This window comes from Anastrepha obliqua, chromosome 5, assembly GCF_027943255.1.
Source record: "Anastrepha obliqua isolate idAnaObli1 chromosome 5, idAnaObli1_1.0, whole genome shotgun sequence".
NCBI lineage: Eukaryota > Metazoa > Arthropoda > Insecta > Diptera > Tephritidae > Anastrepha > Anastrepha obliqua.
In genome coordinates, this window is record NC_072896.1 from 14073629 (window position 1) to 14217807 (window position 144179).

General features: G+C 36.2%; 5 protein-coding genes and 1 pseudogene across 8 annotated transcripts; 2 read left to right on the top strand and 4 right to left on the bottom strand.

The window, feature by feature from the left end:
* Positions 1-2178: 2178 nt before the first annotated feature.
* LOC129247853 (uncharacterized) lies at positions 2179-7024 on the bottom strand. 3 transcript variants are annotated; one of them, XM_054887207.1, is made up of 4 exons: positions 6823-7024; positions 6210-6739; positions 5439-6136; positions 2179-2405 (listed from the first exon to the last, which is right to left on the bottom strand). In XM_054887207.1, the coding sequence occupies exons 2-4, from the start codon at positions 6715-6717 to the stop codon at positions 2331-2333; spliced, it is 1281 nt and encodes a 426-aa protein (XP_054743182.1). In that variant the 5' UTR covers positions 6718-6739; positions 6823-7024; the 3' UTR covers positions 2179-2330. The 3 variants fall into 3 exon arrangements, with proteins under 3 accessions (XP_054743182.1, XP_054743181.1, XP_054743180.1); XM_054887206.1 differs by having other exon boundaries at positions 6819-7024; XM_054887205.1 differs by having other exon boundaries at positions 6815-7024.
* A 1135-nt stretch (positions 7025-8159) lies between these two features.
* Positions 8160-8343, bottom strand: LOC129249538 (U2 spliceosomal RNA; annotated as a pseudogene).
* Positions 8344-16190: 7847 nt separating this feature from the next.
* On the top strand, positions 16191-18231 carry LOC129247457 (acetyl-CoA acetyltransferase, mitochondrial). Its single transcript, XM_054886589.1, has 3 exons — positions 16191-16217; positions 16281-17431; positions 17912-18231. Exons 1-3 carry the CDS (start codon positions 16191-16193, stop codon positions 18201-18203), a joined length of 1470 nt encoding a protein of 489 aa, XP_054742564.1. The 3' UTR covers positions 18204-18231.
* A 187-nt stretch (positions 18232-18418) lies between these two features.
* On the top strand, positions 18419-19386 carry LOC129247991 (prefoldin subunit 1). Its single transcript, XM_054887382.1, has 3 exons — positions 18419-18595; positions 18698-18840; positions 19045-19386. Exons 1-3 carry the CDS (start codon positions 18566-18568, stop codon positions 19250-19252), a joined length of 381 nt encoding a protein of 126 aa, XP_054743357.1. The 5' UTR covers positions 18419-18565; the 3' UTR covers positions 19253-19386.
* Positions 19387-19406: 20 nt separating this feature from the next.
* On the bottom strand, positions 19407-20275 carry LOC129247992 (protein-lysine N-methyltransferase CG9154). Its single transcript, XM_054887383.1, has 3 exons — positions 20062-20275; positions 19838-20003; positions 19407-19774 (listed from the first exon to the last, which is right to left on the bottom strand). The coding sequence occupies exons 1-3, from the start codon at positions 20203-20205 to the stop codon at positions 19416-19418; spliced, it is 669 nt and encodes a 222-aa protein (XP_054743358.1). The 5' UTR covers positions 20206-20275; the 3' UTR covers positions 19407-19415.
* An 8113-nt stretch (positions 20276-28388) lies between these two features.
* LOC129246825 (stathmin) lies at positions 28389-93233 on the bottom strand. 2 transcript variants are annotated; one of them, XM_054885468.1, is made up of 6 exons: positions 93138-93233; positions 37868-38037; positions 37611-37796; positions 37369-37515; positions 36487-36630; positions 28389-28996 (listed from the first exon to the last, which is right to left on the bottom strand). In XM_054885468.1, the coding sequence occupies exons 1-6, from the start codon at positions 93157-93159 to the stop codon at positions 28907-28909; spliced, it is 759 nt and encodes a 252-aa protein (XP_054741443.1). In that variant the 5' UTR covers positions 93160-93233; the 3' UTR covers positions 28389-28906. The 2 variants fall into 2 exon arrangements, with proteins under 2 accessions (XP_054741443.1, XP_054741444.1); XM_054885469.1 differs by lacking the exon at positions 36487-36630 and having other exon boundaries at positions 93138-93232.
* Between the last annotated feature and the right edge of the window lie 50946 nt (positions 93234-144179).

Sequence of the window (144179 nt, forward strand, 5' to 3'; positions counted from 1 at the left end):
TTCCTGTTGCAAGTTCATAGCATTATTTTGGCAATCTTGTGTGAGTTCTAGACTTCCCATAAATACTATTCTTCCAGAGTTAGTTCCTAGTCTATTTCCGGCTTCAAAACTGAGAGTGCGAGATATACTACTGTGGGCAAAAAGTAAGGTGAATTTGGTTGTAAAATGAAAAATCTTTATTTATTCTTGTAAATCAATTTCACCCCCTTCAAAATAATCCCCTCTCGATGAAATACACTTATGCCAATGATTTTTCCAATCCCCAAAACATGCCAAATAGTCCATTTCCGGTATAGCCATCAGCACCTTTTTCGATTCAGCTTTTATCTCCTCAATCGACTCGAAACGCGTTCCCCGGAGTGGTCTCTTGAGTTTTGGGAATAGCCAGAAGTCACGCGGAGCCAAATCAGGCGAATACGGTGGTTGCGGAACGATATGAGTGGAATTTTTGGCGAAATGGTCACGAAGAACGAGTGCAGTGTGAGACGGTGCGTTATTGTGTTGCAAAAACCAAGAGTTGTTGGCCCATAATTCTGGTCTTTTTAGACGAATTGCTTCACATAAAAGACGCATAACGCTCAAATAATATTCCCTATTAACAGTTTGGCCAGGTGGAAGGAATTCATAGTGCACCACACCACGAAAATCGAAAAAAACTGTCATCATGACCTTTATTTTTGAATGACTTTGACGTGCTCTTTTCGGTCTGGCCTCGCCTTTAGCACGATATTCGCTTGATTGGTCGGTTGTTTCAGGGTCGTAAGCATAAATCCAAGTCTCATCTCTCACAATGATGCATTTCAGCTTGTCCTGATAGTCTGAAAGCATTGTTTCACACACATCAACGCGACGACTTTTTTCCAAGAAATTGAGAGTTTTCGGTACCAAACGAGATTTGACTTTTCGTAGGCGCAAATGGTCTTTCAAAATGGTTTTCACAGATCCTTCTGATATTCCGATCATATCAGTAAGGTCTTTAACAGTCAACCGACGATTTTTGAGCACTAACTCCTTCACTTTATTGACGTGTTGGTCATCTGTTGACGTCGATGGTCGTCCGGAGCGCTCCAAGTCATCAACACGTTCTCGACCCTCTTTGAAGTCTTTGTACCACTTATAAACATTTTTCTGCGACATGGTCGAATCACCAAATGTCTTCTGCAACATGCTAAACGTTTCCGCAGCCGAAATTTCATTCCGCAAACAAAATTTGATGGCACTTCTCTGTTCAATCAAATCAGACATTGTAAAAATCGAAAAATGCACTCTTGGTCGTTTGGTAAACACAAGCCTAAATATATTACTGATAATGACATTCACATGAAAGTTGGCGCAGATGTTATTAACAGTGCTGCCAACTCATGAAAAAAATAACTAGAGCGAAATTTTAATCCCGCGAAGTTTGACAAATAAATTCCCCTTACTTTTTGCCCACAGTAGTATGTTCGACGTACTCATCCAAGGCAAACGCGTGCCTGCCTTAATAAGCTCGTCAACTCCCTCACTTCCTCCTACTCCCTCGTGATCTGGTGCCCAGTAAATTGTCACCGGCCTATTCTCACACAGCTCGTCCATTTTGGTTCTACAGTGTTGCACGCATTCCGAGCTAGTCATTATATCCATTATTGCTTTAATAGTGGCTTAACTATCGATGAAGATATTTGTTCGAGTGTCAAGGGGGGTAAATTCCAATACTAATTCAGTTGCTTTGGTTACTGCATAGAGTTCAGCTTGAAATATGCTACAGTGATTAGGAAGCCTGAAATACTTTTGGAGATCAAACTGCGGGCAAAAGACTATCGCTTCTACTCCTTTCGTCATCTGGATCCACCTGTAAACAAATTATATGCGTGGTAATCGGTTTCTCAACCCTTCTGCCAGCCATTCTGCTCTATTACAAAACCAGGCCTCTTGCCAAAGTTTACTTGTGGAATAACGGCTAAGTGCAATAGCTGGTTTATTGCACTCAGAGACTCCAGTCCAGTTTATCACATACCTCTCTACATTACTGCTATGAGTCTGCTTGTTCTTGTTGTCGTTGTTGTATTTTTAAACATTACGTGAGTGGTGAAACTGCTAAGTAGAGCCCAGACAATTTAATGATTAGACCAATCATTGATCTCAACTTACGATATTCAAATATTTTGTTGCCATTTTTTTATAAAAGATAATGAGTCAATTTATTTTACACAAGTGGTTACGCTTAAAACAACTATTACAGTTGGGCAAAATAAATAGTTAAATAATATTTAAAATGTAAGACCAAACTAAAGGAAACATTTGAAAATATATAAACAGAGTTATTAAATTTTACCATCGAACCAAGAAACCTATCTATCCCACTCAACCCATTGGCCATTAAATACAATATTCAATGTATCCTTTGCAGCAAGGTACCGTGGATCCTGAAAAAATATTGTAGTAAAATGGAGTACATTTTCTTTACATTCTTATATAATTTGTGTGTCTGTTTGCGATTTTCGGTTTAGTGAAATATTGAATATTGAGTTTTTCTATGCCTTCGAGCACAGTACAGCTTTTGAGGATATATGACAAAGTCATTCAAGCTATCGAAATTGATTTATGCCTTTACGTGGTTTTGAAATGATATTTGGCACCATGGCTACGTAATCCTAATCTGACTGATTTGATATCTAAAACTATGATCGCCATGGCAGATTGTGATTTTGAGTGGCATATCTACTACTAAACTGTGAAATCGAGTCCTACTTTAGATGTAAATCGTCATACTTCATATCATAAAATAACGAAAAAGAAAGCGCAAAATAACGTCAGAACAAGAATGATAACTTTCCCCGACAGTCGGTTGTACACCATCGCAACGACTTGTATTTATATCCTCATAATTACTGTCACTTCAAGAATGGTGGAGAGAATTCAGAAGGTGTGGCTAACATCAGACCGCTAAATGGCTGTTCTAAGAAAACCTAAACGCAGCCATTGCTCTTATTAGTTCGTTGTCGTGGGAAATGAACGAGCACAATTCCGCTGGCAAAGCCTGGATGGTCAAATCTTTCAATCTGCCATCTTTATCGTAAACAAACCGCCGTCGCATGCCAAGTGATGCCAGCAAGTCTGTCAATTGTTTCATGTTCGCTGAGAGCCGCGTAACGGACTGATGTTGGCCCAAACTTCTGAATTCTTTTCACCATAGTTGTTGTTATTGTTGTTATAGCAGTTCATTAAGACCTTCCAGTGCGGTGTAGTCACCAATAGTCATCGTCTAACTCTTCTGTTTTAATGAGTTAGGCTCCGAGGGAGATGGGTGTTAGATGAAAGAGTTTAATAAGACATGTGAATAGATGGTTAGTATCGTGCGGGCTACCTTCAAATGCCAGATATACCACGTACCTATACCATGTATTGAGTACGTCAGTGTCGATTCTGGATAAGTAGGACGTAATTTAGTCAAAATTACGCGGGTCTCAAGTAGGCAGCTGAAGCTTTTTATTCTGAATGGGTGGTGGTTGGACTCCGGTGACTACATTCGAGATTTGGGAGGGCTTAGGTAGGTGGTAAGATAGATATATATATATATATATATTTGGAGCGTACATTTTTTTTGGGTGTTTGGCCGAGCTCCTCCTCCTATTTGTGGTGTGCGTCTTGATGTTGTTCCACAAATGGAGGGACCTACAGTTTGAAACCGACTCCGAACGGCAGATATTTTTATGAGGAGCTTTTTCATGACAGAAATACACTCGGAGGTTTGCCATTGCCTGCCGAGGGGCGGCCGCTATTAGAAAAATGTTTTTCTTAATTTTGGTGTTTCACCGAGATTTGAACCTACATTCTCTCTGTGAATTCCGAATGGTAGTCACGCACCAACCCATTCGGCTACGGCGGCCGGTGGTAAGATACTCCCAATAAATATCGTTTAATATCTGTTTATATATTTTCCAATTCAGTAGTTGTAGTCGTATCTGGTCCTGAAGTTCGTCATTATAGTCGAAGAGATGTCTTCTGCTCGCCTGGGTGATGGCTCAGCCTCTAGCAGGTGCTTGCAGGGGTGATTATTGCAATAGCACCCCAGCATGAATTGCTTGCTGAACAACTTTCTCTGCTCGTTAATCGGGAGCTTGGAGGCCTTATTGTGAAGGTGTTGCAGGGCAGACATCAGGAGGCACTCCATGGCTGTGCTGATAGCAGTATTCTGACAGATTTTCACCAAACTGTTCAAAGTATTTTCACCCTTGACAATTTTGACGCGGCTCCTATTCAGCGGGCTTCGAACAAGGGATCAACCGAATGGTATTCACGCGCAAACCTGGTCGAATTCTTTAATTATTTTTGCACTAAGATCTAATTTTTATAAAAAGTTGAGAGCTCCGATTTCCAATTAAAAATAAAAAATATATACACTTTTCCCGAACCGAAGATGGACACATTGCTCTTACTGTGAAACAAAAAATCTACCGATATCTTCTTTTTCTTGGGAGCTTGGAGGCCTTATTGTGAAGGTGTTGCAGGGCAGACATCAGGAGGCACTCCATGGCTGTGCTGATAGCAGTATTCTGACAGATTTTCACCAAACTGTTCAAAGTATTTTCACCCTTGACAATTTTGACGCGGCTCCTATTCAGCGGGCTTCGAACAAGGGATCAACCGAATGGTATTCACGCGCAAACCTGGTCGAATTCTTTAATTATTTTTGCACTAAGATCTAATTTTTATAAAAAGTTGAGAGCTCCGATTTCCAATTAAAAATAAAAAATATATACACTTTTCCCGAACCGAAGATGGACACATTGCTCTTACTGTGAAACAAAAAATCTACCGATATCTTCTTTTTCTTGATGGGTGCAATAACCGCTTAAGCGATTGTGGCTGAGTTAAACAAAATGTTATATCTTGTGCTAACTGGCTCCACTTGGGGACGCCAAGTGAAGTCAAGTCCTTCTTCACCTGATCTATCTAACGCAGAGGAGAACTTCATCTTCCCCGGCTACCACCAGCTGGTACCTCATCGAATGCTTTCAGAGTCGGAGCGTTTGTATCCATTCGGACGAGATGACTCAGTGAGCGAAGTCGCTGGTTCTTTATTCGCTGCGCTATGTCTATGTCGCCGTAAAGCTCATACAGCTCACTGCTCCATCGCCTACAATACTCGTTGTCGTCAACGTGCAAAGGTCCAAAAATCTTTCGTAGAATCTTCACCGATATTAACAGTGTCAATTTGCAGGAACAACAGCGCTGGGTCGAATAAAATTTGACGCTGGAATGGGTACACTTAACTATTTTTTACCGATACCACGTTCTCAGTCGTTCCAACGTCAGTCCGGTCTACTTTAACGAAACGACCCGGTTTTATATACGGACCAAGGTTTTCCCTCCCCCAAATGTTTAATTCTGTGGTGTTTGCTTTTGTTGCTGTAGGTACAGCAATAAAAACGTCTCTTTCACTTGTTTCAACTGACCTTTGTGATACCACGACGAATATTCGTCTTTTGCAAATTCAATACAAAATTCACTTTCACCGCTCGTTTTTCCAACACCCCAATCAACTCGAATATAAATGCCTCAGTGATGTAGGCCTTGAAGAATAATTGCACAAACTGTAGCTTCGGACATTTCTTCAATAGCGTCAGCACATCCTTTGGCGTCAAGGCATCTGGTTTGTAGAGATTAAGGCACGTAAGTTTGCGTAGATTCTCAAAGCCATCAATGCAGCCAGGTGTGAACTCGAAGTCACCATCACAAGCCAATTTTTTCAACTCACGAAATTGCGTAAGCATAAATGTCCCATCTACTGCCACCTGCTGCTGGGTATTCAAGAAAATCACTTGCATATGATGCGCTCGATGGTTACGCAAATCGACGAGAAATCGGCGTACACAGCCGTATGCGAAAATCTTCGTCAATTTGGGCAAACGTGCGAGCGACTCATAGCGTCGATGTTCCGGCAAGGTCACACGCAATTTATCCAAATTGAGGCAATAGCGGCCGAGTTCGGGGAAAATCGGCACAAGATTAGTATTCGAGTAGGGCTGGTAAATGTCGAGTATGCAAAGGGATTTAGCACGTTTGAAGACATGCACCAAGTTAATCGGGTCCAAATTTTTACATTCGGACAAATAGAGAGCGCGTAAATTCGTCAGATTGTGAAGACCATTGCCTTAAATGAAAAGTTTTATTAATAATTTTAGATGCGCAGTTAAAAATAAAAAATAAAAATTAACAATTCATACCACTGATTTCATTATTCTTGGATAAATCGAGTATGATCAAATTCGAAAGCATCGAGATCATCTCCACATCCTTGTCGGATAGTTTACAGTTTTGTAAATATAACTCTACTAGATATTTCGCACTTGCAAACAACTGAAACAGTTGAAATGTCACACGAACCCCTTGGAAGACAACGCGACGCAAGAGTTCACAATTTCTAGTTATGCCCATGAGAAACTTCTTTGCTCGCAAATTATTCACGCACGGCGTGTTGGCGCGCAACTCATGTATTAAGGGACCCACAAGTTTTGCAAAGCTTTCAATATCTTTAACCGACATTGGCCAAAGGTTCTCCATTCTGTATGATGTATAACGTGGCGCATCACGCACCTCGAATATCTTGCGGAAGCGTTTGCAGGTAAAAGCCAATTGCACCCGATCGATTGGCTCCAATTTTCCCCAAATCCCCATTATGGCATTGTCATCCAGTCGAAGTAAATTCCTACGCTTCACCGTAATATGTGGCATGTCTTCAATGCCTTCAAGGGGGCTGCATATACCCACATACGCATATGGAGAAAGGATTAGAGAGAATGGAAACAATTTTCAAAATAGCCATATATACATACTTACATGTGCAGTTTGGTGAAAACTGCGTTGCCGAAATTTGAAATCAAAGTGGAGCGCGAATACGTCTCAATATTCGACCGACGTTGAATTGGATAAGCCAAACAGATATGTAATTGTACATCAAAACACAGGAAATAAAAATTTTTCAAAATATTTTTTGTATTGTTTTCACATAGAATTTACGAGTTCACTGGATATTTCAATAGAAAATGTCTAGAAAATGTAAATATCTGCATATGTAAGTATGTATGTATTCCCAAGTAGCTGTGTATGTGAGGAAAAAAAGTTACTTAAGTAACAATAGGTTTGTTCATTTAAAAACTCTACAGTAAATTGCAATAAACTCAATCTCCGAGAATTCGCTCACAAAGAGAAAAATGGTAAAAAAAGTACAAAAACGCCAAACCAGTAACAATTTGCAAATTTTACGAACAGCTGCTTAGCCCTTTCGCTACATCTTTTTATTGCGCCATCCAAAAAATCCAAATTTTTGTCTGAGTATTTATTTTAGGACCAATAACAATACAAATAAATTCTTTTTTTTATTTTAAGTGCTTTTTTTTAATGTTGCCATATGGCAACAAATGTTTTGTATTGGTTTCAATTGCAAATAAACTTCTTCTGCAATCTAATGCAAGTTAACACCTTACGACAAATTTGTTGCCATATGGCAACAAGCTTAGTTTTAAAAATTAGCACAGCTTTTAAAGCAGCGAGCGAAAAAATATTTATATGCCAAATGACAGATTGAACATTTTTCTATAAACTTTATTCAAAAATTGTTGAAAACATTTGCCCAAAATGCCTCAAAAATCTAAAAATGCAAAATACAAATTTCAGAGTGAAGTGATATATGCCAGAAGGCTTTATTTAAAAATGTTGTATTACCCATATATAATGAGCGGTTATTATTTATTTTATTTCTGTTTAACCATTTAACTTCAATTTTTGAAAATATGTATAATAACAAAAAAAAAATACCAGTCTAACGGTTAGACTTGATAGAAGTGAAACCTTCCGTAAAACAAACTGAGAGAGAATAAGACGAAAGCAGCATTAGGAGCGGGATAATTATAGGTTCATTATAATATTGCTATAAAGTTCATATTTTATTTTCTTCATTTTATCATTATTCATCCTCAATGTTTTCAATTTCAACAAATGCTACGAGTGGCTTATGATAGATAAAATATGATACAAATGCTTTGGTTTCGATGTTGTCAAAAAAAATACCCAAACGGACCGAAGAAACAGACTTACAAATTTCTTCCATTTTCGTCTACTTGTATTCATATAAAAATTTATGTCTCTTCCCACCAAAGCTAAATGTATTAGTATATTTCTTCTAGGCTGAAATCCCGGCGGTACTGCAATACCGGGTCAACCCGTGGCAGAGGCGGAGCAAGCCCCTAAAACACTCCGCGCATTTCCAAAAATTAATTTAACATTTGTTGTCCTCCGATGGAGGATATATCAGATGTTAAGCTGATAACCACACTACCTAGTCAATACATTTTAAATAATAAACCTAATAAACCTTTTGAGAATTACACGCTCACAAAAATTATTTATATCAACATATAATGTAACGCTTCGTAACTAAATAACTTTTAGGCCAGCGACGACAGCATGGCGCGGTAGCCGAGTGACTAGCAGTGTGAGCTTCCGATCCAAAATCCTTGGTTCGAATCACAAGAAAAAATAAAAGTTATTTTTATTTAGTTCGTCGCTACTTTTATATCAACATATAATATAACGCTTCGTAGCCAAGTTGGTCGCTTTTTTCGTTTCACTTTTCCTCAAATTACTCCCAACGATTCTAAAGAAGTTTTCACTTCAAAAGTTGATATTTTTTACAAGAGAGTGTTGACGACCTTTTAAAGTTTACTGTTGCCATATGGCAACAATATCGCGAAAGGGTTAAGGGGTTATATGCAGTGAGAAGGCCGAAAAGAAGCGTATTTCCCAGAATTTTTTCTGAGAAAACTTTTAAATTTATTGATCTAAAAATTTATACACAAATTTAATATATTATATCTGTTAACTGTATTTTAAGATTTAGTATTAGTAAAAATATTTATTTGGAAACGAGCTACAGCTGATCTCCGGAAGCTCCTCTCAAAAAAGACCACTGCGGTGACCACTATATCTCTGAACTGAATCGTCTGAAATTAAAAAACCAAATAGATTTCGTTAAAGTCATGTTAAATCTAGTAATTAATGGAAGGAATAGGCAAAATAAATTTTTTTGACAAAATGGCGGTTTTTGAGAAAAATCGATTTTTGAACAAAATTTCTGCCTTAAATTGTTTATAAAAAAAGTATTTATCGGTGTAAAATAATCTTCTATTAATTACTAAAAAATATTTAAGAAGCTCGTGTTAAAATTTGAGACTGATCGGTCGAGCAATGTTGGTCACCGACTTTGAAAACACCATTTTGAGAAAAACGAATTTAAAGTTTGAAAAGCACTCTGAAACGCCTTTTCAAATTTGGGTGTAACTTCGAAAATGTTCTCCGGAACCATGATTCAATAATAAAAGGTTTGCTCAGTAAGCAGCTTTCTCATTTCCTCTTGACAAATCGGCTCCCTTAGCAAGACAATGGGTTGCTAACTTTAGAAATTTTTATCAAAAGTGGAAGAAAAATAAAATTTGTAGTAAAAAAATTTTGCTTTGAAAAGGGTTTTTAAGCACAAGAACTTGCTCGGTATTTCCATAACTAAAACGATATGGAAAACATCCTGACATACAGCTGAAATCAGGATATGATAGCGCATATTTTTGGGGCAATGAACGTGAAAGATGGACGTTTTGACAATTGAAGCCTGATGCCCTTCAAATATAGGTTGGGAAAGTACTTACTAGGTTACTTTAAAAATACATGAGTTACCAACAAGAGCTCATTTAGCAATATAAATTTAATCACAGATTCCGGATGGCAGAATGATTTTTATGAGGAGCTTTTTTATGGTGGAAATTCACTCGGAGGTTTGCCATTGCCCGCCGAAGAGCGACCGGTATTACAAACAACATTTCCTATCGTTTGGTGTTTCATGCCCGGGGCTTTGAATCCTTGCACTTCCAAATGGTAGTGACGCAGCAAGCTATTCGACTACGGCAGCTGCCGTCGATATAATAATAATTAGTTTAAATAGGTGCAGGTAGTTTGTTAAGTATTTATGAATGTAAGAATATTCTTGACTGGGAGGTCAAAACTCCAAACTTACGTGGGCAAGGCTTGGTAAAGTAAAGCGCCGTGAGTATGTTCAGAGTTTGTTTTTAGTCAACCAAATTCATGCTGAATTCGCTTCTTCTATAAGAGAATTCAAGGTCATACTTAGGTAACATAATAGTTCGATATTTCGTGATCAGTTTTGAATTTAAAAATTAATTCACAACAATTTTTTTAATATCATACTTAGCAATTTCCGTTTATACTATATATTTTTTTATAATTTAACTAAAAAAGGACTATTTTGCTACCATTTTAAGCAAAAAGTTATTAATATTTCCATTTTCTTCATCCTTTTTAAATGCGACCTTTTGTAAGGGAGTGTCAGAATTCTAATGTCATAAGTGAGCAAACCTTTAATAATTGAATCATGTCCGGAACGATATTAAATTTTCTGTGTGTATTCTTAGAAAAATAAAAAAATAAAAAAAAATCAATTGACAATTTTAACTGTTTATACAGGGTGGGCCATATAGCGTTTGCTTTTTGAACCACCTATTTTTTGAGAATGGTAACACAAATGGCATGTCAAACAATCGAAAATGTGCTTAAAAATTAGGTTGATCGAATGGCCTACTGTAAAGCCAGTCGTGGCACTCATTTGAACGATATTATTTTTCATTCATAAATGACAATGTTCAATCTTCAAAAAAAAAAAAAAAGTTTGAAAAAATATTGATTAGTTTTTTTTATAGCCGATTCAAAAATCAAATTTTACAAGGCCCACCCTATAAATTAAATTATTGGCGGGAAATATCACAAAAAGTCAACATTTCTTCAATTCAGCTACCTCGTACTCAAATAAAAAAAGCAAATATCATGCAAAACAACGAGCTTTTTTTTATTTTTATTTTTTTTGGCGGTGAGGTTGGGTTAAAAATGCCTTCGCACCATATAGTAACCGTCGCTACTACGTGTGTGGTGATTCCACTAAAAATATCCCTCCTCTTCTCTTGGACAACGAGCTTAGTGATTGCGATTTGGTCATTGCTTCCGGGTGTATGTTATTGAAAGCACCCTCGATCTCCAGAAAGACAGCAAGAGTGTATTCCTTATAGTGAAATGAGTTCTCAATCGTGTCGACTAGCGAGTGGAGCGCTGCCTCTACTGATTTGCCTTTGCTGTATGCATGTTGAGAAGGTGATAGCTTGTGGCTAATCTTTCCTTTGATGTGCCCATCTAGCAATCGCTCTAATGTTTTTAACAGGAAGGATGATAGGCTAATCGGCCTGTAGTCCTTCGTTTTCGTATGTGTGGTTTTTCCTGCTTTGGGAATGAAGACCACTTTTATTTCAGCCCATTTCTTGGGGATATACAGTGGCTCACAGCTTATTTCGTGTGCCCGTTTATCAAAATAAAAAAGTTTAATATTTTTGCATAAACTTTATTTAGAAAAAAACTTAAACGTACATTCAAAGATAAATTATTTCTTGTTACAAACATACATAAATAAACTTAAATTATTTCTTCTTAAGTAATATATTTACAGCAAAATCAAAATTATAAGTAAATCCACGTCACACCTTATTTCGTGTGCTTAACCAAACTAGAAAAAACATGATTTTTTTTTTTTAATTTATTAAGTTTTTACTAATCTAATATTTTGTAGAGTAGCCTTTTTGTTTTTATACAGCTTTTAACCGGGATTGCATGGAGCTAACAAGTTTTCCAGTGTATTCAGGAGATATTTTCTCCCACTCCACTTGCAATGCTGTTTTTAGATCTTGTTTGTTGCTTATGTTATGTTTTCTAATTTTTTGATCCAGAATATTCCATAAATTCTCAATTACATTGAGATCAGGTGATTGTGCTGGCGTTTTTACCACATGAGGGCAATTCCATATAAGCCACCGTTGCACTAATTCCGACTTATGCTTCGGATCATTGTCCTGATAGAACCTGAACCTGTCCCGAATGCCTAATTTTTCAGCACTTTGTAGTAAATTATTTTTTAATAAATTCAAATAAACTGTTTTATCCATAATTTCGTCGATAAAAACCAAGTTTCCGACACCAGCTGTTGACATGTAGCCCCAAGCCATTACATGGCCCCCACCGTGTTTTACTGTACCACGCAGATTCTTCGGGTCCAGCTCCGCGTTGGGCTTACGCCAAACGAAAGACTTTCCATCGGAACCAAAGAGGTTGAATTTGCTTTCGTCGGCGAACTCGGCAAACTCCACCCTTAATCTTCTGTTACGCTCATTAACAAACGGTTTTTTTCGAGCTGTACGACCATGGAAATCAACTTTGCGCAGAATTCTTCTTATTGTTTCAGGATTACATGCTTACCAAGTACTTTTTCAACCCTTTTTGTCAAAGCTGGCGCACTAATTCGTGGGTCTTTTTTAATTTTTCTTAATATCCACCTTTCATCAGCTTCTGTAAAAATTTTGTTTGGAGCTTGGCGGGCTTTGTCAACCACTCTTTCTTCACGAGAAAAGCGTTGAATAATGTACTGTACTGTGGAAGTACTTAAATTTACAATTTCAGCAATTTTTTTCTGCGACTTTCCTTTTTTGTAATGCGTAATCTTTAATAGGCGCTTTTCAATCGACGTACGACGACCCATCACGGTATTTTTACTTTCAATGTGTAAACTAAATAAGGATATAATCTAATATACTATGCAAAACAAATTTCCGATAACGGTAAAAGTGAACACACGAAATAAGCTGTGACGTCAATTTACCTAGTATTCTGTTTTTGTTGTAAATATTCTACTAAAGCAGAAAAAATTTGAATGCATTTATACATGTTTGTAATTAGAAATAATTTATCTTTGATTGTGCATTTAAATTTGTTTTAAAGTAAATCAAATAAAAATAATTTTACAATTCTTTAGTTTAACATACAGCCACACGAAATAAGCTGTGAGCCACTGTACATAATTAAGTCGTATTGCTGCCTCAAAAGTTGAGGCGAGTCTAGGTGCAATCATACCTATTGTGTGTTGCAGGTCACCGGGGATAATTCCATCTAGTCCCGGTGATTTATAAGGTTTGAAACTGCCGATGGCAAATTTTATATTATCCTCCGTTATAAAATCTATTTGGGGACCTTCATTGTAAACTATAGCATGAGTTCTACCGTCTTTATTGCATAGACAACGTGGAAAGTGTGTCTGCATTAATAATTCTAGTGTTTCTTCACTATTAGTTGTCCAATTGCCGTCCTCTTTCATAAGGTAACTACTTTCCTGAGTTTGCTGGTCTCAGAAGTGCTTTCTATCTTTTGACATAAATTTCTCCAAGACGCCGTTTTTACTGCCCTAATGGCATACTTAAATCTGCGTTGACAGTCTTTATAGAGTTGGTTTTCCTCGCTTCATTATACTTAGGTTTGCTATATCAGTGAACCAACACGGAGGTTTCGATTTTCCTCTTGAACAACGAGCTTAACATCACATGATTTTATTTTGCCCACAATAATTTGTCCCATTTCATCATCATAAAAATTAAACAATAAAAACTTGCAATTCCCCCTCAAAATGGAATGTGATTTTGCTCTCTCGCTTTCCCCTACTTTGCAAGTTTTTTGGATATATGAACACCAAAACTTTATAATTTGTAACAATTGTTACAACAAAAAAATTTTACAACAACAAATTGTTACAATTGTTACAAATTATTTGCTTCATGAACAGACCTTTTGTAGGTAAAATGTATGTATGCATGTACATACATACACATGTACCAAAATATGTGTGAATGTGCACACTTACTGTCATCAACCATGAACCGTTTAAACAGTTAATTAGTAATGGGTTCACGGTCATTAACACCTAGAATTAGTGAGTTAATCCAACATTGCCGCATATCTGGTCAGCATTTTATGCTTTATTATATATATATATATATATATATATATATATATATATAATTGGCGCGTACACCCTTGTTTGGGTGTTTGGCCGAGCTCCTCCTCCTATTTATGCTTTATTGCAACTTCTAATATTTACTGTTGTTGTTGTAGTAACCTGTCTATATACATACATGGATGCCTCACTAAATATTGTCATTTATGATTTTAGTATTGGTCGCTGTTGTTGCAGTGAACTTGGTCAAACTGTCGAGTTTTATCAGCGAGGTAATCTAACGGTAAGTCCAGGAAACAGGTTGAAAGAGAAGAGTGTTAGGTTAAGAGTTAATTCAAAAGAGCAGCACCAAAAGAGGAGGAGCATTTATGAACCGTCTGTTTGGCGAATTTTACCTGTGGACGAGCTCATGGTGGATATTTAAATGATGCCATTTTTCACATATAATTGTTAAAAGCCGTATTTTGATTAAAAATTGTGAAATCTGAAAAAATCTAAATTTGTACATGTTTAATTTTGAAAACAACAACTAGACACGTCTTTCGAAAGACCCTGTACATACATATGTACGTAACGAATTGTGATAGCTGTATACAGTGGCGACAACAATAATAGCAGTGCGACATATTTCCAAGTTTGGGCTATTTATTAATATTTTATACAAAATAGAGATCACACTATTTCGAGCTTTGGATAAAATTAAAAAAAAAAAAAAAATACAACATATATAGGTATTTCATCATAATTTGAAGTTGTTTAAAATACTTCTGGGTATAGAGTTTTATAGCCCATTAAATTTTGGTATATAAATCGCTTCTATTTTTGAATGCACTCGGCTACGGCAGGTGCCAAGTTATTGTAAGTATTTTTAGCCCTCGTTAGTTACTTGCATTTTAATATGCTGTATTTCTGATGTCGTATTCCAGAAGATTTCTCATGGGTAATTTCTCTTCGAAAATCTCCTGGATTACCTGGTATTGATATAAACGAGTCATAATTTAAGTGATATTTGGGCGATACGAGAAACTTCATCCACTTGTTGGAAAAAGCTATGCCTCTTTAAACTTGACGACTGACTTTGGTATAGGAGTTATTGCCGGTTCCTAAGTACTGTATTTTTATTTGTTGAAGTGATCAAATGTCTGCTCGAGAAGGAAAATATTTTCAGCTGCTCCTTGTTGGAAGTATTTTTTGCAATTAAAGTTCAAGTAAACTAAATATATGTATTTGGTATTGAACGAGCTGGAGAGAAAATCAATTAAGGCTACCATTGGATCGATGTCTTCTTCGGCTGTCAAGAGTTATTAAATCTGTCGGCTAGCAGTTTTCGCTGCTACTTCTTAAGGGGGAAGTCTACTGTGACAAGGGAAAAAACAAGCTTATTTTCCGGATTTTATTTCTAACAAAATATTGCTCGTACATAAAATCTATTTAAACTCTTATCTTTATTATATATTTAAGTTTTTGAAAAAAAAAATTTAAGTCAAAATATTCAAAATGGCCGCTGTGGCACTTCTGAAAGCGCATGTCCGCTTTTCTTAGGTGCCTAAACGGTGTATATGAAATCTTACGTTTCGGTGATCTAAAACAGAAAAACAAAATATTGTTATCATATACATAGTATTGACTCTCGTCTGACGTAGGATTATGTCGATAAAAAATTTTGGCGTTGAAAAAAAATTCTTGAAATTTTTTTCTTTTTTTTTGCCTAAAATTGATGTTACTATTGTTTATAACAATTTAACAAATAACGATATCAAAAAAATCCTATGTCAGACGAGAGACACTATTACAGAGAATATATAATTAAATTTTTAAGCTGATTCATTTATTAGAACTCGAGATATCGTGTACACCGTATACAAAAACTTAGTTTCGAGAAAAATGCGTTTAAAGTTTCATGTGCCGCAGGTACGCGCTTTGGAGCGCTTCGGGAAAAGGTCGAAATTTCAACGAAGAAAAATTTAGCCAGCTGTAACACATATTGTACCTTATTTAAGAGGGTTCAAAGTATTTTTTAAGCTAATAAAAAAAAAAATCGATTTTTTGAAAAATTCACAGTAGACTTCCCCCTTAAGCACTGACTGAATGAGCACACATTTAATTTTGTGTAAGTGTATGATCCAATAATTGAATCATGATGTAAATGCAGATAGGAAATATTTTAACAGAACTTTTAAAAATTCAAAATTAACATCCAGGACATGAAAATTTCATAGACTTCCGGAAATGCAATCTTTTACAAATCAACACCGCTGATTGAGAAATCACAACGTGAATTAAGCTGCTGTGAAGAAGAAGAACCGAGTAAACAACAAGAATGCACAGATTTCGTCGAAAATTGGTGGTAACTGGGAAAATTACTTTACGAACTTGTGTATTTCAAACTGAATTGTGATGACATTTCTAGAAAAAATTACATTCCATTGTGACACGGTGCCTCACCGATATCCGTCGCAATGATCCCAACGCTGTGATGATTGCGTCGGCAGTACGTACTCCTATTACCGGCTTCACTGGACAACATCTGCCATTCCCTGCAACTCAATTGGGCGCTGTGGCTATTGATGCTGCACTCAAACAATCCGCCGTACCTCCTAATGCCGTGCAACAAGTATACTTTGGTAATGTCTTAACGGCCGGCACTGGTCAAGCGCCAGCGCGTCAAGCCACACTTTTAGCCGGTTTGTCAAAGCATGTCTGCTGCACAACGGTGAGTGCGTCCAGTGTAACGGGAATGAAATCAATTATGTTTGCCTCTCAGGCAGTCAAATTAGGACTGGCAGATGCGGCAATAGCTGGTGGCATGGAATGCTTGTCAAATGTACCCTATTATATGCCACGCACTTGCCTGCACTCGGGAGATGTGATTATGCAAGATGGGTTGGTTGCAGATGGTATGATACAAAATCCAGACAAAAGTCAAAATATGGCCTTAGACATTACCAAAGACGAATGCATAAAGTATATAAAGGAATCATATGGGCGTATGCGCAGAGCTTATAGCGTTGGTTTGTTCGATTCAGAACTAGTGCCATTACGGGCAATGCAAGCATCACGATTGCCAATTATTGTGACCGAAGATGATTTGCGCCCATTGCCTGATACATTGGCGGAGCAAGAGAACAACTACGGTTCCATTTGCGGTGATGGTGCAGCTGCTTTAGTGCTAACTACAAACGAAATGGCGAGGCGGTGGAATTTGAAACCCTTAGCCAGGATAATAGGGTACAATGAATCAAAAACAAATGAAATTTTAATGGCACCTGCTTTGGCCATCAAACGACTACTAGAACAAGTTAGCTGTACAAAAGATGATATTTCGCTATGGGAAATTGATGACTGTGTTTCTGCGGTGACTTTGGCTGCAATGAAAGAGTTGGAATTGAATCCGGAAAAAGTGAATGCACATGGTGGTGCTATGTGCATGGGTAATCCGATAGCAATGTCAGGCGCGCGTTTAGTAACACACTTATCACATGCTCTACAACCCGGTCAAATAGGCTGTGCGGCAATAACGGATGGAAACGGAAGTGCAGCAGCACTTTTACTACAGAAAATGTAGGTTTAAAACGATTCAATTATTATATAATTGATAGAATAATAATTCATGATTCTATAATTAATAGAGGGGCCGCCGTAGACGAATGGGTTGGTGCGTTATTACCATTCGGAATTCACAGAGAGAACGTTGGTTCGAATCTCGGTGAAAGCAAAATTAATAAAAACATTTCTCTAATAGCGGTCGCCCCTCGGCAGGCAATGGCAAACCTCCGAGTGTATTTCTGCCATGAAAAAGCTCCTCATAAAAATATCTGCCATTCGGAGTCGGCTTGAAACTGTAGGTGCCTCCATTTGTGGAACAACATCAAAACGCACACCACAAATAGGAGGAGGAGTTCGGCCAAACACCCAAAAAGGGTGTACGCGCCAATTATATATATACATATATAATTAATAGAATAATATTTCTATACAATAATTTAATCATAAGTTTAAAAATATAATTTTTCATTTTTTTTCATTCAATTTAAATTTCAGCTCATACAATACGGAGCACGCCAACAACAAGTTACCTGTACTGACCTTATATACCAAGGATGACTGCACACTGTGTGACGAACTGGTTACAGAGCTGGAAATGCATTTCGATGGACAATATGAGCTAGAAAAGGTTAATATTACGCAAAAGGATAATCTCCGTTTTCTAAGATTGTACCGTCACGATATACCAGTGCTCTTCCTAAACGGGCAATTTCTGTGTATGCATAAGCTAAATGTAAAATTGCTAGGACGTAAAATGGAAAAGTTGGGGATGAAGAGTAAATTCTAGAAATATATGCAACAAATCATTTACTTAACATTGGCTTTGCGTTTAAAAAATAATAAAATAATTACACTCCACCAGTAACTGAAAATGTTAAATAAAACTTCATCAAATATTTGCATCATCTGCACTTACAAGTGCGGAAAAAACAGGTCACCCCTTACAATATGACATCTCTTACTCTATATATAGAGCCATTCACAGTGCGTCTATCGCGAATGTTGACAGCAGAAAGGGGAAATGTCATTGTGCTTTTTTAGTGTATGAAAGGAATAAAATTTGCAGGTGGAGCAATTTATACTAAAATAGCACAATTTAATAAATAAAACTCTGTACAGACAAAGCTTAACATAAACAACGAATTAAAAATGGCTCAGATGGATATGGAATTAAAGAAGGTATGCATTTATTAGCTCAATTGTTAAGCAATCTAACATTCAAGGAGCGGTGCTTGCCGCTGCTGCTAACTGTGATTCACTAAATAATTGCTTCCATTCCAGGCATTTACCGAAATGCAAATTAACAAAATCGAGACTACCAAAAAAATGAACATGATCGATATGAAATGCAGTATGGTGAAAAATGGGAAACAAAAATATGAACTAACCGAAAAGGGCACGAGCGATCTGAATGATGACACAAGGTTTGGCAAAGTCATAATGTAGAATGTCATTAAATGCATTAATGTAATCATGCTGCATAAGTGATGCACAGTCTCAAACTTTGTTTGGCTTCTTGCATCAGAGAAGCTCTAATAAAAGCGCATCCGATTCACATGAATGCCTTCAGCCTGTCAGCCTTATTGTTTGTTACAGACTAACTTGTTTTTTTTTTTTTTTAATTCCAGAGTCTACCTTTCCGTGGGACGCATGTTTGTCCTAACCGATGTAGATCATATGCGTACTGATCTCAAGAGTAAGCAGGAAAAGTGTGATAAGGCCATTGAGCTGCTCAACAAAAAGAAGGAATTCTTAGTGAAGTCATTGAAAGATCAAGAGGATGGCTTGCGCGAATTGGTGCAGCAACGCAAGGAAGCTGATGCAGCGTCAAAGTGAATAAATGTTTAAATTAAGATCGCCTAGTTTATCTGTAAATTTTTGCAAGCACTTTTTCCCCCGATAATATTTCTCACCGATTGAAAAATTTCAATCAGTGTATAAATAAATTAAATTTATTTTTATTAAACTTATTTTATACTACAATACCTTTAATTCTAAATTATGTATGCACGTAATTGTCAAGTTCGAAATTCGCATACGAAACAAACTCGTTGCCCAAGTTACGTTCATGCGCTGGCTCGAAGCAACACTTTTTCAGCTGTAAACTTTGTGTGAGCCATGGCTCTACAATGGCGCCGGAGCAAAATATTATTTTTGTACTCGATTTCTGCAATTTTTTTATGATTTTAGAGATTTTCATAATACATTCTTCAGATAGAAATGGTGGGTCGGCCACAATAATATCGAATGTGTCTTTATATTCTTCCAAGTAGCCACTTTCGTCTGCGCTGTTAAAATCATAGAACACAAAATCGTCACCATAGACTGAGAAGCGCTTATCGAACTCGAAGATTTTCACTAAACGAATGAAAAGAGTGGTAAATTTTAACAAACTACAATAATTTGCTGGTCTACAATTACCATTTCCGTGCACTTGCTTCACTGTGTCGTATAGTGATGGGCAGGAAAGTAGTGCTATGCGGTAACTCAGCTTGTCTGCCTTACTTTCTTGTTCCGCCAGCAGTTTTCTTATTACATTTCCAAGCGCTTGTTTGGTTGATTCGCTGTACCAAAACTGACTCAATTGCTGAAAATATTGAAATATAAGTCGTGAATCCTACTAGGTATTAATCCCAGCAGCATACCCAATCTTCCTCGAACATTGCTTCTGTGCCGGCTTGGTTTTCTATACGATCTAACTCTTCGCGTTCGCGTTGTGCCTTCTCTTGCAGAAAATCATTGAGTATTTGCAATGTATCCGCAGGTAACGTTAATTCCTCCTCGTCCATTGTCTATTTCAATTATTTAAACGATAAGCACTAAAGGTTTCTATTTGCGAAAACAGCGCGTGTTTTAACCTAAAAAAGTTGGTTTTGTTTTGATTACAAATCGCAATACATTTCATTGTGAATGAACAGTGTTGCTGTAAAGGGCAGTTACCCACCAATGCAAATTTAAAGAATCTGCCAACTTTTTCGGTTTATTTACATTAAAACCTTCCGGATGTTATTTAAACTGATTTTCCAAGCGTATTCTTCCTGTGATTTGGATTTAATAGAACCTTTTGATCAGCTGTGTTTAATGGAACTTAATTGTAATCAAATAATACGTTTTCTTCCTTTAACATCTATTTTTTCACTATTTTCCCAACAAAGCGCAATTTATCCTCTTTATTCTATTCTGAAGCCGGAATAAATAAATAAATGCAGCCAAAGTTTCATATAAATGGAAATTCATTAGCCTTAACCCTTAACTGGTCCGGCGTCGTCTGAGAGACTACGTCATATAAGCAAATCCTGTTTATTTGCTACTGGAACCACCTACATACGGGTCGCTCCGCCTATTCCTTCCCCTATTGGTCATTAAAAAATAGTCACATTTCTGTCGATTTTGTTCAGTTATACTCTAAGTTAGGAACGATTATACAGGGTGGCTGATGAAAGCCGCTACCAAAAAAAAATTGAATGACTTTTTTTCTTTTTAAGTTATCTGTTCCATTTTTGTTTTAATTTGCAGATTGATCTTTAAAATTTATTAAAATGGATAACTGGGACACGCAAACAAGAATTTGGATAGTCCGCCGCTATCACGCACTGGAGTCCGTAGTTTTGGTACAGAGAGAGTACAGGCGGATGTTTGGCGGCGATCCCCCGAGCAGATGGACCATAATGAGACTGGTGAATAATTTTGCTGAGCAAGGAACAGTCGCAAGAAGGCCTTATCATCGAAACCCACCAGTTCGGACGGAGGAAACGATCGCTGCTGTAGCTGCAGCTACACAAAGCAATCCAAGGGTTTCAACAAGAAGCTTATCTGCGCAACTTGGTGTCAGCCGACAGTCTTTGCAAACAATAATGCACAAAGATTTAGACTTATTTCCCTACAAAATTCAAATGGTTAACAAACTGAATGCAGCAGACTTGCCGATTCGCTTGGAATTTTGCCAGAAGATCCTGCAAATGGTGGAAGAAGACCAAAACATGTTAAACTGCCTTTTCATGTCTGATGAGGCCCATTTCGATTTAAATGGCAATGTGAACAAACAAAATTGTCGAATATGGAGTACTTCTAACCCACAGATACTCCACGAGACGGAATTGCATCCTCTTCGCGTGGCAGTGTGGTGTGCGGTTTCTTCACGCTGTATTGTCGGGCCTTATTTTTTTGAAGAAAATGGTCACACCGTTACGGTTACTGGAGACCGTTATTTGAAAATGCTGAAAGAATTTTTCTATCCAGAACTACGCCGAAAGAGAATTCCTTTCAACTCTGTGTGGTTTCAACAAGATGGGGCAACGTCTCACATAGCCCAGACTGTTATGACAGAGTTGCGACGAAAATTTCCCAATAAACTGATTTCAAGAAACTCCGAATTTCGTTGCCCCCCCCGGTCGCCTGACCTTACTGCACCTGCCTTTTTCTTGTGGGGTTTATGTAAACAAGAAGTTTATAAAACAAAGCCAACAAATTTGGATGAACTAAAACAATCCATTCGGGCAACAATTGCGGCTATTCCTGTCGCAACTCTCAAAGCAGCAATGAACAACTTTTTACTAAGATGCCGCACTTGTGTCAACGAGCATGGGGGGCATTTAAATTCTATTATTTTTAAAACTAGTTAAGCTACATTTAATAAAATTTAATGAACAACTTGAAAAAAAAATAAATGAATTCCATACACTAAAAAAAAAGTTATTTGAGTTTCTTAATGTAGCAAAATTCATCAGCCACCCTGTATTTGCGCGGTAGTCTGTCAGACTACGCCGGACCCTTTACGTTACTTTAGTGCGTGTTTCAAATATAGTGAGTTATGGCTGGGCCTGAAGAAACTCTCTCTAAGTGGAATAACTAAGACACTGATAGTGGTAGTGATATAGACGATGTGTCGGACGACTATAATATTGAGTCAGAGCATGACACTAACTCGGAATTATCTGAATGTGAGGAGGACAATGACAGTGATGAAGTGGACTCAACGGAAAGTGAAAAGAAATATATATATGGCAAAAATCGGTATAGGTGGTGTACTTCAGAAGTTCATCCATCATCTAAAGTCCGGAAACATAACATTGTGATGAAAGTTCCCATACTGAAATCAAAGGCAAGGATGCTTGGTGAGTCTGCAGATCCGCTAGCTATTTGGGGCTTACTTTTAAGTGACAATATATTTGAACATATTATGCAGTGCACTAACAAAAAGCTAAATTCGATGAGTGAAAAATATTCTGCTGTTTCAAAACACCACCTATTTGCAACAGATGGAACTGGAAGGGACATATTCAGAGCAGTTCGCAGTAAGAAAAAATTTGCTGTCCTTCTGGCTGCGATAAGATTTGATAATCGAGAAGATAGAGAAGAACGCAAAAAGGATGACCCTGCTGCAGCTATATCCTTCGTGTTTAACAGTTTTATAGAGAATTGCCAAAGTTTATATGGATTAGGGCAATCTGCTACTGTAGACGAAATGCTGGTAAGTTTCCGTGGGAGATGCCGCTTTAAGATGTAGATGCCAAACAAGCCAGCAAAATATGGCCTTAAAATTCAGTGCTTAACAGACGCGAGAAACAGCTATCTTTATAATGCTTATATCTATTGCGGAAAGGACTCGGATGGTTTTGGTCTCAGTGACGAAGATAAGAAACTTTTAAAACCTACGCAAGCAATATTACGCCTAGCAACGCCGCTCTTCAACAGTAATCGCAACATAACAGCTGATAACTGGTATTCTTCAATACAGTTAGTGGACGTCCTTCTAAAGAAAAATTTAACGTATGTAGGCACCCTAAAAAAAATAAACCCGAAATACCACAGACCTTCCTACCCAATCGCAAAAGAGCTGCTGGATCAACATTCTATGGATTTAGGGAGGAATGCACAATAATTTCCCACGTTGGAAAAGTTGGAAAAGCCACAATTCTGATATCTTCCATGCACGACAGAGAATACACTGACCAAGTAGCTAATAAACCAGAAATAATCACCTTTTATAACGAAAATAAAGGAAGAGTTGATTCCATTGGCGAAAAGTGTTCAAAAAGTACATCCAGTCGTCGTAGTCGAAGGTGGCCATTGACAATCTTTTTCCGTGTCTTGGATATTTCTGCGGTAAATTCTGATATTCTTCATCAGTGTTACAAAAACAATCCAATAATAAAAGAAAAAAATGTTTTTGGAAAACAGCTAGCTATGCAATTGGTGGAAGATCATATGAAACGGCGCATAACAATGATGAATATACCACGTGAAATACGAACCATGATTAGAAGGATACTTAGAGTTCCAGAAGAACAACCAAGTAATGATGAAACAAATCTTATTCTCCAAAAACGTAAGATTTGCCATATATGTCCTAGCAACAAACGCAGGATGACCAAATACCTATGCGTTTATTGCAAGAATCCAGTCCGCTTAGGGTGCACAGATCCAATCTGCAAAAACTGTATCTCAAACTTGTGAACTTTGGGCCTTACTGGATACAAAACCACCTTCAACTTTCCATATCTTTATGAGTTTTATGGTTATATAATGATTTACAAATCAATTCTTAAAAAAAAATAGTTAACTAGCTTGTTCTCACTTTTTTATGATTTTCGGAAAGAATAAGCATTTTTTTTTGTAGATGTGTGGTACATTATTTCTTCTTGTGTTTATAATTTGTTAGACTTTGCCCCAATTGCATGTATTTTTACTAAATATAGTTCATTTGTGTTCATAATATCGATGTTTTTAAAAAATAATAATAACTTTATGTTGTGTTTTATTATTGAGCTTCAAAACGTACTCGTCTCACAGACTACGCCGGACCAGTTATGTTACTCATGGAGTACCGGACCAGTTAATGGTTAACATAGAAATTTGCAACAAGGTGATTTTTCGTAAACCGCGTCAGCTGATAGCTTTGTTTTAGACAAGGTGGCTTACGTGGTATGCTCTGACTGAAAATGAATGAAGTAAATATAAATTTTCCTTATTATAAATGGTTTTCCAATACCAGGTGTTATTTTGAATAGCGCGCTATTTCGGTAGATGTCACTTTTGAAGCTGTCATTTTTTGATATTTGACAAATAGAAACTACGCCATTAATAAAAATGGAACGATACACGCTTAAATAACGCATTTAAATGTTTAAAATTTACTATAAAAATGGTGAAAATTTGGCAGAGACGGTTCGTAAAACTCGAACATTTTTGGGCCATCGTGAAGCACCTTGTCGGACCGCAATACAGAAATTGGTGGAAACATTCGAGCCCTCGGGACAAGTTAGTGATGTGAAGAATAAAACCCGTGCACGTCGCTCGAGAAGAGCCGAAAATATTGCTGTTGGAGCCGAAAGTGGCCGAAGAAACCCCAGGTTTGTCCATTCCTCGTCGTTCTTCGGAATTAGGCATTCCACAAACGTCATTACACCGTATTTGGCATAAAAGTTGGGGTCTTAAGGCTTATAAAGTCCAGTCAACACAAGCACACTCAAGCCGGTCGATCATCAACAACGTCGTGTCTTTGCCGATTGGGTCGTTGAAATGCATGAAAAAGATCCGGAATTCCATCGAAAAATCATCTTGAGTGATGAGGCCCATTTCCACCTCGGTGGCTTCGTCAACAAGCAAATTTGTCGAATCTGGGGCTCAGAAAATCCAAGAGTTATTTTTGAAAAGCCTATCCATCCTCAACATGTGACTGTTTGATGCGGTTTATGATTCAGCGGAGTCATTGGACCTTACTTTTTTGAAAATGAAGCTGAAGCAACAGTTACGGAGAATGGATTGCGCTATCGAGAGATGATTAACGATTCTTTATGGCGGGAATTGGATGGTATTGATCTGGACAACGTTTATTTTCAACAAGACGGCGCTACGTGTCACGCAAGGAACGAAACCATTGATCTTTTACGGGAATAACACCTCTTATTGAAAAACGCTTTAGAATAGAAACTTATTATTTGTAGCCCTCCGTTGGACACCTTTTTTAAAATCTTCGGTTGGGTAGCCGGGTCTGACATTTTTCTGTTTTTCTGTTCGAGGATCATTTAGGAAGCTACCTGGAAGCTCAAGTTGTTAGGTTAGGTTAGGCTGACCTGGTTGGCTGAAAACCAGCACCTAGACCTATTAGTTCTTAGTGCTATCAGATAGAGCTTGACCCTTACGTTTCCTTATAAAGGGTGTTTTTTTAGAGGTTAGGTTTTCAAGATGAAATAAAACATATATAATTTAATGTTATGGCCAAGAATTTAGCTTTATTATAAAGGTAAGGGTTTGCCATTATGTTTTAAAAATGATTTCGGGCAAGTGGCCGCCGCGGTTGGCTCGAATAAATTCCAGCCGAGAGGCCCTATTTTCGACCACTTTTTGCAGCAATTGGGGCCGTATGTCAGCAATAACGCGCCGAATATTCTCTTCCAATACGTCAATCGTCTCGGGCTTATCTGCGTAGACAAGCGACTTCACATAGCCCCACAAGAAATAGTCCAGCGGTGTTATATCGCACGATCTTGGAGGCCACGCCACAGGTCCACGGCGCGAGATAATGCGCTCACCAAAAGTTTCCTTCAATAAATCGATTGTTGCGTTGGCTGTATGGCATGTAGCGCCGTCTTGTTGGAACCAAAGGTCGTCCACATCAACATCGTCCAATTCATGCACGAAAAAGTCATTAATCATGGCTCTATAGCGCTCTCCATTGACTGTAACATTATGGCCGGCTTCATTTTTAAAGAAATATGGACCAATGATTCCCTCTGCCCATAGAGCACACCAAACAGTGACTTTTTGAGGATGTAACGGCGTCTCAGCAATGGCTTGTGGATTATGTTCACCCCAAATGCGACAATTTTGCTTATTGACATACCCATTCAACCAAAAGTGAGCTTCATCGCTGAACAAAATTTTCTTCGATGCGTCGCGCGAACCGAACCATTATTTTCGTAATAAATTTGCACGATTTGCAAACGTTGTTCAGGTGTAAGTCTATTCATTATGAAATGGCAAACCAAACTGAGCATAAATCAAGTGACAGCTGTCAAAAAGACCATCTACGAAAAAAGTAGTGCCAACTTGAAAACCTAACCTCTAAAAAAAACACCCTTTATGAATTTTTAAGTTCATAAGAAATCTTTCTAGTGCATTTTCGTTATTATGAAAAATACAGACGTTGACCACATTACCCGAATAGCCCACAATACCCGATCTTGCTCTACGATTTGTAAACGTTGTTGAGGTGTAAGTCTTTCCATGATAAAATGTCAAAGAATACTGAAAAAATTATGTACCTCCAACTTGATCACTCTTAATTATGGGCGAAAATGCCTATGCTTTTAAATGAAACAAATTAATTTTATAATTTTTATAATTTTATTAATTTTTTTTTCGCTTTTCACAATGTTTAATGTTTTTTTAATACAAGCAGGTTATATTGGTTTGGGGTTTTAAATGTTAATTTATTATTTACTTTCATTTTTCTTTCTTTGTTTTTTTTTATTTGCTTAAAAAAGAACACATACAAAAAGTATTTTGTGTTTTACTTGCAAGTTTGAAATAAAAAAATTTTGACAACTTAAAGTAATACATCATATAATTAATAAATTAATAATTAAAGTGATACGAAAATGCGAATGTTGCAAAGTGATGGTAACGAAGCGATGAGCTTTTACTTTTTTCTAAGCATTATCGCTCCCTCAAAAAATTTATTCATTAATCGACAAGTACACAACAAACCATTTCCAAAGAGCGATACAAAAGGGCAATAGCTTAAATTTAATGGAAATACTAAATTTTAATATATTTTTATGCGAATACAACAAATAGCCCATTTTTTAAATGTTTACAATTTTTTATTACATTTTCGTTTTAAGTGAATCTGAATACCGGTGAATGGATAGTTTTAGGTGTTTAACGTTTTTTTTTAGGTTGATTTTCTTAAAGCGTGAATTGGTGAAGCACAAACGCAAATGAGGTTATGAAAAAGCCTTCAATATTAAATTATTCAAAAGTTCAGAAAACAATTTTTCTTCCCACACGCGTCTCCTCTCTTCATCCACCATACAATGATTTTCTTCATAAACATGTTGAGAATTTACGATTTTTTGTTTTACAAAGATTATATGCGTTGTTAGGTTTTCCTTGCAAAATTACAAATACAATACATGGCGTTACATAGACAAATATGCCGAAGAGTTTTGCAGCAAACCCATATTCATTATGCAAGTCGTTAGAAAAACATTCAAACCCCAAGTACATTTATTTATTTCCTTCTACTTCTCCTTCGATCTCTATTTAGTTACAAAAAAATCCCTTAATTTCGCCGACATCGATTGGCTTCACACCGTTTCACACGTTTCCTTCAAGAAATGTCAAATTTTGTAGCTGTTTGTTTGTTATTTTTGTTTCCTTTTTTTAGCTGTTGTTGCTTTTATTGCGATTATATTTAATTAAGTAGAGAGAGTATTGTTGAATATCTGAAAAAGAGCGCTTGCGCCACTTGTGTGTGTGTGTGTGGTGTATGTGTTCGTGTTTGCTTACAAATCATTCTATAATTTTTTTTTTGTTTTTTCTCTTTATTTTTTAATACGAAATATACTTATAAAATGTGAATCAATTAAAATCCATGAATCAGTAAAATAAATCAGTTAATTAATAATAATAATAGTAAAAATATAAATATGAATGTAATTTTAATTTATAATCGATAGTAATAATGAGAATAATAATGAGAATATATATTTTAATGCGTTTAATGCTTATGCTTTCGCTTCATTTTTCATTTTTCTTCGAATAGTTGTGTTTTTGTGTATGCTTTGCTGCAGATCATTCATTTTTTATATTATTCATAAATTTATAATTATTAAGTGTTGCTATTATTGGTTTTCTGCGGAGTTTGCATTTTTCGAGTGTTGAGTTACAGATCTTTGCAGTTGTTGTTGTTGTTTCGGTATCGTTTTTAATTATTACATATTTTTGTTTTTGTTTTATTTTTATGTTTTATTTTTTTCTATATGCAAGAGTGATGTGAAAACGCTTCTTTAAATAATTTGTATGGCTCTTTAATTTTTATTACTTCATTTTGTAGTTATCCTCGTTTCTTTTATATATTTTAAATATCATTTACGTAAGTTGTGCAACGTCTGGCTTCGTTTCGACCTTTTTGTCGCGTCTCCTATGCTTTAGTTGTTTTTGAAATACATATTACATAAGTAAGTGTTGTTGTTTTGAAGCTACCAAAAGTTGTTTAATGCTCATATGCTCGATTGCACTTCTAGCGCTGTTCCCAAGGCGGGCCCTTCCTATCTCTCTCGCACATACCCTTTTCTTTTTCTTTAGCAAAGCTCCTCTCAACCATTTTGTTTTTACGTTTCTAAATTCAGTGTTGTTGTTGCTGCTATTTTATTTTGCTCTTAATCTGGTTGTATTTGTTTGTTGTTTTCTATGTAGTATGTATGTGTGCTGGTTTTTGTTTTTATAAATATTATTGTTGCTATAGTTGTTCATGTTGTCGCTCTAACCAGATGAGGCAATAGCTGTGTTGGTATCATCACAAATCGTCTGCTGTGCCGCCTTGTTTTGGCGCACCAATTCAGCGCGACGTTCCTGAAGAGAGAGAGCAGTAAACGAGAGAAGCAAATTTTAGAGGAATTAATATGAGTTAAATATAATAAAATACTTAAAAATAGTTGTACACGTAAAGACAGTGCTTGTTTTACATGTATGTATGTATGCACATACATATGTATTAGGTGAACAAACTTATTCTCCAACAACAAAAACGTAAAGTGAGAGAAATTAATGTAAAGTCAAGTATAAAATACAATAAAAAAAATTCCAAAGGCATAAAATAAATTCGATTAAATTAAATAAAAAATTGGACAAAATAAAATAAAATAAATTAAAATTGAAATAAAACAAAATAAAATTAAATAAGATAAATTAAATAAAAAGTTAATTAAATTATAATATTCAAAAAATTAGACAAACTAGCTTAAAATCAAAATATAATAAAGTAAAACCAAAATAAAATTAAGTACAACAATAAAATTAAAAAAATATAATAAATTAAAATCAAATAAAACGAAATACAAAAAAAAAAAAATAATAAAAAATAAAATACATTAAATAAGAAAAACTAAATTATAATTATTATTAAAAATTAATTAAATTAAACAAAATATAACAAAATAAATTAAAATTAAAATGAAGTATAATAAAATAAAATTTAGTAAAATAAATTGAAATAAAATAAATCAAATTAATTTAAATAAAAAAATTAGAGCAAAATAAAATAAAATACATTAAAAAACTAAAATAGACTAAATTAAAATAAATAAAATAAAATAAAGTAAAATAAAATAAAATAAATAAAATCAAATAAAAATAAAATAAAATCAAATAAAATAAAATAAAAATGAATTAAAATAAAATAAAATAAAATAAAATAAAATAAAATAAAATAAAATGAAATTAAAATAAAATAAAATAAAATAAAATAAAATAAAATAAAATAGAGCCTCCTGCGCTGCTCAGGTTTGCTAAAACCGTTCACATCCTAGGTGATGTCTACTTTAAATCTAAATAAAGGTCAGCCTCCATCTGGTATCGCTAGGGACCAAAAGGTCTACGCGTGGCTTAATGCTAGCCGGGCTAACCTAACCTAACCTATAGGCCGTAATAACTCATTTAACAACTATTGGAGATTAAAACTGACGAACTTCAGCACCTCAGTGGAGGACAATTAATAATTTAAAAGTTTTAAATGGTCTTAAATCGGTTGAAATTAATTTGTTTTCAAAATTATGGATTTTTTTAGTAGAAAAGTTTTTCGGCAATTTGAGATCAAACCCAAAATTATCCAACCTTAAAAAAAATTTGATTAGTATTTCAAATTCGTCTATTTAATTGTCTGCAATTTGTTGATATTACAAAAAATACATGTGACCCATTTTTGTTGCATGTTTTTTTTCCTTATTCACTCCTCTCGGGAGCGCAGGGCCTCCACAAGACTTAGTATTGCGTTGGCTTCGTTGATATCTATTTTGCTTTGTGGCGGGGTAGGTGATTAGCCTGCCGCTACCCATGTACGAGTATGCGTGTAAAACAGAAAATTTTTTAATTCTTGAGTGCAATTAGAGCTAATTTAGGCCATCCTTTCATCGAAATTATTAGGTAATGTTAAATCTTGTAATTCAGTTCTTTTAAATTCAGCCTTCTGTTCACAGAATGTTTTTCTGCTGCCTGATGCCCAGACTTGTATTTTCTGTTTCCTGCTTTCACCAGTTTCCCTACAGGTGCAGACACGAAAGTTTTTGAATTAGATTTACTGATATCTTTTCAAAATCTACACAAGTGAGAATTTACGGGCTCTTTTACGCAAAACAGGAGCAACTGTCATGAGAACTTAAAAATAGTACGTTAACACAGAGCAAAAGTTTGTTCAACTTAAATTTTGTGTTTACACTTAATATTATATATGCATGTTTGTATGAATGTATTGTATGTGTCTTAATTAAATTGCTAATATCTAATATAGTAATTTCTCAGCTAAAGTTGTAACTAGAAACACAGTTGAAAACAAAATCTCTAATATGTTAAAGAGGTATTCACGAAATTAATCAGTTGCTTATTTGATTTACAAACTCATATGGAAAAATCAGGCTTCAGATAGGAGTAACGGTAAGAACATGCATATTTCCAACTGATTCTGAAATTTTCGTGGTTAGATTTTTTTAGATTTGTGGGAGGTTGGACAAGTCCACAGCACTCAGTCAGGAGACCATTGTACAATATCATACTATATTTTTTCGTATTCACTTTATTACGCATTTTACGCGTAAAAAACAATTTACGTATTTTCTATAATTTTCTTCAAATCAACTCTGGAATTAATATTTGTACTCTTCAATGGTGAAATTTCGATTATTATGTGGTGTTTAGTTATATTCATCATTTAAACCCAAATTCATATTAAAATAAATTTTACCAAATTGAAAAAAAAAAAATCTTTTAAATTTCTGAAGTTTTTATATTAAAAAATTTTGTGTAGAAAGTCGCTTTTTTTCTTTTTCTTTAACTCAGTTCTAAAAAAATTGCCCACCAATAAATTATGACCTGTCAATAAAGCGAGTTCAATGCCTAGTATTCGTTCATAAGGTGATATTGCAGCTTAATCCCAAATGATAAAATTCATTTATTTGCCTTCATTTTAATTAATAATTAAGAATAACATTTTCTAAGACGCCAATGGGCATAGAGGGATAAATACACCTGTGCAACAGCTAAGTTACTATGGCCGCAAATAATAAGAAAAAGACTGCTTAGCCTTTCAAGAGAGGATATCGCGAAGATCGTGGTTTGTATAACCCGTCATTGGCTATTTGGCAGGTATTCCTTGAGACTAAGAAGTTTCTCCCAAGAATATTGGTAGAAATTGTAGAGATGAGGTAGAAATTATTATTATTATATAATGGCTATTTGCGACTTAAAAATATATGTATACTGTGCAGCCATTCAGCCTACTCAAAAAGTTTTGGGCTATTAATAAATCCTTAAATTGCTGCAGGCTTAATTTCTACTAGGATGTTTGGATAAGCCCGCTTCTCAGGTAATTTAGTCTGCTGGGCAGTCGATTAGAACGTGTTCTGTTGTTTCTTGTGCCTCTTTGCAGGGTCTACAAGAATCATTTCCTGTCACACCAATTTTTTTTCATGTGCTCATTAAGTTTACAATGTCCTGTTAGCAGTTCAGTGTAGAGTTTTATGTCTTTTCTGCTGAGGTTAAGGACTGCCTCCACCCATATACGTTCTGGATCAATGAGTCTTTTCGTCTACCGCATGCCCGTTTGGGCTCTCCAGTACTCGATTGGGTCTCATTGTTCCCGTTCACGTAAAAAGGCACTTTTGAAGCTGTTGTTTACCCCGCAGAAAGGTTCAGGACCAATGAAGGGAGTGTTTGCACCCTTTTTTCGCTCATGTCCCGGAACCCACATCAGAGTAACAAAGATTTTCGAGAATTTTAAAACATTCCAAAACCAACCTTGATTGGAATGAGAAGCTAGCTAGTGATTTTAGCGCTGCTTGACTGTCAGAGAGAATGTTGTTATTGACACCACGCGTGCCTCTACGAAGACATTCCCTGGCACATAGCTCTAAGACGTGAACCTCCGCCTGAAAAATGGAAGTCGTTTCTCGTATTGCAATTGCCTTCTTGAAGTGTGGTCCGCCAACTACAGCACCGGCACTGCCGTTTTCCATTTTGGCCTTCATTGATGACCACCTTGAAATTTATGGGGAATTCTAGTTTTCTTTCCATCTTGTCACAGATCGTTAGGCACGGAGAGTTCAGGATTGAATCCAGAATTCTTACATGCCTTGTAAGATAGCCTTTCTTAAGATGAAATAGATTAGAAAGTCTTAAGACTGCACTAACTGCCGACCGTTTGCCTACAAGATGAAGTGGAATTAGTCCAGTGACCATTCCTAAACTCGTTGTGGGGCAAGTTCACATTGGTCCCGTTACGCTCAGACGGGTTATTCTGTATACCTTGTTAAGTGTGATCTGAGACTTAATTTGGTCTACTTTTGGCCACCATACCAAAGAGGCGTAGGTGATCATTGGCACTATTATTGTCTTATATGACCATGCCATCATCTTTGGCCGCAGACCCCATGTTTTACCGTAAAGCCTTTGGCACGTGTGTATTGCTCTCAAAGCTATATTTGTGATGTACGATAAATAAAGAGGAAGAAACAGTTGAGCACTTCCTTTGCAATTGTCCAGCTTAAGCTAAAATAAGAGCAGGTTTTCTAGCTAAATATGTTTTCAATTATCTTTCGGAACTGCCTGGCGTGAGGATCAATGAGGACCAATCCTGCGCTTCATAAGAGTCACAAAATGGTTCCACGAATAAAAATAAATGAGGTTCCCGTGTCGTAAAGTGGTATCACAACGGAGCTGTAAGGTCTAAGTGTGTTGGGCGTACAGACGGACTACTGCCATAACTAGCCTACGTAGCCTACTCTGTAATGCATCAAACCCTAAAAAAGTGTTCATCTATTGGGTTGGGGAATAAGTTCATAGTGTTTTTATATTTTCTTTTATTTTACAACGGTTTGTTTGCTGTTTGGCAAAGGTAAGCACTCATTCGATAGAACTCTTTTTGCTCTACAAAACTATGTTAATTGTATTTTTGAGTTATTTAATTTTTTTTTTGAGGCTTAGAAATGGAATACCCAGCCAAACCAGGCGTGAATTGGCGGAAAAAATGAACTGCGATCATAAAACGAATCTCAATCATTTTCATTCAATGGGATTTACCGAAAAATTGGGAGTCTAGGCGCCTCACGAGCTCAACAAAGTAAGTCGCCTTCAAATTGCTTCTCAGCATCTCGCCCGCCATCGAGCAACTCGCGGTCATGAACAGCGCGTTTTGTACCGAATCGTCACGGGAGATGAGAAATGGTGCCTATACATCAATATGGAGATTATGGAGATACGCCAAAGCCGAGAGTCAAGCCGGATCTTCATCAAAGAAGGTCATGGACTGGGAGGGTATAGTGCACTGGGAAATGCTCGAAAAGAACGCCACGGTCACCAAGAAGCTTTACATTGCCCAGCTACATCGCATGAGTGAGGATATTGGGCTGAAAAGATCTGATCGACATGGTCAAACTATACTCTTTGACGATAACGCCAGGCTCCATGTTGCACAAGCTTTCAAAGCCGTATTCTAAGTACCCGAATGGCAGGTCCCTCAACATCTGCCGTATTCTCTGGACCTTGCACCGACCGATTACCATCTTCTCCGCTCCCTGTCAAACCGTATGAAGGGCGTTACCTTCGATAACAAAGCCCTGGCCCTTAAAAACTGGCTCAACAACTTCTTTGAAACCACCACACCAGGCGATTTTCGATAGAGCGGCATAAAAAAACGGCGAATATAAAGGGTGGTTAAATTTCAAGGGCCGATGTAGAATGTGCACCACACCTAAACGCCAAGTTTTTTTCTGCATTTCATTTGACATATTTTAAATTTCAGACTAACTCAATTTGAACAATGGAAAGATACACAATCGAGCAACACGTTAAAGTTATTCAGGCGTATTATGAAAACGGGCGTTCAAATCAAAATGCATATCGCGCACTTCGTGAAGAAAATCATCTTCAGTGATGAGGCACATTTTCACTTGACTTGGATTCGTCAATAAGCAGAATTGCCGCATTTGGGCGAATGATAATCCAAGACTGATTGCCGAAAAACCAATGCTGGGTGCAAAGAGTGACTGTTTGGTGCGGTTTATGGGCCGGCGGCATCATTGGGCCGTATTTTTTCCAAAATGAGGCCGGTCAGGCAGTTACTGTGAATAGTGTTCGCTATCGTGAGATGATAACGAACTTTTTATGGCCCGAATTGGAAGATATGGATGTGGACGATATGTGGTTTCAACAGGACGGTGCCACTTGTCACACAGCTAACGAAACAATGGCTCTTTTGCGCGAAAAATTTGATGGCCGAATAATCTCACGTAGCAGCGATGTCAATTGGCCGCCAAGATCAAGTGATTTGACACCGTTGGACTTCTTTTTTTGGGGTTATTTGAAAGAAAAGGTAATTCGGCACATTAACGGCATAGAACCTAAATTATGCCTCAGCGTCATCGAAAATTTGGACCATCGGATGGAGGTGTGCCGCCGAGGCCGCGACAGCCATTTGGCCGATATTTTGTTCCATACGTAATTGAGCCATACCAATATTATCATAATAGAGAGAAATGACAATAATTTCCTAAAAAAAATTGTATTTTATTCAAAATCAACACCGGCCCTTGAAACTTAACCACCCTTTATAATTTATAAACTTAACTTATTGATATAATTATTGTTTTTTGTTTAAATAAAAGTCTTCGTTAAAAACGTCACGAACTTATTCCACAACCTAGTATCGCAGCGAGTATCGCAGGCGATGGAACGATGAGCTGTATGAGCTTAACGACGGCATAGACATAGCGCAGCGAATAAAAAACCAGCGGCTACGTTTGCTGGGTCATGTCGTCCGAATGGATACAAACGCTCCGGTTCTGAAAGTATTCGATGCGGTACCAGCTGGTGGTAGTAAAGGAAGAGGAAGGCCTCCTCTGCGTTGGAAAGATTAGGTGGAGAAGGACTTGGCTTCAATTGGTGTGTCCAACTTGCGCTTTGTTAAACTCGGCCAAAATCGCGTAAGCGGTTATCGCGCCAGTTAAGAAGAAGAAGAATATAATCTTCATAAAAACTGCCTCACGCGAAGCCTTGTATGCTCGCCATTTAAAATTTGTTCTTTTTCATAAAATATGTGGAGTTCATACATTTATTAAGCGTAAACAAATGTAAACAACTTCTTCAACGTCTGAAATTCTTTTAAAAAAAATTAATTTCTAGTTTTAATGCGGAGGGGGCATATTACTTTTTAAGTAATACAAAGTTTTCCTATTCACAAAATATGCCATTTTCTTCTGAATTAAAATATGAACTTATTCATTAATGTTTATGTATGTTTTTCAAATTCTTTACAATGATATTTCCATATGATTTTTTTGTTAATTTAAAAATTTTTTTTTTAATTTTTTTTTTTTTAATTTTTTTAAATTTATTTTAAATTTTTTTTTATTTAATGTTTTTTTTTTTAATTTTGTTTTTTTAATTTTGTTTTTTTAATTTTTTTTATTTAATTTTTTTTTTTTTAATTTGTTTCCTTATTATAATTTGGTTTCAGTACAATCATAAAATTATGCTGTAAAAAACATTACTAAATAAAACAATCAACCGAGTTCGTGAATACCCCTAATAAGTTACTTAGTTTAAAACTAAAACATTACAGCTTATAAAACTGCCGCTAAAAACATCAAACAAGCCACACATAAACAGCAAATTAAGAGAATAAAAAATTTCTAATGTTAAATAAAAAAGTTAGAAAGCTATGAAACCATTAAGCAAATATCCAAATCCAAATTTAAACTAAGCCTCGGGAATAAGAAACAAAATTTGTTTTAATGCACAAACAGTGTTGATGAGTTACGAGTAATTACAAAATGAGAGACAGTGGTGACACCTACAAGTTTTTGAACTTTATCAATTTTCTTTTGTATCTCCTTTTCGCGATTTTGCTCGGCAGTGTACAATTTATTTTCAATAATGCGGGTCTTCTCCTCGAGTTTTTGTGTTTCCAATTCGTCGATTTGATTTTTTTTGTTTGTGTTCTACAATGAATACATACAAATGCAGTCAGTCAGTAATTAAGAAATGCATGAGCACAAGTTATTTTTTTTTTTTTTTTTTTTTTTCAATTTAACATAAACAAATTGGTTAGTATTGCAAAGCAAAACATAAAGGCAGAGAAGTGGTTGCAAGTAAGAATCATTTTAAATGGATTGCATGGATGTTAGTAGCAGACGAGAAAGTTGCTGGACAATTTTTATTTTTTTATTTTTTTGTTTTTGTGTATGTTTGTAGTTGGCAGAAAATGTATTAGTTAATTTTAATTTAATAGGCAGAGATTTTAATTCAAATGCAGGATTTCTCAAAACGGATTATTTTTATTGTATTTAGAGTCATCCAAGCTCTGGGCAACATGCCAGTGCAGTGTGTTTGAATGTGCAATTCAAGTTATTTATGGGTTTCTTCTCATACAAAATAAGTTCAACTAATGGCATACAAAATAAAAAAAATAAAAAACTGAAACTACTAAACTTACATAGTTCTTTACAAATTTTAAAAATTCAAACAACTCTGTACATTACTTCTATTGAATGGTAAAAAAGGTGTAACTTTTTGAATGATCAAATTTTTTGAATCAAGTTTGAATGCGATTATGGCATGTGGATGGTAGTGGTTGTGGTGGTGGTGAGAGAGAGTGAATGTTAGTACGAAAATGAGTTGTGAGTTGGAAATCTTTCGAAACATAGTTAGAGTAAAAGAAAAAAGTCGCATTTGCTTACATGTTCCTTAAGACGTTCGAGCATCTTTTTGATGTTCTCATCTCGCAAAGTCTGAGCTGTCTTCAATTTCTCTTCAATGGCCTCTTTCTCAATGGATTTCTGCTGTTCCAATTGTTCGCGTGTCTTCTCAATTTCCTGTGAGTGAATCTGCACGGCCAATAAAAAGAACAACAATAGCAGAAATAGCAAATAGCATAAAAAACAAAAACAAAAAAATGTTATAATAATTTCATGCTGCTCACCTTCAATTTCTCTTTCATGTCGCTAATAATGGCTTCACGCTTCTCAACATGTTGCTCAATTTTGGTCTCCAACTTTTCCTTGGTCTGATTGATGAACTCATTGGTGATTTCATCCTTTTTGCGTGTGGCTTCTTCGATTTTCGATAGTTTGTAGGATAAATCAGCCATTTTCTTTTGCTCCAAAGACTGCAGCAAATAAAGAAATAAAAATTATAGTTTTTTTATAATTAATTTTTAAAACATGAAAGTGAACTTACAACACGTCGCTCTTCGGCAGCTTTCAGCTTTTGCTCGATTTCCTCGGCTGACACATTTTTGCCTGGTGTCACTGGACGCTTGGGCACCACCACATTGGGTGCTGGCTCGGCTAGGATTACTTCATAGCTGAGACCGCCACGCGATTTCTCCTGGCAGCGAATTTCAGTGGCTGTAAAGTACAAAGAGAAAACGATGAATATAAAATTTAATATTTTTAATTAATTTTTTAGTTTAATTTAATTTTTAATTTTAACATAAGATGTGGTAAAATAATTCACAATTGATTGAGTTGCTTTTACTTCTCGTGCATGGAGTCTCTCACATGCAGGCTCAATGAGAGAGAGAAGGGCAAAAATTGTAATTTGCGATTCTATATCAAGTATTTTCGACATCTCGTACATTTTTCTGAAAATTGGTTACTTGTAGGCTTGAGTATAATAGGAAGTGAAATTAAAAAATTTATAATTAAATTTATTCCATGTTGAATACTTTCAATACATTTTAACGTAAAGGAATTAGAATTTTTTAGGTTAAAATATACTTAAAAAAAAGAGGTTGTCTGTAAAGTCGGTTTACTGACGATAGTTTAACGTGATAACGTCATAAGAAAATACTGATTGAATGGTTGCATTTTTCAAAAGAAAATTTTAATTTTATTTGTTTGATAGCTATTTTGTATGGATATAGAGAATGAGGTAACATTAACATAACATAATATACTTTAACATAACATAACATAACATAACATAACATAACATAACATAACATAACATAACATAACATAACATAACATAACATAACATTACATTACATAACATAACATAATATAGAATTATAAGACGTTATCATGTCAAAAAATAATAATAACATTAAAACAACAGGTATTATTAACAAACTTGGCTTTATTTTAAATTCTTCAAGTAAATCAAATTAATAATAATCAATAAGAAGGCATATGCAAATACAAATACGTGAATTTATATATGTACATATGCGCATATACATACATATATACGCTCACGTAAGTAGGAGAGAGCAAGATGTCGAACGTTGCCGTTCGTTTGCTTTGTTCGTTCCGCGCTTTCGCTTGCAGTTCATTCAAGGTAACGGCAATGAGCAAGGTAACGACAAATGAGCAAGGTAACGGCAATGAGCAAGGTAACACTAATGAGCAAGGTAACCACACATTTTTTCGTGCGTGCAGCCTGTTAAATGGAATTATAAGACGTTATCACGTCAAAAAATTGTTTTGGAAAATTTGTTATGTTTTTGAGAAAATTTTTTAAGGAACATTCTTTTTTGTCATTTTGGTAAAACTCCAAATAACTAATTTTAGTTTATTAAAAAAATCTAGTCCATTTTAATTCCACTTAGTTCATATGCTTGAAATGGAACTTGAGAAATTGGAATTCTAATGTTAAAGCATTCCATTATACGAATATGCGATGATGATGAACTCCACTGCGCTTTGGATGTTGGCTACCGAAAAATATTTATACTTAAGGGTGCCGTAGCTTCAAGGCTTACTTAGATCCGCAAAGGACGTAAAGGTCAAGCTCCAGCTGGTACCACTAAGGACCCATTGGTCTGTGTGATCGCTTTCAGTCAGCCAGGGTAACACAACTCAACCAAGGGTACCATATAAAAAACTCGATGTCACTCTCCAGGTGGCGCGTAATTTTTTCAGAATAAAAAGTAGTATGGGTGATCAATCATGAGGTGCTTTTTTCAATAGTTAAAAAAAACAAAAATGTAAATTATGTTCAAAACCTTTATTTATCATTTGAAAGGACATTCTTTGACATTTACTTTTTGAATATGACTTCATTCAAATGTAGGCCGCAACTACGCTTAAGGTGGTCCATTCTGAAGATCCAATTTTCAATCACTCGTTCGAGCATTTCGACTGGTATGTCGTGAATAACACGCGTAATGTTGGCTTCCAGAGCTTCAATCGTAGCTGGTTTATCAGCATAGACCTTGGACTTCACGAATCCCCAAAGAAAAAAGTCCAAAGGTGTGATATCACAAGATCTTGGTGGCCAACTCACAGGTCCTAAACGTGAAATCAGCTGCTCTCCGAAATGACTTCTCAATAAAGTCATTGTTTCACGAGCTGTATGGCACAGAACGCTGATTTTCATAATACAGTTGAACAATTTGTAGACGTTGTTGCGGTGTGAGTCTTTCCATGATGAAATGCCAAACGCTGTTCAACAAATCCACGATGACAGTTTGCCACAACTCGCGCGCGATCTGTAAAAAAACGCAAATGAAAAAAACTCCTCTTAATTGATCACCTTATATAATCGGTGTAGAGAATTTTGTTGCAATAGGCGCTTACACTCTTTTGGGTATTTTACCGAGCTCCTCCTTCTAGTTGAGGCGTGATGGAGGGAACTACAGTTTTAAGCCGACTCTGAAGGCAGATATTTTTGTATGAGGTGCTTTTTCATGACAGAAATACACTCGGAGGTTTGCCATTGCTGCCGAGGGGCGACCACTATTAAAAAAAAATTTTTCTTCACTTTGGTGTTTCACGGGGATTCGAACCTAGGTCTTCCGGTCTAGAACTTTGCAGAACTGCAACGTTTTTTGTGTCAAGCCCGAACAGAAAACTGTGAACTTTTTTCTAAAACTTGAAAGAAAAAACGTTCGGCTAAAGGCCGGTATTTTACACAACACAATTGATGGAGTCAGTATGTGACCACCGTTGAAATCATTGAGCACCCGATTTGCCTATCTTGCTTAGAGGAGCCGGATAGCTCTGAGAATTTCCTCTGTATCTGTGAGTGTCCTGGCTTCGCTAGAGGAAGGCTACCAACTTTGAGTTACGATGTCATGAGAAAGAGTAAAATTCGTTCTCTCAAACTGGAGGATATTTTCAGATTTGCCAAAGAATCTGGAAAATTCTCTCTCTCGTAGGGAGCTCTATAAGGTAAATTCGGGGGTTGTTGGATGTTATTCGTTTCGTTCTTGGTCAAAAATTCACAGATAATTTCTCTATTTCTCTCGACCTCTGCCCCTGTCTCTATTCTAAACTATTTCTTTCTTTCTGTTACTTCTCTCGTTTCCTCCTTGACTATCCACCCTTCAATTTTCTAGTGCTTTAATGGGCTTTTTAGCCTGAGTGTTTTAGGAGTTACCAAATTTTTCGGTTATTCTAGGCCCGACTTCTTCAAATTTCAATGTGTTTTTAGACCAATCGCCAAAATAGCCTTCACCGAAAAAAAGCTGTGCAGCCGACATTTCTTTTATACTATTTAAAAAAAATTATGAATTATACAGTTTATGACATGTAAAACCAACTATTATAGAATTGTGATTTATTTAATTGTCGTGCTGAAAAAACCTTCCAAAATATGTTTATTTTTTCCGGCGTTACAGTGGCCCAACACTTCAATGCATTTTTGTATGCTTCCCACTTTTGTATTTTATTATTATTTTATTTCAATGCCTTCAGAGTAATTATGGAAATAAATGTATTGGAAAAAGTGTTCTTGCTATGCCACAAATTATTATATACGTATGCACATATATAAATTGTTTTTATTGTTTTTCATTTTAGTTGCTTTAGCTGGTTTTTATGACATTCCTTTTCATGGGGAAATATATTTTGCTAAGTTTATTTTAGTGATGAGGCTCTATGAAAAGTTTGTGGCTAAAAAGCGCACGTTTTTTAGTGAGGGCGTAGGTGCATTTCTCTTCCATGAGCATACACCTGTACATGTATATATGTGTGTGTGTGTAATGGATTGCAACACTTAAAATGTATGCAATATTAAAATGGCACAGCAGGTGTGAAAACATTCTTACTTTAAAAGTTTTTGTGTGCACTTTTGCTTGCTGCACATGCTTTTAGTTGATATTCATAGAAAATAGCTATGTAGTAGATATGTTTATACGCACAGCAGAATATGATTTACAACGCGATTATTGCGGAATTTTTTTAAGGTTCCACGCGCTTTATGAAATGGTAAATTACTTCCTAAAATTCCAGCTGTGTTTTTTGTTTTTCAACTTACTTTTTTCAAATGCGTTGAGTTAGAAAAAAATTAAGCTATAAAGAGAAACAGATGCTACAGTGTTTTTCATTTAACATAACACAACCGGAACCCACAAAATGACTAATGGTGCTCACACTCACCAACGTAAACGTACGCCCGTATCGGCTGACACGATGAAACTAAAGAGAGCCACATGTAAATGAATTCTCACCACCGTTCCGTTCCGTAGTATAGTCGATTTTATCGTAAGATTTTGGATTTAAATTTTTTTTTTTTTGAAATTTGAACAGGTCGAGCCAGTGAGCACCAAGAAGTTTGGTGGCTCCTAAAACACTCAGGCTGAAAAAGCTAATTGTATTAGAGCTCTTGAAAAAGGGTAGATAGTCAAGGAGGGAAGGAGAAAAGTATCAGAGAAAGAGATAGGAAAGAATATATACAGAGATAAAGGTAGTTAGTCCTATAAGAATTTTCCAGATTCTTTGGCAAATCTTAAATATCCGCGAGTTGTAGAGAACGAATATTACTCATGCTCACGACATCGAAACTCAAAGTTGGTAGCCTTGCTCTAGCGAAGCCAGGACACTCACAGACACAAGGGAAATGCTCAGTGCTAACCGGCTCGTCTAAGCAAGATAGGCAAATCGGGTCCTCAATGATTTCAATGGTAGTTACATACTGACCCCATCGTCTTTTCTTTCAAGTTTTAGAAGAAAATTCGAACGTTTTCTGTTCGAGCTTGACACAAAACACTTTACAGTTCAGCTTTAACAAGGTCGACCTAAAAAACGCAACCAACAAAGCAAATCGACAACAAATGTCACAACGATGGCAAAACATAAACCATTATTATAAAAGCATTAATCCAAGCTTCATCCCTCCAATCTTCCCAGCAACAACCACAAGGCGAAACACGATTATATATACCCGTTTTCGGCTTGGACATACACGCAACCTCTTTCGAAACAACAATCCACAAAACCCCGTTTGTCAATTCTGCAACGAAGAGATACTATCTATCAAACACATCATTACAAATTGTGAAGCATTGCATTCAATAAGGCAATCAACATCAAGCCACACAATAGAAGAACTCCTGTCCGAAGTAACGGACAGAGTTCAGCTGCCGAGTACCCGGTGATATGTGGCAGCGAAGTGTAGGCTATATTTCTATTAGATTCCAGGCCATAAGGGCATAGAAGGGCACAAGATAGTCGACGATGTAGCGAAAAACGGGGTCTCTCTATCCCCGGATATTGTCAACGAAATACTAAAACCAATACGAATACTATACAACGAACTATACGAAAAGATTGTCAGTAAATTCAGGACTAGATGGGAGAGCTTGCCCACTTTCAGGAATTCTAAGATGATGTGTAAGCATGCCGATCATACTCGTACTCGATTTGTACTATCACCAACACGAGGAGATAGTAGAACTACGATAGCCGTGCTGACGGGACATAGCCCAGTAGCGGCGAATGCTTATAAGATAGGAATCTCGGACAGCGAGGAATGCAGGACATGTAGGGAGCAGTGCTCAAGGAGAACTCTGGAGCTTCTCCTTTACGGATGGCCTGCGTTATTTAAAACACGCTGGGGCGTGTTATTGACAGTTGACCATTGTGTGTCTTAATTGAGACGAATCAAGGCTGTAAAAGCAACAAAAGAGGCCAAAACATCTCGACGACTGGAAAAAAAGGTTGGCAACACTATACAACTCAGCTAATGCGACGTCACGCACTTCCTGATCAGCGCAATCTTGTTTCTACAACAATTGCTTACTGATCAGGAAGACATACAATATGAAGCTAGAATGGGAGAGTAGACGTAAGTTCACAAAATAAATTAAACAATTAATTTTAATTTCTTACTTTAAATGCGCGCGACCTCGAGCGAAATGCACTTGAAAGTTTAAACTAATTTTTCTCGAAACTACAATACTTTTTCCGGCACGGTCTGCATGATAACTCAGACAGTTTTTATTTAACATTTTTCATTTACGGTTTTTTTTTAGTTTCGAAATTGTTTTCTCTATAGTCTGTCGAGCCGGATTTTATATTTTTTATAAAAAATTTTATAAACATAATTTAAGTTTGACATTTATGACGTAAAACTCATACTTTTTTTTTAACTGCCGTAAATTGCAAAATTTTTCGAAATTCAAAAATCCGGCTCGACAACTACAATAACTACAACTTTATTTTACAAGATTTTTTTTTACTTTTCATAAATCCAGCAACATTTCAAGGAGAAATGATGCAGACCGTGGAGCAACTTTCTTTTCATTATAAGTACTTTGGGCCCCGTAATTTTTTATTTACTAATTTTTGTAAAGAAAAATTAAAATAATTTTTTTATAAAGTTTAAGTACTAATAAACAATGGATACATTTTTTTATATTTATTTCTATTGTTATCCCTTCAAAATACCGTTTTTCTTCTAGCGCTTCTCTTTAAAACACGCTTAAGATATGTGGGACTGCCACAGTTTGATGGATTGAAAGATATCGCACCAGTAGGTTGCAAATCTCTTTTTAAATTCGCAACAGAAACAAGCACCATGCCGGCGGACTATTTCAAAACACTTAAAGGTCTACCAGTTTAACCTAATCTGGTGATGTGGCAGCCGAAGTTGCTTACACAATTTTGTTTTTCACCATAGCTGAGAGCCAAACCTGATAATTCATCACTCTTGGGCATCACTTTTACAAATTTCAAGCAATGGCGATACAATTTTGGTAGGAATGTTAATCACAGATGTGGCAATTTCTTCTTCTTTCATAGCGTTACAACGCAGGGTGCGTCAAAGCTTCCTTCAAAATGCGCCTCCAAAGCGATCTATCTTGAGCAGTTGCTTCGTAGTTACGTATGCTTCTTAAGATCGTGTTCCACTGCGTCTATCCAACGGTTCCGCGGTCTGCCTTTGGCTTTCACGCCCATTAGCTTTCCTGCCGAGGCTTTCTTTACGGTACAGTCAACAGGCATACGGATCACATGACCTAGCCATCTTATGCGCTGCGCTTTAACAAAACGCACAGCTGTCTCGTTCTGAGTTAGATCGTTCAGCTCCGAATTCAATCGGATTCTATAGGTACCATCATCCATTCTTATTGGGCCAAAGATTTTTCTTAAAATTTTTCTTTCCATGCGAGCAATCTGAGCACAATCACCAACCTTAAGAGTCCATACCTCACAGCCATATGCTTCGATTGGTCGAATAAGAGTCTTGTACATAGTGAACTTTGTAGCTTTAGACAAAAGTCGGGACTTGAACAAGTTAAGGTGGGACGCTTTGTTGGCGGCGTTGATGCGATCCCTGACGGCGGAAGTTGAATCACCGCCTCATGCGAACATAACTCCTAGGTACTTAAAATGCTGCACTGCTTCAAAAGTATAGGCTCCCACATGGAAATTTGGCATCTGTGCAGGCCGCCTCGATTTCAACAGATATTTGGTTTTGCCCTCGTTTACAAAAAGGCCAATATCGTTCGCAATTTTGTTAATTTTTAAGAAAATGATGTGGCAATTTACTACAAAAAAAACAAAAAAAAAATTAAAAAAAAAACAGAACTCAAATCAGTTGGCGTAGAGCGTCACCTGACCGTTGTTCCGCGAGCTTTTTAATCAAGGTAATTCTAACGGAAACAGTCAACTTACTGATATGTGCTGCAGTATCCTGCATATATCTTCGTATATACTTATCCATTCGATGACATGACTGTCTAATTTACAGAATCAACGAGCATTCGCGCGAGTAAGTTTCAAATGACAGCGTCTTAATCTGTGTCAGCAACTTTGATTTCACTTAGTCGCGATTCATACGAAATCTTTTGAAAGGTAATACAAATAGAGATGCAAGATTTTTTGTTTGAACGCTACTGAAAGCTGATTCAAGCTCCGTAAAAAATGTTTAAATTTAAAGATGAGTTTCTCTTTCCCATTTTGCTTCATGTTAAACCAGTCACATATGCCCGCCTTAAGCGTTTTTCGTATTAAATGCAGCAGAAAACGCATTGAAGATATTTCATTGTTAAGCAGGTAGAAATACCAGCCACAACCGCACTCCCACGTACATTATTTAACCAATGCAATTGCTCGCATTCCTCCAACAACAATACACATACATACATATTTACCTATATATAAATGTAAGGATTACATCCTAAAAGAGTCTGCGTACCCTGATGGGAATATTTATTGAAAATTTTGTTTTATTTGCCTTTAAGCTTATAGGTCTAGGTTGAAAATGGTGTGTGAGTATATTGGCGCAGTTAGACAAACAAAAATATAAATAAATAAAAAAAATAAAAAAAAAAAAAATAAAAAAAAAAAATAAATAAATAAAAATATATAAAAAAATTAAAGCAAATTAAATAAATTTAAAATAAAACAAACTAAAATAAAATAAAAAAATAAAAAAATAATAAATTAAAATAAAATAAAATAAAATAAAATAAAGCAAAGTGAAATAAAATAAAATAAAATAATTTTTACTAAGTTCCAAAGCCATTACCCTCAAAGCGCTGTGGAAAGAATATCGCTTCCTCGAAACGTTGGTGGGAGAGGAATCATTAATATAGCGAGTCTACACTTTTCGCAAGCTTTAAAGCTACGTACATATTTTCTAAGCAGCGAATCTCAACTATTTAAAGCTATCGCTAGGGCAGATAATGGCTTTACCTCGCTCAGTTTGATGGAGCAGAGTTTCCCAGTATCTGAGGGTGTTAAATCCCCAGCAGAAATGATCGCAGCATGGAAGGCAAAAACAATACACGGTGCCCATCCGCATGATCTCGATATGGAATGGATAGACGCACAATCATCCAATTTATGGTTGAAAAAAGGAAAGCTATTTTCTGAAACAGAAGGTTTCGCAATCGCTATCCAAGACCGAGTTATTCCAACAAAGAATTTCCGAAGGTCGATACATGGCGAGGCACTAGAAGATAGATGCCGAAGGTGCGGCATTTACGGCGAAACAATCGACCATGTAATTGCTGGATGTAGCGTACTTGCCCCCCGTGAATATGTCACGAGACATAACAATATAGCAAAGATCCACCACCAACAACTTGCGATAAAACACAGTCTCTTACAAGCAGAAATCTTGTATTTTAAATATGAACCAAAGGCAATGTTGGAGAATGCGAGTTTTAAACTGTACTGGGACAGATTTATACCCACAGATCAAACAGCAGCTGCCAACAAACCTGACATTATCCTGTTCGACAAGGTAAATAAAGCGATCGAAGTAATCGATATAGCGGTGCCCCTTAATCGCAACATCCAAAGCACATACTCCACTAAAATATCGAAGTATACAGTTTTGGCCATAGAACTTAAACGGATGTACAAAGCGAGGGAAGTTAATATAGTACCAATAATTATATCTTCCACTGGATTAGTGCCTAAGCATTTAATAAAAAACTTGAAGAAGTATGACTGCCAACACCTCTTAGAAGACATGCAGAAGTCGACCATACTGGACACATGTGCGATAGTTCGTAGATTTTTAAATATTTAAGCAATAGCAATCGCATGGGCGTAGAACTTAGACTACGCTCCACCAGAGCACAATCCCTTGAAAATTTTATCCGGGATGTGTAATCTCCGGCAATAGCCGAGATGGATTAAGCTCAAAAATAAAATAAAAAAGAAAAGAAAAAATAAGTGTGAGCAAGCTATCTGAAGTGACTACTTCATTGCCGATTCAGCAAGCCATAAATTAGAATTTCCTGCAGGGCAACAAGTGCCCACACATGCACTCGTGAATTCCATAGCACCATAAAAGAAAAACGGACACAAAAGGTGGGCTTTGTGGCGTTATGAGTCCAGTCGAGCGTGTAAAAATGCTTACAACTCCGACAGGTTTGGGTAGAGAAAGAGGGGAAATAACTGAATCGAAACCAGAAAATGTTTGTATGAGTATTTTAACCTTGGCCATGTCATGCTTTAACCTTCAAGCGTTTTTTGTGTCAATTTGACTAGGGATTTTGGCTCAATGTGAAAATCATATACGCACTCTGATGTAAATTTAACCAGTAGATGTCACTCTGAGGCTCTACAGCAATAATTTAAATAATAAAAGTTATGAGTTTACATTCTAGAATCACATTTTTAAATTTTGTAACTTCCATTCTCAAAAATATTATATAAGCACAAAAGCTTGACGGTAAGCCATAAGAAATAAAAGGTACGTGAGCTTCTACCTTCCCATATCGCACAGCCGCACGAATGAAAAAATTAAATAAAATAAACAAAAAAAATATTCACACCTTTGCCAAGGGATTATGACATAAAATACCTGCGGCAGTCTCGTAAGCACAAGACCCCATGCGTACGAGTATTTTATTGTGGTCAATGAAATAGCAAAAATATTGGCACTAAAAGCAAAAAAAAGTGTTGAATCAGCGAACGAAAAGCTGGAGAGAACTCCAAAAGACTGGGGGAAAAAATTTCAAAAAAACTAAACAAAGAAATATTGAAGGTACGGCAACATAAAAAGAGAGCGGAAGAAATGAACTTGAAACCAATGATGACAAAAAAGTCAAGTGATTAAGGATATATGTATGTGCATATGTGTGCGTGGCTGAGTGGCACAATAGGCAAAAAGCGTAAGGACATAAAGCATCTTCGCCTGCTGTTGCTTGTGTTTAAGTTTAAGCTTCTGGGCGTAAATGAAGTGGAAAATTATTTGGCGAGTGGAACAAAAAAGAGCGAGCAACAAGGGCAGTAAGCAAGCAGGTGAGATTTTATTTTTTTGTTTGTTGGCAACACAATACTGTGTTTGCTTTCTAAGGACTTTTTTTGTGAAAGACTTGCTTGACACTTTGTATTGCTGGTTATTGAGTTTAGACGCAAGTTAGTTGCATATATCGGTGTTTTTTCAGTATGCACAGCATATAGTTTTGCATATACATATGTCAGTACATTAGGGTTGCTCAGCCAAAAAAAAACTTATAGTTTTACCACGGAAATTACAATATTTATAATTTTTTAAAACTTTCGCCAAAATATTTCGGAAAACCTTTAGGTCTTATGTAAGCTGGACTGATTTGAAAATTACTCCAAAAACTAATTTTATTTGTAAAAAAAATTTAATTTATTTATAATTTAAAAAAAATGTTAATTAATTTTTATTTATAAAAAAATGCTAACTAAATTAGTTATTAAAAAAAATAATTTATTAAAAAAATTTATTTACAAAATTTATTTTTATTTATTTACTGTATAAATAAAATTTTATTTATTTTATTACTGTATTTAGTTATTTTATTATTATACTTAATTTTATTTATAAACATTTTTTATTTTACATTTAAAAATAAATTTAAAAAAAATAAATAAATTTATTAAATAAAAATAAATAAATATTTTTTTTATTACAATAATAAAACTAAATATAATAATAAAATGAATAAATACATATGTATAACAATAAAATAATAAAAAATATATAATATATATAAAAAAATAAATACATAAAATTAGTTAAACATAATAAAAGAGTTTAAGTTTAAAATGTCTGCATAAAAATGTTTAAAAATTTTATCAATGAAAGCAAAATAATGAGATTTTCGTAGATAATTTGTTTTATTACAATATAATACTTAATTTTATTTCTAAAAAAATTTTATTTTATGTTTGAAAATAAATAAATAAATTTTTTATAAATAAAATTAAATATAATAATAAAATAAATAAAACATAAATAAGTATAATAATGAAATAAAAAAAATATATATTAGTAAAAAAACAAAAAGGGATTTTATAAAAAAAAATTAATAGAAATTTTTTATAAATAAAATTAGTTAAAAATAATAAAAGAGAGTTTAAGTTTAAAATGTCGGCATAAGAATGTTTAAAAATTTTATCAACGGAATAATAAAAAAATAAAAAAACATTTGATAAAAAAAAATTTATAAAAAAAAAATTTTATAAAAAAATTAAAAAAAAAAAATTTATAAAAAAATAAATAAAAGCTTTTTATAAATAAAATTAGTTAAACATAATAATTAAGTTTAAAATATTATAAAAAAAGTTTAATAAAAAAAAATTTCTAAAAAAAATACATTTTTGTATCAATAAAATTAGTTAAAAATAATAATTAAGTTTAAAATATCTGCATAAAAATGTTTAAACATTTTACCAACGGAAGCAAAATAATGAGATTTAGCGAGAAATAGCGATCCAGCTCATGTAAATTTTAATATTTTGACGAAATATTCTGGTGGAAGCCTTAAAACGTAATAAATTTTATAATTCCAATGGAAAAATGGTACGAATTTTTATTTCTTATTTAAACATTTTTTTAAATGGACAGCGGTGCACCCTAATATATTTAAATACATACAAATATTTAGGTATTTTAACAACCGTACGTGCTAGCAAATTATCCTTAAAGCAGTTCATGTCTCTTCGGCGACAACAACAGAATAATAACTAAACAGCAGCACCTGCCCGCATGACACTTACTGACGCATACGAAAGAGTATGAACATTTGGAAAGCAAATATCCAATGTCTGTGGCTTATTTGTTGGGAGTCCTGCTTGCAGCATCTCCGCTCCAAACACAAATAAGCACAAATAGTATGCACATACAGACTTATGCGGTTATTTGCTCTGTGCTGGCTGGCACTCGTAACATAATTTGCCTCCATTATTTGCTGTCAATCAATTTTTCGTAGCCGCTTCTGAGTGTTTCGACACTATTGATAAATAAAATTGATGATGTTGTGCCAAAATAGCGATAAATTACTTGCATACCCGCAGGCGTAAGAACATACGGGTGTGTGTGTATATACAATTTGTGTAATGTGTAATCAGGTTATGTGGGTAGGTGGAAAGCAATTGCTTTGTAAGCATTTATTGCTATCTGTTTGTTCAATTAGTTGGCACATTTTATTTTTGGCTCAGCTGTGAGATGGAGATAAAAATTAACTACGGATTTGTCCTTTCGTAAGTGTTGACTGTCACGAACGACGATTCAATTTGTGGTTCATCTGAGTTGAATGGCCAAGAGACAAGCTCAAGAAAAAGGTAAAAGGACGAAAGAGATTTCGAAAGATATTAGATAAAATTAGTAACTGTAGAGGGAAAAATTTAATGAAAGCCGATTGCCTATTGATAGAAAGCCGACTAATGCTAAAGCCTGAAGGGTAGAAGGCTTAAATTTAGCCTCGTGTGAAAGTAGGCTAGCTGCTGAACGATCCTGATTTAAATCTGACCAAGAATTGTCACTATAGCAGCATTTCGCAAGCAATTGATTGTTAATCACAACAACCAGCGCAGATGTTGCGATGATGGCATCTGTTTACTTGAGCTCTTTAACAATTTTCAGAAGTCAGTTGATAATGCTGATTTTTTTTTTAAATAGTTTTTGTTTTTTTGGAAAATTTCGAGTTTTTGTTACTTTATTTGTTATGCCATTTCTGAAAAACGCTCATTTCAGGTTGTAGTCTGGTCAAATACTTATTTTTTATAGATATTTTTTAGGAATTTTTTTTAAGAATCGTTTTCATTTTAAAGTATGTTATTATTGACATCAAATAGTATACAAAAACAATTTTGACATATTTTTTTGTAGTAGGGTGGCACCAAAGTAAGCGTCTTAAAAAAAAGGTAGGTGGCTTGCATGAAGCAATAATTAAAGGTGATGTAAGTAGCCTAATTTTCACCCTGTGTTAGCCATCTTGAAGCTATTTAATAAATCCGTGTTGTCCTCTTGGAAAAGCTACTTTTTATTTCAGAGCAAATTCTAAAGAAAAAGTACTCAAACGCGTAGAAATTAAAATTTTTGCTGAAAAAGTTAGCAGGCAATATTGTTTTGCCTATTCCATTTTGCTTAGACTTTCGCATCTTTCAATTCTATTGAAAGTTCTGTGAAAATTACATTGATTAATAATAGGTCTATGAATAAGTTCGTGCGGTTTTTTTCGAAATTTGAATTTCGGATCATTCCCATGGCTTTTAAACGTTTGGAAATGGTTGATTGATCAACTCCCAAAGTTTTTGCAACCTCTTCTTGCGTTTGAGCCGGATCTTGATCGAGCAATTCCTCCAATTCGGTATCCATGAACTTTGGCGGCGCGGCCAAAATCACCACTTTTAAAGCGTGCAAACCACTTCTGGCACGTTCGCTCAGCTAGAGCATGCTCACCATAAACTTCCACCAAGATACGATGACTTTCGGCTGCTTTTTTCTTCATATTAAAATAATGAAGAAGAATTCCCCGCAAAAACACATTATTTGGCACGAAATTCGACATTTTCAAGTGTGGTAAAAATATTGTTGTTTACGCTTCAAATAAAAAACTTATACTGACGTTTGTGCCTTACGACAGTAGCTCTCCAATGAATGTTTGGAAATGTGGATCGATGGAATAATAATCAAGTTACGCCATCTGTTGTAAAACCGCACGAACTTATCCATAGACCATTAGCTGCTACATAGCCACATTTAGGTAAGTCTTTTGTTGCAGATTATCAATCTGATTTTTTGTTAATAACTGCTTAAAATTTATATACACAGGTGTGGAAAAATTTGTACACAACGCAAAATTAATACTTCGTTGCTCCACCTTTGTGCTTTTCAACAGCTTGTAGCCGGCTTGGCATCGATTCGACTAACTTTTTGCAAACATCAGGGCTTATTTTATTCCATTCTTCCTGCAGAGCAATTTTCAAGAGTTGAATTGATGTACACTGCCTTTCCTGCATCCGGCGACCTAATTCATCCCACAAATGCTCAATGGCATTTAGGTCGGGACTTTGTGCAGGGGACAGTTATATAACAACCAGCTCTTGACGTTATATAATATGAGGAATGTTTGGGATCGTTGTCCTGGTAGAATTGAAAACTACTTTCGATGCCTAGTTTTCTCACGCTTTCTTTCAAATTTTGTTTCAAAATTGTTAAATAAACGTGTTTATTCATTATTCCATCAATGAAATGCAATTTTCCAACTCCTGACGCCGCCATGCATCCCCAAACCATTACAGATCCACCACCGTGTTTAACCGTTTTTCTTAAATTCTTGCCTTCCAGCTCCTTGTTCGGTTTGCGCCACACTTTACCCCTTCCATCACATCCAAATAAATTAAATTTACTTTCATCAGTAAATAATACCTAAAGAATGAATATTAAAATCATGAAATTGTTATTTTTTCCCCCACTTACAGTGCTCCAAAAATCGAAATCCTTAGCCATATATTGGCGAGTAAAAACAAGCCGGTCATTTTGGTTTTTCTTGCTTATTAGGGGCTTCTTCCACGCAACTCAGCCGTGAAAATCATTTTTTCGAAGAAGTTTTCTTATTGTTTCGGGATTTACCTCCGCCCCAGAAGCTTCTTTAACCAGCGCAGTTAATTTTGGAGCAGAAATGATTGGATTTTTCTTCACTTCCCTTAGCACCATGCTCTCATCTTTGGAGGAAAGCTTCTTTGGACGGGTTCCACGATGCTTATTTGCAATGAAACCATTTTCATTGTATCTAGCAATAATATCGTGCACTGTTGACTTGCTTTTTTTTATCAATTTCGACATTGCTCGCTCAGATTTTCCGTCTAAGTGCAGTTGAATTACTATTTTGCGTTCCTCCAATGTAGACTGTTTACCATTACGCGGCATTTTGCAAAATACTTTTATAAACTCACCCAATGATTGACAAGGCAACAATGAACAATAACTTTTAATACAAGTACAGAAAATTTAGAAATAACGGTATGCATATTTGCAAAACATGGTTTACCCGACTTTAAATGTGAGACAGAGAAGTGGCCTTTTTCAGTTTTTTATACATTAACATTTTATAAAGCAACTTGGAATATATTTTTTTTGTTGTTTTTAAATAAAACAATTTTTGTGAAAAAACAGAAAAAGGTAGAACGTGTTTTCTTTCATCAAAACATAGATATTATGTCTAGAAGTTTTCGTATGCATCTGCTTGACTTTGAATGTGAGTGACTGTATATAAATTTATCTTTTTTTAACACAGATTTTATACTTCTAACTTTGCAGGTAATCTCGTTAAAAAAGCAAATGTATGATTAGCGGACGTGACGAAATAAAAGTGGGTTTTCCTCGTTAAGAGTTTCCACTATTCTCAAGTTGTTTTATTTATTACTTCAGTGTAGGTTTACAAATGGCACATATAGATTCCAATCCGATGCATGGTCAAAATACATACATATATGACACAAATCCATGGGAATAGTTAAGTTAAAAATATAAATAATTAGGTACCACTTATAAAATAACATAAAATTATTCTATGGCTTACAACGACCTTTTTCAATTTTTTTACTACATTTTCAGAAAGGGGATAAACTTATGCCCTTTTTCCCTTGCTTCCAAATTGCATCAATGGATTAAGTAGCATCCGAAATCAGTTGTCAAACTTTACTTAACCTTGTATAATTGAATCATGGGTGGCTTGTCAATAAGATTTTGGCTCTTCAGGACATTTGAAACGAAACTGATTATTATTCTGTGACAATGGGAAATGGTTTTTGAAAAATAACCAAATGGCGGACTTTTGAAAAAAGGCGCGGTTACGAGATACTTGGCCCATTCAATCAATTCAATATGTTTATTACTTTTTCCAATAAATCTAAAAAATAAATCTAAATGAGTTCAATAAGCAAAAATGCAACGTAAACGATCGCCATTTGACTTCAATTCTTGCAAGAGCTGTATTTTTGAGGCACATAAGCCAAAATTCTTACGTAAAATTTTCCCCGTAATCGAAGGACAAAGGCCGACGACGAACCGACATTTCTTCAACACTTCGCTTTTTGAATTTTGCGAATAGTTTTTTTTTTTTTCAAAGTAAATTTCCACAATTTAGAAGGGTTGTTCTGGCGTTAAACAATTCACGATGATTTGCTAAATCCTACTGAACAGAAATATTAAATAAGTTTGCAATTCTCAGCTGTTAAGCCATAATAATTGATATCGAAAGTTCTAATGCAGCTAAAAACCACACTATTAATTTTTGTTTTCAAAATTTTCTCAGTTTTCTTTTTATTAATACATTTACACCAACGGTTTGTCCAATACTCAAAGTAATTGTGGAAACTCAAGCTGATTCTAAGAGCTCCGTATCATTGACATGAATCATTTTAGTATAGGAACGTTACCGAAATTATTAGTACAGTTGGCTAGCAAGCTTCTAGGAAATAGGTTGATGGTAAAACAGAATAGAAACAGAAACAGAATAACCGAAAGAAGCCATTTGAATTGCTAAAATCATTAATAATTTATACTAAGAAATTTTGGAGTTCTTGAAAAATTCGAAAATTTCTAATTTTTTTGCGTACACTTGAAAAATTTTTGTGGCACATATTAGCTTTTATAAAAAAATGTATTTCTTCCCTCTTATAGCCCAAATGTCAAACAAATCCGAAAAAAATCCAACGTTTATTTTATTTCAGTAAGGTAAAATTATATTTAGGAAAATTGCAGCGAATTTTGAGCGGCCAAAAACTTAGTAGTGTAACAAATTGTAAGAAAAATTTTGAAAAAATTTTATATGATGGTGATTTTTGTCAACAACGGTACTTTTCTGGGACTGTGAGCACCCAGGTCGTGCTCACGCAAACGCCGACAAACAGTCTCAAAGCTCGAAGACACTTTTAAGGCATCTTTTATCTCAGTAGCAGCCGTCTCTCAGTGCTAGCTTTCTTCCACGCTTTTGCCACTTGGTTTGTACTTGATGGCATTACGTCCCATTGTTGATGAGCAACCAATGATATTTTGCACTTCCACATAAGTTTTTCCATCAGCAATAAATTTTTTATGAGGTCGCGTTTCTCTGGTGTGCACTTTTTGCTTCTGGACATTACTGAAGGAGGAATAATAAAAATGTGGCCATTAGCTACAGAATGTCAATTAAATAAACTTATCTCACCATTTTTTTTTTAATTTTCACAAAGATCGTCGCGGCAATATTACTTTTTCACACACTTTTTCAGGCACTGCTAAGATTTTGACTGACTGAAAAGCCGTTGTAACTACAATTTCATGTAAAATTAACGAAACCAACAGGTTCAGTTTAACAAATGATTGCATAATTTGAAGCCGACTTCTTAATCTAACGGATTTTACAGTGGATGGCGAAAATTGTTGTGATAAAAAAAACGTGACCACTTAAATATAATGAACCATAAGCACTACTAAGATTCTGACCCCAACTGTACCTTCCATGATTTCCCTACGTTTCCATATAGAAATTTTACTGAGAACGTCTAAAATTTTTGAAAAATTAAAAAATTTCTAATTTCTCGGCGCACATTTGACGAATTTTAATTTTTTCCTTAGTTTTCAAGAAATTTGTGTGCCACATATTTTTTTAGCAACAATTTTCTCTTGAAACTATATTTACCACAAAATATATTTACATACGTTCCATGATATCCCTACAATTACATTTCCATACCTTTCATCAATAAATTTTACTGAAAAATTTTGAAAATCAAGAAAAATTTATAGTTTTTCTGCGCATACTTGACGAATTTTGAGTTTTTCCTTAATTTTCAAGAAATTGAAACACTTAAAACTAAATTCACCACAAAATATATACCTTCCATGATATCCTTACATTTCCATAGCTTTACTGGAAATTAAGAAAATTACATCCTACTCGTAGCAAATTACCGGCCATTTACATTATTTTCAACCATTCTTTCATTTTGATTTCATTGCACCGTTCTACTCTTTTGACGTTGGCATAAACATACACATCCGTATGTAAATACATACGTACTGTACACAATTTGGTTTGAGCATCTGAGTGCGCACTCAACGTTTAGTGGTACATTGTATCCTGCCTTATCGCAGCAAGTGCGGTCGCCGGCTCACATGAAGCTATCGTAAATATTTATTTAAGCTAAAAATGCGCATTTAACACTATTCGCAATTTACTTAAGTGGCTTTTAGTCATCATCAACATTCTCGCAACGCACGCAACCCACCCACTTTTGTTCTCCTGGAAAATTACTAATAAACATATCTATATGTATCACAACAACTGTCCAACATAATAGTGCGTACACTCTCATTCCCCTGCACACACACACCCAACCCAAACACCTTTTCTCGCACTCTATTGCCAGTCATTTGCCAGCCAGCCTCTTTAGCATAATTTCTACTCCTCTCTTCCTTGCTTACTACTGGCCATTCGACTTGTTTATGCAACAGGCTTGGTTTACTCTACTCAATTTAGCAATGAGACGCTTTTAATTCTCTACACTTTAGCCTTTGTTCTCTTCTCATTTCACATTCTCCACGTGAACAAGTATTCATCCATTAGCGTAGGGGTGGTAGTAGTAGTGGTGTTATGGGATTGTCGGCTCAATTTTGTTAGCTTGGATGAAAAGCCATTAAAAGTAGTTAAGTGCTAATATTGTAACCACTGCTATAGAGCAAATGATGATGGCTGCACTTACGTACATAAATGCGTGCAAGGGAAAAATTATGTGGTTTATTGTAATTGTAGCGCTCTTGCAATAAGTGATTAAATGGAGATTTCATGGCATAAGAAATGAAAGTTTGTTTAGTTAAGTCGTTAAACTCAACTTCGATAAATATTTTGAACAGTGAACCTTATTATAAATTACAATACAATACAAAAAAAAAAAGGTAACATTTTCAAGTATTGCATTTTATTTCATTCGAATGAATGCGTCGCATAGGCTGAAAATAAGCAGCAATTCAACATCAACAAGCAGATCACCGATCCCGCTGGATGACAGCCCACCAAAGGAGGTTTCCATGTTTAGCATAGGGTAAACTCAGCATAGTTAAAATGGAAAATATTAACCGGCGAGCTATGCGACAGAAAGATGCCGCTCCATCTAAAAGGCAAAATCTATAAAACGGCTGTGCGTCCCACCCTATTATATGAAGCCGAATGCTGGGCTTTAAAAAAGCCCCAAAAAAGAAAACTTCAAACAGCAGAAATGAAAATGCTATGGTGGTCAACATAGACAAAGTACCAAACTGATACATTCGTGGAAGCCTTAAAATCACGCCGATTGAGTAAAAAATCCAAGAAAGCCGTCTTCGCTGGTATCGTCCTATCCAGAGGAAACTTGAATCCGAGATGACAAAGAAAGCTCTAAACATCGTTACGGTGTCGAAGAGGTCAGGGCCACCCCAACACGCATGGACGAAGCAGATCGAAATTACATGAAACGTACGAATTTAAACACCGAGATGAGCCAATATCGAAAAATTTGGCGATTATGAGCTAAAAAAGTTGACCCCAAGTAAAACGGAACCAAAGCAATGAAGAAGAAGAAAAATGATTTGTTCACATGAGGTACGCGATAGTTGGTATTTGTACCCGAGTACTTTGTTGGGTGGCTAAAGTTCAATTGGCGCAGGGATTTGTGGGTTGGTTGGTTGAAGTGGTGATTCATCTAGAATCCAATGACCATTTTCGCACCTCTTTGTGGCCACATCCTCCTTACCAACTTGTTTAACGGTTATTTACTGCCTGACTATACCCAATCTGTGCGGTTCAAGAACCTTTTTAGGTTGTTGACATCTAAGCCAGACAGTTGTGCGAGACTCTCGAATAGCGGTTTGCCCAGGGTTGACATTCTGTCCTTCCATAGGGCAGCATATTCACAGAGGAAATGGAAGATTGTTTTCTTTTTTCCCCGGTTGTTTACTACTGTGACAGTATGTGTTGTGAGAGATGCCCATTTTGGCTGCTTGTTCTCCGACCAAAGCCAGTTATGACTGCCGTGAGTCTCCAGGCGTCCCGTCGTTTCATATTTATCAATGTTGACGTTTGTCTGAGGTTGTAGGTGGGCTATAACGTTTTGCTAATTTTGCATGTCGTCTCGTATCTCCATCTACTATTCGCGATTCGGAGGTATTTTAGGGAAATTCTATTCTTAATTGCACCCAGTGGTGTGCATGCCGATTCTGCAAGAGCGTTATTCATGTCAGATCCTCCTCTTGCCGGTTCATCTACTTTTTCATTACTTTTAATGTTCCGATGCTCCCGGACCCAGATTAAGGTAACTTTATGGTTTTCACTCAAGGTAGTAAGACTATTTCTGCTTTGTTAGGGTTGTTGAGGTTTTTTTTAACAGAATTCAGTGCCTGGATTGCAGCTTAGCTATCCGAAAGAATAGCGATATTGCCCTTAAAAGAGGCACCTACAAACCTCCCTAATTGCTTGTATGACGTCTGATAGACACTGTAGACATTAGGAAGGCCTACAGATTTTTCAATTTTAAGTCTATGAGAACATTCAGTCTGTGTCAGAAGAAAAGAACCGTTTTTTTTTCTTGTAACTTGAAGATATATTTCGTTCTGTTTTTTGCTGCATAATAGTCCCACTCAGGGGCTACGATGCCAGTGCAAACTCAGTTTAGTATCGTTCGAAACTTTCCCGTAAACGCAACCAAACAAAAATGAGTGAGAAGTATGCAAAGCGTTTTGAGGTGGTATTTTTATGTACGCATTCAAAAGGGTCGAAATTATCTTACGCAGCGGCCGCAAAAGTGATTAAAAAATCAGAAAAGTTTGTTGTGATGTGGAATCAGCGGTTGGTGTACAAAAATGTTGATGACTTTTCCGAACGGTGTGAGTATCAACACTATTGAACATCGACTGAAGGAGGCGAACATATCCTACCGTCCCACATCATTAAAACCACTGCTCTCAGAAAAACACATTGAAAAACAACAAAACAAGAAATAGGCGTCACAGTATTGGACTGGCCTTCCTAATCTTCAGGCGTCAATCCCATTGAAAATGTGAAAACGCATCTTGCCGGAAGGCCAGTCCATGATTTAAAGCAACACGTGGGTCAAGTCGACGAGTTACGCAGAAAAGCTGGTTCAAAGCATGAAGGAGTTGCCAGGCTATACTCGACAACGATGAAGACTACACTGCTTATTGAGTAATTGCGACTCGTAGTTTTGTACATACTTTCATGTAAAAAATTTTTAAATATAGATCTTTTATAAATGGTGATGTTTTAAGAGCTATAGGAAAGTTTTTCAAAAAAACACGCGTAAAATTCAGAAAAATGAATGAAATTTTTATTTAAATCGATAGTACAGTCCATATAATTTAATGTTTGAAGATTATTTCATGCAAATGTTGACCGCGACTGCGCTTCAAATGATCCATCCGCTGAGTCCAATTTTGGCATACTCTTTCCAATGTTTCGGCCGGTATCTCACATATAAATGCTTTAATGTTGTCTTCCAATGCGTTAATTGAAAAGATCTGAATTATCTGAATAGACATGAGCTTTAACAAAGCCCCACAAAAAATAATCTATAACGCTTTTAGATCGCACGATCTGGGTGGCCAATTGACAGGTCCCGAACGTGAAATAAAATGTTCACCGAACTCGCCTCTCAACAAGTCCATTGTTTCGTTAGCTGTGTGGCATGTGGCACCGTCTTGCTGAAACCACATGTCATGCAAGCCAAGCTCTTGCATTTTGGGGGAAAAAAGTTGGATATCATTTCACGATAGCGCACACCATTCACAGTTACGTTACGATTCGCAGCATTTTTGAAGAAATACGGTCCAATGATACCTCCAGCCCATAAACCGCACCAAACTATGACCTTTTCTGGATACATTGGTAGCTCTTGCAATTCTTCTGGCTGATCTTCACTCCAAAATCGACAATTCTGCTTATTTACGTACTCATTGATCCAAAAATGAGCTTCGTCGCTGAACACAATTTTTCGATAAAAAAGTGGATCTTAAACTTTCTTAACAGAACACGCATTTTTATAATAAAATTCAATGATTTGCAAGCGTTGTTCGTTTGTAAGTGAATTCATGGTTAAATTATAGACCAAACTGAAGATGTTTGACAGTGAAACAAAACACGAAACGTGCGTCAGCTGTTTAAACCAACTGTTTAAAAAGATAATAGCTAAAAAATCATCCGTTACTTCATGAATAATCGCGGTTCCTTTCCTCAATACAAAACACTACGGCGGCAAGGAGGTGTTTTGGTTTGATTGTTGTAATAAACTCCCAATTATTTGACTTTTTTCTGAACCACCCCAATGCCTATTAATATTCGTATTAACGACCTTTGCTCCAAATAAATTACAAATCATACTAATGGTACCTGCATATTGGATACTAAATTCACATAGACCACACGCTTGTACATATTAATGTGTGCTCTGCTCTTATGTGTGCCAACTTTTGGTACCAACCAAAACATTCAGATTTCTTGTATCATTACTCATATGTGACACTTACCACAAGCCACATGTCGAACATCAAATGCAGGTGCCAACCGATGTATTTACTAAAATTCGGTGAGCTCTATCATCTTGCATTACAAGAGCAGGAATGACAAAGATATGGGTGTATGTATGTATGTTCAATATAGCTTATCAAAGCGTTTCACATGCAGAAGCAGACTTCATTACTGGCTGCTAGTTATTTGGCAAATATGCCTGTACGTATTAATATATAAATATTTACTTATTAAATTTTCAATAAATATTTGAAATAAGGAATATATGGAGGCACATGAACAGAATTTAATATGGCGCCTTTGTATGAAATAAAATCTCGTATGTGTAAGTATGTAAATGCTACTACATTCACCGGTAAATAAATATGTGAATAAGCCTGGCATATTTTAGGGCTGAAGGCTGAATTCGTATAACAAAAGCGAATTGTTCACTCATTTCATACATGTTTTCAGTTACATTTATAAACTAATTCATTTTAAGGTGATTATTGATGTACTGGCCCAATAGTTGTGTTTAGTTGTTGGCAGTTGAATAATTGGATATTTCATGGAGCAATGAATTGCAATAAATTGCCACGAATTATTTAATAATATTGAAATTTGGCAGAAGTTGTCGATGTGATCAAAAAGTTCTCGAAATATGGGTAGTCGAAAAAGTCTTTTCGTATTTTGTCAATAGATGTCGTTGGAGTCATCTATCTCCAGTGATACCAATCACATTGTGTCATATCATATGGTGTTAGAAAGGTGACATTTTAAGCTTCATTTAACTAAAAAAAATTAATTCAAAAAAATTGAAAAAAAGTTATAGCTGTTCAAAAATTAGTGAAAATAATGAAGAAATTCGCTATATTTTGAAATTTTTGTATAAAAAAAAAAAGTTATAGCTCTTCAAAAATGAGTGAAAATAATGAAGAAATTCACTATATTTTGAAATTTTTGTATAAAAAAGGTAATGGCACGCAAGCCTCCAATGAAATTTGTGAAATTTACGGAGACGATGCTGTATCAGTTCGTGTAGCACACCAATGGTTCGGTCGCTTCCGTTCTGGAAATTTCGATGTGAAAGATGCACTTCGCTCCGGTTAACCTATCGTTGAAAAAGTCGATGAAATTATGGAAAAGATTGACCAGGACCGTCACTTAAGGGGGTAGTATGGTTAATTCGGTGTAAAACAAGCATATTTTTCGAAATTTTTTTTGTCGACACAGTTGATTTATTCAAAATTTTAAAATTACTTCATTATAAAGTCATATTTAAAGAATATTGTGTGAAATTTTCATTGATTTTTATGAAGAAATGAGTTGGTGGCAGCGAATCTTCGCGGACGTCTCATAAAAAAGTTTTATTGCGGTGTCCCTCAGAACTCATTACTGGATCAACTAAAATCAAAAAACCAAATTGATTTCATCAGCTAATAAAGTTTCGCAGGTAACAACGTCGAATTTTTTTTTTTTTTTTTTTTTTAATTTTTTAAAGCGCTTTGAAGTCAAAACACCGATTTTTCATAAAAAAAACTTGAAAACTTTGTTGTTTTAAATATGAAAAAATTAAAAAAAAAAAACTCGACGTCATTACCTCGTGAATAAAGTAAAGAAACAAAAAAACCAAATTTGAAAAGAATCGGTGCAGTAGATATGAATCTACAGTGGACACCGACCGTAAAAAAGGCAAGTGTGAGAAAAACGCGTTTAAAGATTTTCGGCAGCGTGAAATCCGGTTGGAGAGGTAGATACTTAATCCTTTGTGTCTTTGTCAATTTTACTCTAATGCACTTCAAACTTTCACACAATAATCTTAAGATGTTATAGAATAATTTAAAAAAAAAAAAAAAATGAAAAAAAAAAATACCATACTACCCCCTTAAGCTGCCATGACATCGCCAAACCACTAAACATTCATCATCAAACGGTTTTGAACCATTTAAAAAAGGCTGGTTACAAAAAGAAGCTCGATGTTTGGGTACCACATGAATTGTCTGTGAAAAATTTAATGGACCGAATTAACATCTGCGATTCTTTGCTGAAACGAAATGAAATCGAACCATTTCTGAAGCGAATGGTAACAGGGGACGAAAAGTGGATCAAATACGACAATAAGGTGCGAAAAAGATCATGGTGCAAGGGTTGTGCAGCTCAACAAATGGTCGCAAAGCCAGGATTGACGCCTCGAAAGGTTCTGCTGTGTGTTTGGTGGGATTGGAAAGGAATCATCCACTATGAGCTGCTCCAGCCTGCTCGAACGATTGATTCTACACTTTACTGTCAACAACTAATGAGATTGATGGAAGCAATCGAAAAAAACGGCCAGAACTGATCAGCAGAAAGGGCGTCGTCTTCCATCAGGACAACGCTAGGCCACACACATCTTTGATGACTCGGCAAAAACTGGGAGAGCTTGGCTGGGAAGTTTTGATGCATCCACCATATAGCCCTGACCTTGCACCATCGGACTGCCATTTGTTTCGGTCAATGCAGAACTCCCTTAATGGAGTAAAGTTGGCTTCAAGAGAAGCCTATGAAAATTACTTGTCGGTAGTTTTTCGCCGAGAAACCACAAAAGTTTCTCTAGAAGAAAAATGGCAAAAGGTGGTCGACCAAAATGGTACATATTTGGTTTAATAAAGTTCATTATAAATAGAAAAAAAAAAATGAGTTGAAGTTTGATTAGAAATACTAAAAGATTTTTTCTTCTACCAATATAATCAAAAAATTTAAAGTACAAGTTTATTCCACAAAAGTGCTATTATCGCCTTCAAAGTACTTCCTCCATCAGCTGCGATGCACTTACGCCAACATTTCATCCAGCTCTCGAAAAATTTCTGAAACGATATAGCCATCAGAACCCTTTCGATTTTTGAAGTACTTCCTTTCGGCTGCGAAAACGGGTTTCCTGTACTCCGTCGTAGTGGTTTTTTGACTTGTTCAAACAGAAAAATATAGCAAGAGCCATATCAAGTGAATTCGATGACTGTTGGATGGTATTCATTTCGTTCTTGGTCAAAAATTCACGGATAATAATGTCACTGTGTGACGGTGCCTTATCTTGGTGCATCATCCACAAGTTGTTTTCCCACAAATTATTTCTTTTGACGAACTGCTTCACCTAAAAGTCTCATAACGCCTAAATAATAGTTCATATTAAATGTCTCACCTTCTGGCAAAAAATCGTGGTACACAAGACTGTTGCAATCCATAAAAACCGTGGGCGTCGCTTTTTTTTAACAAAAACGACGTGGTTTTTTATCTTGGCTCATTTGGAGCTCTCCACTCAATCGTCTGATATCCGGACTGCGTGGCGTACAAATAGGCCCCCGTTTCGTCTCCAGTAAAGATTTTTCTTTTGAAGGGACAGACTAACAAGCGCAGCACTCAGAAACAATTAAGTCCATTGTACTTTCCCTTTTTAATTTTCTTTAAATTTACTTGACCTCCGAAGAAATCTGAGTACATTTTGTGGAGTGTTGGAGGAGCGCCTGATCTCCTCTTGGAGCCAAGGAGCCAAGGTGGTCGCTTCGTAACACATCAGTGCCAAAGACCTAAAGCTTGATTCGAGCGAAGGCTGGGCAGACGCATATTAAGTGGTCCGCCATCTCATCCTCCTCTCCACAAGTTGGGCAGAGTGCACTGTCTGAGATGCCTACCTTTTTCATGTGCTTCGGCCATAGAAAGTGGTCCATCATCATTCCAACCAGCCGCCTACAGTCCTCTCTGCTTAGTGACAGGAGGACCGGCGACAGTCGGTCGGACAGGACAGGCAACATCAGTTTTGTCCATCTGCAGTCGCTCTCAGCCTGCCAAGCTCGCTTGCGGGTTTTTTTTCCTTGATCTCTACGCGCTTACTGCGTTTCGAGTGGTTTATTATTTCAATTAATTTGTATTTTAGTGCAAATATTTTTATACATATGTGTGTGCAGTATGACATTCAGATAGATTATAAATATTTTCGATTACATATTTTATAGCTTAACAAAGCCAACTGAGATAAAATGCCTGCGATTGGATACAAGCAGTTTGTTAGTTATTCTACTACATTACTATTATGATTAAGTCATGAGGTAGGAATGTTTGAAGTATTGAAGTTTTTTAAATTATCGATAATTTGTTTGACAAAGTCATTGAATGATGTTATCAAACTAGGATACTTTGAAATTTGTTTAATATTAAATGCTGGAATATCATATTGTGCACAGAATATGTTTCGTGTCTCTGGCGTGCATTGTGAAAGCGTGGGCTATCGTGCAAAAGATGATGCATACTCTGCACAGTGAGTTGGTCACACGGGCACCAGTCTTCGTCAATGATTTTGAATCGCTTCTAGTATGCCTTATTGAAACCATAGCCAGTAAACAGCTGTGTCAATTCGAATGATATCCCAAAGAGTTGTCGGTATAGTTGCGTATCTTCAAGAATTGGAAAAAAAGTCTTCGTAATGGAGCCAGTGGTATCGTCGGCATACTCCTGTTGCCATGACTCGAATATTTTAAGACGAATTTGCCGTATAGCGTAGCTTAAAGGAAATGCAGTATATACTCGATCAACTCCTTGATTTGCAGCTTCTTTTGCCTGCTCATCCGCGCGCTCGTTTCCTTCAATACCGATGTGAGATTTGACCCAGTAAAAGTCAATTCTGTGTCCCTGGCGAAGAAGGTGCAGGTGCTGATGAATTGATGCTATTAAGGGATTAGGATTGCTCCGATTTTGGATAGCTTCCAAACAAGAGCGACTGTCGCTATATATGACTAGTTTTTCCGTTTTCAATTCTTTCTGAGCCCACTTCAGTGCAGCGTCAATTGCTAGAGCTTCAGCCTGGAAGACAGTACATGTGTCATGTAATTTAAATTTACGTGACGTCCAATCGTCATCTTGTTTATGAACGACAAAAGCTGCTCCACAAGCGTCTATTTCAAACTTGCTTCCATCGGTATAGATGTGGGTCGCATTTGCGTCGATAATATTGTCAGCTTCCTGTTGTGATACTATACTTTCAAAACGTATAGACTGACGCTCGGTAGGATGTAGTTGATTTTTTTGGTGCAGTACGTTGTTCAAGCATAACGTTTAATGTTTCACCATATACTCCAGATAGTTTTACACTTTCAATTTGCATAATTTCTTTTATCTTCAGATGCAGCGGCGTGAACCCTGCAAGCGCCAGAGCCGAAGTAGTCGAAACTGTGTGAAAGCCTCTGATTGCTCGTATAGCGAAATTTCTTTGGAACGAGCGGAGAAGACGGCGAATATAATTAAACTGTATGGCTTTGCCACATATACTTGCAGCGTACGTTATAGTTGGCTCCACAACTTGTTTATAAATTGTGATAACGTTTTCCGCGTGTACACACCATGTGGGTCTAACATATCGGCATATCGGTTTTTATATACTCGTTGAACTTTTTCGACAACGTACTTAGCATGGTTGGTGAATCTCAGTCGATCGTCTATTACTACACCCAGGTACTTCATTTCTTTGGCGAAGATTAGTCGATTACCATTTAAAAATAGTTCAGCTTGTTTAGCATTACTTTTAAATGCCGTAGCATATGTCTTGGTGTCGCTAAAAGTCAACTTCACATTCTCTCCCCAATTATATTATATATTAGGCGCAGAGCATCGTTGGCGTAAAATTGCAGTTTTAGTTTTGGCGCTGACTATTAAAAGGATGTCATCTGCGAAAGCCTGAATTTTACACCCTTCAGGCAGCGGCATAGAAAGAAGCTCATCTATGATAATGTTCCAAAAAATTGGAGGCGTTAGAGTAACCCGTTTGTTAACCGTGACTTGGATGGCTGTTACAGTAAAGATGCGCTTAATGAATGTTAAGTTCCATTCAGCATTATTGGAAATCACGTCTTTGGCGATATCAAAGTGGTCCTTTTTTATTGAATTTCAGTTCCTTTCGAACCAACTTTGCACCAACACGAGGCAAACCCAAATCATTAACTACAATGCCCTGAAAGGATCCATACGAATTCTTTAAGTCATCTGTCAACTCTCTGATGGTTAATTTGCGGTTAATGATCAACTTTTCTTTCCCTTTACTTTATTGATGGTTTTCATCAGTTTTCGATGTCGACGGCCTGCCACTACGTTCGCCATCTACGATGGACTTACGATCTCTTCTGAAGCGTTCATGCCACTCATAAACGGCTGTATATCAGCTTTATAATACCATTACCAAAACAGTTTCCTAACATTACCAAAACAGTTTCCTAACACTAATGAATTCATTTTTAACACAAAATTCAACACAAACTCGTTGATGCGAATTCAAATCTATTTTTAAAATTGTAAAAAACCGACAATACTTGCAGAGGTGGTTTTACTCAAGACGGCGTAACTGTTACAAATGCCAAGCAATGGCGATCAAATTATGGTGGGAATGTTAGACACAGACGTGGGAACCTGACAAAAAAAAGCACTCTAATCTATAGCCTGACCTTGCACCATCTGATTACTTTTTGTTTCGATCTTTGCAAAACTCCTTGAATGGTAAAAATTTCAATAATGATGATGATGACAAATCGTACCAGTTTAGTATTCAGTATTCAGTTTTTTGCTAATAAAAACCAGAAGTTTTATGAACATGGGATTATGAAGCTGCCTGAAAGTTGGCAAAAGGTCATTGATCAAAATGGGCAATATAATATATTACAGAATAAAGTTATTTAGTTGCTTGCTGCTCGAATAAACCAATAATATACCTAAACCACTATACGGACCACCCTGTACATATGTATGTATATATTCCAATGTATGAATAATCCGAAAATGTATATCGCTTAAATTCATTTAATATATTTTCAGAATTTTTTCGCTTAAGTAATTGACTTTATTACTCCTATTCGAATATGTGACTTGTCCTAAGCGCCGGCAACTAGACTTCATTTTCAAAAAAATAACTAAAACGTTGACGGTCTTCATTGTACTGGGGTTTAGTTCAAAAATAGAGCTATGCGTTCGCACTTATTTGCATTTTCATTAAAAAACAAAAACAAAAAATCCAAAACTTGGCACTAAAAAAGGCTCAATCGTTTAAACGAGAGAGGAAATAATATTCAAACCAAGCGGCACCAAATCCGTAAGTAGTCGCGCGCTCGGTGATTAAAAAATAGTGGCTTTGCATATTGCGTATGGCGCATAAAATTTAATTAAAAGTAAAACCAAGCTTTACTACGCTTTGCCATTTGTTTTTTGCTTTAAATTATTTTTATTTACGTTAGTTGAAGCATTAACAGAGCATTTCTTTATAAATGCACACACACACACACACACGCGTACGCAAGTCCTGCGCACATTTTTGCATATGAATGCATTTTCACAGCACAGCAAAGAACGCACAAAGAAGCGCTCTCTGGCACGCCATTTTTCAAATGGTATTTACAGTTCAAATGAAATGGGTATTTTCCTAACATTTTAATGGTCGCACTACTTAAATGAAATGAAAATGAAAATATGAAAAGGAAAAAAGCAAATAATAATGAATAAATAATAAATAATACCAACTACAAAAACAAAAAAAAACAAAAAAAGCGTTAACGATGTTGATAGTGAATGAAAATTGTGTTTCCATATCTGCTACGCATAAAGTCGTGCTCTGGCGCTAATGTGTTCTTTATGTCGTGGTGAGTTGTTTGTTTGTTTGGTAGGTGACCCACTTTAAAACGTTCCAAATACGTACGCTTTCATAAAGGGGCGATGATATTGCGCTGGACATTTATGATTCTGTGCAAATTTATCGTTTCCTGCTGTGCAGCGCTTATAAGTGCTCCAAATAAACTGCAAATGGATGCTGTAGTTAGCTGCCGTTACTCCTGCTGCTTTTTCAGTGGTCTTTAGCCAAAAATCAGCAGAAACTATGTCACCACTAGATGCTGCCAACCAGATCACCATACCATCAGACCACCAGAGCGCCAGACCAGCTCTTCACTCAGCTAATCAAGCTGCATAATAGTCTGGCAATGTGCAAAGAGCCTGATGGTAGATTCCTTGTGCTTCACAAAAATATGCTATGCTATTTGCTTTGTGGCTTGCCAGTATCTTGCTGTTGAACATGCGTACATACAGATGTGGCCACCTAAATAGAGCCAAGGCTATGGCGGTTAAAAAAAAATAAATAATAATATATTAATTGGCGCGCACACTTCTCTTAGGTGTTTGACCGAGCTCCTCCTCCTATTTGTGTTGTGCATCTTGATGTTTTGCCGCAAGGAGGACCTACAGTTTTAAGCCAACTTCGAACGACAGATATTTTTTATGAGAAGCTTTTTCATGATAGAAATACAACTCGGACGTTTGGCATTGCCTGGCGAGGGGCGATCGCTATTAGAAAAAACTTGTATTCATGCAAGGAAATTCGAACCTACAAACCATTCGGCTACGGCGGCGGTGATGCTATGGCTATGGTGGCTACGGTGATGTAAAAAGTTCTGACTATTTTCCGCTAGATCTCTTTAGTAAAGAATATCTGATAATTTACTTATATACTGGGTTGCCCATATTCGACGGACCCATGTGTTTTTTTTTTAAATTAAAGAAAAACACAATTTTTTTTGATGTTAACGATAATAATCATTTTATTTGGTTCAAGTAGATTTGTTGACATCACTTTTTGAATATGATATCTCTCAGATGGCCGCCTTGAGCCTGTACGGCGTATTGTGCCCGTTTTGCAGCATTTTCCATAGTTTTAGCCAACATTTCGGTTGGAATAGCGATTATTTCCTCACGTATGTTGTTCTTGAGCTCTTCTATGGTATTTGGCTTATTAATATAAGCCTTTGATTTTAAATATCCCCACAAGAAGAAGTCAGGTGGCGTTAAATCGGGCGAACGCGGTGGCCAGTCAAAATCGCCATTTTCCGACATCAAACGACTAGGAAACAATTTCTTCAAAAAATCGATTGTGGTGCGAGCTGTGTGTGGTGGAGCACCGTCTTGTTGAAACCAAAACTGCCTCATACGCTTTCGACGAATAATTGGCATCACAAAAGTGGTTATCATATCGCGATAACGCTCCTGATTGACGGTAACAGCTTGACCATCTTCATTTTCGAAGAAAAACGGCCCAATAATCGTTTTCGCACTAACGCCGCACCAAACAGTGACTTTTTCGTCGTAAAGAGGTACCTCTTGAATTGCGTGAAGATTTTCAGTGGCGTAAATACGGCAATTTTGCTTGTTTACCATCCCATTCAATAAGAAATGAGCCTCATTGGACATGATGATTTTGTTCCAAAATTGCTCGTCATCTTAAGCCATTTCGATGACTCTTTGGGCCCATTCCAATCGACGAGGCTTGTCCGCAGGCAACAATCTTTGCGTCAATTGAAATGCAAATCAATGCGGATAAGTCGTTGTAAAGTGGTTCGAGCAATGCCCAACTGCTGAGAACGGCGATTTTGGGATGTCTTTGGCGACGTCCCAACACTGGCCCGTACAAGAGCAATATTCACATCCGATCACCTTGGTCGGTTTTGATTTGGCCTCTTTGGATTAGAAAGAGCATCACCAGTCGAAAACCTTTCGTACAAACGTTTAATGGTGTTCTTAGAAGGCGCACTTTTCACATTATTTAATTTTTTACACGCACGTTGAGTTTTCACAATTGACTTCTTTTGTTGAATGTAAATTTCAACAATTTGGGAGCACTCGCGTGGCGTGTACTGTTCCATGGTAAAAATCTGCTTGGACTGACGCTTCCAACGCGGTATGTCATTAAGCGATCTGACGTCTCTGTCAAAAGATACAGGGTTGCCAGATGGGTCCGATGAATATGGGAAACCCTGTACATCGCAACGGATCCCACTACACATCGATTTATTCTGCTGAACATAAAAAGTTAGTTAGAGTTTTGTGTTCGGTGAAGCCCATAGTGTTTGTTGAAAATTTCAAAATATGTAGAGGTATAAGAAGATATAATTCGATACATTCTTCAGTACCACTACGATCAAGATCAAAAGTCGGCTCTAGGGGCCAAAAAATTTCATGTTGTACCCAATGCAGTATAAATACAACAGCAAAGCGGTGGTTCGAATGATTCCGTTCCGATAACATGCACGTCCTAGATGAGTCACGTCCTGGTAGGTTAATCATAGAAAGAAAAAACATGGCGTCGAACTAGCATATGGCTACTTATTAAATTGCTCAGGAACTGAAGATTATCCAGGAAACACTTTGAAACCATTCGCAGAAGACTAGTCTCAAGACCTTGCGCCAAGCCGCGGTCGCAAGAGCGGCTTCTGAAAATGAGTTTTTTAGAGATGGACTCCTTCAATCACAGAACAGTGGGTTTGTCTTCCAAATGCACTAAAGTTATCGACCGAAATGGCGCGTGAGGAGGAACAACAAATATCTACAAGGTAAAGTCCAAAATAAACAAGACAGAGTTAAACTAGAAACGACAGGAGCTTTGTTCTGATAACTTCGAGTTTATTTATTCAAAATAGTCCCCTCTGGCCTCGATGCACTGTTTTACGCGATCTAAAAGCTTTTCGAAAGAGTGTTTCAGGTCATTGACCGGAAGACCGGAATCTCCTTCAGGATGTCGGTACAAACCTTTTGGATGGCCTCTACGGATGCAAAACGTTTTCCTTTCACTGACAAATGCAATTATCCGAATAGGTAGAAGTCACAGGGAGCCATTTCAGACGAATACAGTGAGTGATTGATGGTTAAAATGCGATTTCTAGTCAAAAAAATCTGGCACAAGAGTGGATCTATGAGATGGGGCATTATCATACAATAAGCGCCAGCTTTCTCCTTCGCGGTATTCAGGGCGAATTCGACGAATGCCAGGATAGTAAATTGCATTGACGGTTTGGCCCGTTGGCACGAACTCCTTGTATGGAGAATTCCCTTGGAATCGTAAAAACAAATGAGCATCGACTTGATTTTTGACTTCTCCAAGGGCAATTTTTTGGAAGGTGGCTCGTCACTTGACGCTTAGTTTCAGGTTCATTTTGGAAACACGACGTTTCAAATAAAATGGGTTTATTAAAATTTTGACGGAAGTATTATGGTTGATCAAAATATCGCGTCCAAAAAATTGTTACTTGAAGATAGGAAGGACTGAGTTTCTAGAATTTGAAGATATTAAAATGCCGCCTATAACTGTAGATAATGGTGAAAATATGTTGAGACGTGTGGCCAAGATAAGACCGTTAACCGAATCTCAGCGAATTTGAAAGAATCAGCTGATTGGCTGACAGATCAGGAGTCATGAGAACGGTTTGTTTACGAAAGAACTGTGTTTGTGGCGTTGATATACGAAAAAAAAATAGAGTTTCTACTCATGTTGCTTCGTTGCCGTCTGAGCAACGACTGATTGGACCAGTGTGTGAATAAGTGAGAAATGAGCGGGCAGAATTCTGCTGCCGAATCCCAAGTGACGCAGTTTCATAGCCCATTAAATTTTAGTATAAAAAAAGTTCAAGTTTCAAGTCGCTGAAAATGGTGGTTGATTTGCGATAACTTTTTTTGATGACTATGTTTCGCATTTTTCTCCATTTTTTCCCCCTTGTTCACTCCTCTCGGAAGCATAGGGTCTCGACAAGTTTTTGTCTTGCGTTGGTTTCGTTAATCTATTTGATTTTGACAGGGTAGGTGATTAGCCTGCCGCTACCAGTCCTAAGTAGTGGGAATGCCCACCTGTCGTTGCTTAGGATCAACGCCTTCTTACTGATTGGAGCGCCATCTGTGTCTCACATTTTTCTGCCAGAAGGATCGCACAAATGGTTGAGGACTTCGCTAAATTTGGTGTGTCTGCACTATTACTGCGGTTGCCCGCTTCCCCTTGCTGTGTAATTGTGTGTTTTTCTTTGTTTTTGCTTGTTTTAGCGGCCACAATGCAAATAATGCGCTGACTATTGTGCGGGAGTAAGGATGGAAAGGCTACGTTTTTGGGGTTGAGGAAAGATACTTTTTTTCAGAAACAGGGAAAGTAGGTCAATTTAGAAAAGTGCGAGGACCGTGCTTTACTTGGGATTAGAACCCACAACCTCTGGAATGGCAGGCTGGTGCGCTTACGCTAGACTACCGAGGCCGCTTTTTCTCCATATCAAAAGAAGAAAATTTGTGCTACCAAGTTTGCATGGCAGGAAAAAATTTGACTTTATTTAAACGAATATAGCCAACAACATTAGATGAGAAGCATAAAAGGTAGTTTTAGCTCTATTTATATTAGTTGCCCACATCTGTACATAAAAGTTTGCAGTACTACCCCACCCCATTTAAGCTACTACTTCAGCTTCTTGTTGCGCTTGCGGCAAATTTATCTAAGAGTCTCATTTTATTTTCGCTTAAATGTGAAATTTGTGCACAAAAACTACCAGCTAAAATTTTTGGACAATCCAACAACATTTTTATTATAAAGCAAAAAATGCAATTTAGTGAGGCTTAAGATTTCATTTAAGCAATGCGGAGTGTCAAAGATTAGTAAAATAAAACCTTCTTGTACACAACATAGTTGGAAATTCAGATTTCTTTCATTGTAAACATGAAATTTATAAGTTACTGGTAAAAATAATTTGGTTATTTAATTTATTTAATTTCGGTTGAATGCATACACATAGCCCTTCCTGTACGCAGACTTTCAGGTTGCTATATTTACATTTTGCTGCAATTACTTACCGTTATGTAAACAATGAAGTGAGGAATGTTGCTATTTTCTTTTGCTTTCGTAACTTAAGAATGTAAGTAAAGAATAAATAAATAAAAAATACTTTCAACTATAAATTTGTATAGTGTTTTTAATCAATTTAAAAGCATTTGTGAGATGTACACATACTTTATGGGCTATGTGTATATGTAATACAGGTATACTGATAGTTCCTAGGCAATTTTTTGTTAGGCGCGACAGGAAATGAGTACCACAATGGCTGAATTTTCAAAATATTTAATTCCAAAATTTCGTAAAATGTTCTTCATGGCAGATGGCAAGAGTGCAACAGGTACCCTTCAAGTAGCACTTACGTGCCGTTTTGATAAAATGTTGTTCATGCCCTTAATAAAATATTTGTTTTAATATATTAAAAAAAATGAGAAAATATGATTTTTTTTAGATTTCGAACCCAATCTAATCCCTTAATCCCCACCCTCTCTTTTTCATTCCATTAACTTTTTTTTACTTCCACTCATGCAGTTCGATAATGGGTGTGTTAGTAGCAGCCTTGGATGCACTAATCAGTTGGTGAGTAGTGAAAAATATAAAAAAAGATTCCCCTGAATCCGATGCTGCATATGATTTCATTCCTGATGGAAAAGCTTCGAATATTTTATACACCAACATTTTGTAAAAAATTTAATAAAATTCATTATTTTCGTTTTGACAAACTGTAATGTGAGGCGCCTTTGATTTGCTATCTCTCTGCTCGCTTTGCTTGGGCTCTGCTCACTTGACGAAAAATGTGTTGCATGTGAGAGCAACAACAAAGTTACTGAGCAAGATTAATGTGTATGGTTATACCTCGTAAACTGGTATAACTCTTTATTTTCAATCCTGCAAAATCTCTCTTCAGATATGAGGCAAGTTTCATTAGACCGCGTCCATACAGATACTTTTATTTTGCTTGAACTTTGAACTTTTGCAATTGTTTAGTTTTTGGTCTACATTCAAAAGGAGAATATAAAGGGTGTTGACAACGCACGAGTATCACAAGTAAGCAACAAATGTTTCCCTGTATGAACGTGGACTTACTATTACTCATTAATACTCCAAACAAATGTAATTTTTAGCAGTTTTTTTCCAGTGCCACCAAAATATGTTTGTATTTGTATATACCAGTTGCCGCTATTAAGGCTCTGACGTTTCCATGGTGCAGAACGAAGCTAGTAAACTCCTGTAAGAAGATCAAATCACTTGGGTGTGCAGTTAACATTTCTCTGATCTGCGTTCCAGAACTTAGGAACGTAGAGGGAAATGATATTGCTGATGAGCTTGCCCGGAAGGGGACTGAATTGTTCTCAGAGACCTCCTATCCGGTCATCGGTATACCCCCGATAGTTGTTAAAGGGGAACCGCACAAATTATTTCTCAGTGCAGAAAGTGCAGAAAAGCTGGAGCTCCATTTCTTTAAGTGCTATTTCGAAAGCCCTTTGGCCCCAGTACAATATACGGAGGACTCAGAAAGTCTTTTGGACTCCTCGTCATTCAATTTCCAAACTCGTAGCTGTGTTTACCGATCACTGGACCATCGGCACACCCGCGGAAAAGCTAGGGTTACCTTTTAACCCCCATTGCAGAAGCTGTGGGGGGCTTTCAGAGAATCAGACTGTTGAGCATTTTCTCTGTAAATGCCCGGGTTTGGCAGCTAGACGATTAAGGTCATTGGGTGCTCTTTTATTCGACAGCCTGGCGCAGTGCGCCGACCTAAATCCCATTAATCTTCTCCTTTATATCAACAGCTCTGGTTGGCTGTAGATATTTACCTGTTGGAGGTCTCATAATGGTATCGAAACGGCGCTTTAGTGCTACTTGAAGAGTACCAGACTGGCACTTCAACCATTTCACCTACCTATGTACCTAACACTTGCTTCATCTATTCGCCGCTTGCCAACGCTTGGTGCTTCAGAGTCCAGCATTTTCAAAGTGTCCCGTCTCAAAGTGTGCAAAATGGTTTGAACCCGTCGTAGGACGGAAAAAAGACAAGCGTCCTATTCCTCAGCATATGTCGCTCGAACTGTTATGTAATTTCTTTGTTTTTTTAAAGCATTGCGTCCTAAGGTATGCCTAAATATAATACAAAAATATCACTACTTATACTTAGAAGCCACTGGCCAAAGCATATCGTTTGTGAGCTAAGTTACTATAAACAAAGTCACTTGATCATCGCTAACTTGTTGTTGCTTTTACATGCAAAATTTTCATATGGCGAGCAGCAGAATTCGTTAGCGAACAGACAAGCGGTGAATCGAAAGCTACAGTTTTTTAGTGTAACATACAGAGCACAGAGACTTATTGACAGTTTTGACATTTGTCTTGTTTATATGTAATTTGAATAATTTTTTATTAAAATAAAGGTCATTTACTTGTTTCTTATTTGATTTGAATATTATTAAAATAAAGTTCATTCTACTACAAAAACCATTTAAATCCAAGTTTCATCCGACCCAGTTTCATTAAACTTTCAAATTAAAATAAAAAATTTTATCAAAATTTCAAACTTTTTAGTAAGAATAAAAAAAAAATGGAGTATGCAGTTTTATAGCAGATTTGGTTTTAGTATAATAAAGTACAAGTTTGAAGTGCCTCAAAAATGCCGTTGATTTTTAACGATGTTTTTGGCTAGCGATTCTCTTGCGCATTTTCTTCATATAATGAATGTTCGACCCAACATGTACGCTTTTTTATACATATATACGTTTGTGCATAAAAATAAAATAAAATATATATATAATACCATATATTATATATATACAATATATACATATATATTTGTGAAGTCTCAGCAGAAGCAAGCAGTTCAAAGCTGCAGTATCGTCTGAAAGTAGCAAATTCTTAACTCCAAAAATATTCAGCATTCCATTCAGTAAACCCATACCGAACTCATTCAACGTTATCTTTATGTCTTGGGGAAAATACTACGCTTTTTATTGCAGCTTTTGTAAACTATTATTATTTTTCATCGTAGGTACCATTAAAGTAAGCATAAAACTTATCATAGCGCACTTGACATCATTTCTTTAGGGTTAATATCGAAGAGACACAGAAAGAAAAATGCTTTCCAACGTACGAACAGTTTCATTTTTATATTTCCGACAATGGCCCGAATGAATTTGTTGCATTGTAATTTTTTATGCTTTGTGCAATGGTTAAAAATAGTAACAGTTAAAACGTAGCAAATTCGTAATAACTGAGCGTCGATGATAACAAAGTGGATATGAGTTGGCAAATGCAAAAGAGACACAACAGCAGCATTCAGATATGACAGCAGGCACTACAAAGGGAGAATAATGCATCTACGTGAATAGGTATGAAATGAAAGGAAACTCAGATTGATGGAACATAGAATATATTTGATGGTTTGAGCTGCTTTTTTAATACCACGGAGAATAAAACAAAAAATAGAAACTAGTAATATCTGAAGATTAGTGCCTGCACACTTAGCGAATTGTACTCTTTCCGCCACTTCTTTCGGGCATTAAAAACAATAGCATGGAAAAAGTTAACAGACATAGGCACATACTATACACAGGCAGGCACCACTGGAATCAACCCCTTTCACTGGGGGAAATCCAAGGGGAAGCAGTAAATATTGCTTAAAGGCGATTTAAGTTAAGCATAACAGGGCTTATCAGGCGTTTCATTGAGGCACGTGTTCAGTTCTTATGCTTGCGCATTTTCTGCTCAATACTACCTGCCAGCAAAAAAAAAAAGAAGAAAACATCGAAGAAATAAAAGCAATCACGCAAATAAGTGCCAGTGCTGGAATTTTCTTAAGATTAAATGGCTTTAAAAAGCTACTTTAGGATATTTCTCTGGCACACCCGCAGATAAAATGTAATGGTAAATGGTTAATTTTTAAGATGCAGTTTTCATTTTATGCAGTGCAAAGGTGTCAAGTACAGTAAATAATTCGCGATTTTGCTTGAAGCAATAGCAGTTGGCAGGGGTATTTTTTGCTCTGGAAGAATATCTGCAAGGAGTTGGAGCATTATTTTTGTTGATTTCTAAATTTTTTCAGCTGCTACTCATTCTTGCGTTGTTTTGTAACGTCTTGCATATCTAAAATTTTGATATAGATACACTGATAAGTCTAGTGTGTCACGCCCAAAAAATAATTCTTATAGTTCTACACAACAAAATTTACAAAAAATGCAAAGAAGCAATGGGTGAAATGCAATTTAGATTTCGTGGAGGAATGGGTACAAGAGAAGCTTTATTCTGTATCCAGGTGCTTGTTGAAAATTGTAAAGATGTACAAAAAGTTGTCTTTCTATGTTTCGTAGACTACGAAAAAGCATTTAACACTGTGCAACATGACAAATTGTTCAATATTTTAAGATCTCTGAATATCGACGAAAAGGAAATCCAAGCAATTGAAAATTTATTTTACCACCAAACAGCGCATATTGTAATTGATGGTGACCACACTGAAGACATACCGATTTCGAAAGGTGTTCGACAAGGTTGCATGCTCTCTCCACTGCTCTTCAATATTTAATCCGAAAGAATATTTCAGAAAGCATTACAAAACATTGAGGATGGTATAAAAGTAAATGGCGTTATTAAAAATAACATCAGGTACGCCGACGATACAACGTTGTCTACTATGCCACATCTTGGCTGGCCTTCAAAAATTGGTCGACAAAGTGGCAATGCACAGTCCAGTATAGGGCCTCAAAATCAGCATCAGCAAAACTAAATACGTGGTTGTTAGCAGAAGAAATACATACAAAAACACTTATTTAACAATCAACAATGCTCCTGTAGAAAGAGTAAATAATAAAGAATAAAGATACCTTGGTTGCCTTCTCAACGAAAACTGGGATGCCTCAACAGAAATAAGATGTCGCATCGAAATGGCACGAACCGCATTTCTTAAATATGGTAAAGTCCTAAAATGTCGCGACTTCAATCTCCAACTAAAAATGCGCTTCATAAAATGCTATGTATGGTCAGTTTTGCTATATGACATGGAAATGTGGACTATAAAACTCTTCGACATGAATAGACTGGAATCATTTGAAATATGGCTTCTCCGGAGATTGCTCAAGATACCATGGACCGACCACGTTTCTAATGAAGAAGTGCTGCGAAGAGTTCACGGCGACAGACAACTAATCTAGTGCTTCAAACGACGAAAAACTTCATATTTGGGGCATATTCTACGAAACCCGAAATATGAACTGTTGCAACTCATATTGCAGGGCAAGATTGAAGTAAGATGTATCGGGCGTAAGAAGTTTTCTTGGTTGAGGTACATAAGGCAGTGGACTGGTATACAACGTGTGGGTCTCCTCTTGGAAGCAGCTAGAGACCGAGAATTATTTTCAAATATAGTTCAAAATTTATATTAAAAAAAAAAAAATTGTAAAAGAAACAAAATTGTAAAAAAAAATATTGTAAAAAACCACAAAAAAAAGTGAAAAAAAATTGTAAAAAAAATATTGTAAATAAAATAAACGAAAAAAAATTGTAAAAAAAAAATATTGTAAAATAAACGAAAAAAAATTGTAAAAAAACACAAAAAACAAAAAAAAATTCCAAAAAAAAACAAAAAAAAAATTGTATTACTTTTAAATTGTATAATCGCTTATAATCGATTACGAATACCAAATAAAGAAGAAGATTATAAAATCCATTATATATCAAGACTTTCGCTAAATTATTGCGGAAACGATATTCAGATTTATGTGACCCGAACCGAAAAGCTTGCCGACTCTAAAGCAGCAATAAATGCTATATGGCTAAAATATCTAAACAACCCTCAGATTTCCATACCTAAAAAACTAAATGTCTTCAATGCGTGCTCAAGATTTTATGATGCAAAGGTTTAGGGTATAGAAAAAGCCAGTAGAAAGACGTTTGCTTTTCTTTATTAAAAAACTGATAGTTTTGCCAGGGAATACGTGGAATTATTACATGATCCACATTGAAACCAAACTGCTTCCGCAATATTTGCTTACTCTCAGAGCTCATATCTGCCAAATAACAGACTTCCGCATATTCTTGCTAAAGAGACTGTGCGCCTTAGTGTACACTGGGTTGAACAATGGAAAGAATTATCGCAAACTTTGAATATGCAGCCTCTAAATGCCTTTTCTACTGTTTTCTTGAGGGCATACTATATATTCCGGAATTTATAGAAAAACCAAATGACAAAGAATTTTCGGTATTTTTAAACTCAGCGAAAAAATCTAAATCTCACCATTTGTATCCTGGTCTATCACTTACAAACATCAACTATTTCAGTAAGGACTTGTCTGCTTATTCCATTTGCTCTTTCTAGTCCGGGAGCCAGGGGTCATTTTGACCTCATCATTTCATGTCGACTGATTTTAATACTGACGGCAGACGCCATCCAATGGATGACGAAACCAACCAGCAGGTCCAGTAGCGGTGGGTACGTGCGTGGGATGCTGCGAAACGCGTCGAAAAAAATTTTTAACAACTCCTTTAATACCGGCTGACATTTTTTTTGTGTATTTTTGACATTTAGTAGAATAATAAAAAAAAGTCAGCTGCGCCGTAGAGGGGGAAAATACGTCAGCTGAACAGGCGAACTTGTAAAATAAATTAAAAAGTAAAACTACTTTATGTCGATAAAATTATAATAATGATGGTGAGCTGCGTTTATAGCGGTGGGAAGACCGTCAGCCGAAGCATTGAAATTTCCTCGCGCCGTCGATATGTATGATACATTCTTGCACGAATAGTCCGGGTAAGGCAAGGCCCAAGAAAATATTCAGCACGTCACACGTCATTGGTTCTTGTTCTGCCTATACAAATTCTCTCTGTGAACATTTTGGTGAAAATACATTGGATCTCTTAAATCTTAAATCTGATTTTGAGCTGTAGTGATTATAGAGCTCTGTACAAATTATTATCTAGTTGCCTCAAATACAGGGTGCTTATTCTTAATGAATTCTTGTAAACTGCTTGCTATTTGTTGTGCACTGTTTAATTTATGACAATTTATGAAATGAAGAACATGAAACAACAACCTGAACCGAAAATAGAACCAAATATCGCGATTTTAATAATCAGAATTAATTAGTTTTTAAAAATAAGTCCTTCAAAAAATCACCTCAAGTGATGGAAGCGTTTCAGATTAAAAGGTGTGCAAAAAATTATTAAAAATTGCATCGGCGGGTTCAAAGTAATCATATTATTTGGCCTTTTTAGAAAGATATGTTTAAGGAAAACTTATATAACTAAACCAAATCTTTACGGATTATCATTGGAAATGTATTTTTTACCCTTTCAATGTTTTTTAAATTCACTCAGCTCGAATTTGTTTTTTTTTTGTTTTTGCAAATATCAAGAAACTTCCGTTCTGTGGAAAAAATTTGAAACTTTCTTATGCAGACTTTTTAAGATTGTGATTTGAGATGATTTTTTGGAAAAAATATTTTAAAAGCTAATTTTATCCAAAAAACAAAAAAAAAACAATGTTTTTTGTTTATTTGCCAACTCACGTAAATCATAATATTTTCCGGAAATATTGTTAGGGAAATCTCAAAATACAATAAATTGTATGATTCCGGTGGAAAACCCGTATATTAAAAAAAAAGTTTTTCCTCTGGAATTAAATTTTTATTAGAAACGGAGAAACTATTCAAATCAAAAAGCACTTCTGAGTTATTGCACACGCTAAGTACGGATCGTGTAAAATAAAAATACTAGTTTTTATTATTTTACGTTTTTTTTCATTAATTATGTTAAGCCTCTGCCAAACCTCAGTGCTTTTTCTTGGCTACTGATTGTGCACGAATAAATTTGGTGGCCACTGTATAAATGAAAAGTTTGCTATAAAAATGATAAATCGATTATTAAATGGCATTTAAGTCTTGCGGAATACGCACCACCTTTGTTGGTGTTGTCGGGGTAAAATACACCAGCCATTATGCACACATGTCAGAGCCCACACATACATGCAAACATACAAAGGCACGTTGAATCATCTCAATTAGGTGGCAATAAAAAGCGAGTACAACACCCATAAACGCAAATAACTAAGCATATCACACACACACGCACGCTGACAAAAGCTATTAAAGCAAGCAAAACACGCCCCTGCGTTGGGTACTGTTGAATGTTGGCGGGTGGCATAATTAAAAAGCCATAAAAAATCACAAAAACCACACGTCAGTATGTATGAAGTTACGCACTGACACTCCAACATTGCATGAGCTTGATGTCATCGGCGTTAAACCGACAATGAAAAGGGGAAGTGACAGCAAAAAAGAGTTATTGCAAAGAGAGGAGGAGAGAAACAGGAGAGAGATCGGTATGTTCGTTGAATGTTAATAAAATAATGCTACTTTTTGCACGCCAAGCTGGCTGGTTTGACGTTAACTGTCAACAGTTTTTGTTTCTTGCTTTTATATTTCACTACGAACACTTGATTTCATACTATATGCGCACATACATACATAAAAGAGTGACATACCTCTGTATGTATGCATGATACCGTAAATTTGCAATTGGAATTGGTTGGAGTTGGTTGACAAATAATTGCGTAATGCATTTGAAGCCGTTTCTGTCATTTTATTATAGTTGACAGACAGCAGGGTTTTGAGTGGCTTCATACTGTTGTTGCTACTGCTACTGCAGAGTTGTGCCTTGTACATTGGGTACATGTATGTATGTGTATGTGTGTATGTATGTATGTAGTTGCCAAAGATTAATGCAATAAATCTGTGTAATGCCAAATTGTCAAGAGACAATGACGTTGATCAAGTTGAAAATGATAAATGATTTTGGATGCAGACATTTCGTGCGCACTCAGCTGGCTTTTATGCTACAATTGACTGGTGTTTGTTGGAAATTTTAATAGCTTGAGTGATGGGGATAATAATTTCCTATCGCCAAAAGCATAAGTTAAATGTACTAGGTATGTTACAACTTATAATGTATGTAGGTTACAAAATATATCTAGCACTAGAGAGTGAAAGATAATCATGACATGGTACGAAAAAGTTGCAGGGATAAAAAAATTTGATAATTCTAAACAAATCAAATTTAAATTATAAATTATGTTAAAATAGATGCGTTACTCATTTTAATCGAGTTTGTTAATATTTTTTGGTGTAACCTTGAATTTTAAGGAGAGGTAAAATGGTTAAGAAATTTTGAAAAATACGTTATTTTTGTTTTCGTTTTTTTAAAGAAACAATTTTCGTGAAATGGTAAACTTGGAGTATTAAGCAAGAAAAAAAAATAATAAAAAATAAATTGCATTTAATATATTTTGTGCAAAAATAATCGAATTTCTTTCAACTTAATTTAAAATAAGATTTTTTCTGCTTAGCCATCAAAAAAAATTATATTTATTTTAAGAAAGTGCAGAGTAATATTTTTAATTAGTGAAAAAAAATAAACCAAAAAATAAAAAAAAATACAATTAAAATAAAAAAAATAATAGTCAAAAAATAAATAAAAATTCAAACTAAGAAAAAATATACCACGTGAAGCTAAAAATCTTTACGATTTATCAAAAAAAATTTTTGAATTTCTTTTAAGATTTTTTAATTAGACTTTACTCTGGTGAAAAAATTTAAAAAAAAATGATAAAAAAAATAATAAAAAAATAATATATAAAAAAAAATTAAAAAGAAAATAAAAATAAAAAAATAATAGTGAAAAAATAAATAAAAATTCAAAATAAAAAAATATACCACGCGAAGCTAAAAATCTTTACGATTTATCCAAAAAAAAAGTTTTAATTCTTTTAAGATACTGCAGAGTAATAATTTTAGTTAGACTTTACTCTGGAAAAAAAATTAAAAATAATAATAAAAAAAAAAAAAATTATTACACAACTTTTTTTTTTTAGTTTAAAAATTTACAATTTGTCCAAAAACAATTGTGTTCCTTTTAAAATACTACCGAGAAATTTTTTTAATTAGACTATGCTCTGGTAAGAAAAAAATAGAAAAAATAAAAATAAAAATTAAAAAAAAGTTAAAATAAAAATATGAAGTAAACACGTTTTCAATGCCAGTAGCTTCCAATAGCTTTAACAGCTAAGCGATGTTATGCCCAGTGATCCAAGTAAATGGTCTATCAAAAGTTGCGCTTAGATGGTCAATAGTGAATAATTCCTAGACGGTACTTTCTTTTTTGTCAACTTTGACATTTATCAAGTAGGGAGATGTAGAGTTTTAAACGATAGAACAAAGCCTTAATAAAATTATTAAAACTTCTTATCAAAATGATCGATCTTTGAGAAAAACATACAGAAAAATTTGTAATATTTCGGTGGAAATAATCGTCAGAATTCGCTGGCAATTCAAAGGTTGGTGAAAAGCTTTCAAGAAACTGGTTTCATCGAGGATAGAAAGAGGAGGAGAGGGCAGATCAAAAACTGGACGTTCTGGTGAGAATATTTTTAATAATAGCTAAGACTATGAAAAATAATTCCTACAAAACTTGATAATGGACTCACTTTTGAAGTTATATTCAAATACTTATAGAGAATCGTTTATACTATTTTTTTTTAATTTTTTTATTTTTTATTTCTTTTAGACTATTTTTTTACTTTTATCTAATTCTTATTTTCATTTGTCTTATTTTATTTAGTATTATTTGTTTTTTTGCTTTACACACATACATATAAAGTGCATATGTATATACGTTTTAAGTCTTTATTTTAATTTGTTGCTTTATTTTATTTTACTTTTTTCAGTACTCCGAGCGTTTATCACCCGCACAAACGCAGCGATTCCAGGACCGCAGCAACGGCACAAATTACCGCAAGGCAATACCAAGAAAGGCGACGCCGGAATGGATAGCACTTTATAGTACGCACAAGCACTAGCCAGGAAACGGTAATAAGCGCCAAAAAGTAGGCACAAAACAAAAAAACGCCAACAAATTGGGACCAAAAGACGACCCAAACAGAGGCACCACGGAAATATAACGCCAAAAAAGTAGGCACCAAAAATATATTTCCTACAAGTTTGCACCAACAAACAAGCGCCAAAAAGTAGGCAGTGTTATTTCTCACTAAAAATTAGCAGCCCCAAGGAAAAACTCAGGAAAAATAGCCTAAAGTGTATCTAAGATATATATATTATAAGGTATAGATCTCTCCCTCACTCCTTTTCCTTTACGTTATATCTTTTTTCTCTCTCGCGGAACGAAAATGCCCAAAACGTTGCATGGCCTTGAAATTTTACTCTCGATTCTCGTTCGTCCATCGACCCCTAAGAAGTTTCACTTCAAAAAATTTATTATTCTTTCAAACAAATTTTCTTACCAAAACATATTAGCGAGCATTGTTTGAGCTCGCACACAAACACCAACTCCACACATATGTATATTTTCATGTAGTACAATCAGTCATCACACAAGCTGCAGTCATGCTATCATGCAATTAAATTCCATAATATTCATGAAAGGATTTTAATTTGCATTTAATTAAATTAGGAGCTGTTTTATGGAACGACAGTAAAAGTCGTGAGTGTTTGTGTGAGAGCAAGTGCTCGCACTCATTACTCAGCAATTTTGTAGTGCCGTAAATGCATGCCTGTGTTGGTGGCGGTAGAAAGCAACTTTAATGTAAATTCCAAAACTTTGTGTGTGCGATACTGGTAGACACACATACATACATACTTATTTACATATACAGAAGTATCAGGCGAAACATTGGTCGACAGCAAAAACAGCAGTCGAAATAATGAAACCAGTAACACCAGAAGTGAAAAAGCTCGAGGGAGCAACGACAACAAGTACAGGCTCATAGTACGAGTAATAGTACCTCAGGCATATGTTGAAACATCAGCTGATATGAGAATGTCGCATGCGCTCAAATGTGCGCTACACTTTCAAGGAAGTAAATGTGGCACATGCACATACACACTCACATTTCCTGCCGCCGAATGTGCCTATACTTATTTGAACAAATCCTACAATTCTCAAAATTTGTAGATACACGAAAGTTTCCCGTTGTCAATTAGAAAATTATTTCGACTGCTTGACTATGTTGCCGCCCATTTATGTATGTGTATATGTACACACACGTATATACTTGCCCATATTTGAGTGCCTGCCAAAAGCGACGAGTAAGCATTTGCCATTCCGACCTCATAAGGCAGACGTTGCAAATTTATTATGCGAAAATTAAATTAACTTCATCACAGTCCAAAGTGTGAGTCATTAGAAATTCGCTACATGGCGTATATTTTTGCTGTACTCCCTTTGGTGGTGGTGGTGGGGGTGTTGTTGGGAGTCGCTGATGTTCCGCTGGAGGGCACTATCTGTTAGTACGCCTCAAATCATGCAGCAGGAAATGATATTACCATCTACTTGCTGGTTATCCAGCACGAAATGAATGAGAAATTCAAAAACAGTGAAATATCTGTGAATGTTTATATGTATGTATGTTTGTTGGTTCGTCTGTAGATCAGATGAATTGTGAATTTTGCTAGCGTTTGCGAAGGGATGTGAATAAAATATGATGAGCATAATGAACTCTCGAAGGAATGACAAATACCAAAACTAATTATTTTATTCATTCGGATTGAATAGTGGAATAAAATAGTAAATAAAATAAAATGAAAACAAAGTGGCATAACCGCATAACAAAGCATAGCATACTATAATATAGCACATCATAACATAAAAAATTCATGAACTTGAAATGAATGAAGCAACAATATAATATGCAATAAAATAAAAGTACAAAGAAATGACATAAAAAAAATTGAATAACAAATGAAAAAATTATTAAAATATAATAAAATTAAACGAAAATTTAATAGATATAAATTGAATTAAAGTGTAAAAGAATAAAGGGCCTTTATAAAGAAAAAACAAGGAAAAATTAATAAATAAACAAAATGCAAAGAAATATAACAAATAATAAAAATTTAGTAAAAAAAAAAATAATATAAATAGTAAGAAAAAAAACATAAAACCAAATTGAATAGAGAGAGATAAATTCAGTTTCTCAAAGAATAAAGAAATCAAAGATTTTTATAGCATAAAACACAATAAAAAAAAGAAAATTAAATAATGAACAAAAAAGTTGAAAAAAGTAAAGTTCAAATAAAACGAAAATTAAATTCAATACAAAAAAACTAAAAAATCAATAAAATAAGAAAAAAATAAATAAATATATGTATTTGAGTCTAAGGCAAAGGAAAGTAAAGAAAAATAAAATAAAAATTAAGTAAAAATGAAAAGGCTGAGCCGAAAGTAAATGAAAGTAGCACAAAATTAAATAAAATATAAAACATCAATAAATAAAACAAAAATTGAATAGAATAAATTCAGTTATTTAAAGTATAATGAAATATTTTTTTTTAATAAAAAATCGAGTGAAAACCAGAACAAAAAATAAAAATAAAATAAAATAAAAATTTGACAAAAATAAAGTTGAAATAAAACCTAAATTAAATTAAATACAAAAACACTAACAAAATAAAAAAAAAAAAAAACAAAAAAAAAATTTGTATCTAAAGAAAAATAAAGTAAAGTAAAATAAAATAAAAATTATCCTTGATATATGGCCGAAAATAAACAAAAATAGCTCAGAATGGAACAAAAGATCACTAAAAAAAAAATAATAATATAAAACAAATAAAAATTATTTAAATAGAAATAAAAACCTGAACACAAATATGAAAACAGCACAAAATTAAATAAATAAAAAAAAAATATAGATATATACAGTAAGGAAAATAAAATAAAAGACATGAAAATACAAATTAAGTAAAAATAAAAACTAAAACAAATATCAACAGCACAAAAGTAAATATAAACAAGAAAGAAAAAAATAATAATAAAGTAAAATGAAATAAAATAATATAGAAAAAATTAAAAACATAAATTAAAAAAATATATAAATAAAAAAAAAAAATAAATAAAAGAATGAAATAAAATATAGAAATGAAATAAAATAAGAAATTTTAAACAAAAAAAAAATGCCTTGAAAAATAAATACAAGATAAATAAAATAAATAAATAATACAATAAATAAATGAAAATCAAAATTTAAATAAAATATAAAACTGAATTCCATTACAAACAAAAGTAAAACAAAAATAATATATTAATACTAAGAGTATAAAATAAAACAAAATAGAGAGAAAAAAATAAATTAAATAAAAATGTTAAACAAAATAAGCACAAAAAATAATATTAATAATAAAGTAAAATTAAATAAATGAAAATTAAAATTAAATAAAAATATAAAACTGAGATCCATTAAAAAAAGTAAAAAAATAAAACAGGTAAAAAAATTATATTAAATAAAATAAAATAGAAAAAAATATAAAAAAAAAATAAAAAAAAAAATAAAAAGGAAAAAAGTGTAAACAGAAAAAAACGGCATAAAAAATATGTATAAAATAAAGAAATGAAATAAGTAAAAAATTTAAAGAAAAAAGTGAAATAAAATCCAATAAAATGCAATAAATAAAGTAAAAAAAAAACAAAAAAATAAAATTTTATGTGAAAATTCGAACAAAAACTTGAATAAAAATCTCTCACAAGAATTATTCTAATGCGTAGTTGTATTTGTTTTGGAATCCATTATGGCAATGAGTGCATTCCAAATTTTCTGAACGTTTGCACTATTTTACGTATTCAGCAGCATAAATTTGCTCAAATTGTTGCTGCTACTGCTGCTAATCGTCGGTGAGTTGTTGGCCATTTACCAGTTCATTCATATGCGCAATTAGCAGTTATGCGCCACCACTACACTCTCTGGGGTGTTATTGTGGAGTACCAATGGCCATCGCTGTTGGCTCAGTTTCAGCCAACGGGTGTGGACATGGAAATTCATGCATGTATGTATGTATGTATGCATGTATTTTTTAAATGGAAAGCCTGCATATGTTTGGATGTGCTTGTGTGCGCTTATTTAACTTCGTTGACATAACACAAACAGCACATGAAGAAATTCGAGCGAGCTGAATACCATTTTTTCTTATTGTAGGGTGGTGGCAAAAGTTTATAATCGTGATAAATGTCGTATGTAATGACAGAATGTAGACATAAAAAAAGGAAACATATTTATATTGTATTTGTTGGTGCAAACATCGAAATTTTTCCATCTACATAATCGCATTTATGTTCGAGTGAAAGGTTAATGTTCGCTTGGTTTGTCACATTCAGGGTGTGCGGTAACTATAGAGTTGCCATGTAGACAAAGAAACTTTTTATAATTATTTTGTATCCAAAAGTGGTTCAAGTTTTATGGCTTTTTTTGTATTTAGGCGAGCATTTTAGTTAAGGTTTTTAGCCTAGTCTCATCTCTTGTTGGCTGAGACTGCAAAATTATCAAACTTTTACAGCCAGAATGCAACCTTACGAGAATATTTAAGCTGTTAGCGAAGCTCAGGCCTCACTTTGCCCAACTGGGCATTGGTCTATTAGTTAGCAGGCAAAGTGACTACTGCAGAAGCTGATGAAATCCAGGGAGGCAAATGAACAGTGAAGCATCTGCTGAGTAGATGACCGGCTGTATTGAAGAAGTGATTAACAAAATTGGGAGCATTTGAGTACAATTCTTATAGTATTTGTCTCACTAGAGTCTTCACAGCATTGGCAATTTTTTCCCGACTACGCTGATTAGCTTTCGAACAGCCATTAGAGGAACGAAATGACAATTTTACAGTGAGTCAAACAAGTTTTGGCACAATGTGTTTTTGCTTAACGATGTTCGCAATGTTTTCCAAGCCAATTTTTTTTCGTTGATTTTACATAAAAATATATTTCATACTACAACAAAATCAACATATTTAAAAGTTTAAAATTCCTTAAAGCAGAAAAACTATTAACAGTCAACGGCAATTTTTAGCAATTTAGGCTAACCCAAATTCTCTTACACTTAAATTAAGTAGGCTCTAAAATTGCATACCAAAACAATTTTAAAATTCTGATTAAAAAGTTCGAAATTGCGATGAAAAATGTAAGATCAAAATTTGGGCATAGTGTGAGCTCGATTTATACAGCTGTTCTTAAAGTAAGTACCATATTTTTATACAAATTAACAAACAAAAAATTTTTTTTGCATGAAAATATTGTAAAAAAAATCACTGTGCCAAACCTTTAAAAAAAAAAAAAATAAACGGGATTTTTAGCAATTTTAAGCTGACACACATTTTCTTACCCTTAAAGAATGTAGAATTACATACCAAAACAATTTTAAAATTCTGATTAAAAAGTTCGAAATGCCGAGGAACAATTTATGACTATTTTTAAATTTTGGGCAAAGTGTGAGATTCTATTTATACAGCTTTTCTTATAGTAAGCACCATATTTTTACACAAATTAACAAAAAAAAATTTTTTTTGCATGAAAATATTGTAAAAAATATCACTGTGCTAAACCTTTTTTAGAAATAAGCGGGAATTCGCAGCAATTTTTAGCTAGCACACACTTTGTTACACTTAAATTAAGTAGGCTATAGAATTCCATACCAGAAAAAATTTAAAAATTCTGACTGAAAAGTTCGGAATTCCGATGAAAATGTTTGAGTTTAGAGTTCTACAGTTTTAATTATAATACGTAGCATATTTTATAAATTAGCAGCAGTCATTAGTGCAACGAAATGACATTTTTACAGTGAGTCAAACAAGTTTTGGTACAATGAGTTTTTTTAACAATATTCGCAATGTTTTTCATGAAAATTTTTTTCATTAATTTTGTATAAGAATAGAACTATAATAAAATAAAAACAATACAATATGCAAAAAAATTATGAATTATTGGTCTATGAATAAGTTCGTGCGGTTTTTTTTCGAAATTTGAATTTCGGATCAGTCCCATGGCTTTTAAACGTTTGGAAATGGTTGATTGATCAACTCCCAAAGTTTTTACAACCTCTTCTTGCGTTTGAGCCGGATCTTGATCGAGCAATTCCTCCAATTCGGTATCCATGAACTTTGGCGGCGCGGCCAAAATCACCACTTTTAAAGCGTGCAAACCACTTCTGGCACGTTCGCTCAGCTAGAGCATGCTCACCATAAACTTCCACCAAGATACGATGACTTTCGGCTGCTTTTTTCTTCATATTAAAGAATTCCCCGAAAAACACATTATTTGGCACGAAATTCGACATTTTCAAGTGTGGTAAAAATATTGTTGTTTACGCTTCAAATAAAAAACTTATACTGACGTTTGTGCCTTACGACAGTAGCTCTCCAATGAATGTTTGGAAATGTGGATCGATGGAATAATAATCAAGTAACGCCATCTGTTGTAAAACCGCACGAACTTATCCATAGACCAATATAAACGGGAATTTTTAGAAATTTCAAATTGAAACACACTTTCTTACTTACACTTAAATTAGTAAGCTTCAAAATTGTAAACCAGAACAAAAAAAAAATTAAAATTAAAAATGTTTGAACAAAAATAAAAATTAAAAATTCTTGTGCAGTTTTGAGTGAAGTTGGCAACTCTATTTTTAAAGATTTTTTATAATAAAAACCATATTTTTATACAAAATATTTGTATTTTTTCAGTTTTGGCTGAAGATAGAGACACGATCTACATAGTTTTCATTATAATAAAAAGTATATTTTCATACAAAATTAATAAAAAAAAATGGTGATTAAAATATTCTAAAAAAAAAAAAATCACTGTGCCAAAACCTTTTTGACTAACTGTATTAGTTAATTGGACGTTGTCTTTCGTTGTTATCCTAATCTAAATTGTTATAACAGAACAATACTTTAGTTTACTACAGAAAACTGGGGTGAGAAAAAAAACATTCATGAAAATATTGTAAAAAAATCACTTGTGCCAAAACTTTTTAGACTGACTGTATTAGTTAGTTGAACTTTGTCACTTTGTCATCGTAATCTAAATTGTCTTAACAGAACAATAACTTGATTTACTACAGAAAGCTGGGGTGAGAATCTGGCTCTTTCCTTACTACCTCCTGCTGCTACTGCTATGCTAACCTAACCTCAATGAGTAAATTATTTTATTTTTTATTTATTTAATTCGGTCTAAAGAAGTACACTGATTAATTTGCAGTTATTAATTAAATTTTTTGAACAGATGAATCTTAAATTTACCAATACTTCAATTAAAATCAATTACATTGAAATATGAGTCACACAATTTGACGCACATAGTCTTCATTTTTGTAGTATGCACTGTGCCTACCAGTATTCTAATATATTGTTCCCTAAGTTACACGGATCATCATTTAAATTGTGTAAATGGATTAGATCGACACACTGTATGCTCCCATTCAAAACGTTATATAGAAATGCTAAGTAGAAGTAGTTCCTTGTACGCTGCAAAGACTGCAGGCCTAGCAATTTTCGCGTGAAAACATAAGATGGGAGGCAATCTTGCCATAAGAATTTACGCATAGCCATTTTTATAAAATTTTTCGGGAATTTCTCTATTTTGCTCAAATGTACCCCATAATAAAGGTTCCCTTTTGATAAACAGTACGCAAAGCGGCTAAGGTAAGTAAAGGTATGTTAAGGCACTTTAAGTTAAGGGATGATTTAACTGCTGCATGCTTCCCTAATGAAGCTAATTATCGAAGACGAAAATCGATGTTTTGAAGCTTTTATTTCAGTTTTAGTAAAGTTTTTAAATATTATTGGAGAATTTTTATTTAACCCAAAATGAATGCTTACGCTAGGGAATTTCTTTCTAAGACGTTGGCAACTCTGATAATAATAACGTAATCAAGTAATGAATTAGTCGAAAATGATGCCACCGCCGTATCATATAAAGTTGCATATTGAATTTCCTATTTGGGTATTGTATAATGGGCAACAGCGTTAGTGATTATTTGTCACTTTATTTCCAAAAAAATATTTTATTTAAAAAAAAAAAATTTTTTTTAATTTGAAAAAAAAAAAAAAAATTTTAATATTAGTTTTTTGTTTAATGGAAAATAACACAGCTAAAGAAAATGAATCCTCAACGAAATAGCAGATCTATGCAAGTAACCCCTTTTAAAGCATTTTTAATCCATAAAAAAATGTCCCATCCAATAGTTACTGTTTAACCCTCCTCCGTTGGGCACCCGGGTATGGCCAGACTGCCTTTTTTCGATTTTTGGTGTGAATTTAACATATTTCTATTATAGCTAACGAATATAAGCTTCCAGGTAACTTCCTAAAATTTCATATTCTATCGATTTATGAATATAACCTCTTAAAACGGAACCTCAAATAAGACGAAAAAAGGCCAGGCTCGAGTGCTCAACCGAGGGATTTAAAAAAGGTGTACACCGAAGGGTTACCAACTTTATAATCATTTATTGCAAAACAATTTCTTTTTTAAATCGGTATTAAAAATGAAAATAAAAAATTTAAAATTAAAATCATTTCCCTAAAACTACGAAAACTACTTACACGTGCAGTTGATGGCCACCATTATTATGCAGCTTTAGTTGTAACTCAATACAGGCAGTGTAAGGCAGACGTGAAATGCACAGCAAAATGCTTCTTCTTGTTTAATTTTAAATTATTATCTAATATTATTTAGCTATTATTACCCGATATATTAGGTAATTTTTTTCTTGTTTTTTGCGAAAAAGGTCGTTGTAGCCACAAGCCACTTAAGGCGTTGAAATTCCTGCACAACACACTTGAACGGGCAAGAGATCACACCGGAATGTTAGAGCTGACTGCTGACTGAAATGAACACAACACCATCGACTGGCGGTTGCAACACAAACTGCGATGGCGATGACAAAAATGTGGCAAACAACATTCGACTGCGAGACGGCAGCAGCAGCACCTAATAGCGAGCAGTCGCAGCAGCGCGACAGCAACAACAACAAGCGCGACAGCGACAGCGCTAGCAGACACAAACAATAAATACACACACACACGAACATCTAAACATACACACATGGACAATATGCATATGTATGTAAGCAACAAAAAAGCAAAAGAGGACATTGGACGAAGAAGGACGAAAAAGTGCAAATGTATGTAAGTGGGGGGAAAAATGTAAAACGCTGAATGATGAGCTGCTAGCAGCGCCAGCAAAAGGCTTATAGAATCGAGTTATAAAGGATAGACGAGAATGCTGGTTTTGTAGCATACTTTTTGGCGTGTATGCCAAGCGATTTTTCATGCACACACACATACACTTACCATCACCGCGTACATATTTTGGGTGTGTTTTATACTTATACGTTTGTACGCGTGTGTGTGTGTGTGCGCGGTGCAATGGAATTTTATGCTGTGCAAGCATTTCGCTGCTGCTCGTTGTTATTGTCGCTGTTGTGCTGGGCAACATTTCCACGTACTGTATAAGTATACAGGGGCGATGGATGGCATAACAGTAAGGATACCAAACTGTTGTTGTTCGTTGTTGGTGTGCAGAGCGAAATCGCTTGCATATAACGAATACACAAACAGCGCAACGAATGCAAACGCAAACAGGCAAGGACAAATAACAAATACAAATGTAAACGGCAAATAGCAAGCATTCACACACACACACATATATACCAATACTTATGCAACAATATTACGAACAAATGGATGTGTACCGGTGCTGAATTGTGCAATAACAATGATGCCGTGCAAATTGAGTTGTTGCTGAGTTGGTGAGCACAGTGTGTCATAATTGGCTAAATCGCAAGTGCAGAGTTTTTGTTTTGTAGGTAAAGACAAAAAAAAAATTTTTTTTAGCTAAGGACAACAAAAAAAATTTGCAACTAAAGAAAACAAAAAAAAGCAGTTTTGTAGATAAAGACAACACCAACAAAAACTTTTGTAGCTAAAGACAACAAAAAAAAAATAACTTTGTAGCTAAAGACAAAAAAAAACAATTCTGTAGATAAAAGACAACAAAAAAAAAAAATTCTGTAGGCAAAAAAAACAAAAAACAAATTCTGACCAATAGACCGCAAGGCTGCGGGCAAGAAAGTCAGCTATCATTAATTTCGCATCTGAGTCATCTTTTGATGCTAATTAACATTTTATGATTTATTATTGCGATTTAAAAAATAAATTGGATAATTACACAGGCCGTCATAAGTTTTACCGGAAATCATAGTCTACTTTTCTAAGAGCTTTCGGTATACTGTTTCAAAATTCGAGCATATAATTGCTCAAATCTGCGATATTTTAACCTCAAAATGCAGAAACCGCTTTTTGGTATAAATTTGAGGTTATGTGGCATCATGACTTTTACAAAAAAAAAAAAAAAAAAAATAAATACTACCATACACTGCACTTTAAAGTAAAAGTGTTCTGCCATCGGCCCCCGAATTCGCTTCAAAAGCTTACTTTGTGAAGATATCGAATTTTAAAAATTTTTCGTTCCTGGTCCTTAGTAGCTTTTTTTAATATTAAGAAATTTATTAATTTAAAAATCTATAGAAAAATTCTTCGTCTATGTGACAATGTTTGTGTGTAATGTAACTTCAGTCAAATACGCGTGCAGCGTAATATTTTTGTTTCTATTTTCTGGCTTCTGGTAAAATATTTTTACTTAATTTTGATTACTCGGGCTATTGAAACATGAAAGTTTTCTTATATCTGATATTTAACTGAATCCTTTACATCACCAAAGCAAAGCGAATTTGACGCTCTTAGCTCACTTTTACATTTTCAAGGAATTTAACCCACTAAACAGGAAAATTCTACTTAAACACTTTTTCATAGAAACTATTTTGAAATATGAACTTCGGCGTTTTTTTGTGTGTCTTATTGGAGTTGTTGCGATTTTTTGACTATATATACTTACAGGGTGCATATGGCATTTGAGGCTATGCAGGTATGTGGCTATAACTTCCCAAAACCACTATTCTTCTTTTCGCTCATTTTAACAAAAGAAATGGAGGATTAGAACTTAACTTAAGGAATTAAGAGAGCTGGACCTCATTGACGAGGACCTTTCAAAATTAATGAGCGTCTGTGAGAGAGAGCTTAATATTTCTGAGGGTCTTATCCGTGGAGTTGTTCATGAAGATCTCCGGGTATAAACCCTCCGTTATGTGCAGAAGACAGGGAATGTAGGTACTTCACGTGGGATTCGAACCCACAGCCTCTGGGAAGGCAGGCTTGTATACTTATGCTAGACTACCGAGATCGCAGCGGAAATTCTTCATCTCCACATCACCGTCCTCTGGAGCAATGAAAAGTTGACTCCATCCTGAACAAAAGGCATCATCGTGAAGCTGCCCAAGATAGGCGATCTGCGTGACTGCGGTAACTGGCGAGAAATAACCCTACTTAACACCATCTACAATTGTAGCCTTGAACGCTCCTTAAGAGACGAGCAAGCTGGTTTTCGCCCTCACCGAAGCTGTGTTGACCAAGCCACCACACTTTGGATTACAGTAGAACAATCAAATGAGTGGCGCTCCTCGCTCTACATGCTATTCGTAGATTTTAAGAAGGCATTCGACACTATCAAACAAGACGCAATATGGCTGGCACTGAGTAGAAAGCGAGTTCCCGCCAAGATAATCCGCCTCATCGAAGCCCTTTACGAGAACTCCGAACTGGCAGTGCTTCACAAAGGCGATATCGGGGATCCATTCACTATCAACGCTGGCATAAGGCAAAGTTGTCCCCTGTCGCCCCTTCTCTTCGCCAACGCCCTTGATGACGTCATGAGTCAACTAACCCTGCACAAAAACGGCATCGTATGGAGTTTCACCAGACATCTTGAGGACATCTGCCTCCTCACTCACAAACTCTCTGACATGCAAGCGAAGGCGGACAAACTAGTCGCACTTGCATGCACTGTCGGCCCGGAGGCCAACATCTAAGACCAAGACCTAGGCTATGAGAGTTAACCACAATAACGCAGAAAGTGGCGATTATCCACACACATTGAGGAAATCACCAGATAGCATTACGAGAATGGCACTGGACTGGAACACGCAAGAGAGGTCGCAGTCGACCAAAAAACACTTGGAGAAGGTCGATGTTGTGCAAACTAGCAGGTGCCGACATCTCATGGGACGGTGCAAAAATAACAGTACAGAACCGTGTACGATGAAAGAGTCTTGTCGAGACCCTATGTTCCCGAGAGGAGTGAACAAGGAAAAACAAATTGGCAGACGATAGCTTATGTCAGAAGAAACACGAGTACAACGAGTTAACCGATCAAAACGCCTTCTAAACAAAATTAAACACCCTGAAGTGTCAGAAATGTTATGGTTTTCTTTGACGTATGACTGTAGATACCGCGATTTCTAATTTGTTCAGAACGATAAATGAATTTTTTAGCTTGATTTTGGGCAAAAATTTGGTATTTTTGACCTATTAAAATTTCCAGAATCTAAGACACTGGACAAAATATATGTAAAACAAAAAACAAAAAAAAAATGTGTCAGCTCTGTCTGTTACCTTTGATGTTTGTTTGGTCAAATCTGTCAATTAGATCTAGAGATATGGTACATATATTCAAACACTTCGAATAAATTAAACCTGAAAATAGAAATCCAATAATCGCTACTCTGGAAAAGAGTTGCATGAAACATTTTTCGAGTTTACTTTTCGTTTTTGGCAGAAATATATGGGAATTAGGGTCGTTCAAAAATACATACACAGGCGAACTGTGTGGGATTTTCATGCTCCCAAGCCCTAGAATAATAGAAAATGAAAAAAGAGAACCCTAGTTTTTATTTTGATATTTGTGTAGTCCCCCGTAGGACACCTTTTTAAACGCTTATATCCACAAATCGATAGAAAATTAAAATTTAGGAAGCTACCTGGAAGCTCTAGTCGTTAGAAATATGTTAAATTCACGTACAAAGTCGAAAAAGTGTGGCCAAAAAAGTTTGCAGTTTCTCATTTCTCAGCGAAAACATTTTTTTTTTTTCATAAAATTTCTATAAAATATTTGTTGGCGAGATAAAAGTATTTCCTGCAAAATTAAAAAATCAGTTAAAAAAAAAATAAATAAATAAATAAAAAAAAAATAAATAAATAAATAAAAAAAAATGAAAAAAAAAAATGAAAAAAATAAATAAATAAATAAAAAAAAAAAATTAAAAAAAAATAAATAAAAAAAAATTTTTTTTTAAAATTTAAAAAAATAAATAAATAAAAAAAATAACATAAATAAATAAAAATAAAAAACACATATGTTACTGCGCGATATACCTACATATTTAAAATTTCATGAGAAAGCCATTGAGTTGGACATCTTTCTATCAACAAGAGTCTAAATGTTAAACCACTGTACAAACATTTTTGCCACCATCCAGTTGAATGGCGGTTGTTTGTTGCTAACGTCGCTGTTGCCAACATTCCCAGTCCCCTCTCGCTCTCTCTCCCTCTCCATTGGCCCCAATATTCGCCACATGAGAATGGAAAGGGCTCTCAAGTGTGGTTGTGGGTGTGCAGACGTAGACGACAAAATATGGAATTAGTAAGAAAACCGAATTATTGGACGCCTAAAAGGCAGCTACAAGTCATGGGTACAATAAACACACACACACATACATAGATTCATCTATGTATGGGAAGAGCAAAGAGCAGAGGAAATTGTAAAATGCATTTAAAGGATAATGGATAGGTAAAATGGAAGAGAATAGCGCAACGGAAGTGGCGAGTATTGTAGTGTCGCGAGCAAACAAACAAGCAAATCAGCGAGGTGGTGAATTAGAGGAGTGTTTGGTGCGTGCACTGAGAAAAATATTAGGATAAATGAAGTAAGTTGAAACTAAGAAAAATGTGACTAATGTGGATTTAAGTGAAAGATAGTAAATTTAATATTAAATAAATACTAAAATATGTATTTTATTAGGTCAAAAAAGCTAGTCTATCAAACCAGCGTAATCCATCAGAGTCCACTAGTGCTTATGGATTGAAGAACGATAACAAAATCGATCCTGTTTTCATGGACGACATCAACTGTTCAAGGACTTAAATGTTGATCCTGATTGTTACCAAGATTTGGGAACTCTTCTGGGGAGCAAAAAATGCTCGCAGAAAATGATTAGCAGAACGAAAGCTTGACTTCAAAAAACTTCAAAAGCAAAAGACAGCAAACGAGCTTCTCAGAACGGAGATGCTAAACCATGCTGTGGTGGCAAAGCCGATGGGACACTGAACCGAGTGGCAGATGGACGGCGAAACTTATTCCTTCAATTGACAAATGGGTCCAAATGAACTTCGGAGAAGTGAACTACTTCTTAACTCAGTTCCTCTCGGGCTATGGATACTTCCAGAGATACCTATACCGCATGGGCCAGGTAACCGACTCCAAGTGCATGCGAAGTGATGAGTGATGACGCTGAACACACGTTTTTTAGTTGTAACAGATGGCTCGCGCGGAGCAACATAATCAGCAAAATGCGAGGACAGTTGAAATGCGGTAAAGAAATACATCGAGAACGTACTACGAAAAAAAGATTGACCTCGACACAGTGCAACAAAGCGAAGCCACACAGATGGAAAGGTGGCTACAAATATGGGGGACCCGGACGTGGGTGAATAGAATTGGTCCTTTATGGATACCGTTCTGGGCCCTTCTGAAGTAATATAGAAAGCAGTCCCGGGAAGGATGTCTCCCTAGAAGGAGAGGAGAGATCATTTTAATAGCCACAGTACTCGACGCAGTACACAATGGACGCTGTAAGTGCGAAGGCATTTTGAACCCTACACCTCACCCACCAAAAAACAAAAAAGAAAGAGTCTTCCACTAGCTGTGTGAAAGCTCAAGTCTGGGTGCTGTACGCCACAGAATGATGGGGATATTCTCGATGGTTAACTTGAAAGAAATTGCAGAAAAGAAAGTAGACGACATAGACAGACTCATAGTCAAATCAAGATAGTTCGACTTATAAAAAGCAGTGGTGCGTCAAAATGGCATCTTTGTGCTTATTGGTTCTGGGCTGTGGCGCTCAGAGAACACCTCCACCATCATCACCATGACACACTATGGAAAGCAATAGCGCGATCAAATAATACAACAGTCGATGCAGCCAACGAAAAGACAATGATAGACAACGAGGGCTGATAAAATGCATTGAGGCATGCAGCAGTTCCAATGTATGGTATGATCGGGCGAACTCATGTGCCTGCCTATTGGAATTTAAATTGGCTCTACTCAATGTACAACAATTTTGATTCTGCGATGCGCTGAAACTACCGCGATTTCCATTTTTTAAACATTCTGTTTTATATTTCATCAACCCTTTTCTGTTAAAGCCTAAAACACATAGTCGTTAGATTGGTCGGACTTTATTCGTGTCACTTTCTTTTTCTCCTTAAGTGGCTCTTGAAGTGACGAAACCATTCCAATTTGTGTTTTTGGCACAGAGGACATTTTATTCTTCTGTTCTCACCACCAAATACTTCCTACTCCTTCGAATACCTTTACGACCTGTCCTAGCCAAAGACCTGACGACTTGACCTAGTTAACTCATTTAACGGTAAGACCAGGAAACGTCATATAGGGTGCAGAGGGAGAGAGGTGTTGGCGGGTTTAAGAGGACATATGAATAGGTGGTTAGTATCGCGCGGTATACCTTCAAATACCGGACATATGTATATTGAGAATGACGGGGTCGATTCTGGAAAAGTTGGAGTTTAACATGCTACAATATTCAGACCATAATTGAGCCAAAACTACGCGGGCCCCAAGAGCCAGTGAAGTTCTTCCTTCGTCTTCCAACGGTAGTTATGATACTTCGATAACAGCGTACGGGGGTCGGGAGCTTAAGAAGGTGGTGAGAGACATCCGATGAATGCCATTTAGTGTCTATCTATATACTGTTCGGTCCGGTAGTTGAAGTTGTGTTTGGTTCTAGATCTCATCGGTGTAGTCGCAAAGATTTCTCGTGACTCTCCTAGGAGTTGGTTCAAGCTCCAGCAAATGTCTGCACGGGTGATTTCTACGACAATTGCGTAGCAGAAATGGCTTCCTAAGCATTTTGCTGTGCTCCTCGAGCGGGAGCATGGCAGTTGGTTCTACGTACCGAAATGAATCGGATTCTTCCCAAACAAGGACTGCCGCCCCAGTAAACGGGCTCTTCCTAGTGAGTTGAAACTAACTTTGCTCCTCAGTGGCCTAGTAAGTGCAAAGCTAGAGTGGTGCTGCATTGAATTTCGGGACTGAAATTGTTACAGCTGCTAACGCTGATTTCCAGGTAAACGAAGCCTTTACCGCTTCAGAATTATAAGTGTGTCTATATCTGGTAATCCTATTATCAATACCAGATGTTCACTATGCGTTGAACGCTGAAAACATCATTGAGAGCGGATCGACATAAACTCGCACGGTTTTGAAGACCGCACAATGGCGAACAGTCCATATGCAGCTGTATCTGAATTTTGCATCCTTGGAAAAGTTGCATACTCGAGTAAAATATCATTAAATCATCGTTCGTCCGACAGCCGGTTTCTACGTTACCGGAACGACCCAGATTTACTATATATCCGTCGGCCAAGGACTGTCACGCCAGCAGCACTCCCCGTACATGTATATGGCTGCCCTAGCTTAGGTCGCACTTGGACAAATATTGAAAATTCGTCCGTTGTGATGCCATACAGGGGAGAGGAGAAAGGAAAAGGGAAGGAGCCTTGGGATTAGAGACGATGATGACCATGCATTTTACGACGACGCCGACGGTGGCTGATTTGCGTTCGTAATTAGCCGCAACAAGCTACTGATGAACTTCACCAAATTTATGATATTTAGACCCGCTATATCCGCAGGCGTAGAGAAAAAATGAGAGCCCAGATGTCTAAATCTTTGCCAGACGAGAGCAGGGCAACTGAAAAGAAGGTGTTGAGATGATTCCACCTCGTTCTCAAGACAGCTTCTGCAGAACGGACTTGAGGCAATCCCAAGTCTCACCGCACGAACAGCTAACGGACAATGTTCGGTAAGGATACCCCGCAAATTCAAAAGCTTGGACTTTGTTAGCCTTAGGAGTTCCCTCGAGCGTCCCCGATCTACCCGTGGCCAGAAGGATCTCGCGACCTTGCACGCTTGCGCACTAGCTCAGCGCTCACTGAGTTGACTCGAGCCCATCTTTCCAGGAACAGACCACAGGCTCTTAAGGGAACCCCAATCCTCTCATTTCGCGACGAAACCGTCTCCAAAGTTCCCTGTCTAGTCAGCTCATCAGCCCAGCAGTTTCCCCTCTATGCCGCTGTGACTGGGAACCCAAATGAGCTCCGACCAATCTCGAACGCACAAACAACGAGCCCAAGGCTCTAAGTGCCGCTTGGCTATCGGAGTAAATATTTACTTCCTTAACGGTAATTACTGAGGTAAGTAGCCAGTCCACTGCTTCCTTAACTGCGAATACCTCCGCTTAGAAAACACTATTACATCGGTGCGGAAGCCTGAATTTAAGTTTGATGGGAAGCTCCGTACAGAATACTCCCCCACCAACCCTTCCGTCCAACTTCGAGCCACCCGTGAACATGTTTGCCATACCTTGCCGCCAAATGTTGCATCCCGCCCACTCATCCCTTGAGGGAATATGAGTGGAAAACGGTCCGCTCGGACCTAGCGTGGGTCTACAGTGATCCAGCACCATGGGGATGAACTCAAAATTTTTAAGAATGCTGGAGTGTCCGTAACTTAAGTCTAGCCTATGGCTCGAACACCTTAGTCTGATTGCGGCGCGTGCAGCGGTAGTTTTTCCTACAATGTGCACGGGTGCCACGGGCAAGAACATGTAACTTTATCTGTATTGGGAAAAACTCATCCGAGCCTTTTGATGACAAAGATTTCAGCCACGACGACTCTTTAATCGAAAAGTTTGATCCATTTTAGTAACAAAAACTTCGCATTCACCTAAACTATTCAAATATTTTTAAAACTTGCCGCTAAGTGTAATTTAAAGCTATTACACGAAAAAAAAAAACATTTTTCCTCAAAGGCCTTACCAATCACTATAACCTACAAATCAGGCCTACTTTCTATTCATGAGCTAAAAAAATAAAAGCTTTTTAGCTTTCACATTCTTCAGTGCTTTTCAAGCACTGCCTACTTGCCCGCTATCTAAAGTATTTCTTCACAAATTTTTCGCATCTCTTCTACACTCATTTCAAAAGCACTCAAAGCACATGCCATAGTTAGTTATCGAGAGGCCGGCCGTCCCTCTCAACTGCCACTACAATCGGCTTTGAAGTTGAAAACAAAAGCAAAAGAATCGATGGCGTTGCCAACTACACTTTTTTTCAACACTTTAAAGCGAAATTCGTTTGACGCAAAGTGCTTACAGGCATTTGCTGATAATTTCAACGACTGTCGCTGGCGCTGAAGGACATAGGTCAAAAAGCGGTAAAGCAGACAAACGAACAAATGCGGCGTGAAAGTGTGGAAAACGCGGAAATAACGCTAAAGAAGTGTACATGGCAAAATGTAGCGAATTCGAAAGCGCACTATAGATAAGCAGAGCGGCACGATGATGGTGTATTCGACAGGGATGGCGAAGGTAATCTGTGCAAAAAAATAGAAAAAAAAAATACAAAGTTACATGTAACTTAGCTAGCAATAACAATAACAAAACAGCATATGCAACATATAATTTTTTTTCTTTCTTTTTTTTGTTCGAATCGTGGTAGACAGCGGTGAATGGTAGTAACTAAAAATTTTACAATTTTACGTGTTGCCAAGTCGCGACTTAACCAGGCTAACCTAACCTCGCCTGTCTGTCTGCCATACATTACATATACATATATACTACATATATACTACATATATATGTATGTATGTATGTACCTACATATGTATGGCGACTATGTCGAATTCGTGCCACTACAGTTATGTCGGATGACTACACGAAGTCACGCCACTCCAACGAGCCGTTTGCTTAGTCTCGGTCTCGGTTTATTCCTCCTTGCCGGTAGAAAATATGTACATGTGTATGTTGTTGCATGTTGCACGTTTCGCTAATGTTAGGTTACATGTGCAATAGTTGTGGCAAATACTACAGACCACTTTAGTATTCATGGCTGATTTGTTACTACTATATTGAAGTAGGTACATATATACATACATATATATATATATATATATATATATGAATATGTTTGTATTGGGTATGAAAAGCAAACTGTTAATATTGTTGCTTATTTTCCAATTGGCCTTTTGCTTGCTGCCAGTTACTATTGGCGATGTTTTCGTGACCGGTAAATGTGCAACGCCGCTGATGATGAATCATCAGTAGACTTCGTTGTGGTTGTTTTTGTTTTTTGTTCCAACATTTCGTTTTGTCTTCCACTTCCTTTTTTATACATTGCGGATTTTCCTTTTCGACGTCATTTTCCACACCACGTGCTTTTTCGCTGCTTCTTCAATCATTTGAATTTTTGTGTTTCTGCTTTTGCCGTTGAGGTGGAGATTTTCGCCGCAAAATTTTGTAGTGCATTACACCTCGTGAGTCATTTGACTTATACTAATAGGAATAAGTGGCATACTGGCGAAACAGCAAGCACATGGCTTTTATATAATACAGACGTATGTATGTACATACACCCATAACCAAAATTATAGAAACATGGTATTTTTGGTCACTTCTGACTGCTTTTCTTTTGCCTTTTGATTTTCATTAATTTTTTGTGAAGATATAGCCCATTATACAACAAATATCATATATATAAATTAAAGTTTCAAACATCGTGCAAGATTTATCAAAGCGACAAAAATTCATATCACTAGAGGATATCCGCTTTTTCACCGACAGTCAAGCGGCCGTTCGAGCACTCAGCCCCTCTTATACCCACTCAGATGTGGTTCGATCCTGTCTCTTATCTCTTAACGAGATAAGTGTTCAGAATTCTGTCCAAGTTATCTGGATACCGGGTCACAGTGGATTCGAAGGCAACTGCAAAGCTGATGAGCTCGCAAGAGCTGGAGCTGCGCTATCAAATGTTAGTAATTTACCCACAATCCACATTCCGCTCTCAACATGTAAATTGCTCATTGATCGAGAATTTCACAGCATTGCTGATTGGAGGTGGCGAGTGGAAACTACTTGCGTCACGACCAGACAAATCTGGCCATCCTACAATCTGAAACAGACAAAAACATTTATAAGTCTTTCGAAACACGAACTAAGGCATATAACATCTCTTATCACCGGCCACTGCCTTTTGGGCACTCACGCACGTCGGCTCGGGGTTCCTCAAAACGACCTGTGCAGATACTGCGAGGACGAAGATGAGGAAGTATCGAACAGACATTTGCGGTGCAGTTGTCCGGGTCTAGCCAGAAGTCGACTCGCTCTTCTAGGCTCTCCTACAATTGACAATCTTTCAGTACTCTCGAACCTGAAAATCGAATCTCTCATCAAATTCTCGAAACGAATTAATATCTTTGACCAAAATCTACAATAAAAATCTCGGTTAGGTGGGGAAATCATATAACATAATGAGCTCTAGGGCAACACAACGGACCCAACTTGCGGTCTATGTGGCACTCCGATGCGGGGTCACCCTTAAACCAACCAACCAACCAAAAATTCATCAACATTTCAAAGTTTTTAAGTAGAATAGAAAACAGGGTGGGCCAAATAAGACCTACTAATGTTAATCACAAATAACTTTTTTTATTTTTTGACACATTTATTTTTCTCTTTTTGTAGGTTATAATTGAACTGTTGGAAATTTATTATGGAACCCTACAGTACAACACAACGCGTTAAAATTGTCGAGTTTTTCTATTCTTACACAATTAGCCACACAAATTGATTTTTTTTAATAATGCTTTGATGTCGGATGAAACGCATTTCCATTTAAATGGTTATGTCAACAAACAAAACGGTAGATTCTGGGGCTCTGAAAATCCAAGGGCAACACACCAACAGCAGTTGCACCCATCTAAATGTACTGTTTGGTGCGGTGTTATGGCCACTAGAGTTATCGGTCCATATTTCTTCGAAAATGAGGATGAAACGCCGGAATCGATTTCAGGAGCTTCTTACAGAACATTGATTGAAAACGTTTTGCGGCCAATGGCGGAGCAGTACCCCAATTTGTGGTTTCAAAAAGATGGAGCAACTGCGCATACTGCCAGGCAAACTATGGACCTGCCTTAAGGGGGGAAGCTGGTCTAGAGCGCAAAAAATGGGCATATTTTATGAATTTATTTTGACTCAACAAAGGAATCAATCGAAAATCTGTGAAATAGGTTTAATAATATAGCTTTCATGTTACAAATACAAAATTTTTCGTCTGAATTAATTTCAAAATGGCCGCTGTCCAGCAGTTCTCCTAAGGCGCCTTTTTTTCTAGTGGGTCCATTGCCGAAGACGTAAACTCCTTAATTTTTGTCCTGGATCAAAAAATAAAATTTTTTTAGTTTCTATATAACAACAGAAAGAGACGTACGTAGGATTTTTTCGATATTTTGTTTTTTCGCGAAATGGTGCACGTTTGAACAAACAGTTACAATTTTCACTATAAAGAACGACATAAAATTGTTGATTAAAAAAAAAACTATGTAATATAAATAAAAAATCCTACGTACGTCTCCGGAGAAAGGTATTTCGAATGTATTGTCAAAATTTCGTAAGAATCGGTAAAGATTTGTTCGAGTTATGTCTTCGGCCAGTTTAAAAAAAGTGATTTCGAGAAAAACGCGTTTAAAGTTGTAAATAGCGTTCGGGGCATACCTGCGAGGCACTGCCGTCGAATGAAAAATTTGGGCATTTAGACATTTTTGCTGACATCCCTCATTTGGTATATTATTTCTAAGACCCTAAAGCACCTTTTAAGACAAAAAAAATTTTTTCGATTTTTTCAAAATTCTAGACCAGCTTCCCCCCTTAATACCTTAGTAGGTCTTATTTGGCCCACCCTGTATAAACATCTATACAGATGGCTCAAAACTAGATAACAGAGTAGGTGGAGAGGTTTACTCCGATAAACTCGGAGTTAGCCAATCATCACAGTGTATTTTAGGCGGAAGTCACTGCCATAATGCCGACATTTTGTTCTATACCTAATTGAGCCATACCAATATTATCATAATAAAGAGAAATGACAATAATTTCCTAAAAAAATTCTATTTTATTTAAAACCAACACCGGCCCTTGGAACTTAACCACCCTTTATAAGAAAAATGATAGGGGTATAAACTGGTCATTGTCTGATAGGCCGCCACGCACACTAGAAGGTTAGGACTCCCGTACTTCGATTTCTGTAGAAGCTGTCTAAATAAAGAAGAAGAGGAAACAGTCAGGCACCTTTTATGTGAGTGTGAAAGCTCAACGACAAGGAGGCTCCGCACTCTTGACATGGCATTTTTAATTGATGTAGCGGATATAGCGCATCTTAAACTAACGAAGTTAAGTTGTTTTATAAAAGCCACAGAATGGTTTGAAAAGGAACCCATAAGTTCCAGTGGTATCACGATGGACCTATGAAAGGTGTAAGTGTGTCTTTGCGACAGCCATCCCACCTACCTACCTACCTAAGTAGAATTTAAAAAAAAATTGGGTATGCAATTTTATAGCCTCTTAGATTTTAGCAAGTTTGAATTGACGCAAAAATTCTCGTTGATTTTTATCAGTTTTGTTTTTTTTTTCACCGACGGTGTTGCGCATTTTCTCTATATAAAGAAAGGTTGTCCATTCATGACATGGAAAAAATGCAAAACATCGTCAGCAAACAAAATAAAAAAAAATATATTGTATAAGAAAAAGATAAAGAATCAGGTAGGTGAGGTAGGCGAAATGGTTGAAGTGCCAGTCTCGCACTCCCCAAGTAGCACTGAAGCGCCGTTTTGATACCATTTTGAGACCTCCAACAGGTAGATATCTGCAGGCAGACAGAGCTGTTGATATAATGGAGGAGACTGATTGGATTTAGGCTGGCGGACCGCCCCAGGCTGTCGAAGAAAGGAGCACCCAGTGACCTTAATCGTCTAGCTGCCAAACCCTCAGTCTCCTTCTCTGAAAGGTCCCCACAGCTTCTGCAATGGGCGTTAAATGGTAACCCAGCTTTTCCGCGTGTGTGCCGATCTCAAGTGACCGGTAAACACAGCTATAAGTTTGGAAATTGAATGCCCTTTCCTGAGAAATAAGTTGTGCAGTTCCTCTTTATGCCGAAAGAGCGAAATGCTAGGAAAGCTTTTATCTTCCTTGGAGGAAGAAAAAGAGGACGCCCACGAAAGCGATGGTTAGGATGACGTCGAATCAGATCTTAAGCAAATGAACGTACACAACTGGAGAGATGTAGCCATGGATAGAATAAAGTGGAGAAAAATTGTTGATGAAGCTATGGTCCACCACGGATTGTGAAGCTAAGAAGGAGAAGAAGTTCCTCTTTAACAACTGCCAGGGGGATGCCCTTGGCCGGGTATGAGGCCGTCTCTGGAGCCCATTAAGTCCTCTTCCTGGCAAGCTCATTAGCAATATCATTTCCCTCTATGTCCCTAATTGCTGAAACCCAGATCAGAGAAATGTTACCTGCACACCCAAGAGATTTGATCTCCTCCTTACAGGAGTTTACTAGCTTCGTGCTGCACCATGGCGTCGTCAGAGCCTTAATCGCGGCTTGACTATCGGAGAAAATGTTCTAAGTTTCCTAAGCATTTTGCAGCTGCAGGACGCAAAGAATTCTGCTTGAAAAACACTGGCAGGGTTCGGTAGTTTAAAGGAGCTAGATAAATTGGCTGAATTAGAGAAAAGCTCTGCTCCAACTCCCGATTCCATCTTGGAACCGTCAGTGTAGACAGAGGTGCAAGCTTCGGTGCAGATTTTCCCCTCAATCCAAACCTGCCTATTTGGAAAGATTGCCCTAGTACGATCCTCAAAAACTAGTTTTTAGAGAGAGAGATCTGTTCGAAGTTCGAAGAAATGAGAAATGCGGTGTTAACTGCCCGAAAGTGCTACCATGCCCATTGAGAGATTGCCTCCAGAGGCCAACCTCCTTTAAGCTGATTGCACTTTGAGCTGCAATAGAAATGACGGAAAAGTCGATGGGAAGTAAGTGCAAAAGGACATTCAGGACAGCACTGGGGTAAGTTTTACATGCTCCGGTGATGCCAATGCATGCAGTCCTTTGCACCCCTCCCCAGTTTAGCGATTTTGTAGCCTTTGCGGAGAGCTTCCCACCAAACCAGGCATCCGTACGTTAAAATTGGCAAAACTACTGCGTCGAACTGTGGCTTGAGTCCCCATTTTTTAGCGAACATAGATTTGCAGGAGTAGAAGCCTTCGCAGGCTACTGGCCTTCTTTACCCGATTTTCATTGTGTAGCTTCCAATGGAGTTTGAAGTCAAGCGCTGCATACTTTTTTACATTAGTTTTAATTTAATAAGGATTATGTCGAATGATTTAAGTTTTCGACAGCAAACTATCATCAACAACATCAACTTGAAAGTTACTTACAACATTTAAAAATCACGTTCAGTTCATTCTAAAGTTAATTGCCCATTTCGAGATACGACTAAAACGAATTTTAAGTTTACTTGTACAACAGAGTTAAAATAATGCGGTTTTTAAAACACGGCTTTAATAGTTAAAATCTGCTTTCAGCCTTTTCGAAACAATTGCCCAATTTCTTATTATTTATGTACGTACACATATACAGGTATATTATGAATGTAATTCACGCCGTATTATGTTTAACACGAACCACCATTGCCGCCAGCTAAAGCTAACTAATCAAGCCAATGGCTGACTGCTCATTAGCCATTCTCATCTAACCACAACATCTCAATTAGTTCAAATTTCAATCGATTGTAGTCGAATTTAGTATACTCGTAATTTATGAGCGAATGAGCGTAATTATGATTACAAATCAGTGTATTGTACATCAGTGTGTGCATGTACAATAGTTGTTGCTATTTTGCTGCTGCCAAATTGGAAATACAAAACGGCTGCCAACCTGAGCTGAAATTATGTAATAATGCAATTTTCAAATACAATGCCTCATAAGTAGATGTGTGTATGTATAAGTAGGTATGCACCTATGAGTGTGAATACAAACCCATATACATATATACACATACATATGAAATAGTGCACCCATATTTCGTAAGTCAGAAGTGATTTGTAATAATTTTGCTTAAGTAAACAACTGAGCAGGCTTTATTAGTAAAGACAATTTTGATTTGCTATTTGTTGGCCTGCATTTGCTGCTTTTCATAATTTATGAATGTATGTGTGTGTGTATGTATATCTAGAGTATTACTTACTGCTGTTCGAATGCAAACGAAATTGAATAGGAATTTTTTCTGTAATAAGGCGAGAAACCGAATTTGAACTTACCTAAAAAAGAAAAGAAAAAAATTTAAATTAGTTTTTGTATTGGCATTTATGTAAGATTATATATATTATAATAGCAGTAATTTTAAACACGTCTTTTTTATGATATAAATTTCTATGTGAATTTACAATTTTTCGAAACTTTTTTAAAAATATAATTTTTTCGAAGCAAAAATAGTAAGAAAATTTCCCCAAAATTCATTTTTTAAGCATTTTATTCCGCGAATTTTTTTTCCATTTTTGTTTGATTCATATAGAAATTATGACATTAATAAACAAAAAAAATTTTGATTTTTTGCATTCTGGTCACTGACGCCGATGCTACAATGCCCGCCGTTTAGGAAGCCCCGATGCGACCTTCCTGGAAGAATTGAGTGTATATCCGTCATCTTAAATGATTAAAAAAAAAAAAAAAAAATTATGTTATTTTAATGTATAAATAAACTGTATTCCAATTTTGGAAAAAAATATATTGACTTCTTCATTTTAAATAATTTTAATGAAAATCAGGGAAAATATGGCCGTTTACAGGTATCTGTCCCCTTAACCGCTCCATGCTGCTGATAAAGTTCATGCGATTTTTAATATCAAGGCCTGCTATATCAGCAGGCGTAGCACAGAAATAGGAGCCAAGTTGCCTAAATCTGCAAGGACAGGCCAGTTAAGAAGAAGCTGCTGAGATGATTCCACCTCATCCTCCATGCAACTGATGCGAAAAGGGATTCGAAGTAATGCCGATGTGCCGGAGAGCGTCCTGTGAAGACACCCACGAGATTCGAGAGCTGATATTTTGTTAACCCCAGAAGATCCTGATATAAGTCCACCTAATCCTCCATAGAACTGACGCAAAAAAGAACTCAAAATAATGCCGAATCTCACAGCATGCATATCTCATGGATTATGTCCTGTGAAGACACCTACCATATTCGGGAGCTGAGATTTTGTTAATCCCAGAAAATCTCTTGAACACCTCCGATCCTCACGTAGCTAAAAAGATTTCGTGACGTTACAAGTTTGTGTATTGGCCTAGCGCTAGATGAGTTGACGCGAGGCCCACGCTTACAGGATTAGACCGCAGATGGTCAAGGGAATTCCAATCCTCTTTTGTCGCGGGGAAACGACCTTAGGTTAGTTTAGGTTAAATGGCTGCCCTTGCGAGGTGCACCCTTGGACAAAAATTTAAAATTTGTGCGTTGTGACACCATGCAGGGGGAGGTGGAAAAGAAGAAGGGAGGAGGAAATGAAGAGGGGAGGAGGAAAAGGAAGGGGGGACGAACCAGATAGTTGGAAAAAAGGAAGGATCTTGGATAAGAGGATGACGACCAACAGTGGCGATTTAGGTTTGTATTAATCGCTTCAAGATACTGATGAATTTCATCTGATGTATGATATTTAACTCCGCAATATTCGGCGATGTAGCGAAAAAGTGAGAGCCCAGGGAAACTACCTTATAGGTCCCTTGTCTGGCTAGCTCATCTAAGTCGCAGTTTCCCACAATGTCGCTTTGACCAGGTACCCATATGAGCCTCATATCAAAGAATTTGGATGCGATCGAAAGTAAGCCAGGCATTACCCCTACCAATTCCGAGTGCATCGTCAGCGAGTTCAGAGCCCTAATTGCCGCTTGGCTATTGGAGTAAATATTTATTTCGTGACAGTTATTACACAAGTGGCTACCTACGCTTGGAACATACTGCAGTGGTCCCGTAATTTGAATTTGAGTCTGATGGGGAGGTCATCGGGGAATACTCCTCCGCCAACCTTTCCTGCCAAGCGTCGGAACCAACGGTGAACAGGTTCATCAGGCCCACCCCACCCACTCCTCCTTCGATGGAGTGTGAGTGGAGAATGTTCCATTTGGACTAAGCGACAGACAGACAGTCAAAGGCAAAGTTTCTAAGGCTATTTAATTGTTCATAAGTGAGGCCGAGCCTGTAGCCCGAGCCTCTCAGTCTGATTGCGGTACGTGCAGCGGCAATTTTGCCTGCGATGTCTACAGGCACTACATTTAATATTGCTTCTAAAGTCGCTTATGACTAACACCTGTTTTCTAAAACTAGAGTTTATGATGTTCCAGAGTTCTTGACTTGAGGCTGGTCTCTTGCATGGGTTCAACCAAAAGCTCTCAACATACGAGCATCCCCCTTTGCCGTAGTATCATTTTTAAATGCTGGAAATATCCTATGGAACCCTTTTCGATGTTCAACGCTTAAGTCTTCCAGGTATTTGGGGAAATAAGTCGAGCTGGAAAAATAAACAGTGAATTTTGAGTGACGCCATATGCATTCCATTTATATTAGTCAAGCAGCAGTATCAGTCAGATAAGTAGTCCACAAGCTTTGTCCAAATTATTGACTCTCCGAAAGCAATGCGAACCGTTCTTTTTGCCCAACCTTTAGGATTCTTTACGCATGCCGTATGGCATATAAGAGGTGCCTAATCCTTTTTGTTGCGTTGATGCTTTGATTTTTTACGTGGCGGGTCCAAACCCCGCACACAACCAGATATCCTGGGTTGATTCGCCTTCTCACATTAAGTAGCTCGCTCTCAAACGGATGTTCGGAAGCTATCCAGAGGATACTTGGGCGAAGTCCGGAAGTTGTGAGCTGCTTGGACCTCGTTCTGGCCACTCCCAAGTGAATGGAAATTTGGTACTTTACCCACGTGGACTTCTACACACGGAACCATCCTCATAACACTCTATAAGGCTTTCATCATGCCCGTCCTAACATACAGAGCGCAGAAGCTTGGATGATGGCAACATCCGATGAGGCGTCCTTTGGTGTGCTTTATAGAAAGATTCTGCGCAAGATTTTTGGACCTTTTCACAGTAGCAACGGCGAGTTTCGCAGGCGATGGAACAATGAGCTGTATTAGGTTTATGACGACATAGACATAGCGCAGCGAATAAAGATCCAGCGACTACGTTGGCTGGGTCATGTCGTCCGAATGGATACAAACGCTCCGGCTCTGAAAGTATTCGATGCGATACCAGCTGGTGCTAGCAGAGGAAGAGGAAGGCCTCCTCTACTTAGGAAAGGTTGAGAAGGATTTGGCTTCACTTGGTGAAGGATTTGGCACTACGGCAAACGGTTCAACGTTACCAGAACGACTCGAATTTATATCCGGCCAAGAACTGTCAGTCCAACAGCAGTCTCCGTACATCTTTGGAGGATGTTTATGCTGCTACGACAACAACAACAACATGAAACAATCTAGTTAAATTTCGCTGATGACAGTTGAAAGTCAATTCACCACATTTTAGAATGGTGGAAAACTATTTTTACCTGTTGAGAAATTGGCAACGTTTAGCTTACGTATGGTAACCTCACAATTTAAACCTGTTTAAAAGGAAACTTTCGACACTACGTGCAGTAATATTAGCAGAAATTAGCGTAAAATAGATTGAAGAATACTTTTTTTTTAATGAGGCTACGGAGTAAATTAATAATTAGCAAACAGAATCCAGGTGGCAAAAACCTTAACATTCAATGCAATCAGCAGTCTCGCAAACGCTCATCAGTACATTTTAACAAAATGTTCACTATATTGAACCCGCCAGTTGGAATTTGTCGAATTTGAACACAGACTTTAACTCGTCAACTCAAGAAATTTTAATGAAAAATTTTACATTTCAGAGTTTGCGGAGCCGTTAAAGGTTTCATATCATTCTCCACAATTTACTGTCTTCCAATATTCATTTTTATTTTATTTTTTTCTGTTGCAAATTCAAGTACTTGCTAACCACCTATAATTTTGCATGCAAAACGTTGGTATGCGCCCTTTCCGGTGTTACTTTATACAGATACCATATAAGTACAGACGTTCATACACACTCACACATACACTCAAACAAATGTCTAGTGTGTAAACCCAATCAAACGGAAGTAAGGTTGAATTGTTTAAAAAATCAATAATGCAGTGAAATTACCTACGCTCAAGCAGAAGGTTGCTCGTTGCAACACCTTGTGCCAGCCACATTGTACGGATGAAGCAAATAATATCCATGTATGCATGTGTATGTGTAAATAAGTATATAATTGCATTTATAAAATATTAAAATTGCTACCCAACTAGCAAAAGTTGGGTTGATAAATAATCCTCGATAATACTAATTATAATAACTGCACTGTGTGGCACAAGAAGTGATTGCGTCAAAGCTGGTAAACTGTTTGTGTATTGATCAGAAAACTTGTCCACCGACTAATTCTGTATATAAGTTTTTATAAATTAGAGTCAATTATATATATGATAGGTGCTTTTTTCGGGTGTTTTGCCGAGCTCCTCCTTTAATTTGTGGTGTGCGTCTTGATGTTGTTCCACAAATGGAGGGACTATAGTTTTAAGCCACCTTCGAACGGTAGCTGGTTTTTTGTGAGGAACTTTTTCATGACAGAAATACACTCGGAGGTTTGTCAGTTCCTGCCGAAGGGCCACTCTTTGTACTACCAAAACCTTGAAAATAGTCAAATTTTAGCCATTTCTTATCATTTTTATCCTAGAATTCATCAATCGCCGTCAACTTACAGCCGATATCAATACGGGATCCTTACCATAACTTGAAAAAAATATTTCAAAACTTTAAAATCCTCATAATGCCTGATGCTCTTTTAGCTGGAAAAAATGGTAGAAATAACTAGAAGGCCGGAAAAAGTTGCAAAGTTGAAATCTAAGAGGCCGCAAACACAGAAAGTTGACGGAAGAAAAAATGCTGGGTAGTCGACTGATGAGTTATTATTATTATTTCTTTTTTTGAAGTGGCGCTTTTCGACTTTAAGAAAATTGCATTTATTTCTGAAATTTTCTTGATGCCGACATTTCTTTTTCATACTTTTCCATTCTTCCGAGCTAACCGCTGTTTGGTTTAATGCATCTTTGTCATTCTGCCCTGTTTAGTGCTAAAACAAATAATTTTCTTACCCAATGCAATTTGGGTAACGAAGAATAGAAAGCAACAGAACCGATAATTTGCAATAAATTGTTTATGATTCTGAAAAATTGCTACATTTGTGTTACATATTTTTTGTGAAAAATAGTATCACATAAAAAATCAATAGGTTCTTTTAGCAACTTAAATTTTGCACTTTATTGCAGAAATTTAATGAGTTATAAAACTGTATACGAAATCCTTTCTAGAAATTCTAACTAAAACCTGCGGAATTATTGCCTCTGCAATTTTTAAAATTTTTTATAGATTTTGGGTAGCCGTTTTATAGGCCATTTAATAGTTTGGCTAAGTGGCTAATAATTCTTTCTCGCCAGACATCTTGAGGACTTGGACTTCGCCGACGACATCTGCCTCCTCTCTCAAAAACTCTCTGACATGCAAGCGAAGGCGGACAAACTAGTCGCGCTGGCATGCACTATCGGACTGGAAATCAACATCGCCAAGTCCAAGGCCATAAGAGTTAACCACAATAACGCAAGGCAGATATTGGTTATCGGATGCCCGGTGGAATTGGTCGAAAGCTTTTGCTACCTCGTTTGCATCATCACGGCGGATAGTGGAGCATATGAAGATATCAACTGCAGGCTAAACAAAGCCAGGACGGTATTCGGATGCATACATACATTATGGATGAGTTAGCAACACTCCAGGCGCATTAAAGTGCAAATATTCAGCTTATGCGTAAAGGCAGTATTGTTTTACGGAAGAGAACAGGGCTGGTCTCCAATACCATCACACAGAGGCTACAGTCCTTCATCAACAAATGCCTCCCCATCATCTGCTGAATATTCTATCCAAACATCATCAGTAACGACGCACTGTGGAGATTAACGAACGAAGAACCCATCCAAACTCGAATTGAACTCAGAAAGTGGCAATGGATAGATCACACATTGCGAAAACCATCAGATAGCATCACGAGAAAGGCACTGGACTGGAACCCGCAAGGGAGCAAAGGTCGCGATCGACCAAAAAACACTTGGAGAAGGTCGATGCTGCGCGAACTAGCAGATGCCGACATCTCATGGGACGGTGCAAAAATAACAGCACAGAACCGTGCACGATGGAAGAGTCTTGTCGAGGCCCTAAGCTCCCGAGAGGAGTGAACAAGGAAAACAATTTTTTTTTTAATTTTTAACAAGTCTTTTCGCATTTTTTTCCATATACTATAAACGACTTCCGGAAGAAAATTATCAACATTATATGCAAAGAACAAAAAAAAAAGCCGAAAATCAACCCGGTTTTTGAGCACTGTAATCATACACTTCTTCTTAGCATCACAGTCCCTGGTGAACCATTGTTCCATTCGCAACCTTGCGCCATCTGTCTATATTTAAGTCCACCTCCTCTCACCGCCGCACGTTTAGCTTTACAAAGTCAACTTCCACGTCCTCGAGTTACGCCTTTCTGAGGCGTCCTTTTCTTCGGCATCCTCCAACAGGGCATACTCGTAATACAACTGCCTTTCGAGTTGTTCTCTCATTGGGCATACTAAACACGTGTCCGTGCCATCTTTTACTCTGAGATTTTATAAATTTTATCACAGTTTCGTGTTTTGCTAATACTTCCAGCTCATGATTAAATTTAATTCGATAGGGGCCGTCTTGCAGTCTTGCAGGTCCATACCTTTTTTGCAATATTTTTCTTTTAAAAACCATTTGCTGATTAATATCAGCAGTTTTTAGCTTACACTTTATTATACTAAAATCGAGTAGGCTTTAAAATGCATACCTTGAAGTTTTTGAGAAATTCGGATAAAAAAGCTGAACATTTTAAAGACAATTTTGGGAAATTTGTTAAACTTTTTGTGAATTTTCTACAAAATTTGGAGCTTTGAGTTATAAAGTTCTTGTTGTGGAATACTTTTATAAAAAAATTAAATAAAAAATTTAAGCAGAAAAAAACTTGCTAAAACTAGGTAGTTTTTCGCGCTCCTATTATTCGGGTTGGTGCGTGATTACCATTCGGAATTCACAGAGAGGTCGTTGGTTCGAATCTCGGTGAAAGCAAAATTAATAAAAACATTTTTCTAATAGCGGTCGCCCCTCGGCAGGCAATGGCAAACCTCCGAGTGTATTTCTGCCATGAAAAAGCTCCTCATAAAAATATCTGCCGTTCGGAGTCGGCTTGAAACTGTAGGTCCCTCCATTTGTGGAACAACATCAACACGCACACCACAAATAGGAGGAGGAGCTCGGCCAAGCGCCTACCAGAAGTGTACGCACCAATTATTATTATTTTTTTTTTTTATTATTTTGAACACAGGTGTACATAGAAGGTTCCGGTTTCGGAGACTTTAAGGTTATATTCTGTGCATCACTCCATCAGGAAAAAAGGTGGGGTCCTAAAGCAATCAACCCTTGGATACAGACATTTTTATTTTTATTTAAATTTCTTTTTTTTTTGAGTTAGTATGACCAAGTGTCTTAAAAAAATTATATCCTTTTGTGACAGACGTTCCATTAAATATGTACGTATATATTTCCATATGTAGTCCTATTAATCTATTGACGAGTAAAGGGCCGAGTCGGTTTCGTTAATCGCGTTTTTTAAGATGAGGGCCTTTTACATCCGATGCTAGTACTGAGGCTGCCAGTTAGCCTCCAGGCAGGCTATCGCAACAGTATTTCCTATGCGCAGATGTTATGGTTATCCCGCCTTTTCTCGACCACTAGAGCCTCGTCTGCAAAAGTAGGATGCAACACCAACATGCGAAGTTAGCATTTGAATGGGGAAGTCATAAGCACAACACATCTCAAATATTAAAAAAAAAAATTGCAATAGTAAAAAAAAGTTTAAAATGTCTTAAGTATAAATTAGTATCTATTGGAGGATAGAAAAAATTTTACCAACAAGTTTTTTTCAGCAAAAATTTTTTCTAGCAAAAAGAAAAATTTTTCTAGCAAAAAAAATTCTTTTTCCTATTATGCAGTTTATTGCGGCTGCCGTAGTCAAATGAGTTGGTCAGTGACCACTATTCGGAAGTGCTGCCCAAATCTGCGTGAATGAAACACCAAATGAGAGAATGTTGTTTTTTAGCGAGAAGAAATTCCGCTATTCTCCGAGAGAATCGCTACTCTAAAAAAGGCGGCATACAACTGTAGATCCCTCCATGAAAGAATATGATCAAGACACACACCACAAGTAGGGGAAATAGCTCGCCCAAACACCCAACAAAGGGTGGAAGGAAGCGCCAATTGTTAAATATTTGTTGTTGTTAGTTTATTGCAAATGCCAAGGTGTGAATCTATAACTATTTTAGCACAAATCGATTGCCTGCCATCTGGCATTGGTATTCCCGTAAAGACACCCCTCCGCTTTCAAATAAGAAATCTACTATGGAGAAATATAAAATATCCATTTTAACTTCAATTATAGGACAGAAAAATAATTTCCGTTAAGAGTTTTCCTCTGCAAGCTTGATAAGATTTATATACGTGTGTGTGGGTGTATGTAGAGTACATAAAAATATTTCACATATGAGTGTGCATTTATGCTTGTACTCCAGCGCCAAACGGTAATCGAAAAGTTCATACAAACCTGAAACAACTTTTCAACTGCACCTTCACTGCAGTAAAACCACTTTGCTGTGCTGCACTGTTTATTTTCGCATTCATTTCGTTTGTATACATATTTTTTGTCAGCACTGTTTGTTTGCGAGCGCTACCCAAGAAGCATTGCAATTGCATGCACGCTTCATTGATCGAACAACAGTAAAATGAAGGGGAGAAAAAGAAAAAAAAAAAAAAGAATACAGAGTTGCATGTTCAAGGTACGTAAATTGTTTGCGATAGCAAAAAGGGTAAAATACATGAGTGCGGTCGATTGAAAATAAAAATGAGGCGAAAAAATAATAGGGCGAAGGAGGTTATTTGCAACAAAGCAAATAATTTCATGTGCAACATTTTCCATTTGTATGCACCACACTTTTTTACTTATGTAACTTCACACATTTGCTTGCCAATATTTTTCTATGAGCTTTTCATAGGTTGCTTGTTGTTTAGTGTGTCGCAAAAAGCTGTCAAGACATAATTGACAGCAATTTATACGATACAAACGGGTGGAAAAAAGGACAAAAAGAAGTTATTCATAAAGCCACGAATTTCCAAAAAAATTAAGGAAATAAGCCTGGCGTGAAATTAGTATTAGTATTGGTATTAGTACAAACCCCCTTTGCTTTGCTACAAAACTGCACTTATGCGCTGCTTTGGCGGTGTTTGCGCCATATATGTATGCAGGTTGGGGAAACAGAAAAATGTGCGGGAAAACTTTTCTATATTTATTGTATTTTTTTTATTTTTACTTTGGCCTTTTTTGTTTTTCGCCAGCTGACGCTGAAGTCATGTGCTGCATAAAATTTGCAACATCAAACTTTTATTATCGTTGTTATGTGCAGCAACAACGACGGAAGGCGTAAATACTATGCCGGCATGACCTGTCAGTTTATGACGTTCCATTAGATGCACACGAAATTTGGGCGGACATATGGGCAGCGAATAGATCACGCCCTTTGAAATAGAAACAAATGAGTGAGCGTACATAGGCATGCACAGGCATAGACGGGGAAGTGTAGACAACAGCAAAAAAAAACAAAAACATAAAAAACAAAAAAAAACACGTTTAAGTAATCATCTTTCTCTCTTTCACATACTTTGGCATATGAGAGCAAAACTGTACAGTAAGAAAGTAGTGAAAATTGAAAATTTAAAAAAATTTACTGAGCGCCGTGAAGGGGAAATCTGGGGAAATTGTATTGAATTTTCGATTGATACGATATTTTTGTAGAATAAACTTTACCTTTATAAAATATTAATGAAAAAAACAGAAAAGGGTTCGAAATTGGTCAAAATGTTGTTGTATTGGTACTATGATACAAAAAAAACATGCTTGTATTACTTGATCTGTTTGTATTTAAAAAATGACACAATCAGGGTTTGAAAGGCTCTTCAAGACGAGTATACCGTCAAGAAGGGAGTGGCAGACATCAAGGCCATGGAGAAGGGGGGAATTAAATTTTTATACAGATGGTTTCAAGTACATATACGGTAAAGTAGGCTATGGAGTTTTCTCGAAGGAATTAGGACTGGAACTATCCGTTCGACTACCAGACTACTGCAGCGTCTATCAGGCAGAGTACTAGCTATAAAAGAAGTACATATCTAAATACAGGGTGGCTGATGCATTTTGCTACATTAAGAAACTCAAATAACTTTTTTTTAGTGTATGGAATTCATTTATTTTTTTTTCAAGTTGAAGGTCATTAAATTTTATTAAATGTAGCTTAACTAGTTTTAAAAATAATTGAATTTAAATGCCCCCCATGCTCGTTGACACAAGTGCGGCATCTTAGTAAAAAGTTGTTCATTGCTGCTTTGAGAGTTGCGACAGGAATAGCCGCAATTGTTGCCCGAATGGATTGTTTTAGTTCATCCAAATTTGTTGGCTTTGTTTTATAAACTTCTTGTTTACATAAACCCCACAAGAAAAAGTCAGGTGCAGTAAGGGCAGACGACCTGGGGGGCCAACGAAATTCGGAGTTTCTTGAAATCAGTTTATTGGGAAATTTTCGTCGCAACTCTGTCATAACAGTCTGGGCTATGTGAGACGTTGCCCCATCTTGTTGAAACCACACAGAGTTGAAAGGAATTCTCTTTCGGCGTAGTTCTGGATAGAAAAATTCTTTCAGCATTTTCAAATAACGGTCTCCAGTAACCGTAACGGTGTGACCATTTTCTTCAAAAAAAAAAAATAAGGCCCGACAATACATGAAGAAACCGCACACCACACTGTCACGCGAAGAGGATGCAATTCCGTCTCGTGGAGTATCTGTGGGTTAGAAGTACTCCATATTCGACTATTTTGTTTGTTCACATTGCCGTTTAAATCGAAATGGGCCTCATCAGACATGAAAAGGCAGTTTAACATGTTTTGGTCTTCTTCCACCATTTGCAGGATCTTCTGGCAAAATTCCAAGCGAATCGGCAAGTCTGCTGCATTCAGTTTGCTAACCATTTGAATTTTGTAGGGAAATAAGTCTAAATCTTTGTGCATTATTGTTTGCAAAGACTGTCGGCTGACACCAAGTTCAGCAGATAAGCTTCTTGTTGAAACCCTTGGATTGCTTTGTATAGCTGCAGCTACAGCAGCGATCGTTTCCTCCGTCCGAACTGGTGGGTTTCGATGATAAGGCCTTCTTGCGACTGTTCCTTGCTCAGCAAAATTATTCACCAGTCTCATTATGGTCCATCTGCTCGGGGGGTCGCCGCCAAACATCCGCCTGTACTCTCTCTGTACCAAAACTACGGACTCCAGTGCGTGATAGCGGGGGACTATCCAAATTCTTGTTTGCGTGTCCCAGTTATCCATTTTAATAAATTTTAAAGATCAATCTGCAAATTAAAACAAAAATGGAACAGATAACTTAAAAAGAAAAAAGTTATTCAATTTTTTTTTGGTAGCGGCTTTCATCAGCCACCCTGTAGAACGCCGTAACGACTATAAATATATTCTCGGATAGCCAGGCGGTCATCAAATCAATGAATGCGGCTTTACTAAGATCTAAGGTTGCACAGGGATGCCGGGCAGCTCTAAATGATATTAGTAACGTATTCAAGGTCAACCTTATTTGGGTTCCGGGACATAGAGATATTGAGAGAAACTGTAAACCTGATAAGAGCCAGAAAAGGTAATGCTCTCCAACTGCTCAGTAATAAAAGTACCATTGAAATACCTTTGGCCACGAGTAAGCTAATAATAAAAAACCACATTATCCGAGAGGCCATTAGATCATGGAGAAATGAAGATACATGCGTAATAGCCAGGCTACTATGGCCGCAAATAAACAAGAAAAGAACAAAGGAATTGGTTAGTATTTCAAAGTTTTAGTCATGGCTTGTTTAACCGGTCACTGGCTATTTGGCAGACATTCCTCGAGACTAGGAGTTTTCTCCCATGAATACTTTTTTAATTCTCTTACAGAACTGTCTGGCGTGGGGTTGGCATCAATACTACGTTTCATAAGAGCCACAAAATGGTTCCACGAAGGAAGATAAATGAGGTTCCCGTGTAGGACAGTGGTATCACAACGGACCTATAAGGTCTAAGTGAGTTGGTCGTGCAGACCTACTATTACCATAACCTAACCTAACCAGGGTTAAGGTAAGGAAAAATGTCTAAATACTTCTATTTGAATTTTGGTGCAACCTGTCTCAGTCCGATAGCACTGTACCCAACACATTAAACACGTTTTTCTCGAAATTATATTTTTCAAGGCGGCCGCCGTAGCCAAATGGGTTGGTGTGTAGCTACTATTCGGAAGTGTACAGGCTATTGGAATAAATTTTCAACCTCCGTGCCTGAATATCAAATAAAAGAAAACGTTTTTTATAATAGCGTTCGCCCCTCGGCAGGCAATGATAAATTTCCGAGTGTATTTTTGCCATGAAAAAGCTCACATCTCAAGTCGTGTATGTGCCGTGTGAAATATTTTAGGGTCTTTATTATTTATTTTCCTTACGATGATAATAGATGTTTTTTTTGTAGAATTTTTTTCAACGATAAAATGTTCCATAAAAGATTGCTTGAAATTATTATTTATATAGATTACTTGAAATTAAGGCGATTTTTGAACCACTTCAAGCTTGCACTGCATTATGCCAAAATCCAATGCGCTATAAAACTGCATATTTACTATATAAGTTAGAAATTGTTATGAAAATTGTAAGAACATTCTCTGAATTTTTCAAAAATTTGTACACATTTTAAACTTGAAGTTGTATGGTTGTTATTATACTAAGAACTAAATTTCTATAAAAAGCTGAAAGCAATAAATAAGTAGTAAAAATTTGTCACGCTGCTATTATTCTGAACACAGGTGTACATGCATATGTAGTTGCTAAAAAGGGGTTGGCAAATTAACACACACGCATATCTATTAAAGCAGAGGGATTAAAGCTATCTTACGTGTTACTTTTCGCTACGCTTTTGCCTAAACACGAACGTGAAGGACATAAAAAATGCCAATTTATAATTAATACCACGTCGTACACACTTAAAGACAATCACAAATAAAGCATGCATCGCAAACCACATAAATATCGATTTCTCAGACACCTACACAAGCACAACGGGCCAACAATAACAACAATGTATGATCGGACTACAATCCAACAACTCAGCGAAATTATCAAGCAAGCAGTTAAGTACGAACACTGGCAACGGGATTTCGAGGGTGGCCGCACCACTAAGGTGGGGTAAAGTAAAATGCAATAACAACTGAGGTGGTTGGGGAAACAAGCAAGGAATAGTTTACGACCAATGGTGTTTGCAAAGCTTTGTGTGTTGCCTATGAATAGCCAACTAACTTAATGTGCACTAAAGTCGGACATCGGACGTCAAGCAAGTAACTGACGGAATAGCTAAGAACACGTATGGATGCATGCATGTGTGTAGTGCTTTAATCAACAAAACCATTAAGGGGTTGATTGTACATTAAAAACAAAGAAAATAATGTTTATTGGGGTGCTGGAGGCGTCAGAAGGAGGTATTAAATTAGTTTGATTCAAGTTGGCCAGTTGACCCCTGTCCACAAGAATATGTTTTGCTGGCCATTACTTTGCTTGCTAGTGGCCATTACTTTGTTTGCGCGTATTTGCTAAAGGCGTAGTAATCGGCTGAAATGAATGACGCAGCAGGATGAAATGATTCGTGTGTATGTGCGTGTGTGTGTGTGTGTGAGTTTATATCAATATAAGTGGTGTCCACGTTGGTTGGATTCGGAAGGTAATTAAATCGTGCATACGAAACGTGAGTGAATTGTGTGGAACACAGCAAGATTTACAAGCTTATTCGCTTGCCTTGAGTCATTAAGTTTCTAAGAAAGCATTTAATACTGGGCAACAGCAGGGAGGAGAAGTAATCAAAAATTTTGATTTTCTGGATGGAATTGTATAACGACTATGCACTATCTGGAATGCAAATAATTCACTTTGGCGGCCTTCATACATATAGAAGGTGCTTTTAATAACATCAGGGCGGAGTCAGTTATCACTGCGTTAGATAGACTAGAGGTGGAAAGACCTATCTGTCTCTGGATCTCGTCCCTGCTTGGCTGCAGGGAAATTAATGCGGTAGCAAGAGGGGCTAAAGTCACTAGATTCGTTCACAGGAGAACGCCGCAGGGAGGTGTCCTGCAATTGACGAAGTTCTGATAATGCTAAATAAGGGTGGGGTTAAGGCAGTAGCATATGTCGATGTCTTGGTCCTGATGAGATTTTGGAAAGGCAACTGGCTGTTCTCAGTCGCTGGGCTGCCAGCGAGTCAACTCTGACAAATCGGAGCTCGTCCTATTTACCAGAAAATACATATAAACCTCCACCCTTTCGACTTCCCAAATTAAACAACCAAGTTCTCGCGCTCTCATCGGAAGTTAGGTATCTTGGAGTGATACTTGACTCCAAACTCCATTGGAAGCTACATATTGAAAATCTATGTTCGGTAAAAAATGGGGACTTAAGCAAGCCACAGGTCGTGCTGTGGATGTACAACGCAGTGGTTATGCCAATTTTAAAGTATGGATGCCTAGTTTGGTGGGAAGCTCTTCTGAAAGGCTACAAAATCGCTAAAGTGGGGAGGGGTGCAAAGGACTGCATGCATTGGCATCACCGGAGCATGTAAAACTTACCCCTGTGCTGTCCTGAATGTCCTTTTGCACTTCCCATCGAATTTTTCGTTATTTCCATCGCAGCTCAAAGTGCAATCAGGTTAAAGGAGGTTGGCCTCTGGAGGCAATCTCTCAATGGACATGGGAGCATTTTCGGGCAGTTTACACCGTATTTCTCCGAACTTCGAACAAAGCTCTCTATACGCAAACTAGAGTTTGAGGGTCGTGCTAAGGCAATCTTTCCAAATAGGCAGAATGGGATCGAGGGGAAAATCTGCACCGAAGCTTGCACCTCTGTCTTCACTGACGGTTCCAAGTTGGAATGGGGAGTCGGAGCAGGGGTCTTCTCAAAATGAGCCACTTTATCTATTGCCTCCAAACTGCCGAATACTGTTAGTGTTTTTCAAGCAGAAGTCTTTGCGATCCTGCAGGCATGCGAAATGTTTAGGGAACGCGGAAGCGAGGGAAATATTAACATTTTCTCAAAACTCTAACGACGCCATGGTGCAGAACGAAACTATTGTAGTAAACTCCTGTAAGGAGGATATCAAATCTCTTGGGTATGCAGCTAACATTTCTCTGATCTGGGTTCCAGCACTTAGGAACATAGAGGGAAATGATATTGCTAATGAGCTTGCCAGGAAGAGGAATGAATTGGCCTCAGAGACCTCCTACCCAGTAATCGGCATCTCCCTGACAGTTGTTAAAGGGGAACTGCACAAATTATTTCTCAGGAAAGCGCAGAAAAGATGGAGCTCCATTTCTTCATCTGCTATTTCGAAAACCCTTTGGCCCAAATACGATATACGAAGGACTCAGAAAGTCCTTTGGACTCCTCGCCATTCAATTTTCAAACTCGTAGCTGTGTTTTTCCGTCACTGGACGATCAGCACACGTGCGGAAAAGCTAGGGTTACCATTTAACCCCCATTGCAGAAGCTGTGGGGACCTTTCAGAGAAGCAGACTGTAGAGCATTTTCTCTGTAAATGTCCGGGTTTGGCAGCTAGACGACTAAGGTCACTGGGTGTTCCTTTCTTCGACAGCCTGGGGCTGTGCGCCAACCTACATCCAGTCAATCTCCTCCATTATATCAATCGCTCTGGTTGGCTGTAGATATCTGCCTGTTGGAGTTCTTATAATGGTATCAAAACGGCGCTTTAGTGCTACTTGAAGAGTGTCATTTGCACTTGAACCATTTCACCTACCTACCTATACAGTACAGAATGGGTATGTCGAGTGGGCCATTTTTGTAGAGACTAAGATAAACAAATATATATATCAATTCCACAAAATGTAGAGAGCTACAGTTTTATGCCACCTCCGAATGCCAGATAGTTTTTTTTATAAGTAACTCTTTCGTGACAGAAATGCACTCGAAGGTTTGCTATTGTCTGCCGAGGGGCGACCGTTACTAGGGAAAAAAAAATTTCCATGAATTCATGTTTCATTCCACGCGTTTCGAAGAAGGAAACACCATCATAAGGATAATCACGCATCAAAAGGATAATTATAACTACATCAAATGTATCGCCCAAATAAAGCTAAAAAGCGCTGAAAACCTTTTACTTCATCTAATATTTCTCACTTTTTAGAGGCACAAAATGTGTTTATCACTACCTACCAATTAAGTGCCCGCTATTGGAATAAACTTTTAACTACAATTTCCATACTTTATATTCAAGAAATTTAAAACAAACCTACCACCATTCAATACGCTAGAACACTAGAACAACCGTCGCCTTAAAGTCAATTTAATTTAAAAACATTATTATCACACATTAAATTCCAACTTGCGCCACTTGCAAAGCTCTGAGAGTTCCAATTAAAGCTTCGTGATTATCACATTTCCTTATTTGCTGCCATTTTCCTGCGACTAGTTCACTGGGTTGAATGAATGTTAAAAGCCACAGAGCATCACCTTCATTACCTCTACACGTAAGCGCTAGAAGCGAGAAAATGTGTGTCTACTTATACACACATATAAATGTATGTATGTATGCATTTGCATACTCGCATATGGCGGGATGAAAATATCCATATATGCACGACTACTTATTTCGCTTTGAAGTGGTTTCACTTTTTCCAGTTCGTTTTTTCTCCTTTGTATTTTAATTAAAACCTGCTTTTCTTACAAGAATAGCAAAGTATGCAACAAAGTAATCTGCACACACTAACACGAATACTTGTCGAGCGTGTGCAATGTGTACTAATATAGCTATGTAGGTAGGTATTTACACGTCACGTCAAAGAAGGAAGAAAGGCGCTGAATGAGCACAGAGTTGAAATAAAAGTAACTGTGTAAATATTGCCTACTTTTTGCCATCGTTTACTTCTTTAGCAATTCGTATTTTGCAGCTACCTATGCATGTGTGTGTTTGTGTGTATTATTGTTGTTTGATGCTGTAAACGAATATGCGCCGGATAACTCTCCATCTGTGTTGGCATGTCCCCTCTTTGCTTCGGCTTCTATTACGAGTACTTACTTCAGTTGCTAAGTTTTACTACTTACTTTTGTTAAAACGGTGCTGCTCTCTGTTCAACGCATTAGTGTAGTCTGCTCTTTTTTGTTGTTTGCATTTCGCTCTGCAACTCAGCAGTTATTACTTTGCGCTGAGAATAAAGGTATTGTTTTGGTATGCCAGAGGCGCTGAGCAACAGTAAACAGAAGTGAAAAAGTTGTACTAAAATAATGCTGGCACATTGTATATTAACTTTGTTGTTATTGTAAACATTGGCTTTTTTGTTGTTGCTGTAAAAAGGTTCTTTACGAAGTGATTTAAAAAATTCCCTGTATGGGGGCGAATAACGCAAGAACGTACGTACGTACGCACGCATGGGGCTTAATTGGCACCATTTTGCCACCATTTTAAATGAGTGAAAATGCCTTTGTTGTTTTGCAAAGGAACCGTCAATTACAGTTTTGTTTATAACTTTATTTGGAAATATCCTCTTTAGATGCAGCATATGTAGTTAGTTTAGTGTTGTTACAGCGTTTTTCCTTTAGAAAGCGCACGATTGAGTAAACACCTGAGTACCTTTTGCGACTCTCTTGCAACTCTTTTGCACATCTACACACAAATAACGGCCATGTGAAAGGACTTTGGTAACCATATTTGATCCTTTGTAGGCCGGTTCTAATTTATGGAAATTGTCGAAATGGCCGTTGGAATCTTAGTTCACGAATTTAGTTGAATGAAATCACTCATAAATAACTTAGAAAGAACAAATAAATAATGAATAAAAGAAGAACTCAGTTCAAGACACAAATGCTTGGATCGACAATAACTTGACCCTTTGTCAAAAAGGTCGCTGGAGTTCATCCCCACGCGTATGTTGATATGAAGTTGCCCAGTAACTTCATAGGGTATCAAAGACATCTATAAGATAGTAACGCATCTGTTGTCTATGCAAATGAATTCGAAGCTAATCAGCAGTAAACTGCATGAGTTGCAAGATGAGCCAAATACAACAAGAGTTCTTCACACGCACGAAATATTTCGGAGCAAGCGTGGTGTTTATGGAATAATTCCGCGTAAAAAAAATTGGACTAGAAGTTTTGAGAAAATGTTTACGAATTTTTACAAATTTTGTACAAAGTTTAAAACATTGATCAGTAAGTCTTTATTAAAGAACGAAAATAAAAATAAGAAAATAGTTTGAAAAAAAAAAAATATTAAAAATATATAATATTTTCACTTTTTATAAAAAAATAGTTTAATTATAAAAAAAAATTATTTAAAAAAAAAATAAAAATAGGTGAAAACATTAACTAAACAAATTTTTTTTTAAATTATCAAAATTTGTCAAAATATCTACTAAAAAAAAGTATTTAAAAAATAAATAAAAAATTTATCAAAATATTAACAAAAAGAAAAAAAATTTAAAAATCGAAATTTTACAAAATAGTAAATAAAAAAATTATCAAAATTTGTCAAAATAATAACTCATAATTAAAAACAAATCAAAATTTTTGAAAATATTAACTAAAAAATTTAATTCTTAAAAAAATTATCAAAATTTGTCAAAATATTAAATAAAACAAATAATAAAAAATAATAATCAAAATTGCCACTAAAAAAATTATTAAAAAAATTAGTAAAAATATCTCAGAATGTTAACTTAAAAAAATACGATTAAAAATATAATCAAAATTTGTCAAAACATCAACTAAAAAAAATCAAAATTTGTCAAAATATTAAATAAAACAAATAGTTAAAAAAAAATCAATATTTTTCAAAAATCAAAATTTGTTAGAATATTAAGTAAAAAATAACAACTAAAAAAAATAATCAAAATTTGTCAAAATATTAATATAACTAAAAAAAGATTAAAAAAAAAATAATCAAAATTTGTCAAAAAGTAGTTAAAAAACAAAAAATTTCGAAATATTTAATAAAACAAATAAATAAAACAAAAATCAAAATTTGTGAGAATATTAAGAAAAAAAAGATTAAAAAAAATTATCAAAATTTGTCAAAAATTTGTTAACTTAAAAAAAAGAATTATAAAAAAATCAAAATTTGTCGAAACATTATCTAAAAACCATAATTAAAAAAATCAAAATTTGTCGAAATATTAAATAAAACATATTAAAAAATAATCAAAATAGTAACTAAAAAAAATAATCAAAACTTGTTAGAATATTAAATAATTAATAAAAAATTATAAAAATTTGTCAAAATATTAAATCAAAAAAGTAATTAAAAAATATTAAAAAAATATTTTAACTAAAAACATAATAAAAATTTGTCAAAATATTACCTAAAATAAAAAAAATTATAAAACGATATTTAAAAAAAATTTTACCTAAAAATATTTTTTTTTTATTTTTAGGTAACATTTTTTTTAAACATATTTTTATTATTTTTTTTAGGTAATATTTTGACAAATTTTTATTATGTTTTTAGTTAAAATATTTTTTTAATTCCTTTTTTTGATTTAATAATTTGACAAATTTTGATAATTTTTTTCTTTAATTATTTATCAAAATGTCAAGGCGGCATACTTTTTTCGTGCACTATCTGAGGGATAAAAAATCAAATGTCAACAGCATTTTTAATTAATAAAGTTTTCCATTTTAAAAATAAAACATCGCTTGAAATCTTAAAACGTACCACTCAACACCACATTCATTTCTTTGTGCTGAAGAAGAGTGCATTAAAGTGATAAAATTGAACTTTTGCCTTTAGTATGTGCCAACACCACCACACCCACACTTCCACCACTACACTTTGAAGAGGCAGTGAGTGGGTTAAAGGCGCACTGCAAGCAAAATGGGTGACCGCAAATTTACAGTCACATTTATTACATTTTTATGGCACTTTTAAGTGTTGCACACATCCATGTACAAATGCATGAATGGAAATGCTCGTGTATGTGTGCGTATGAACTTCTGTTCGAATGAGATTATATTCGTAGTTGCTGCTGCTGCCAACATTATGTTTTTGTCATTTAAACTATTACGGATAACATTGTATAACACATTGTTGTTGTTGTTGTTGTTGATGATATTGTAGTAGCGTTGAACTTTATCTGCATGTGACACATAAAATACTCTTCGCCACAAGTTAGCTGACAGTGTGAAGCTTGCATGAATACACAGCCAAGTAAAAAGAAGCAACTGTATGTATGTATGTGTGGGTGTGTGCGTGTGTTTGTTAGCGTGCTTTTCAAATGTAGAAAAACAGTTATTGAGAATGCAAGTACAAATGTATGTGTGTAAACGCCCATATCCACGCACTCATATGTGCAGCAGCCACAAGCAGGTCAACAACAACAACACATCGTAGATAACAAGAGGCGTTAATAAATATGTTTTCAAGTGTTAGTGCAGCACGCAGTGCATTCGCTTGAGCAAACCAAAAGCTTTGTCAGCACATTGGCCACAGCCATCGGCCGTCGGTCACAGTTTAGCGCCTAAATGCGCACTAAGATCAAGCAACCAACCAACCGACCGCAGGATTAGAGCTGCTCCTACACACACTGACGATAATTGCACACGCATACGATTACGCATTTATGTATGAGTTGGTGTGCACAGACACGCATATGCATGCCATTTGGAAAGGACACTTTGGGGTCAAGCAGAAGAAAATTATAGCAACGTCGACTTAAATAAAAGTGTAGAGTAGTTCTGTTGGCGAACGGAAACAAGACCATTCGCCTTCGGCCATATAAAAATGGAAACGGCATTAATGGCTTAAACCTTATCTTACTGTTGATAGTTATAATTTTGCGGAATATGAGGAAAATGAAATGGGTGATCATTCCCTGCTCCCACCCAAGGGCCACATCAGCGAATTTCTCAGAAAGTGGAAAGACAATAAATTTGTTGAGCACTGGCGGGGAATTCTATCGGTCAGCGCGAGAAGCGTAACAATTCCTAACGCTGGACCGAGGGATTTCTGATAAGCTACTTTCACTTAGCAGCGTAAACTTAAGACTTTTAACTGGTTACTTTACAGGACAGTGTACAGCTACGTAGTGTACTTGCTTCAGTAAATCTGAGCGCACGATTTCAGCTCTCGGGTAACGCATGCCAGTTCGAAATGTACTGGGTTTTCTCGTCAGCGCGATCGCGCTGCTTCGGACTCAAATGGTTAAGTTCTAGTGTCATAGTTCGATGAGTCACAGAAACTTCTTATTTCAAAAGAAAATAATAAGATCATCGGCACATGGAAGAAATTTAGCCGCGGAGAAGCAAGTAGAAATGTCACTAAAATATGAAATGAAAGGCACTAAAGTACTAGAACTAAATCATTTCGAGCAAACAGAATTCAAAAAACTCATAAACTTGAACTACACAAACAAGTTTGAATGAAACCTCAAACTAGCGAATTTCGCAACGAAAATCCTGTGAAAAATCTTGTGGAACGTTTTTAGAATACCTGCGTAAATTGAGTCCAATTAACAACTGCTGCCAAGCGAGGAAGAGCAACCATCAGTAAAAACTGAAAGATTACACCGATTAGATTAAAGAAACGAAACCGTCAAGAAAATTTGTATGGAAGCGGATTCGGTGGAAAATCTGCCTCTTCAGTTAAACCAACCAAGTACGTCCAAAAACAGCAACAACACCACAAATCGTAGAAAAAATACAGGATGTCGTAATGGAAAATCGCCGAATGACTGAAAGAGAATTAGTAGAAGCCCTAGGTACCTCATTGGACAGTGTAAGCAATATTTTGACTAAAGAACTGGGTTTCAGAAGGCTGTGTGCACAATGGAACAAAACCACATTCGAATGCGACTTTCTCAGCAACATTTAGAGTGTTTTCGAAAAGGTAAAGTGGATTTTGGGCACCGATTCATCATTATGAATAGGACTTGGGCCTATCACCATGATCCTAAATCAAAACAAGAGGTTAAAGAGTGGTGTGAAGCTCACTCTTCGGCTCCGAAATGAGTTCGTGTCTAGAAATCGGCCTGGAAGGTGTTAGCATCAGGGATGCTGAAAGAAATTTTCTTTGTGATTTACCTGCAAACTGATACAACAATAAATTCTGAATATTATTGAAACCTTTTAGACCAACTGAAGAAAACACAATTTGTGAAAAATACTCAGTTTTTAAAAGAAAAAAAAAAAATTTTTCATCAGAACTATACACCGCGTCCCAAGAGCATTTTGACAATGGCTAAAATCCATAATTAAAGTTCGAATAATTGGAGCATCCACTGTATTCACCAGATTTGGCCCCTAACAATTTCCATCTGTTTCCAGACATCAGAAAATTTATGCGTGGAAAGCGTCTTTCATCAAAAGAAAGTCTCAGAACATCTTAAAATTCTCATGAAATTATCTCATTATACAATTTTTTTATATATTTCCTTATTATTCGATGAAGCACTGCACCTATAGCACAGATTTTGCCTGCATTTAAGAAATTGAATAGGTACAACACCTCTTTTGGGAATGGCCTGCGCTTCAAAGAAGCCATGCCGAATATCTTGGCGATTATAAGACCTGGGAAACTTGCAAAACGTCTCACTAGAGGGACTAGTTACCTTCTTAAAAAGATCCAAGTGGTTTAAACAACTTAGTTAGGGGATGAAAAGCGAATACGAGGGGTGCCTTTTATATTTCGGGATTTGGCAACCATGGTGCTGCAATGTGGCAACTGACAGCTGTATCGCAAAGTTTGACATTTTTTGGCTTTTACGTACTCAGAACTTTTTGAAATACCAGCGCAATTTGTGTTGTTTACAGTAACTTAAAAGATTCATCTCGGTCCAAAAATGGAATTAAATCGTGAACATTTTCGTGCGATTATTTTTTACAACTTTCGACGTGGATTAACTCAGCAACATTGCATGGATGAACTTAATTCATTTTCTGGCGATGAAGCTCCATCAAGGACCAGTGTTTATAGATGGTATGGTGAATTCAATCGTGGTCGTAGTTCACTCCAAGACGAATTTCGTGAAGGTCGCCCAAAATCAGTTGTTGTTCCGAAAACCATTGATGCATGGCGCGAACTGATATTGCAAGATCGTCATGTGACCTATCGTGAGATTGAGACAATCTTAGGCATTTGTGGGACCAGCATACATTCAATATTGCATAAACATTTGACTGTCAAAAAAATTTGTTCGCGTTGGATCCCACACAATTTGTCAATCGCTCAAAAAAAGGCTCGTGTCGATTGGTCGAAGGAAATGCTCAAAAATACGATCGCGGGGCTTCGAAACACGTCTATGACATCGTGACAGGTGATGAGTCATGGATTTACGCGTATGAGCCCGAAAGTAAACAGCAGTCGACTGTATGGGTGTTTCAAGATGAGCCAAATGCAACAAAAGTTGTTCGCGCATGAAGCACTTCCAAGCAAATGGTCGCCTGTTTTTTCGGAAAAACTGGACATGTCGCAACGGTGCCACTAGAACAACGCAGAACAGTAAATTCTGAGTGGTACACAACCATTTGTTTCCCAGTTGTCTTCCAAGAAATTAGGAAAACCAATCGCCAAAGACGGATCACTCTTCACCAGGACAATGCGAGCTCTCACACAAATGCATTTTTGAGCACCCAAAACATCGAATTAATGGGTCATCCGCCGTATAGTCCTGACTTGGCACCGAATGACTTCTTTTTATTCCCGTACGTAAAAAACAAACTGAGAGGTCAACGTTTTTCGACACCTGAAGAAGCGGTTGCGGCATTCAGAATGCATGTTTTGGAGGTACCACATTCAGAGTGGCAAAAGTGCTTCGACAATTGGTTCAAACGCATGCAAAAGTGTATAGATCTTCATGGAGAATATTTTGAAAAACAATAAAGTGATTTTCGATCATTAAAATTTGTTTTTGTTCTCTAATCCCGACATATAAAAGGCACCCCTCGTACAAGTATCAGAGCGGGCTTTAGGGCCAGCGAGTGTTTTATCTTAAACAAGCAGCCTGGATAACCTAACCTAACCTACCACCACATTTCACCCCCACAACCCCAAATGTGACAGACGGCAAGCGCTTAAACAGGGCCCCTAAAGCATGTAGAAATATACATCTGGTCTTGACAATTTGAGAATTGAAATTCACTTTTAGCAACTTTTATTGCTTGTGTTGCATAGTCCACCAGATTTCCCACTTCGGCATAACTTTGTTGCGAAATAGCTGTTACCTGCCAAGCGTGGGTTGCGTTATGGTGTTTATTGCGCTCCTTACTCGCCGTTCCCTTTTTTGGTGCTTGGTGAGTTACAGTCCAGCCATTGCACTATTTTTACTCCTTTATTGCTCCACATTACCGTGGCAACATGTCGTGTCAACACCACGACTTAGAGCTCCTGCTTTCCCTGGTAATATGTAATCATCGGGGCTCATAATTGGCCGCTGCAGTGTTCCTTATGTTGTTGTTGCTATGGCTATGCATGTTGCCATATTCACTTGTCCAAATATGCAAATGAGTATAACTGTTTTGTAGTTGTGTTCGTTAATTTTTGCGCGCCGGTTGGTAAGTCCCTGCTTGCTTGCTGGCTTGTTCGTTGCCGTTGGCCGCAGTGGACCGAGCAAACGTAAAACGAACCCAACAGTAAAAACTACTAATTCTGAACTATCGTAGCACTCGTTTGCTTTGCAGCTGAAGTAGTTAGTCTTTTTATGATCTTTAATATTTTAAATATTTTGGCATCGCCATCATAGCTTTGAACGAACTAGTCAGCTTTTGCACCACTGCTATACCAGTTAATGAGCTACAAGTATTCCGTCTCTGCATTAGTGTTGCAGCTGTTAAGGAAGTAAGTTGTTCATTATGCACAAGAATGCAGTTAATTGTCTGCATCAACATTTATATTCGTTCAATCCTCATTTCGCGCATCATCGAAGCGTAGAATACTGCTCCGGCGAATCACTAGCTTATGTATTCGTATCAGACGTCCGTTTGCAATTTGATCGAAGCATCGCTACATAGATTTTTTTCACTGTATTTTTCACTGTTTCGTTGCACGTATTTGAATATAACTCAAACAGTTATGGGAATCCCACTATGAAACTTTCAGGGTTAACTGAGTAGAGTTTCAACTATTATTGAAAAAAATACATATAAGAAAAAAATCTAAAAAGAGAGTTTTTATTTAAATTGTGAAAAATATATTTATTCCTAAAATTTTTGTAAAAAAATAAAATAACAAAAGTTATAATTTTTTTTCCCAAAGTGTATATTTTATGCTAAAAATTTAAAAAAAAAATAAAAAAAAATTTAAAAAATATAAAAAAAAAAATAAAAACAAATTAAAAAAAATAAAAAAAAATTAAAAATTAAAAAGATATTTCTTTTTAAAAAATTCTAAATCAAATATTTCAAAACTGAATAAATCTCAAAATCCTTAAATGATTTTCCAAATTTTCAAAAACAATGTTTTTTACAAAAATTTTTCCAAAAAAATAATATAAAACAAAATTTTTTTTCTAAAGAGTATATTTTATCCAAAAAAATTTAAAAAAATTAGAAAATGAAAAGGATATTTCACTTTAAAAAACAATTGTTTCCAAAAAACTTTTACAACAAGAAAGTAAACAAAATTTTTTTCAAAGAGTATATTTTTATAAAAAAATGTAATAAGCAAAATATTTCACTTTAAAAACTCTAAACAAAATTGTTTTTACAAAACAAAATTAAAGAAAAATTTTTTTCAAAGGGTAGGTATATTTTTATAAATAATTAAATGAAAACAATATTTCACTTTAAAAAACTCTAAATCAAAATTTCCAACATTGAATAAATCTCAAAACCCCGAATTGTTTTTCAAGATTGCCATAACGAAAAGTTTTTTCCTAAAATTTTTTTACATAAGCCAAAAATAAAACAAACACTTTTTCAAAAGAGTATATTTTATTCCAAAAAAAAAAAAAAATTGAAAATGAAAAAGATATTTCCCTTTAAAAACTCTAAAAAAAGTTATTTCCCAAAAATTTCTACAAAAATAAATTAAACAAACATTTTTTGTAACAGTATTTTTTACCCTAATAAATAAAAAAAAATTTTTTTAACTATTAAAAAATTATTTAATTAGTAATAATTAAAAAAAAATTTGAAAAATTATTTAATCAGTAATAATTGAAAAAAAAAATTAAAAACCTCTTTATCAAAATTTTGAACCTTGAATAAATCTAAAAATTGTTAATTGTTCCTCAAAATTATTTAAGTTTACTTTTTATTTCAAAACTCTTACGACAATGTCCAAAATACTTCACTCGACATGGAATCGCGCACCAGTTAAAAAATTAGAAGTAGCTAGCTGCTGAATCATTGTTCTACCTGTTTATGAACCAGTTCATTCTAGACAAAAAGCAGATGGTTGACTGCATAAACATGAAAATTCGACTACTCCTCATTTCCTCGAAATATTCTTATTTATAATAATAAAATAAAATTAAAATAAATATATATACATAATAATAGTAATAATTTTTCATACACCTCTAATTGGCCATTTTACAACTGGTTGTAATTCTAAGCACTTTAGAACTAGTTTAATTTCCAAGAAGTGCCAGTGCGCCTTCACTACAATGTTGGCTGAATAGTTTCGCTTTTCGCAGCAAGAACGGTGCACACACACACTAACATCTTCACAAAATCAAAATTCATCGGGGAATTGGTGATCAAATTGTGTTCGCTTTGTTCAAATCCTTGCTGTCACCGCTGTCACCACCGTTGCCTGCCTGCTTGCACACCACAACTTGTTGGTCGAAATGCCTCTTTGTTGCGTTGCTTGGCCAAATGGTTGGTAGTTTTGCTTTGTTATGGTTTTCAAATGATTCCTCGTGGATGTTTTGCCAAGTACATGCGGCGATTTATGTGATCTAATGACAAATTTTGGGCGTACTTTTAGCAACTCTTCCCCTAGTATGAAACTGTGCGCGGAAATTAATGTGTCAATGCCGTTATCGTGGATATTCTTACAAAAACAAAACTCCTTACATGAACATTGGGTTGAGGAATAAGTTCGTAGCGTTTTTAGCGAAGACTTTTATTTAAACAAAAAACAATAATTATATCAACAGTTAATCAATTATATATTCGCTGTTGCTATTTACAACCTCTTCCCACCTCTCGACCAATTTGTTGCTGCCGTTCCGCCATAAATCGCCTGGTCTGTTGTCAAAGATGAACAAAGACCGGAGAGTACGGCGGATGCTGAAGGACCTCAAATTCGAGCGCTTGGAGTGCGGCTTTGACGGCTTGTGCAACATGTGGCCTGGCATTGTCGTATGTATGACGTAGTATGATTTGACCACGTCGATCAGATCTTTTCAGTCGAATGGCCTCATTCATGCGGTGCAGCTGGGCAACGTAGAGCTCCTTGTTGATCGTAGCATTCTTTTGCAGTATTTCCATGCTCTCCCAGTCCCACCAAATACATTTCATAATCTTCTTTAGCTGAAAAGCCGGCTTGACTCTCTGCTTTGGCGTATTCCCTGGAGCCACCCACTCCTTTCTTTGCTTCATATTGATGTGTAGGTATCATTTCTTATCGCCCTTGACGATTCGGTACAAAAAGCGCTGTTTGTAACCGCGTATTGCTCGATAGCTGGCGAGAGACTGAGATGCAATTTGAAGGCGACTTTCTTTGGTTTTTTCGTTGAACTCGTGAGGCACCCAGGCTCCCAATTTTTCGGTAAATCCCATTGAATTAAGGTGTTTGAGAATAGTCTCATGATCGCAGCTCATTTTTTCCGCCAATTCACGACTGGTTTGGCAACTGTTCTCCTTCAAAAGTGATTTGAGACTTTCTTCATCGAATTCAGAAGACCTTCCGCTGCGGTACGTGTCATCGACGTCAAAGTAGCCCTCCTTACAAGTACATTCAACCCCTTAACGCACATACCCAGTACTCCTGAGCAACTGACAACTGACAGATTTGAGATTAAGTTTTAAATTCTACTTTGTTTCCCAAAAAAAGAAATCTTGCCGAGCGACAAACATATCTTCACCATAACCACAAACCCACTCAAGAAAAATGTTTAGCGAACAATAAAAAATTAGTTGTCACATTGTCAACTCACTCAACGTCATCACTTGTGCAATGCGCGTCAATGTAACTTTTACAAAATGTTAACCGCTAGACTAAAAATTTTGCTGCAGACCAACTGGTGCGTTGCTGCCATTTTGCCAGCACTTCCGCTTTCCGCTGTGATAAACATTAAAATGGCGGCATTAATGCGACATCCGTAGCAACAACAAACAACATAAAATGAAACTGGCATGCAACAACCTGCAGCCTGCAGCAGCGAACACCGAACATCTGGCGCGACGGCAGTTGCATACAGCGGCAATGACGGCGCATCCGCATCCGGTTTAGGAGATACTCGCACTCACACGCATGCAACTATGAAAACATAATAATAATAGGAACAAATTGCAACTTTGTTGTTGTTATTGTTGCTGCTGTTGCTTGGTAGTGTTCAACGTTCTAACAAAACTTGGTATGTGTGTGTGTGTGGACGAGTATTTTGTGTTGAGGTGTTTGTTGCTTCGTTGTCATATGTTTTGTTGTAGTTGACGCGCATACAATGTTGTGTTAATGATGTTTCTTGTTTTCTGCTGTTATTGCATTTACTTGTTTTGTTGTTGGCATTGCTGTTGTCGTGACTTAACGGAACTATTTATGCAGGTTAGCATTTTATGTACCGGCGCATGGATGAATAATGTATGATTATTTCGTGTATGTGTGTGTGTTGGAGTTTGCTGGTCTTATGCAAGTTCGCTTTTCTCTTGGGAGGCTCTTGCCTCACCCTTTTAAGCCGAGTTATGTGCAATTCAGGGGGCTTATCTTTCCACACTGGCTATGCGTGGCTGATTTCTCATGAAAGGTTCTACAATCTAGTGGGGTCTTCAAAAGTTTGTATCCTTCCAAATGCGCCAAACGATGTCCCTAATGTCTGCGATTAAAAGGGATGAGAAGCATGTGTCCCGTCTAACTGCTATTTTCATAGACTGAGACTGGAGTAGAACATCACCTATCGTAAATGTAACCCTCTAGGCGAAAAAAGCGTGTCTAAAATCTATATAGCTACTCAGCATTGTACATGAATACTAGGTTGTTCAATAAGTTTTCTGATTCGATAAGAGAAACACAATTTTATGGTTTGAAATACAGATTATTTATTATTCAGTACTAGCTGTACCCTGCCCGCCTTGCTACGCCAACAACTTAAGTAAATTTAAAAAAAATAACTTTAAAGAAAAATCAGTGAACAAATATTCATTTTATTCTAAACCATTTTATTGATTGTGTTTATTTCGAAAACATCGGTTGAACGGGGCAGAAGTTGCTACTCTGCAGCGCCACCTGGTGGCGACTGGCAGCAATGAGCATATTCTACAAACCTTCTCCGTGGAAATATACATATATATACGAATTTTTATATTAATCGGTCCAGTAGTTTTTGAGTTCATCGATGACATACAGACAAACATTAATTTTTATATGTAAAAAAAGAAGATAATTCCGCCTAAAAAAATTTGAATTGACAAATTTTAATTTATTAAATACCTTTAATTCTTGAAAGACGTAAGGTAAATATTCAAGAATTTTTTTTTTATACAAGCTGGCGACCTCCATTGCTTAAGGGGGTAGTATGGTATTTTTTTTTTCATTTTTTTTTTGTTTTTTTTTTTTAATTATTCTATAACATCTTAAGATTATTGTGTGAAAGTTTGAAGTGCATTAGAGTAAAATTGACAAAGACACAAAGGATTAAGTATCTACCTCTCCAACCGGATTTCACGCTGCCGAAAATCTTTAAACGCGTTTTTCTCACACTTGCCTTTTTTACGGTCGGTGTCCACTGTAGATTCATATCTACTGCACCGATTCTTTTCAAATTTGGTTTTTTCGTTTCTTTACTTTATTCACGAGGTAATGACGTCGAGTTTTTTTTTTTTAAATTTTGTCATATTTTAAAACAACAAAGTTTTCAAGTTTTTTTTATGAAAAATCGGTGTTTTGACTTCAAAGCGCTTTAAAAAATTAAAAAAAAAAAAAAAAAAAATTCGACGTTGTTACCTGCGAAACTTTATTAGCTGATGAAATCAATTTGGTTTTTTGATTTTAGTTGATCCAGTAATGAGTTCTGAGGGACACCGCAATAAAACTTTTTTATGAGACGTCCGCGAAGATTCGCTGCCACCAACTCATTTCTTCATAAAAATCAATGAAAATTTCACACAATATTCTTTAAATATGACTTTATAATGAAGTAATTTTAAAATTTTGAATAAATCAACTGTGTCGACAAAAAAAATTTCGAAAAATATGCTTGTTTTACACCGAATTAACCATACTACCCCCTTAACAAAGAAAATATTTTGAGTGATGGAAATCTGTTGTTTACTTTTACGACCTTCATTTCTTTTTTCACTGCACTGAAAAAAGGAAAATATTCAAGAATTTTTTTTTTATACAAGGTGGCTCAAGACTAATCGTCCAATTTGGTTTTTGAAAAACTTTTTTACTAAATAAAAAATATGGTTTTAAGTGATGGAAATATTTTTTTTTAACTTTTACGACCTCCATTACGTAAAAACACAAAAATATTTTGAGTAATGATGAATTTGTGTTTTACCTTACGACCTTCATTTCTTGTTCCATTAATTCCATCTATTCGGAAATTAAAAAAAACATGCAGCTCCCAAAACTTAGTACAATATTTTAAGTAATTGGGCCTAAAAAAAGTTTTTACTGACGAAATTTATTTTTTAAATACCAGCAGTTCATGAAAGACGTAATAAGGAAAACATGAAATATTTTTTCTGGCACAAGGTGGCGCAAAATTCATCATCCGATTTTGTTTTTAACCACCTGTTTTACTATACTCGTGGGTTTTCTCACAGGTCACTATGTGCGAGGAATGCGTGCTGTGAGACTTGGAATCATCTCGAGTACTTTTTGCGCTAGATATATGGAGGATGAGGTGGAATCATCTCAGCACCTTCTCCTTAGCTGCCCTGCTCTAGCGGGTCTAAGATCTAGGCATCTTGGCTCTTATTTCTTTGCTGCGCCTGCTGATATAGCTGGCGCTGACATTAAAAATCTGATGAATTGCATCAGTAGCACAAAGCGGTTGACGCAAACGCAGCACAGTCATCGCTCATAATCCAAAAGCTCTAAACCCATCCTCCTAACTATCCCACCACCACCTCTTTCCGCCCTCCCCCTGTATCCCATCGGTCTTTCACCTCACCTCCTTCATAATGGTATCACAAAGGACGAATCCATTATTCTTCGACCAATTATTTTTCGATTTGTGGGGAAGCAAAAAAATAGCCCATTGCTCTGTGAAGATCATATTCTAGGGATCAAAATAAGAAACTTTGCCGAAGGAACCATACCTTTAAAACGAATTCTGATGTCCCCCAATTTGGGTCGAACTTTTAGTTTCTTTTCTCATGTAAAGGCCAAAAATGGTGATATTTTGAAATGATTGTATGGGGAACCCCCCAGGAGAGTTCCAGGGGGTGTGCCACTGACATGGGTGGATCGGCCGTCCAAAGTTAATGGGGGTCGGTCATACATTTGGACTCGATTGGACCCCACTCTAAATGGGTCAAACTGGGATTTTTCAAAACCTACCCAAAAGTTCGACCCAAATTGGGGGACATCAGAATTCGTTTTAGAGGTATGGTTCCTTCGGCAAAGTTTCTTATTTTGATCCCTAGAGTACGATTTTCACAGAGCAATGAGCGATTTTTAAATCGACCCGCCCTAGTGCTCATTCCATACCAACCTAACCTAACCTGTTTTACTAAATAAAAAAAAAAAAAGATTTTGAATGAGGGAAGTCTTTTTTTATATATAAAAATATAAAAATATTTAGCGTGCAGGAAATATTTTTTTACCTTTATACCTCCATTGCTTGTCTGTGTCTATACGACAGCGGTATAGTTCACAACTGTTAAATACGGTTGACGTAAGACGCCATTTGCAAAAAGTACAAATCTTCATTAATTTTTCTCTGCCTTTTTTTCAAGAGCTTGAGAACGTTAAATGATAATATAAAATGGAAATATTGTTGGCCTCAATTTTTTACTTTTCACCATAATCTGATAGATAATTTCATGCTATTTATTTTTTGAATACAAAATCCAGCATGTCTTCGTCGCGGCTAAGAGTTACATGTCCCTTCCGACCATTGCAGTTTTTGACTACTTTTTTCAATAAATCTGGCCGTGTGACTGATGGCGCTCGCCATTCACCGTAACGGCAGCTTCTTCCTCATTTCGAAAGAACTAAGGACCACTCGAGCACAGGTTTATTTTTTCTAAAGTAAAAATTTTTCTCACTTCGGAAGCATTGTTCTGGCGTTAAGCGATTCATGATGACTTGCCAAACCTTATCGAACAGAAATGCCAGCCTGCTGTCAAACTAGTAAAAATAGCAATCAATATCGCTAGTTCTCAGGCAACTAAAAACAAAAAACATCCCAAAAAAGTAATTTCTTGGAAATTGAGAATAATTTATTGCAATAAAATTTTGCAAAAAAGTTTTGCCTTCTTCCTAATCTACTAATCCCGCATCTTTTTTACCTTAAAAAATTCGGGATTACGGGTTTGTCATTCCTAGTAACTATACACAAAAGCGTCATTCCTAGTAACTATGATCAAAAAGTACCGGGAAGGTGATGTTGACTATTTTCTTCGATTGCCAAGGCGTAGTGCACCATGAGTATCTTCCATCGGGCCAGACAGTTAATAAAGAATAGTATTAGTTATCCATTTTGAAGCGTTTGAGCGATGCTGTACGACGCGAACGGCCGGAAATGTGGGTAAACAACTCTTGGATTTTGCATGATAACGCGCCCTCGCACCGAACCCAAATTGCGCTGGATTATTTGCTCAAACACCAAGTAAATATGATCGTGTAAGCGCCGTATTCACCTGATATGGCCCCATCGTGCGACTTCTTTTTGTTCTCCAAGTTTTAGTTACCACTTCGAGGAAGGAGTTTCAGTCGGTAAAGGAGATCAAAGAGAAAGCGACGAAGGAGCTCAAGGCCATTCCTTCGTCGACCGACCAGGGGTGTATGGAGGACTGGATTAAACGCTGGCACATGTGTGTTGCTTCAGACGGATCATATTTTGAAGGAGATAAAATAAATTTGCCTGAAATTCAACTCGGTTTTGTTTCAGTTTTTAGTTAGTTAGTTCTGATTATAGGGTTAAACTTGATAAAACTGCAACTTTTCCGCTGTCTCTTCTACTTCAGAACTACCTATAAACACAATGGAAGTAATTGGGACTATGGACGTCGTATATGCCTGCAGATGTGATGGCACCTTTGAGGTGTTTCTAATATTTGGATTAAAAAAAAAGACACAACTGATAAAGACAGTCTCTCAAATAGAACGAATCGAAAAACTATGAAATATAAATACCTGATAGATTTACATAAACCCCATATTTTCACAGAATAAGTGCAGATGTGATTGGTGGGGACATGCATTCGAAGCTTACAGAAATCATTTCTTCCGATGGAATTCCGCAAGTTGCTTTCAAATCGAAGCACTTACCACAACCGAAGACTAGCGCATTTTAAACTTTCAACTTTGTGAGTGAAACTATTTTCACTACTTTCTTTAATATTTTTCGAATTTCACAGCCGAAGAATAGCGCTTTTCAAACTTTCAACTTTGTGAGCGAAACTATTTCCACTACTCCATCAATATTTTTCTTTTTATTCTGAACTTCCACAATCCCTCTTTTCGCTTCAATTTACTATCTCCTTTGATTTATGTGAAAACTTTTCAAGTGAACTCTTCTTCTACTAAACTCGATATATAGAACCGTTTAGACAAACCATCAATTAGCCCGCTCGCCCGGCAGGACATTACCGAAATTACATTTGCTGTTAAAACTTTTGCAACCCTGCGGCAAACCAATTATGATTATTGTAAATGTGTTAGTTTTTCTCTGGGCAACTGCAAAAATTATTTGCTACTTTAATTAAATTTTGCATAAATTCATTTGCAAATTGAAACTTTTATTACAGCAACTGTGTGACGACGGAGGGGAAATCATACTTATGCGAGATGTATGTACGTATGTGTGCATGTGTGTGCCTTGTTTGAAAATTATCACTTTCGCAGTGAATAAAAAACAAAACAAAAACAAAAATAATTATGATGTGCTGTAAAAATATC

Excerpts from the sequence above, each read along its gene's own strand:
- LOC129247992 (XM_054887383.1), bottom strand. The coding sequence starts at position 20,205 with ATGGACGAGGAGGAATTAACGTTACCTGCGGATACATTGCAAATACTC. Across the intron at positions 20,004-20,061 it reads CAATGTTCGAGGAAGATTGG|CAATTGAGTCAGTTTTGGTA; the intron begins GTATGCTGCTGG and ends CAATATTTTCAG. Across the intron at positions 19,775-19,837 it reads GAAGCAAGTGCACGGAAATG|TGAAAATCTTCGAGTTCGAT; the intron begins GTAATTGTAGAC and ends TCATTCGTTTAG.
- LOC129246825 (XM_054885468.1), bottom strand. The coding sequence starts at position 93,159 with ATGGTGGCCATCAACTGCACGT. Across the intron at positions 37,797-37,867 it reads CTGCCGAAGAGCGACGTGTT|TCTTTGGAGCAAAAGAAAAT; the intron begins GTAAGTTCACTT and ends TATTTGCTGCAG. Across the intron at positions 28,997-36,486 it reads TTGATAAAGTTCAAAAACTT|GAACGTCGCGCTGAATTGGT; the intron begins GTAGGTGTCACC and ends CTCTCTCTTCAG.
- LOC129247853 (XM_054887207.1), bottom strand. The coding sequence starts at position 6,717 with ATGCCACATATTACGGTGAAGCGTAGGAATTTACTTCGACTGGATGAC. Across the intron at positions 6,137-6,209 it reads CAAGAATAATGAAATCAGTG|GCAATGGTCTTCACAATCTG; the intron begins GTATGAATTGTT and ends TTTTCATTTAAG. Across the intron at positions 2,406-5,438 it reads TTCGTCGTGGTATCACAAAG|GATCCACGGTACCTTGCTGC; the intron begins GTCAGTTGAAAC and ends ATATTTTTTCAG.
- LOC129247457 (XM_054886589.1), top strand. The coding sequence starts at position 16,191 with ATGCACAGATTTCGTCGAAAATTGGTG. Across the intron at positions 16,218-16,280 it reads GATTTCGTCGAAAATTGGTG|AAAAAATTACATTCCATTGT; the intron begins GTAACTGGGAAA and ends TGACATTTCTAG. Across the intron at positions 17,432-17,911 it reads GCACTTTTACTACAGAAAAT|CTCATACAATACGGAGCACG; the intron begins GTAGGTTTAAAA and ends TTTAAATTTCAG.
- LOC129247991 (XM_054887382.1), top strand. The coding sequence starts at position 18,566 with ATGGCTCAGATGGATATGGAATTAAAGAAG. Across the intron at positions 18,596-18,697 it reads TGGATATGGAATTAAAGAAG|GCATTTACCGAAATGCAAAT; the intron begins GTATGCATTTAT and ends CTTCCATTCCAG. Across the intron at positions 18,841-19,044 it reads GATCTGAATGATGACACAAG|AGTCTACCTTTCCGTGGGAC; the intron begins GTTTGGCAAAGT and ends TTTTAATTCCAG.